General features: G+C 41.8%; 9 protein-coding genes and 1 long non-coding RNA gene across 17 annotated transcripts; 7 read left to right on the top strand and 3 right to left on the bottom strand.

Annotated features, from left to right (window-relative positions):
• The first annotated feature begins 7,810 nt into the window (after positions 1–7,810).
• Positions 7,811–11,465, top strand: cckb (cholecystokinin b). The gene is made up of 4 exons (XM_034600627.1): positions 7,811–7,885; positions 8,592–8,712; positions 8,804–8,959; positions 11,051–11,465. The coding sequence occupies exons 2-4, from the start codon at positions 8,592–8,594 to the stop codon at positions 11,179–11,181; spliced, it is 408 nt and encodes a 135-aa protein (XP_034456518.1). The 5' UTR covers positions 7,811–7,885; the 3' UTR covers positions 11,182–11,465.
• Positions 11,466–16,323: 4,858 nt separating this feature from the next.
• Positions 16,324–35,228, bottom strand: LOC117770620 (trafficking kinesin-binding protein 1-like). 4 transcript variants are annotated; one of them, XM_034600253.1, is made up of 20 exons: positions 34,890–35,228; positions 32,273–32,372; positions 31,877–32,176; positions 30,949–31,143; positions 27,302–27,378; positions 25,686–25,802; positions 25,370–25,470; positions 24,769–24,874; positions 24,592–24,670; positions 24,348–24,478; positions 24,189–24,263; positions 23,880–24,017; positions 23,711–23,787; positions 22,514–22,762; positions 21,938–22,212; positions 20,074–20,192; positions 19,373–19,580; positions 19,170–19,275; positions 18,616–18,741; positions 16,324–18,322 (listed from the first exon to the last, which is right to left on the bottom strand). In XM_034600253.1, the coding sequence occupies exons 3-20, from the start codon at positions 31,962–31,964 to the stop codon at positions 17,728–17,730; spliced, it is 2,862 nt and encodes a 953-aa protein (XP_034456144.1). In that variant the 5' UTR covers positions 31,965–32,176; positions 32,273–32,372; positions 34,890–35,228; the 3' UTR covers positions 16,324–17,727. The 4 variants fall into 4 exon arrangements, with proteins under 4 accessions (XP_034456144.1, XP_034456145.1, XP_034456146.1 ...); XM_034600254.1 differs by lacking the exon at positions 32,273–32,372; XM_034600255.1 differs by having other exon boundaries at positions 31,877–32,372; positions 34,894–35,228.
• Positions 35,229–37,642: 2,414 nt separating this feature from the next.
• On the top strand, positions 37,643–44,943 carry si:dkey-166k12.1 (solute carrier family 22 member 13). The gene is made up of 10 exons (XM_034599733.1): positions 37,643–38,238; positions 38,973–39,076; positions 39,516–39,670; positions 40,668–40,836; positions 40,974–41,088; positions 41,833–41,939; positions 42,051–42,262; positions 42,378–42,486; positions 42,993–43,208; positions 44,007–44,943. The coding sequence occupies exons 1-10, from the start codon at positions 37,903–37,905 to the stop codon at positions 44,107–44,109; spliced, it is 1,626 nt and encodes a 541-aa protein (XP_034455624.1). The 5' UTR covers positions 37,643–37,902; the 3' UTR covers positions 44,110–44,943.
• Positions 44,944–45,203: 260 nt separating this feature from the next.
• On the bottom strand, positions 45,204–53,475 carry zgc:110239 (uncharacterized protein LOC550326 homolog). Of its 2 annotated transcripts, XR_004615382.1 has the most exons (12): positions 53,315–53,475; positions 52,596–52,655; positions 52,416–52,508; positions 51,701–51,873; positions 50,557–50,815; positions 50,284–50,479; positions 49,962–50,155; positions 49,778–49,869; positions 46,998–47,159; positions 46,215–46,404; positions 45,890–46,129; positions 45,204–45,444 (listed from the first exon to the last, which is right to left on the bottom strand). XR_004615382.1 is itself a non-coding variant. In XM_034599732.1 (11 exons), the coding sequence occupies exons 1-11, from the start codon at positions 53,439–53,441 to the stop codon at positions 45,942–45,944; spliced, it is 1,734 nt and encodes a 577-aa protein (XP_034455623.1). In that variant the 5' UTR covers positions 53,442–53,475; the 3' UTR covers positions 45,204–45,941. The 2 variants fall into 2 exon arrangements, 1 of the variants encoding a protein (XP_034455623.1); XM_034599732.1 differs by having other exon boundaries at positions 45,204–46,129.
• Positions 53,476–55,529: 2,054 nt separating this feature from the next.
• Positions 55,530–68,805, bottom strand: LOC117770367 (SH3 domain-binding protein 5-like). Its single transcript, XM_034599734.1, has 9 exons — positions 68,428–68,805; positions 67,898–67,960; positions 64,793–64,921; positions 60,212–60,376; positions 59,198–59,328; positions 58,881–58,923; positions 58,446–58,662; positions 57,964–58,311; positions 55,530–56,758 (listed from the first exon to the last, which is right to left on the bottom strand). Exons 1-9 carry the CDS (start codon positions 68,509–68,511, stop codon positions 56,586–56,588), a joined length of 1,353 nt encoding a protein of 450 aa, XP_034455625.1. The 5' UTR covers positions 68,512–68,805; the 3' UTR covers positions 55,530–56,585.
• LOC117770368 lies at positions 56,765–57,841 on the top strand. Its single transcript, XR_004615383.1, has 2 exons — positions 56,765–57,254; positions 57,329–57,841. It is a non-coding gene; the product is annotated as an uncharacterized LOC117770368 (long non-coding RNA).
• A 3,392-nt stretch (positions 68,806–72,197) lies between the features above and the next one.
• On the top strand, positions 72,198–80,568 carry mturn (maturin, neural progenitor differentiation regulator homolog (Xenopus)). Its single transcript, XM_034600251.1, has 3 exons — positions 72,198–72,797; positions 77,286–77,408; positions 79,029–80,568. The coding sequence occupies exons 1-3, from the start codon at positions 72,360–72,362 to the stop codon at positions 79,134–79,136; spliced, it is 669 nt and encodes a 222-aa protein (XP_034456142.1). The 5' UTR covers positions 72,198–72,359; the 3' UTR covers positions 79,137–80,568.
• Positions 80,569–81,803: 1,235 nt separating this feature from the next.
• Positions 81,804–88,855, top strand: LOC117770505 (E3 ubiquitin-protein ligase ZNRF2-like). The gene is made up of 4 exons (XM_034600037.1): positions 81,804–82,588; positions 84,205–84,300; positions 87,047–87,152; positions 87,981–88,855. The coding sequence occupies exons 1-4, from the start codon at positions 82,261–82,263 to the stop codon at positions 88,036–88,038; spliced, it is 588 nt and encodes a 195-aa protein (XP_034455928.1). The 5' UTR covers positions 81,804–82,260; the 3' UTR covers positions 88,039–88,855.
• A 1,298-nt stretch (positions 88,856–90,153) lies between these two features.
• On the top strand, positions 90,154–93,276 carry txnl4a (thioredoxin-like 4A). Its single transcript, XM_034600038.1, has 4 exons — positions 90,154–90,297; positions 90,532–90,707; positions 92,550–92,653; positions 92,775–93,276. Exons 2-4 carry the CDS (start codon positions 90,555–90,557, stop codon positions 92,944–92,946), a joined length of 429 nt encoding a protein of 142 aa, XP_034455929.1. The 5' UTR covers positions 90,154–90,297; positions 90,532–90,554; the 3' UTR covers positions 92,947–93,276.
• A 13,881-nt stretch (positions 93,277–107,157) lies between these two features.
• fam49al (family with sequence similarity 49 member A, like) lies at positions 107,158–141,430 on the top strand. Of its 4 annotated transcripts, none has more exons than XM_034599946.1 (12): positions 107,158–107,525; positions 121,347–121,437; positions 126,316–126,395; positions 130,121–130,242; positions 131,567–131,672; positions 134,784–134,920; positions 135,050–135,127; positions 135,398–135,514; positions 137,292–137,371; positions 137,731–137,857; positions 139,345–139,415; positions 139,509–141,430. In XM_034599946.1, the coding sequence occupies exons 3-12, from the start codon at positions 126,323–126,325 to the stop codon at positions 139,570–139,572; spliced, it is 975 nt and encodes a 324-aa protein (XP_034455837.1). In that variant the 5' UTR covers positions 107,158–107,525; positions 121,347–121,437; positions 126,316–126,322; the 3' UTR covers positions 139,573–141,430. The 4 variants fall into 4 exon arrangements, with proteins under 4 accessions (XP_034455837.1, XP_034455841.1, XP_034455840.1 ...); XM_034599950.1 differs by lacking the exon at positions 126,316–126,395 and adding an exon at positions 124,970–125,051 and having other exon boundaries at positions 107,159–107,525; positions 121,347–121,436; XM_034599949.1 differs by lacking the exons at positions 107,158–107,525; positions 121,347–121,437 and adding an exon at positions 122,481–122,878.
• Positions 141,431–143,587: the final 2,157 nt, after the last annotated feature.

Below are 143,587 nucleotides of genomic sequence, written 5' to 3'. Positions count from 1 at the left end.
TTTTATTTTATTATATGTGGTTTACTGGTGATCTGTGCGCACACACGTTTTGACAATCTGGAAACAACACTTAAATATTTTAAACAGATAAAAGCATTTGAAAATAAAATGTTACAGTAGATCAATTGACTTTAAGTTGGTAATTTATATAAAAACAAGAATTATTCAGGTTGGTATTTATTTAATGTAAAATTAATATATATATAGATATGTTTAAATTAGTTTGTGTATTTGTGGATTGAACAATGTATTTGTGAATGCCTTTAATTACAAATAATCACACACTTGTTAGGAGAAGAGTTTATTAGCTGTGCTTACTAATAGATTCAATAAGCACAGCTAATACTATCCATCTGAATGTACAGAATTTTTAGCTCCAAAACTTGGAGGACCAGTTACAGACTGCGGAGCTGATACCTCATGAGATGGAAATATGAATAAATGTTAAGTGGAAAGATCAATAATTTGTGCAAATAGAGTTTTCCAAAGACAGGTGAAACAATGTTTTCATTAACCCTAATCAATACTATTGATCGCGCAGAGAGCCTTTTGTCCAACAGAGCTTAGGCTTGCTTGTTAATTACTAAGTGATTACAAAGAGCAGCCACAACGAGTCACTCCCTCCACTCCCCTCCAGTCATCCTCTCCTCTCTTATCAGAGCCATCCTTCATCCTCTCCTCCTTCCTCTCACCACCGTCACTCAATTCTTATTTTACTCTGCGCTCTTGTGCATCGTGCATCCTCACAGAACATTACAAAGGACAGCAGGGTGGGTTCTGAGGTCAAGTTAATCTCCATCTTTAAATGTTTTCAATTTACATCTTCCATTCTGTGCAATTGAACGTCTGTCAGAAGAAATGGGTGGAGTAACAGGGGCGAAAACCCAGAGAACAGGAAGATTTGAGCAATTTGCAAATAATAATACGTGCGACCATCTCCATTATAATGTGGCCTCTGCCGTGGCGAGGCAAGTTCGTTCTCATCAACCCGTGTGTCAGAACAATTGATGGGAAAGCACACAGTGCAATAGGTCTTCCTGTCCATAGTGTTGCTTGATCTCACAGGGGATTCATTCACACGACACAGAGAAATCGCCTGAAGCTCGGCAAAGAAAATGGAAAAGTTTCACGTGTGGAAATTAATCCAGCAGAGAAATGAATAAAATATCTGCTTCAATAACCTTTCCTCCGTCGATCCGTGTCTTTAGGAGAAGATTTGCACAAATCTAAATTGATTTTGCAGATATGGAATAGTGTTCTTGTTTACAAGAATGGTCATTTGAGAATGAGAGGGAAGAGAGAAGGAAAATAATAAAGATAAGAAGCTCCTGAAGAGAAATCTGCATAAACATAGTGTGTAAATCAGTTTGTGTTATTCCTCGCCACGCAGCAAGTTTGCAACAGATATTTCCTGATCCATTATTTCCGTCCAGGTTGCGTGTGTGTGTGTGAAGAGGATCTGGGGAGCTGAGGGTCCAGGTGTCTTTTTCACATCACACTTGAAACTGAATTAATTGGGACACGAGTGCTGCTGCAGCATCTCCACGCGCCACCAGCACCGTCCACATGTTGGCATACATCAATAAGTGGGATAGTGAACCTACTGGCACATGCATGCGTGAGTGTGTGATTGTGGCGGCCGTCGTTGCTGATGCAGCTCAGCACTTGAGATGAGGACGCAGCTTTAAGGCTTCACATGGAGAGGGTTACTGACAGCGGCCGGTTGGGATGGAAAGATGTATGTGACACCATGTGCACTCTGTCAAGTGGGACGACTGCTCAGTATGGAAGAACTCAGGCGTGTATACGTCATAAGGCCACCATAGTTTTAACAAAAACAAACCGTAGGGCTCATATCACGACAATTCGTGTGTCCCTTCACAGGTTACCAGTTAAATTCAGGATCGATTTCAAGATTCTTTTAATAACTTTTAAAGCTCAACATGGGCTGGCCCTCACATACATTTCGCAGCTCTTGACTCCCTATAAGTTGGTCGTAACCTGGGATCGGCCAGCCTGTCCCTGTTGGCTGTCCCTAGGTCAAGGCTGGCTACTCAAGGTGACCGGGCTTTCTCTGTCAGGGCCCCGAGGCTCTGGAACTCCCTGCCTGAGGAGATTAGGCTCGCCAACTCACTACCGATCTTTAAATCACTGCTCAAAACGTATTTTTACAGGAAAGCATTTCAAACATGCGACTTGTAATTATTTTCATTACAACAATCAGTCTTACAGAGTTCAAGTGTGATGTTCCTGATCTCTCTCTCCCCCTCTCTCACCCCCAAAGTGCTTGTGTGAAGCACTTTGTAACCTCGTTTAGATAAGTGCGATACAAATAAAGTTATTATTATTATAAAGTTATTATTCTACGTCAGAGCCATGTCAGAGTTAAATGAGAAGATCAATAACTTGCAGTATTGTAAAATGTAATGGGTTCTTCTCTGACCCATTTCACATCCTTGAATGGATCCATCCATCCTGGAAATCCGTGCGGTAGTTTTATTTGCGTAATGCTGGTAACCATGAGACAGCAAACTAAAACAAACACAGACAAAGAAAGTACGTATGTAAATAGGATGGGAAAAGTTAGCATTGCCTGTATATGCAGCGTGTGCACACTGAGTATGCCTCTCCACTCTGATGCTTTTGATTAGTTTTGTTTCTTTATTATATGACATATTAATTATGTATAAACAGAATCAGATCAGAAACCAGGATGTTACACGGCTGTCGTGTAAACGAAAGAAAACATTCATCCCAAAAATTCCCTCTTTTATTTATTCAACCCACAAACATATATAACATATATATATATATATATATATATATATATATATATATATATAACTCTTATCACATTGTCTATAATAATTGTTTTAATTAATTATAGTTTTGTTTGACAAGAAGGTTCAAACCAGTTTTCAAATCTTTGAACACAAATATTCAACATTATTTTGATGTCAGATTCTCTCAACTCTATCTATAAGTCTAAAAAAAAACGACAGCTTTGATATATGCAATGAATGGCTGGACTGGTCTTTATTATCTAAGGGCACACACACACACACACACACACACACACACACACACACACACACACACACACACACACACACACACACACACACGCTGATAGAAGCTAACTGAGGAGTGTACAGTATGTAACGTTCCTGATGACACAAGGGTCCTGCTGAGCTAGAAATTGAAGCACAGCATGACACAGAGAAGCACGACTTACATGAGGGAGATATCAGGAACAGTTCAACACATCTATCACATAAAACCATCAGGTGGCTGAAATATAAATATATATATAGTATATATACATACATATATATATATCAATGAGCTCCAGAAACTGACTCCTGGTAAAAAAAACGCTCCTCTGGTCTAAGTGCATATGCGTGTGTGTAAATGTGAGACAATGCCACTGAGACAGATGCATTAATAGATTTATGCATTATTTAGCGTGTTTACAAAGTGTGTACTCCAGCTCTGGCAAATGCCCTCTGCAAGGGGTCTCTGTATAATCTGTGTAATTGTAGATTTAAGTTTGGTTCCTCTTACAGATCGGGCTCCAATGCCAATTAATTTATTTAACAAGCATTCAAGCTCAACCTACCGCTCCAGATGTGTGTTGGATGCGTTGAGACAATCGACTCCTTGCTCGCCTACACTGGGAGGTGAGAGAATAATCCTGTTCAACAGGTTGCCTCCAGGCTGCTCTGACTCCACGTCTCGCACACACGCACGCTTAAAGTATACACCTCATGCAGAAACTCAAAAAACACACACATTTGCACACACATGCACGCCTCCCACACCACACGGTTAATTAATTCTAATTTGAACGGCCGTGGCCTCACCTCCTACACTCATGCCTTCTGATGGTGCCTGGAGAAGACGATGCAGCACCTACAGCGAGTGGGAAAGAAAGCGAGACTCGAGCAGAAGCGTAAACGAGAAAGTAAAAAAAGAATTCAATGTGAGTTGACGTGATCGAGAGGGACACGTCTCTCCTGAGGGACAGCAGGGACTTGTGGCCCAAAGTTCGGCAGCCAGAGGTGTCGGAATTCAAATTTTGGAGGGTTTTAAGATCAGGAAATCCAGTAAAGTTATGTCAGTAAACAGCGTAAGACAGACACACATGAAAAATTCGACTCGAAACCCTAACCCTAACCCTAACCCTAACCCTAACGACGTAATATACACCATTGTTTTGGCCTAGGGGGTTAGGGTTAGGGTTTCGAGACAAATTTGAATGTGTGTCTGTTTTACGCTGTTTACTGACATAACTTTACCGGATTTCCTGATACGGTACTACTTCTCTCCCGCTACCAGAAGCAGCGATGCTAACCCTAACCCTAACCCTAACCCTACGATTTGAATGTCGGGGCTTACGGACACTTGGATGACACCACAGGAGCAGAATGGAGGCATTTTATGTTTTCTTTCTGTTTTTATATTACGTGTGAAGAAGAGGTCACGTTTTCCCCTGAAACTCCAGAAGCGTTTTGTGGACTCAAACACTTCACCCACCCCTCCAGTGGCATAGTGGTGAATAGATAATGAGTGAACTTTAATTTTTTTAAAGTGACCAATCCTGTCATGAAAAAAGAAAAGTCAGTTCCAGACAGGATAGACTTTGCAACCATTTCTTTTTTTAAGATAATGCATGGTTTGTAAATAACGTTACGGCTGGACCAATACAGATTCAGGATGGAAACTCCTACACTTTATAACTTCATAAAGCCAGTTGTGTCTTAGACTCACTGGAGGCTGTAGGGATGGTAATGTCTCCTGGTTTGTCATCACTCAGTCGCCATGAACTTTCATTCAGACATTTATGGACCCACAGGGGACACCAGGTGTTGTTTTTCACAACACACTGAAACTGATCCTCTTATCCCCCAAAAGAATCACAAATCACTGCTAAAAATCACATTAGATTTATGATGTGACAATGCTTTGGTCCAAGTTAAGCACAAAAGAAATGGGTTTGTGTTTATGAAAAGATCCTGGTTTGTGGTAAAATACTTGGTTAATAATAATAATAATAATAATAATAATAATGGGTTTAAAGTGTTTAATAGAAGTCACTGAATGTACAATATTTATCACTTGAGGCAGCTGAGTTCTGAATTACTTCAGTTACGTTTTAGGGACTTTTTGTCAATAATACAATAATAAGGACCTGTTCATAAACCATGACATGAACAATCATATTCATAGTTTAAAGAAAGCAACACTGACATGTAATAGATAGGGAATGTAAAAGGTAGGTCCCATGTGTTGTAAATGGTCTTATTTCCAATCACCAGAATGTGGAGTAGAAATCCACATTCACTGTGTATATTCTGTATCAGCTCAAGTCAAATATTCAAAGTTGACACTCTGTGTTTGTTTAATAGCTTTACAAGTCTGTGTGATGGAAATATTCTGTCCTATGCATTATTTTATCCACATTAATTCAGCCGCGCACATTTGGTATCTGCATTAGAATTGGAAATAAAGTTCTGGCAGGACAGAATGAATGTGTAATGACTGACCCACCAGCAGGAGTTAGAGGCCTGCAGTTTTTCTATCCTGTGACTTTTTTTCAAATCCTCAAAATTGAAAATATGGGCCAGTAGCTTAATGCAAACAAGCATTAGGTGCTGCCGAGAGTTTGTGTTTGACCAATTAGGATTGTTCCTTTTACTCATACATCTGCACTGGCAGCAGTGGAGAAGATTAGACTTCACAGAAATATATCTTTGTAATTATGTTGTATTTAGATTCTGTTCACTGCTGACTTTTTTTATATCACTGTGGGGGCTTCTTAATACTCATAGACCGCGTTGACATGGACACCATTATTGCGACTACTGACCATATTTTGAATTATAGTGTTTACATGAGTTGTTAACAGAATGATACAATCATATTCCTGTTTACAGGACTCACATAACTGCATCCACTATTCGTGCAACGTTATTCCACAAGACTTAAAACCACAACCTGGAATAATTTAATGTACGATGCTACCTTTTCCAGTTTTGGATGTTTTCTTTAAAGCTACAGCTCCTTTTTATGTATTTCCATCTTGTTTATACCGAGTGGAAGTGTCATCAAGCAGATGGTAACTGCCGTATGTCGACGTCTCAAAATGCTGTGAAAACTCCAATAGGACGTGATAATGCGATTAAGACGTATACATATAGACATGTCTTAACACTATTATTGGTTGGTGAGTATGCTTATTGTCTTGATCGGGTAATATTGGTGTCCAAAGTAGTCATAGTTGGCTTTTTGAGTTCTAAGACTTGGTTTTAGTGTTAGGGTAAGGCATTTAGTTGTGGTAAGGGGGCTCAGGAATGCATTTCACCAAACAAATTGGTGTGTGTGTGTGTGTGTGTGTGTGTGTGTGTTGTCTGTTAGAGAGAGAGAGAGCTTCGCACTCCTGATTTCAGATCCGTCACTCATTTTCTGTCCCAATTACACCACAGCAATAAAAGGATGTAGTCTGTATTCCTCCTCTGTGACTCCCCAGTGGAGTTAACAGCCTCATTGATGCCACATGTTCTTGTCCACAGCATCTCAGCGGGTAAATAAGAAGAAAAAAAGCTCAGAGACCCTGATCCTGCCATGCAACAGAGGGCTGTTGGCCTTATTAATAAAAAACATTCACGCACAAACAGCTTATCAATAGCTATTGACCCAGCCTGACAGATTCTCTACACTTGTGTGACTGATGAGCCGGGTTAATCCTGCGTGGTTAGACAGGGTGAGGGAGGTGGGGAGAGAGAATAGGGGGGGGATGGGATGGGGGAGATGTCTCACTTCGAGATGCTCGTCTCTGCTTCGGGACATTTTTTTAAAGTGCGACCATCCGCTCACATCTAATACATGCGTGGGTGTGAACAAATACACACACCCACACGTCCCTGACCACACTGCCACCATCTTAATCACACACACACACACACACACACACACACACACACACACACACACACACACACACACACACACACACACACGTACATCTTTATCATCTTTATGATAAGAGAAGCTGTGTATTATTGTACAGGGACACTTAATAAAAATGATTTGCTGATTTCCAGCAAATTGTAAATATTTAGGAACTATTCTTGACTCAGGTGATTTAACTGTATAACACACTCACACTCACACACACACACACACACACACACACACACACACACACACACACACACACACACACACACACACACACACACACACATGCACGTTGAATTTTATTATGAGCAAACAGACAATACAAATGAAGCATGCAGTTGAATAGAGGTTGTAGTACATACACTCAGACCAGGCTCGCAAACACACAGAGGAATACACAGAATGTACACTGAGGCAGCGCACACACACACACACACACACACACACACACACACACACACACACACACATGCACGTTGAATTTTATTATGAGCAAACAGACAATACAAATGAAGCATGCAGTTGAATAGAGGTTGTAGTACATACACTCAGACCAGGCTCGCAAACACACAGAGGAATACACAGAATGTACACTGAGGCAGCGCACACACACACACACACACACACACACACACACACACACACACACACACACACACACACACACACACACACAAACAGAATCACACACACACACGCACAAACAGAATCACACACACACACACACACACACACACACACACACACACACACACACACACACACACACACACACACACACACACACACACACACACACACACACACACACACACACACAGGGTGCTGAGCGGGGAGTATAAAAGGGGCATCCTTCCCACTCAGCAGAGAAGTACTCTCCTCAGTCTCACACACTCCTCCAACACGCTGAACCTCCTTTCTCACGGTAAGACAACCACTTTTTCTTTTTTCATATTTGATGGACTTGAATGTTTTTTAATATTATGAAGGTTTTTTTTATAGTGTAAAATGTTTTTAATCTTTATAATCAGACTTGAATTCAAATGTGGATTACATTTCTATTAAAACCTATTGATGTAAGGAAGCTAAATGTTACTTTATATTTTGCCATTTAAAAATGGTATATATTTAATATTTAAGTGAATGCATCACATTTGGTACATTTCATTTTTGAAGTCATGATACATTAGAAGCTACAAAAATTATTTACTTCCCTTACTGTCTTTGATTCTATTTCCATAAGTGAAAACCTGAGATGTGTCCTGAAAGAAAAAAAAGAAAAAAATGTCTGCATTGACAATCAGGTTAATCTGACCTGCTGCTCGGGATCCAGTGATTTACAATCACAAAGCTTTTGTGTTGTGCTGCTGTGTGGAGCTGTGTCCCTGGATGACAGTGTGAATGTGCTGTACTGATTCCCGCGCCTTCTCGCTGCAGTCAGCGTGATCATTAACTGTGAAGAATGGCAGATGGCAGATGGTCTCAGTAGCAGTTTGTCAGTGTGGAAGACGACCAGTGAGTCAGGAGACGAGGACCCCTGCTGCAAACCCAGACTCGACTCAAGTGCGTCTCAAAATCTCTCTTTGTTAAACTTTCCCCATGTGTTTCTCTCTCCTCTCACCGTGATCCAGATGACTACAGGGCTGTGTGTGTATGTCCTGTTGGCGGTCCTGTGTACGAGCTGTTTGGGGCACCCCCTCTCCTCTCAGCACCTAGACGAGGGCCAGCGCTCCGTCTCCGCTCCCTCTGAAGGTACAGCAACGACAAGCGCACACACTCATTAATATTACAGCAAGTTTCCATGACTGCGACATGAGAGTCTATGTGTTTGTGTGTTGAGTAGCCCTCCTTGAGGCTGATAACCACAGCTTGGGAGAGCCCCACCTCCGACAGAGCCGCTCTGTCCCCCAGCTGAACGCTCTTCCTGTGGCTGAGGAGGATGGAGACTCCCGGGCCAACCTCAGCGAGCTGCTGGCCAGACTCATCTCCTCCAGGAAAGGTGTGTATGCGTGTGTGTATGTGTGTGTGTGTGTGTGTGTACTGGTGTGTGTCTCTGTGTGTCTGCAGTTGGATGTCATCTTGTTACAGGACATAAGGCGACAATGAACGTGTGATACGGAAAAACATCTGGCAACAGCAATATTTACACAAAAAGGTCATTTTCAGAGTGGAGTTCTCTCCCCTGTCAATCTCCCCCCCCCCCCCCCCCCCGCCCCCCCGCCCCTCAGTGTGGCTAATTACTGGAATCAGTGCTCACCCAGCTTTGTAAAATGAATTAGAGGCTCTCAAAAGCTTTTGTGGTTTGGAAGAGCGTGTATTAGTGTGCACAGCCTTCCGGCCATTCTCCTTGTACAGTCTTTTTTCACTCTTTTTTCTTCCATGTCCGACTCCCGGTGGCTTCATTCTATTTTATTTCCCTCCAAACCAACAGTTCAGGGCTCTGATCTGATAGAAACAACCGGGGAATACTTTGCCACTCACATCACACACACACTCAAACACACACATACTTTGTGAATAACTGTGTTCTCTGCTTGGCTTCCAGATACTATAACTGCAAAATGTTTTTACATGGGATCACAGATTAGAAACACATATAATACTCTGGTTCTTACCAGTTTACACATTTCGTGACAACTGGATGATTCATTGTCTTATGTTTTATCAAAGGTGATTTACACATCCATGCACGATGCAGTGATCAGATATCTGGCTAATTCTTTCTCACATATTATATATTACATGTAGTTTGTATTTCACTGTGGCAAAATATTCAGTTGAAGTATTTTGGAAGTAGGAAAATCTGAAACAGACTCTGCAAAATCAATAAAATGTCAAAGGCCATGTTGAAAAAATGTATATGTAATACCCGTGTGGGGGGTGAGGGTCTGTGCTTGTGCGCTCACTGTTCACTTGCCTGTTTCGGTGTAGGAGGTGTCGTTGTCGAGCCTTCTGCAGCCAATCTTCTCAGCACACCAGGGAACTGAAGCATGTGCATGTGTGTGCATGTTTGTGTGTGTGTGTGTGTGTGTGTGTGTGTGTGTGTGTGTGTGTGTGTGTGTGTGTGTGTGTGTGTGTGTGTGTTGCGTAGGAGGATGTGGGTTGAGTGCAAGCAGCATCCCTGCGAGCGCTCAATTGATTACCAAACGGATGCATGGCAGTCCTGCTTCTCTCCACTCGGAATAAAATAAAAGTCTGGGATTTTTTGGGAGAATAAGAATCAGAGAGTTTTTATAAGATTAGAGGTCAGAGTATGTCGGGGATACAAGTGCACACACATGGAAAAATACAGGCACGGACACTCAATGGAAGAGAGGGTAATAGTATGTTGTCGGCGTGAAGTCCAGCTGCTTTTAGAACAACCCTTTTGTTATGCTGTGTGTGGAATTGGGGGGGGTGGTCAGGGGGGCAATTATTATGTCACAAAAAACAGTTTCACAGTAGAAAGAAAATCCCCAAATCCAATCTAAACGACACAAATCCATCGCAGCAGCCATCAGTCATCAGCCAAATAAAGTTAGGCGTCTCACAGAGCGAGCACTTTCTCCTCTGAAAAGTATAACTTGGTGATGAACTCCACTAACTTCTGAAAGTTTTAAAAGTTGCAAAAAGTGACGACATTCTGGAGATTAAAGCATCAATCACTTAAACTGCATCTCAGTGCAGGATGAGTACTAACTGCGTGATGGAATGAGATTGTTTGTGACCAATCCCCCCCCCCCCCAGAACTACCAGATCAGCCTCGTGTGATATTTCCAACAGAATGATGATGCTTCAGTTATTAAAAACTGTGAATAGGTCGTTTCAGCTCTGTCTCCATGTCTCACAAAATTAAAAATGAATAGCATCACATTGCGTGCATGTTGCTTCCAAAATCAGAGTATTTCAGATGTCCTCCCCAGCTATCTCTATCCAACTCAAAAGCGGGCCCACAATCCAAGTCAAGTCTTCGTCCTCTCTCTTGGTCTTCCGACTCTGAAGGATATTTATTTCCATCCTGTTCTCCTCCTCCTCCTCCTCCTCCTCCTCCTCCTCCTCCTCCTCCTCCTCCTCTTCCTCCTTCTCCTCCCGCCACTTCTTCTTCTACCAGGTTCTGTGCGCAGAAACTCAGCGGCGTACAGCAAAGGACTGAGCCCCAACCATCGGATAGCAGACAGGGACTACTTGGGCTGGATGGATTTCGGCCGCCGCAGCGCAGAGGAGTACGAGTACTCCTCGTAAAAAGGGAAAACAAGAAAAAGAAGGGGAACAAACCCCATGCAAGCTGGCCCCTCGGTGTCTCACAATAAGAGTCTATTTATGATGTATTTGTTGTACATTTGTTTGTAAAACTGTAATAATGCAATATACATATATGCCAAATTTTACAGAAAAGCTCTCACTGTCCAAGGTTTGTTTGTTTCTGGTTTTTCTCTGGTTTCTTTATCGTTTTTTGGGTGGAAAGGATCCAGGAGGTGTCAGGGTCTGTTGAGACTAACTGGACTGAATAAAGACTGAAAATATCACTCTCTGCAAATGATTTCTTATGATGCGTGCTGCTCAAATTAAATTCTCTCACGTTCATTAGTTGCATATCTCACAGCAAAATGTGGATTATCTGTGGCACCTCATTTCTGGTGCCGGTGTGCATCAGTATTATGAAGCTTCCTATATCGCAGAGAGGAGGTGACAGTAGGAACAGGTACTGATACTCACTGCACATGGAAAAACACATATGCAGTTGCTCTTAGTCATTTTGGGGATTTTGAATAAAAGAGTATACACAGTAACTCACCCTCAAAAACGTAATCATTTGAATCAATCAATCAAATCAATCATTTGGTCAAAACTTGACAAAGACTACGTTCCAAAATCAGTCTCATATAATTCTGTTGGATTGTAAAAATCCTTCCCCTCTCATCTGTAACTGGAAAGAGGCAGATGACTGAGCACAGTTTGAACATAGTCAAAGAAACTGGTCGACACAGGTCACATGTAACTCTATTCTGGTGTGTATATATTGTTTTTATATCCACCTTTGTGACAACATTTCACAATTTTGCGCTAAATATTTACCACTTTTAAATATCTAGAGGGCAAAAAGACAAAGAAAACATTAATGTGTTACCAAATGTAAATGTTAGTTGTTTCAAAATATCTACAATTGGAGGATGCAATGGGTATTAAATAGGCTTTACAGATGGCTTTTTCCACTGAACTGTTTGGAGTAGATGTATATCTATATAAATATACACACACACACACATACAGTATATATATAGTCAATGTAAAATAGAGTGAAGACTAAATGTATTTAAATCATCTCACTGCTATTGTCATGGAAATATAGGGAGGTGTGTTGCGTACATTGTGTGATCCAGATAGCTCTGATTTCATACTATCACAGTCACACTCTTCCAGTTTCAAAGGTCAGAGTCTTAGTCCGATGCAAAGCGAAGAAATTCAACCACATGAGAAATACACATTGCTATCCCATGGTGGATTTTGCTTAATGCTGCTGGTTTTGATAGCATGATGAATGTAAAGGGAGAAATGTTTAAGACTAAGAAAGGGGGTCAGTGTGTAGCTGCACCGAGGAGATGAAAGTCAGTGAATGCATCATTCATGTTTCAGCATATCTTCAAAAGAACCACAGCATCATTAAGAGCTGTAAAGTGTGTGCTCGACAAGTAAAATAACCCCTAAGAGAGTCCACAATATGTGTTATATTTAAACATTATGATGTAACTTCATCGGGCAAAGACAAAAAGAAGGGACTCGATGACGTGGTATCCACATTGCTGGGGCTAACTTGACATTTTCTTTTTGAAATACGTTTCGGAAAGCAGCAGCGCTGATCAAAGACAGCAGTGAGAGACGGCTCCTGAGCTGAACCTGTAGAAAGTATTAGTGAGAGGAGGAGGTGGACTCCACAGTGACGATCCACGATGCTGCTGCTACAGCCCCGCCTGTTAACTGAGCGATGTGACTGAAAGTTGGAGAGAAGGATCGATGAACAAAGCAGACTGAGTGAATAATTCAGAGAAGTGGTTTGGGATGCCCTGGGGGAAGGAGAGGGTGTGCTGTGTGTTTATATGTTGGTGTGTGTGTCTGTGTGTGTGTCTGTGTGTGTGTTTCGATTGAGATCACACTTGAATTGGAAATGTACAGAGACTTGAGAATCTGAGCGAGCCATGGGAATTGGCTCGATCTTTCTGTTTTAAGAGGTGAGGTCTAAAGACTTCAAGGCTCTGGAAAGGTTTAAAGGCTCCAGCAAATGTTTCTACTGTGTGTGTGTGTGTGTGTGAGCTTTTGTGCGTGTGTTGGATCTATCAAGAAATGAAGTCACGATATCTCGAGTACGAATGCTGCCATCTTGCACTGAGGACGTCCATCCTGTGCTGCGGTAGCAAGGTTCAGCCGATACACGCATTTGACTAATCACGTGTCAGTCTCAGCTGTCAACCATGATGTTTCACCCCATTTTTATAGCATCAAATAATTAATAAAAACCAAACTTACTGGAAAAGTATCACGTAAACAGATCAGTGTGATAAGAACTATCACAGAAATCGTCACTAAAATGACAGAAACCGTCTTTAAGAAAAATGTATTTGATGTGTACTTTTAGTTGGGTCCTTGTCTCATCTACTAACAAGGAGGAGGTGGGGTTTATGACCTATAATGTCGCCAGCCACTAGGGGGCGATTGAGATGCTTTGGCTTGACTTTTAGGGAGCAGCCATGTTGTCCATGTTTATATACAGTCTATGCAAATTACTTCTAAATTACTGACAAAATTAATCGGTTTGCAAAACTGCACTGAATCTGATTACTTACGAAGCCACCAAAGTTTAAATTCCTCTATTGAGTTCATCTTGAAATATCTCAAAGAATTCTCTTTGCAGATAAAATGCATTTGACATATTAATCATTTGCACGTTAGCCAATGAGCTAATCCATCCATAACCCAACCATGCTACAGTTGCAGATGTATATGAGTTGAGTTCTGCGGTGAAAATGTTTTAAAATTGAATTCAAACCGATTCCAAAAAGTTAAACTCTCAGAGGGAAACTAACCTCTAAGTGTTTCCTGAGGTTTGAAGTTGAAGTCTTTGCTGATAAACCTGATAGTGTTTCTCCTTTTTGACGTAGAAGTGATGGTGGAATTTCCAGGAATGTAAAGCTGTATGGACGAACCTTCGCTTCTTGACTCATCCCTGTTTCCTTCCCCCCTTGCCACAGAGTCCTTGAGTGAGATGTTGTGTGTCAGGCACTCTTTTCATTAGTTAATAAATGTAGTTATTGTAAAAGATTTTCGACAATAAACTAACTAAAAAACTAAAAAACTATGATATAATAACATTACATATTCAACTTTTTCAAATTGAGTCTATATTTTCTATTCTGATTCCGTAATCTCGATTACATGTGGACGTCTGCCAGGAAAATATAAAGGTCAAAGATTCCATGTGCAGTCTTACATGGAGTGACTGGAGCGCTCTTACATTCATAAGTGCTCTGGCTTTGTGTCCTAATGGGCGAAGCCGCACACTCATGAAAGGAACATGAGCTCCAAGTGTGTGGCTGTAATGAAGATCCAGTGACGGTAGATGAGCAGATGGTCTGAGCTCTTCCTGAAACTGTCTCGCATTCTCCGTTGTGTCTGTCTCCAACTCTTACTTTGTTTCACTTCAGATGAGTCAGTTCAAAAGCATTTTACTGGCATCTGAAATGAAAGGAGAGTTCCTACATCCTTGATGCTCTGGATCGGTCTCAAAAAACCCTGCAAAATGCAAGTCGGCATATAATGAATTCATCTGGCACCCAGGAGCACATAACACAAGAGCAAAGAAGTAAGAAGCACATTTTAAACTCATTTCAAACCAATGAATACAAATACACTGATTTATTTTCATGCTGACAGTCAGATTATAGAAGATTAATAGCACTCTCACATCTGTTTGGTAAATATGAAGCTACCACCCTCATCCTGTGAGCTTTGTACCGACAGTGGTTACAAGGGGAAAATGGGAAACAACTAGAAATACTTGTTTAGTCTCATTATTAATCTCGCAGTGGGCAAGAGAAAAAAAAGCCTGACACAGGAGGACACAATCTCAGCTTCACATTGATGTGAAGCTGAGACTCAAAACTTTTGGGTAAAAATAACTATTAAACTGCCAATGAAAAGCAGACTGCGTAGGATACACCGCCAAACAACATGAGTCAGTTGTAACACAATTCATCCTTGTAAAATTATTATTACAACACAGTCTGATTGTACAAATCTGACTGAGCCTACGTAAAGCTCTGAACGCAAATCTGGATCCACACTGAAATGTAATGGGTGCTTCCTTAAACCATAATGCATCCTTCCACCAAGTTTCATGTAAATCTGTCTGGTGGTTTTTCCATAACCCTGCTAAAAAACAAACCAGAACAGACCCCTCAGGAAACCACGTTTTAAATTCACCAAATTGGAATTTTGATTTGGATCTGCACCAAATTACATACAATATATGTCAGCCCCCTTTTTCATGCCTCAAGATCTATATTCTTTCAGAAATAAAAGCACCATATCTCACCATGTTTAAGAATGTGAAAAAACAATTCCTGGGTTCATTTCTGACCGATACCACTTCATTCTACCAAGTTTTGTGGAAAAACCCATTATGGGTACTCATGTAATCCAGCTAACTAACATATTATAAAACAGTACCTTCTTGGTGGAGGTAATAATGTTCACCATCTTAGTTTGGCATGTCAACATTTAGCTGATTAGCTCTAAACAAAGCTGAGGATGTCATTAGGTTTTCATGTATTTTATCATAAAACAAAGTTTTCATCCTGAGGTTGACGAGACATTTCATGATTAAATCATCTGTAGGGAAACATCAGTGCGGTCGCATTTACACCCGGGAGTGGATTTGATTTAACAGAGGTGTTTGATTTGGTGTTGTCATAAATGATTTTTTCCAAATGTTGTTCTGAGGGGACAGATATCCAATATGGAGGACGTCAGGGACATTAGAAATGAAGTTAGATCTCATTTCCTCCAATTAGTCTCCCCGGGCCGCCTGAGTGACATTTTTCGGTTATTGCTCACCTCTCGTTCACCCCGTGGCTAACATGGGTTTAATAAGCAGCCCTCATCATATCCCTTGTAACACAAGAGAGACACACGGTGCGTGATGGATTATGACTGCACCAATATGGACACTTACATACATGCACTGTGCTTCATGTAATGACTGTTTGCTGTGAAAATAGTGAGCTCCATCTGCTGGAGGAGGGTAAGTAATCATTTTATGCCGGAGACGATCTTTTCCTCATCACGACTGGCCCCAGTTTCATATCGAGGAAAATCATGACATTCAATCTTTTGTTTGACAAGTTTTATTCGGAAAAAAATCCCCTGATTACATGCTCACCCCGATACTTACAGTGATGTGTGGATCATGGTTATGCACTACACACAATAGTAATAAGTGTGTCATCACTGACATGTCACTGACAATGAACAGTATTTATAATGTGCGTGACAACAGATTATCTCAAATGAAAGAAAGTTGAAATTCAGGACAGGGTTTTTAAAATAACTTAACACAAATGCAACAGTGATAGTGACAGATACTTCACGCCCTTAATCCAACACATGAATAACACAAATGATCAAAAACAGATGGTCGAGGCACATATTGCTTCATTTCACCCTGGAAAACTTAAGGAAGATGTCCGACCACTATGGCTGATTAACCACAATCACTTCCCCTGTCTCTGTCTTCATCCTCTCGCTGAGCTGCAGCTTCAGCGTATTGATCCGTCTGATCCAGTGCAAGCATCATCAACTTCCTGGTCTAATGGCCAATTAGGAAACTAAATCAATGTATCTTTTAATAAAGACGTAAAAACTATTCAATGATTTGCTGAAAGTGACATGTCGGGCTCAAACCCAATTGGATCGGGAGAGATTTAGGGCGAGAGGGGAGAGAGGGAGTGTCATCATGTATCTGGTGTAAATTTTCAATTCTTTATAAAATGTGAATTTTTGATCCAGTAATATTAAGGAAGAATGAATTGGCATGGTTTAGTGCTACAGTGATGACAAATAGCCAACTAGGGCGATGGCAGATTGAAGAGTGCACCTGTGTACATCAGAGTGTGTGTGGGATTTGGTGGATGTGATTCAGAATAAGGCGAGAGTGGGAGTACTACATCTAGCCAGCAGAGTCAGTCTCCGAAGCAGGGGGGTGTGAGCGGATAGCAGTGGGAGATATTTGCAGCTTTGACTGCACAGTTTTTGGATTTATCCGTCTGGGTCAGTTCACCCAGTTACATACAATTAAATTACATAAAACAGGTTTGCCCAGAGTTTAGATATCTGTCAAACGGAAGAACACAGAGTGCGCTTTTAGTCATAGAGCTAAGATGCAAAATTTAAAAAAAGTTGCATTTATACATTTCAGGGATCTCAAAATCTGAGCACATAAAAACTAATTTAGTGTTCAATCACAATATATAGAATATATGCGTTTCGAATTTTGGGTGAATTAACCCTTTAAATTACTTTGCTCTCAATTAAAGCAGGTGCAACCACGTCAAAGTATTGTAAAGTTGATTGTGTCAGTGTGGAACCACAGTAGTGATGAGTCAGTAGTACCATGTCATTGTCGTACAGTATGAACAGTGTCAGTCAGAGTTTGGGCTCCAGGTGACTGCTCAACAGTCAGTCCTCGGCCCTGCCTGGCTCTGGCCTGGCTACCCAGATGGCCAGCAGTAGTCCGGACTACTCTGGGGGCCCTGGGGCTTTCATGGCCATGCTGGCACCAACCATAGCTGGATAACTCCTGTTCCTCCTTATTCCATCAGGCCCGAAAGGGGAGCCGGACCTGCGAAGCCCACCCAGAGGCCCCAGCATGGGGCTGGGGCTCATTGCTCTGCCCCCTTGAGCTCCGGCCACACCCAGACGTTTCACCTTATCCAGCAGGTTGAGGTGTTGGACGGTAACGCTAACGTCCGTTTGGCTTTCGCAGTCCCGCCCTCTCTGCCTACCCCTCATCCCCCCAGTCACCTCCTTCAGGATGGAGCGGGCTGGTTTAGAGGCCAGGAAGTTGTCGTAAGAAGGGCTATTGAAGTCGAACCCTGCAGACGTCAGCACGGCTGAAGCTCCAGGCCCCGTGGGCGAGTTGGGAGGGGTGGAGGGGCGCAGAGGGTCAGGGTTGGGCGTTCGGTTAGGAGCGATGGAAGTGCTGAATAAGACTCCTCCGCTGCTCTGGCCGTGCTCCAGGCCCTGGCTCTGGTGATACATTGCTGCTGAGATCCCTCTCTCCTGGAGAAGGCGCACCAACCCCAGAGAGGTGCTGGTGGTGCGTGTCGCATCTCTGCAGGTACACGAGAAATGGAGGTTAGCGCTATACCGACTGGTAACACTGCAAAGTAAAGCTTATCGAAAACAAAGTTAGGCTTCAAAAAGTTGATCATAGTCACACAATCCTCTTTTTTTTGCAATGTTTCCAACCATAGCTTGAACTTAAATGTCTTGTTTTGAAAAAAAGAAGAAGCTTGGGGTGATACAGTTAATTTCTCTTTTAAAGTAGCTACTAAGACACAATCTGCTAACTTGTAAACAAAAAGAACACAGTGAAGTGGTTTCCTGGTTTATCTGGAGCCTTGCCTGAGGTTGGTTGAAGATTCGGACGGCCTGAGACCGAGCCTACGGGGGGTGCAGGGTGTCACAGCGGGAGTGCCCAACAGAGTGCTGGTCATCACACAGGAGGACGTCGCTGGGACTGGGTTCAGACTGAAAATCAATTAATTATCAAGCAAGAAGAAAGGATCATTAGAAACATTGAAAATGTGGTAAGTCTTACTTATTTAAACAACCTTCATGATATCATATTCTATGATGTTATCATAGAAATGAGGGGATGCCATAGTTTTATTATGAACCATAAGAACCTGCATGTATCATAAACTTTATATATTTCTAAACAAAGTTATTAGGTACTTTAAATGAAGCGCTCGTCCAGCCAGAGGAACATGTGCATCCTTAGATGACTTTTCTTATAAAAACACATGATTTCATAAGGACTTTTGTAATAAGTCGTCTATTTCAATATGGCTGATATTAGCAGAAAATCAAAACTCTGTAGTTGTTGGTTATTAATAAATGAACAGAAACACTCACGTTGAGCGGCCACAAAAGTTTGACTTTTGTTATTCAATTACCTTGGCGTGACCCGTGTCAGCTCATCCGTCGGGTGAAGAATCCGACAGGTTGTGAAGGTGTAGGTTGAGCTGGTGTGGGCCATGCATTTACCTGGGTAGTACGCAGCTGAACGCCGCACAAACACAGACGTCACAGGTGTTTCACACAGGTTCCACAATGTGAACATTTACATCCATTAAATAAATGCATTGTATGTCCTCACCCAGGGCGTCAGTGTTGCTGAGATGTGGCGATGGGGATGGCGGGGAGGGGGAGAGCGGAGCGAGGCTGGGTGGAGGCTGCCCGAGGTTGGTGTCGCTGGTGCCGGAGGTGGAGGGCACAGCTGGAGAGGCCGAGGCGGAGGACGTGGGCAGATTCTGGAAGTACTGATCACCTGGTTCATCCTCTTCAAAGCCCCCCCATGGATACACCTGCAGAGACACGCAAGGGTTACTACTTTAATTATTACTCCTCATACTATGAGACATTCTTTAGTAATAGAACAAGTACTTAAAAAGTAATTAGTCAAATCAGACTATATACAGTAATCAAACAGATTTCTGTTATTTATTCAAAATAGCTAAATAAAGTTTGTAAGCACCATCAACTTCCTTGTCTAATGGCTACTTAGGAAACTAGATCTCAGTTGTTTTGGTCAGTATGTTCTTTATTTTATTCATATTGTTCACAATTATATTTGTGCAATAAAAAGGTTCTCACCACAATTACTAATTACATCCTGTCATATAGTAATATATATATATATATATACATAATTATGTATATAATATAAAGCTATCTATTTATGTGTTACGTGACAAACGCAACACAACTGATTATTTCATAAACTGTAAAAGAGGCACTTGAAGGACATGAGCATATCATGAACATGGTCTACACACACACACACACACACCCACCCACCTGCTCCAGCTCTAGCTCGAGGGGTCTGTAACCCTTGGGTACGACTCCCGGCCTGGCGTCCAGAATCACACCGAGGTGAGGCTGTGCTAACTGCTGCCAGTGGTGCAGGGTGGCAGAGCCTAGAGGACAGAAATGAATAAATCTGCTTTGTAGACAACTGTTTTTTTTAATGTCCAAAATAAAACACTTGGATTAATATCTATTATAACAATAATTGTAAATGGTTGTTTTACTATCAGATTGATAAGTAGTTTTCCTAAAAAGACTTAAAAGCATTGCCCAATAATATCAAACAGTGTCCTGTGGTTTTAGTTAAAAGATTATAAATTATTAGATTGGAATCTTAATCATCAAGTTATTTATCAAAGATAAAAATTGGTTGTGTGATTTTGGCACAGGGACAAACTGACAGCTATTATTAATAATTTTAATAAAGTACATATCATGTATCATAGACGGGTACTTACACTATGCATTTAATATGAATAACTACTTATTATTGTCTTATATGATAAATTATCCATAAAAAAGAACAAGTTCAGAGGAATATAACAGCATAAACCTCATCTGGCTGAAGTGGGTGACGCACAAAGATGGAAGCACTACAGAGACACTAGAAGAGTTGAGGAATAAGGTGAAAAAGAAATGAAATGGAGGAGCAGTTAGAATGAGAAAAAAGGGTTTTATTAGTCTCAGTTTGGAACTGAGATGATAACAAAGAAAAAAATCAGCATACAGAATAACAGAGGAAGTCATAAATGAATGAATAAATAATAAAACCTCACATAAAGAAAGAATCATGCATATTTAGGAATTAAAAATAAACACATATATGGTAAAAATGGAAATAGAAGGGTTTCTTTATATATATACAGTATGCAAGTATATATATGTAGGAAGATTTAAAAGTTTGATAGGCAATGTGCTGCCCTTATTACTATCAGCAGAGGGCAGCACAGGCCAGCAGCAGCAGCCAACTCAACACTGGATCACACAGGGGAATATTATAACAGGGCTGTGACCCCATCCAGTGATGTCACATCAGGGTCACATTCATATAAACACTTCCTGGATAGATTTCACTTTATTCTATGTTACATGTGGACTCTCACCAAACACTGCAGGTGTTTTTACTGAGCTAAATCCAGGACCTGCAACATACTGAACAACCTATAGCTCAACTCATTTTTATCCTTCAGGCAATTTTTTATATCACCATATTTTACCTGCAGTTGTTCTTGTTTAAGAAAATTCATTTGGTTTAAATAAGATTGTGTGTACTGTATTTATTCCGAGGACCTTTGCTCTTGTTTTTGCTATTTGACAAATTTCTCTTTTTTGTGTCTTGGAATGCTTTCTTTATTTTCCTTACTTGGTTATATTGTAAGAATTCCCGAGTTAAAATAAAGGTTGAATATCTCCTCCTTATCTTACACCTGTTTGTCTGTATTCCAGAATGCCATCCCCTCTCTCCCCCTCTGTGTCTACAGCCAGCCTCTGGGCTGTGTGTCTTTGTAGTAGCTGTGTGGAGATGCGAAGCTGCCTGACTTGTGATGATGCATCAGAGACCAGAAAGAGTTAAAGAGCATGAGCGACAGAGGCCTCTCCTTCCTCTCCCTCGCTCCCTTCATCTTCATGCTCCCGGCCCACCTCCTTCCCCTCTCCCTCTCTATCCCAGCTCCTGTCTTCCTCGCCCACCCCCATCCTTTCTCCTTCTCCCCCTCGAGCGTCTGCCCGTGGCTGTCCCTCCTACTCTCCCTCTCCGTTCCCCAGCCTCGCTTGCTCCCTTTCTTTGCCCCGACTCCCCTGTGCAGTTCCGCCTCCCCCTTCCTCCCCACCTTGCCTCGCTCCCTCTCTCCCTCACCTTCAAGTGGCTTGACGATCTGGAGTTTGTCTGGGAGGTAGGGCCCTCGTGTGGCCCACAGGTGGAGGTTCCCGAGGGACATGATGCTTTCTGAGGGCGTCAACCCGCTCTCCTGGCCCAGAGCATCGTGCATCCCTCCGTGTCCGCCCTTGCTTCGCTCCCGCTCCTCTACAAAGAAGCGCCTCTCGCTCAGGTTGTTTTGTCGACGCAGAGACAGGCGGCGCAGGGCCACCCTCAGGTCCTCAGCACCGTTCGCCTTCTTCTCCCGGCCCCTGCTGTCAGAGCAGGATTGCAACAGACAACAAAGGGTAAGAATATTTTTTCCAATCTTAAGATCATCATATCAGTCAACTCAAAAAGACACTTCTGTCTTTTGACGTCCTTGACCGTCTAAAAGATGTGGTTGCGATGGATCAACAATCAGACACAAGAGTTTATTTTCTTTTATCTCTATGCAACTTTTGCTATTATATCAGTCAATTAAAAAAGACACTTCTCCGCCCTCTGATTCCTGCAGAAATCTAAACAACAACTTCCCCTCTCATTTCTTAATTGATAAAGTTCACTTCTTCTCACCCATCCTGATTAGATGCCGTCTCCATTAGGATGCTCTGCGTGCGGTTGTCAAGGGCAGCGCCGTCTCCGCTGATGTCAACACCATATATGCTGGAGTGGGGCGTGGAGAGGCCGCTGGACTGAGGTGACGTCCGTGCGGACAGAGACTGGTTGGAGCCTGGGATGTTGGCGCTGGTCGGAGTCAGTGAACGCTGACGCACAGTCTGGTTGACGTTCTTGACCGTCTCAAAGACGCGCTTGCGATGGGTTCTGCAAACAATCAGAAACGAGAGCATTAACCCGAGCCATTTGCAGCTAGTCAATAACATCTTCTCTATGCAACATTCGCTATTATACACAGGGCAGATCTGCTTTTCAGGATGTTTTTGTATTTAGGAGTTAAACCTCAATGAATCAAAGAACTGCAAACATTTTGGCATCCAACATCTAAACTACACATCACAGTATCCTATAACTCTCTCTGCAGGATCAAGTGCATGAGCTACCTTACCACCTTTAAGATTATGAGTTAAGACCATAATTTGTCATAGATTCATAAAAACATATGACAAAACACACATGACGATTTCAAATTATGGGCAGTTTTGCTCATTTTCAAAAAGGGAAGGTAACCTACACAGTTGTTTGTTTTTTCCAGAACTGAAACTGTTACCCAATTAATTATTTTTGCATTTACTTTTGTTTTTTTAACTTTTTATAGTAATTGGTGTCTCTCACATATTGAAAATGCAAATTTTACCTAACTTTAGTCTAAACAATAGTATCATCGGTACTCAATCGTTACGTCCAAGGATGTTATAGTTTCACCAGTGTCTGTTTGTCTGTTTGTTTATTTGTCAGCAGGATTATACAAAAACTACTGAATCAATTTCCGCCAGACCTGTGGGAGGGCTGGGGCCTGGTCCTGAGAAACATTCATTCCATTTCAGTGTGGATTGTAAGGGGCAGATACAGGATTTCTTCTTTTTCACGTTCTTAAACTAAGTTTGATGACAAATAAATGCTTTTTCTTTTATATTTCTATAATAAGAACTAGGTGTAAGATTATTCATACTTGGTGGAGGTAAGCGCTCTACTGTAGTTATTATCTGTTTTATTTTATTTTTTAATACTGTGAAAAAGCAAAAAATAAATAATATTGCTGTATTCTGCACAGTCCCTGTAGTTTCAGTGAAATGCTAAGTACTGTATCCATACTTCAGTTCTTCACACTCAGGGTCCTCCAGACTCATCTCCTTCCTCATCGTTCCCTCAATCTCAGCAGCCAGAGAATCCTGCAACACAAAAACTCATGAAGAAATGGAAGATGGGTCACGTAAACCACACACACACACACACAGACACACACACACCCACACTCCCTCACCATCGGGTACAGTCCCAGCGTGTTGTAGCGCCGAGGGGTTCCTGCCGTGCAGGATCTGTTCCGCAGGTTCTTCAGCTCCTCCTGAGCTTCATGCAGCATCTCAATGCACTCGAGGTACTTCCCCTCCAACTCCTGCAGCTGTTGCATCGTAGATTTGGTATTAACATCAGTTAATACAACAATATAACAGTCTGGTATCATGACAACATTAAGACAAATACAGTGTTTACAGCGAAGTCATGTTATTCTGAAAACAGTTTGGTAAGAAAAGAAATTGCGATCATAACAGTGCAGTGAAGTGGAAGTTACCTCCGCTGTCAGCTGCCTTTGAGCATCTTTAGCTGCCAGCAGGTGTTGAGAGAGCTCCTCATTCTCCACTGCAAACTAAACACACATACGTGCAGGTTTGAATTAGTAAAACCACCAGAGCATAATAATAATCACATTTGTGTCCGTACGGATACTCACAGATTTGGCTTTCTTTTGCAGATCCACTATGTGAGAGAGGAGGTGTGTGATCTCCTCCTGCTGTCTGGAGGCGTCCTCGGTCTTACGAGCCAGTTCCTCCGCGATGGCAGAGATCTGGAGACTGGACGACCCTGGAAGGACAGAGGGAGCAAGAGTCTCTTTCAACCTCTGAGAGGGAACGAATGTCCCTCCGTAGAAAGAATATGCATGAAAACAGTGTAAAGGAGATAGACACAAAACTTACTGAGCTCTTTCACACAGTCGTTCACGAGCTGCTGCTCCTTTTCTTCATAGATTTCAGTCTCTGACTTCAGATGGTGAGCCTACATGCAGACATCTAGTTTTACAATACACTCCAAGCAATGTGCACTTCTCTTACAATGTGTGTGTGTGCTGCTGTTATCAGTGTGTGGAGACAAACCTCTGAGCGGAGCGACAGGTTTTCTTCTTCCAGGTCTTTGAGTTTCCTCTGCAGTGTGTCGCTCACAAAGCCTCCTGAGGCGGCCCCCACTTTACTCCTCTTACCCCTTCAGATGAAGACAGAGCAGGACTGAGACTCACAGAAGGTCAGTGCATACGTATTCAGTTTGAACTGGTGTGTGTTCAGCACATTGCTTGTTTTGCTGTTTTGCATTCCAAAACTTGTGATTAAATGTACATGCATACCTGTGGCTTTGTAATGTATCTGACTGTCACATTGTGTTGTTGGATTTGTATAATGTAGTTTAATCACAGATTATTTGCTTGCTTTTATCAGGTGTAGTCAACCATAGTGTTTTAATCGTGGGTTTGTTGTACAGTTAGTTTGGATTTTATGTATAATGCACATGAATTATCCATGGATAATTGCTATTATATAAGACAAGATTTTGTTTATTTCAGGTTGCCTTGTAAAAACTGGCTCATTGAAAGTATTTTGTCTGTTGATTAATGAGCACTGTCCTTATTAAATAAGTAAAGAAAAAAAACTAACACAATATCATCTTTTTACAGATGTTAGTGAACAAAGAACGGATGCTCACGTTGGGGAGCTGCTGGACTCGTCCTCGCTCTCCTCAGCTGCGATGGTGTAAAACTGCAGCAGCTCGTCCTTCAGGTTCAACTCATGGTGCAGCTGGGCCACCTGGAAGAGGTCACATCGTAACTTCACAACTCCTGTATGTGTGTATTACAATGTGTGTCTGTATGTAAGTATCTGGTGTAGGATCTGCTGCACAACTATCAATCTAATGTCATAATCCGGTGTGTGTGTTTGTGTGAGTGCATGTGTGTGTGTGAGTGTGTGTGTGTGTGTGTGTGTGTGAGTGTGTGTGTGAGTGTGTGTGCATGTGTGCAGACCTCCTCTGTGATATGTGCCACTTGTATCTCTAGATAGTCATTCTGCTCAGTCAGAATTCGGTTCTTCTTAAGAAGCGACTGGCCGATCCTTGCAGCCAACTCCAAGTCTCTCTCTTTCTGTTGGATGGAAAGTACGAAGACAACAGAGGAGATGATGTAGCTGACATTCAGAACTGCGACACCCAAAAATTGCACAATACAACATTACCAGAATACATTTACTCTTGCAGGTGTCGTGTGTGTGTGTGTGTGTGTGTGTGTGTGTGTGTGTGTGTGTGTGTGTGTGTGTGTGTGTGTGTTTGTGTGTGCGTTGACAAAAGACAAAATTACAAAAAAGAAACTGATGCATGCAACAGCCCAGAGAAAATTATCAGCTCCTCCCAAAATGTCTTCCAATTTTCACACCATGTTTATTAAGTTACATAACGATATTTGAACTGTATTTAACTGTATTTTCAGATCTGTGAAAAGTATCCGATTCAGTCAATCACGTGGGAACATTACTGTGGAAACTGCCTGTCGCACTGGCATGGATGTCCTTATCTCACATTTAATAAGATACAATGTGTTTAAATTTGTGATGCATTGTCCATGAAGTGTACAATAGGTGCTCCACAAGGGTTAGTGTTAGGGTCCTCTATTATTGAGCCCGTAAAAATGGTAAACCATAGAAAAACCTTCTAATGGGGACATTCACATCAGAGGTGAAGGGATTGACAGCCACTGATAAAATATCTTGGCCTGATACTGAATAAAAATTTGTTCTTGGTCTGTAAGAATTTGAAATGGTTGTGCCGTGCCTCCACTTCATGATTTGGTGTTGGACAGCACAGCCAGTTAAACTTTATTTCTATTCTGTTCTGTTCTCTAGATCCTCCAGAAAATCCTGCACCAAACAGCACCATTCCACCACACTGCATTTGGGCAATCAGCTTTATCTGTGACGGCCGCAAATCAATGGAACATCCTGACTGGTGATGTGAGGGGCAGCAAACAAACAAATGAACCACAACAACGTCTGCTCAGCTCTGCACCCACTGACTTTTATATTCTATGTGAGGGCCTTCAAGACTCATCTTTACTTTACAAACATACATTTGTAATGTGCTTCATTTGCATAATTGTGTGTGTTGTTTCTACTCTGACTGTAGCCTTGTTGCTCTCTGGTTTAATCAGGTATTCTGGTACAGTGCATCACATGGTGACATTTATGTTTGAGCTGAACACTGTCCCTTTTAAATACATAAATAAATAAAGTGCAGGAGTGCAGAATCGGATCTGCTGCAGCATTACTCGGATGGGTTGGACAATATGGCCAAAACTTTTATCAAGATAAAAATGATCAATATAGATTATTATCACGATAAATGTCAAATTAATATTTCTTTCAAGTTTTAAGGCTCATTGAGTGAGGGTTGTGGTTTTAAAGTCTTCTTTATGAGCTGAGAATGACAAACACTTGATAAACCTGTGCTTGCACAATGCACAAATAGCAATATAGAATAGAATATCGATCAATTTATCTTTTATTATATCGCTATCGATGAAAATTACATGGCGATAATGATTGTTTTTGTTTTTTTCCGCTCAGCCCTGACGTAAAAAGACCGTCTCACCTCTTCCAGCAGACGTGTGACAGCATCGATGTCACTGTACGTCTTCGTCATCTGGCCCACTCTGTCTGCACATAGCACTGTAGAAACACAAAACACACAAACAGAGTGAGGAGAAGGCGACAAGTATCACCCTGTGAGCCCTCTACTCATCACATCTACCATGACACACACACACAGCCACAATATGGAACACAGAGAGTTTACAGAGTCATCCTCTCGGAGGTGACGGACGGGCCATGTTTAGATGACAAAGCAGGGCAGCAGTTAAAGGGGAAGGGGTTGTTTTCCATGGCGCACAACAATTGGCTGTGTTGCCCTGAGGTGACAGCGGATATCGGTTTAGAGTGTGAATCAATAACATGCTGTACAGAGTTATTGAGTGTGTTATGGTAAACCTCTGTAATCCTGTTACCCACTGAACTGTTGTTATTAAAGCACATTTAAATGAGCCGAATTTAAGTTATGATCCACTCAGGTTTACACAGACACAGCATGAGAGTGTGTGTTTGTTTGTTTTTGCTTGTGTGTGTGTGTGTGTGTGTTTTGTGTGTGTGTGTGTGTGTGTGTGTGTGTGTGTGTGTGTGTGTGTGTGTGTGCATGTGCACTAGGGCTGTTGAACCAAATTATAATAAGCTTCAGGAAAATCCTCTTAATGAGGATGATGCGATACGATATGCTACAATAATCAAATCATAGTATGCCACGATCAAACTGATCATATATTGAATCATATTAGACGTGTCTCTCTTGTCTGTATTCATGACATGCACTTTACCTCTCTTTTCCTCCTTACAGTACCAGTCATCCAGCTCACATTCATCCCTCGCTAATCCCTCCATCCTGCCCTCGCTGTCCATCTCTTCCCTTGGCTTCCCGATGAACAACAAGCAGACATGACAACCGTTCCAAATACAGATCCATTCACTGTCTCTCTCTCTCTCTCTCTCTCTCTCTCTCTCTCTCTCCCTCTCCCTCTCCTCCTTTTCAGCTTCTGTACAATATAACAGAGCCCTGAGCCTGAATTACCCTCCGCCCACAGGGACGCCCCGTGAGAGAGTGCGAGGGAGGCAGAGAGATGAGAGGGAGTGCACATCTGTTTTGGAAAGAGCTCCGCAGCAGCTGAGGTGAGGGAGGCGGAGGTAGTAGTTGGTTTTTGATCAGACAAGAGAGATTGGAAGATGGAGGAAGAAAGAGCCAATCAGAGAGAGGGATGTGGCGTGGGCTCCTCTCTTAGTCTATAAGTGCTGACTTCTCTCACCTTTCTATCATTCCCTCACTTCTTCTGTCCACTGCTCGGTGCAGACCCACTGCACGTGTATCTGCCTCCAGCATCTGTTGCTATGGTTACCCTCATCCACAAAAAGACCCCCTGACACATGCACGGACACACACACACACACACACACACAATATTTCTATGTAATACACTTCCTTGCTCTACAATGCCAACAAACAAACAAAATCCTTAAAACATGATAGTTTACAAAAAATAATATATTACTTAGTTTAAATCAAATGTTCACGGTGAAGAATCTCATGTCTATTGTATAGAAGGGAAAATTACTGCCTGTCAAACAATGGAAAGATTCATTTCCAACTTGAAGTACAAGAAACGGGCCGGTAGCAATTTACTAGAAACTAGAATGACACTCAGTCGAGCACATACAGTCCCCTTAAATTCAATCAAGCCTAACCAAATTTCACATACTCCTGGATATTGTTCCACTAAATGTGCTTAATCTTTTTTCATCAAGATCCATGAGAAATCAGGGAAAATGTCAGGGAAAATGTCAAAAAACGCCCTATCTCACACCTGTCCCCTGATCAAGATCTGGACCAAAGGTTAATGGGTTCCGTCCTGATCCATCATTCCACCAAGTTTCATGGTAACCTGTCCAATATTTTTTTGCGTAATCTTGCTTACAAACAAACACGCAAACTTACAAACAAATGGTCAAATGTGAAAACCTGGTGGAGATCATGAAGAAGTTTGAAAATAAGATGCATGAAATATGCTCAGAAGAATTTAAAACTACCTAATATCTATCACAGAGAAATCACTGAGGAAGAAAATTCAGCAAACGGTCGATTAAAACCCAACAGGAGTCAAAACACTGATGGTTCAAAACATCCAGAGAACAAACACAGAAACACAGAGACTACAAGAAGATAGTGGAACGGCACCACCTTGTGGAGGGAGACTGATATTACAATAATATCAACACAGGAAAGGACAAACAAGAATGTAGATAAAAGTAAGAAGTGACACTTATATAAAAAAAATCTGATTGAATCTTATTATATTCAGTAACAGACGTGTTTTATCTGTAACAGACAAAACATTGCCTATGTTATTGAGCTAATGGTTTTTATGTTTTCACATAACTGTCCTCAGATCATTTTAAGCTCTATTTAATAAACAAACAGAAGAGGAATCGATATTAACTGCAAACTCTCTTAACTGTTTATATGAGAAAGCCTCTGCAGACAGTTCATCTTCTTCCCTCTGAGCCGGTGCATTAGTGGAGGAACAAAAATGATCTTAATCCACAGTTAATATATTGATCTTCCCGGGCCAGTGAGTGGAGCCGTTATTTGTTTTAATGTTATCTTGATATATACAGTTTGGATCATTTACGGGTTTGAAATAAAATATTCGACCAGGTTCTGACCCACTTTAGACCAAAGAAATACCTCAGTGTCTTTTTACCTCAATATATAACCAGAGTATTCAACATTATCTACATAACTCAGAAGTTTAGAAAAAAAACTTTTAGCATTTAAACATTGACTCTAATACCATCACTCAGTTGTAGCTTTTAAAGTCTTGCTACAGAAATGGTTCATCAAACCAAAAACACTTATTACCTCTGCCAAGGAGGTGTTGTGTTTATCAGCTTTTATTTGTTATTTTTAGTATAGTTTTAATTGTACAAAATACAAAAATTGTATATTAATAGTAATATTAAACCCCATTTCTCTATAGATTTACTGATTTTAATACTTTTTTGTTTTATGAAGGATTTGTCTGTAAAATGTATCTTTACAGTTGTTAAATTTGTTTCTTTCCCTATACCTACTTTCCCCACATTAAATTGAGGATTAATTTTGTGTTACCCCGCAATATGTTTTGCTTTATCTTGAAATTATTTCCTGTTATCATGCAACATCATCATTTCATTATAAGTGTGCAGTCGTCTGTGTCCCTGCAGTTGTCCTGCATCCTGCAGATCACTGTACTGTGTTCTACTGGAGAGCTCTGGATTTTGTTCAAGTTTACTTCCACAACCAGGCCTGTTGAGCATTAGTACTATATCAGCATGCTTCACGCCCAATTCAAAGTAAATTTAATTCCATACTGCAGGGTTGCGCTGGGAGAAGATGATCGGAAATGATCTACAGAAGAAATAGAAGAAGGAAACTATTGCGAGGTAATGCAATATGTATCGGGAAGTAACGCAATATGTATTAGGAGTTAATGCAATATGTATTAGGAGTTAATGCAATATGTTAATACTTTTTACTACATGTCCACTGTCTGACTTAGAAATAAGATGACCAAAAAGTTCCTGCACGCTTCCTCAGGAGCATCAGCATCACTGGAGATTGACATACGCTGTATGTGTTCCCATCACTGCCAAACTTACAGAAGTATTTGAGGGTCTCTTCGATCTGCTCGGTGGTCAGGTCGAGCCTGGCGTCCGGCGCAACCAGAGGAGTGTGCAGCCAGTCATCGTGGTCGTAGCCATAGACGGTGTCGGCCCGCAGACGGTACACCGGCAGCTGCTCCTCCAGGAGACTGATGATCTCAAACTCTGGCAGGTCAGTGCTGTTGCACACATCTGAACATCACAGAGAAGAAAGTGAGAACACAGCAGCCTGGTAGAGGAACTGATACAGTGAAAGATGGAGACTAGGGTGCGGTAACATATATGTGAATGCGAAGAGAGTATCGTGGTTCAAAGTTCACCAAATTTGATCTCACGTGAGACCCCGCTGTGATTTGCCTCGCTCCAGAATTAAAGGTGAAGGTTTGCGACCAGGCCGTAACATTCATGCACTGCTTCTACTTAGTTTTAAACTTGAAGAACATTTTGTTTTTAATACTTTTAATTCAGTGAAAATTATAAACACATCTGCCATCTCTGGATGTGTGGTTACATGAATACAATAATTTAGCGTTCATTTGATATAAACTGACACCAGCTGGGACAGTGGCTCTTTGTGGCAGCATCACTGTTACTGCACAGATATGACAGTGAAGATAAAAGTACTAAAAATAGTACTGTTCGGTATTTTTAGAAATAAAAGTGCTAGATATTACAAAAAAATTAAGAAATTAAAATTGAGCTCAAACCAAAAAAACTGCTGAATATTTTGTAATAATATATCTCCTTGAAAGAACAGTGAATAAAACACCTTATAACATAAACAATTTTTTTTGTTTTGAGCTTGATGTTTTCCTGCAGTAATTCCTCATGACCTTCATGCACACACAGACACACACACAGACAGACAGACAGACACACACACACAGACAGACAGACAGACAGAGACAGACACACAAACAAGAACCTGTGATTGTCTCGGCGTCCCTGCAGTCAGGCGTCACCGGGTGTGTGTCGATGGGCTCTCTCTCGCTCACATACTCCTCCTCGTGCATGTGCCGCTGCTCAGGCTCGGGGTCCGGGTCCGGGTCCGGGTCCGGATCCGGATCCAGGTCCAGGTCCGGGTCCGGGGCCGGGGGCAGGGAGGGGGCCGGGGAGGCCAGCTTGGCTCACCTCTCACTGGCGGAGAGAAACAGGGGCCATGGGCCTCTGGAGCTCCGCACTCCACCGGATCAGCAGGTCAGAGCGACGCAGCAGATACAGACACCTGGGTGAAGAGACGGGTGAGGAAGAGTTACAGAACCATACGGATATTTGTGCTGATGTAACCCACACTGATCAATGCATCTTTCTCTTTCCCTACAGAGTCTTCAACTTCAAGTGCTGCTGCTGACTCTGCAGCGTGCCGCCTGCCAGCGATCTGCATAACTCAAAACCCGTCCGCTGCAGACACCACTTCTCATCTGTCGGGAAAAGAACGAGAAGGCAGATGAGGGCTAAGAGCGACTCCTGATAATAGCATGATATAATGAGACTGTATAACTTAATGGATCCAGGTACGGGAAATCGTTTTTCCTTGCTTCCCATCATGGGAGCTCAGACGGCAGGTAGAACTGCAGAGGAGGTTCAGTAAATGTCTTTTCAAAAGATGCTCAACAAACTTTGTAACCATCCATCACCTCAGCAAACCAAACAGGAAGACCTTCTCCACAGCCCCAGGCCTCTGGAGCAGCATTGAGTGAAGTTTGGTCCTGAGTCGTCTGTCTGAGGTGAACACACCAGTGCTCGCCATGACCTTGCAGCGTCCTGCTATGTTTCTGCAGGGATCTGTGTTACACTGCAGATCTACTGTCAGCGAACACAACACAGATGTGCATCATGAAATGCACCTGAGTGTCCGATCAAACAGTGAGCGACGGCTGACAGAATATAAATCAAGGCGGAAACGATGCTTGTGTGCATATGCATGAGTGTCTGCTGCATGAATAGGTGCTTGTGCGTGAGAAAGCAGACATGCAGTGATGTATGAGTGCATCTGACATAGAATGTTTTTCTATAACTGACAAGCACATGCACGACAACAGCAATAGATGAAGCTGATGTTCTCGCACGTGGTCTGGTCTCTGTGCAGCAGCGCCACAACCTTGGGATGTCTTTCTCATTGCGGCAGTTTGTACTCAAGACTAGTGTTAAATACAAGTGGTCATTTCATGGATTACATCATCTGTGGATAAGTGATGAGTTCAGATTCATAAGGGAAGTATTCCACATTCAGATTTGGGATAAGAAGTCATGTGTGGTGACATTAACAAACCAGTGTCCGCCTACAATCTCTAAAATCACAGCAGATGTGGACAATAAAACAATAACAATAATTATTGGAAGAGGATTTTCATCAATAGCAATATAACAAAAGTTTAATATATATCGATATAATGCATTGTGTAAGCACAGTGAGGAGGTGTAACATATAAGTGATCGACCTCAGATTTGTAAAATGTTTTGCTGTTTTTAAGTGTTTGTAGTTCTCTGCTCATAAGATAATAAATTAATCCGGAGGGAAATTCTAGTTCCAGTTTGCTCCAGATTTCAGTAACAAAACATATATTACAATACAGAGAATAAAACAATCACATAATTTAATCTAAAAAACATATAAGTGAAAAGTTACATGGGACAGTAAACTAATGCTGAACTAAAGTGGCAGTAAGTAGTTATGATAATCAGAGTAAGTAATATTGACACTATGGAATAAAGAAGAGTTTAAATCTATAAGGGTTTAGCCTTATAATAATAATAATGTGACATTTATCATGATAATTATCGATATCGACTGATATGAAAATGTTTGTCTAGTAATAATTTTTACCATAATTGATACAATATAATTTATATTAATAATTTAAAAAAAATCACAGCATCTTTCTAGACACCCAAGGACACCTTACAATATTTCGCAAATAAACACATGATTTTTCTATATAAAATCAAGCTTTAAAATTAGATCAGGAGACACAAACACCTATTAATACAACATATGTAACATAATATTAGTGAAAAGGTAAAATCAAGGTTAAAGGTTCAGTGTGTAAGATTTAGCTGAAAGGGATCTATTGGCAGAGATTTAATATAATATAATCCTAGTGATGTTTTCACTAGTGTGTTTCATCTAAATGATAAGAATTCTTGTTTTATTTACCCTAGAATGGCCCCTTTACAAAATACTTTATATTTACATCAGGAGCGGGTCCTCTCTACGGAGGCCGCCATGTTTTTTACAGTAGCCCAGACTGAACAAACTAAACACCTTTTGAGTTGTTATGACAACTGAAGGATACCACAGGTTCTCTCTCATGTTGGGAAGGGGAGGGTGAGGTGAGGGGTGTTCAGCTGCAGCATGCAACTTCACCACTAGATGTCACTAAATCCTACACACTGAACCTTTAAACTCAGGTTAAGAGACACCTAACAGTATTTCATATGTGAACACAAGAGCAAATCCAAAAGGTTAAAATTAGATTAGTGAGGGACAGATAAGATGTGATGTATGGTAGACGGATCATATCAGATGTGTTTTGATTGATGGGATTCGAACATATGGACCTATAGTCTACTAGTAACAGTAACATTGGAGTGAAATGTGTTATAAGAAGTGGTGAGAGGCCTGGCAGCTGAGTGGATGTGTAAAAAAACAACATTAAATGCTGCTTATGATGATGATGATGATGATGATGATGATGATGATGATGATGATGACAGTGTAGTAGAAGTAGCCCACGGTTCATTCATGCATGTGGCACAAACAATGCTAGTCGGATTGTGTCTGAGGGCGTGGTTTCATCTGCAGGTTCAGATCTGGGTTTTGTCCTCAACAGTGTCACATTGTGATCTCACACAAACCACCCATGATCAGCTGACCTCATGATGCATGACATCGCCATTAAAACGGTGAAAGCAGACATACAGAGATAAATACTCACACACAGAGGAGACAAGGTCCACACGGTGTCACAATAAAAGATCCAGCAGGGGACTGAGGTGCGGTTAAGTAACCGGACAGACAGGCGGGATAACGGGCAGATGATGGCTGTTCCCCACCAGGATGAGCAGGTAGACACGGGCTCAGTGTGTGTGTGCAGGCCGGGCAGCAGCGCGCACACGCCGGCTGGATCCTCCTCACAGCTCCAGATGATCAAGGTCACCTTAGTTTGGTTTCAGTTGTTCCTGACCCGGTCCACTCCTGCCTCCCTGCAGCCATCTCCCCCTGACTCCCCCCTCTCTCCCCTCACCACCATCAAGCTGCACGAAAGGAGGGCAACACGACTTCCGGGTGCTGCCTTCACAATAAACTCCCTCTTTGACATTCTTCTCAGACAAAATAAGTAAATGTGGGAATTTTAAGGTTTTAATAAAAATTCTAAATCATGCTTTACGTATGTTTAAATTTTAAAGCACATATATATATATATATCCACACCAGTCTGAAGATATTCTTGTGTAGAATTATCCAGAAAAACCAAGACACAAGACTGTTTGCTGTGAATCATGACATTTCACCTTGTTTTTATAGAATCGAATTGCTATTATAACCCAAGACTTCTGGGAAAATGCTGACTTGAACAAACATCAGTGTGAAAAGAACCACCTAAAATGACAGAAGTAATTTTTTTGAGAAAAATGTAATTGATTGATATTGGATTAAACTTTAGTTTTTATAGTTTGGTTCATGTCCCATCTGCTAACATGGAGGAAGCAGGTGGAAATCATAATGCTTTAGCTTCACTTTTCAGGAGCAGGCATGTCGTTCATCTTAACATACAATCCATGGACATAAATAATAGAATAAGGGCTCAAATCTCTACACAGAAAAATAAATAAAATGTTCAATAATCCACAAATCATTTTGTCTTCTCTTTTTTTCTCTGTTTATTGGTATGTTCATTTTCTATGGACACCTCAAAAGTTCATTGTCGTTTTTATTTTCAAATTGGTTTTAATTTTAAGGAAGCGCTTCATCTCTTTCTGTATCCTGGGTAGCTCTCACTGACTTGACAGATTTCTTCTCCCTGCCTCCATCCAGAGACCCAGACAAGGACCCACCCGATGTGGACCAAGACCAGTGACGTCACGAGCACCCACAACAGGAAGGGGACAGGCGAAGAGGCTTGTGGGACATGATTTATATTTCCGTAGCACATATGAAAGGGAAAGAAGAAGCAAACTTGCCTCAAAATCATGAATGAATTGGGTCTAATTAGGACAAAATGTTTTCGCAATTTAAATTAACTTTAATTTTTTTTTGTTACATATATTATAATTAACAAATAAATATATTTTGGCAACATAAGAATTTTTCCCTTTTATCTTAATATACAAACAATGTGATATTATAGAATATATAAGACATCTTATTAATATATGAAAACACACATGTTTCTCATTGGATACTGACCAAACAGAAACCAGATTCCCATGAACCTCCAGTGATTCCCTGCTCTTTCTTGAAGAGCTGGGCTGAAGAGAGAGCAGCCATTGTTCTCCAGAGAATAAATAGACACGACTCAGTCTCAGTCCAACTCCTCTCCCCCACCACCGAACAATGTTGTCCTCGGCTACATTCATTTTTCCAAAGTGCAACTCAAAGTAAAGTAAAGTCGGTGACTGTGTTGTCATGGCGAGTTTGAAGTGACCTCATGCTACTTTGGTGTCATTCTTGTGTTTTCTGTTGGTCGTGGTTGTCTATGTATTTATGACCTATGTTTCCTGTGATCAAACCAAAATCAGCTCTGTGTTCCAGTGCTTCATGCTGAGCATTACTCTATACATTACGGTGATGGCCATCAGGTGAGGAGCATCAGGCCTCTCCTGAGAAGAAAGACCTTGGCAGGGAAAACAGAGGAGAGGACAAAGTTAACAGTGGACATTGTAATGGTTCCCTGCCAGAAAATTGCATTTCAACACAATCCAGCAGGTATTGTATTCATCGAGTTGCTTTTCTATGTTTAAAAGTGCTTGTAAGATTCTCAATCGTTCCTGGTCATGATTTCTTCAGGAGTTGTACAACTGTACGTAGGCAACTGGACTTGCTTGTGTTTCTTAAAGACACATATTATTAATTAATTATAATAAAAATGATAATATTATAGTTCCCTGCCAGAAAACTGCATTTCAACACAGTCCAGTAGGTATTGTTGGAAATTAATGGTTTCAATTGATTCAATTGAAACCATTAATTTATTATTATTATTATTATTATTATTATTATTATTATTATTATTATTATTATTATTATTATTATTATTATTATTATTATTATTATTATTATTGTAGACCTTATGATATATATATAACTTGCTCACAATGCTATTGCTATTGTATATAACAATGCTCAAAGACACTTTACATGTGTTAAAAACAGAGAAAGGTAAATAAAAGCAAATAAGTAGAACTTTAAAATACATATTCAGCAGCAGAAGCACATGAATGTGACTCCTCACTGGTTATTATAAAATGTAAAGTAAAAATAGTTTTGAAAAAAAGTGGAAACAATACAAACACATGGTGACCTCACTGACAGACAGCAGCAGACAGACGGCAGGTTGGAGGAGACAAGACTCATCTAATCCACAGTCCCGACAGCAGGTGTCAGCAGAGAGCTAACACAATGCGGTTGTGTTTACTTTTCTGTTTTCCAGATGATGTTTGGAATCTATATCCTGCATGTGCTGTGAACCCTCGTTTGGAGAAAAAAAGAGAAGCTGCAGCTGAAAATGTTGTTGATGCTGTCGGGTCATGTCAGGACTGTTGATGGTGGCACCCTGCAGATGGACTGACCACAGCACCACATGGGACGTGATTTACCTTGTTTACCTCCTGAGCAACCAACCACACTCTGTGCTTTATTGTGTTCGGGGTCTTTACGCGCAGCCAACGCCTCCTTCCACACACTAGTAGTCCCGCTCTCCATGTTGGCCCACATTCTCCTCTTTTGCGATGAATTTCGACCAGATCCTCTCTGCCATCGGAGGCTTTGGCAGATATCAGAAGATTCTGTACGTATGGATTTGTTTACCCCAGGTCTTCCTCGCCTTCCACATGATGGTGAGCATCTTCACCGGAGCCACGCCGCCGCACCGCTGCCGAGGCTCCAACTCGAGCTCAGTGGCCGGAGTTCGGTCCTCGGTCCCGGGGAGCCTGAACTTCAGCCTCCTGTACTCTCCATGCTCCTCCACTGGCGTCCCGCTGCAGGACAACCGGACCGAGGGCGTTCCGTGTGGCCGAGGATGGGTGTACAGCCAGGAGACTTTCCTGAGCACCACGGTCACCGAGGTACATGGGGAAATTAAAATGATGTTTTGTGAATAGCCACTTTAACTATTTATATAGTCACTTTCCTGCTTAGAAACAGGTGGAATAGTTCCACTCTACAAAATAAGAGGAGTCTTTCTTATAATAAAACCTATACAGGATCGATAATTGAAGGGATAACAGCAATAATAATAATAACCATGTTAGTAGTTATTATAATGCCAACACACTCTTTAATACTGAGCATTTCTATCTCAACTACAGTTTGATTTGATTTACAGGAAATTAATATGATAAGATGCATATTTTATATTTGGATCCTGCACCATTTAAGACAGCTGTTGCAGGTTTGTTTTCCTCTTGGCATTGTTTTCCTGTTAAGTGTATACTTATAATTATGTCAACTTGATCATATTTGCATGTTTTGTGTTTGATATATATATGTTTTGTGTTTGATATATATATATTTTATTTATTTTTATTTAATGATATAAAACAGCAGTTCTGTTTTTTGTGCACCTCTATGTGTACACCACTATCTGTGGATATGTTACCACAAGATGTAAAGTGTCTTTATCATGGTGATGTGCTGGCAGATAAATTTAGTACCATACAAGGCCGGATTAACTCACTAGTGGGCCCCCCATTCATTTCCTCCCCCTCTGTGCGGAATGTGTAAAAAGTACATCTACCTGTGTGTGTAATGCAGTAACAGTAATAGTAACTGTTTAACTGTTGAGTTTTCCATTTTCTAGTGGGACCTGGTGTGCGACAAAGCTGGACATAACAGCCTGGGTTCGTCCATCTACATGTTTGGCCTGTTGGTGGGATCTGTGTTTTTTGGAGCCATGGCTGACAGGTATTAGCCTGCAGCCCTGTAACCAAGCACTTTGTACAGACACAGCAACACACAGCCAGATCCCTGACATCAGAATATGCAGGTGTACACACACACACACACACACACACACACACACACACACACACACACACACACACACACACACACACACACACACACACACACACACACACACACACACACAATCTACCAACCAGCCAGCCAATATACAAACCAACCAACCAACCAACCAACCAACCAACCAACCAATCAACCAACCAATCTACCTACCTAACTTATTACTCCTCTTTATCTCACAGTTGAAACTGTCTCATAAAATTCCTTAAGGTTTATTGGCAGTTCACACTCAGGTCTCAGCCTGTCGCAGTCAGGGATTCACCCATGCACATGCGCATAGAAAGCATAGTCACGAACACCTCTTCTCCTTCTGCACCAGGTACGGCCGACGTTTCGTCCTGCTGCTGTCCATCGCTCTTCAGACTGTGTTTGGAGTCGCTGTTGCCTTCGCACCCAATTTCCTCGTCTATGTGATTCTTCGCTTCTTGGTTGGCACCACGATATCTGGAGTCATCATCAATGCTTTTGTACTTGGTATAAACCAAACACACACGCTCAAACACAAACATCAAGAAGACTGCTGCAGTGGCACTGATGGTTTTGACAGCATTATGACACATTTCAACAACTGTACTGGATGAGTTTCCATGGGATGGGATGCAGACTTCATTGTAGGGTGTTTGGGTTCCTCGCATACCCAGAGGAAAGAGAAATTAAAAAATAAGATATCTTCTTCAATTTGAATAACATTTTAATAAACAGATGACCATTGCTCTGTAGCAGTCAGTGGGGGCGGGGCAGTGTGCCTTCAGTCTGTGGACCAAGTTGAACATGTCTTCTTCTATGTCCTCGGATAAACTAGTGCAGCGGTTACTAGGTCAAACCATGGGTCAAAATAATGGTAATAATAATTTCTCTACAAAGTAAGAGTAAAAGCTTCTTTTTTTCCTGCAATGCTTTATATCAAGCTGAACCACAGAGCTTTTGTTAAGATAACCGACATGTAATGTATACAAAAATTACATACCAGTTACATCAGTATAATTTTATGAAAAACATTGACTAGGTGACCAGGTAGGATGAACACAAAGTTTTCTATCTTTACTCTGCACACAATGTCCAAACAATGAGCACACCAGAAGAAATCATGGTCAGGATCATCTCTCTTGGATTTATCTAGTCTACAGCTGCTCATTTCTCCTAAGGGGGTTGAGGAGAGACAGATCTGAATTTAGACATTTTCAAATAAGAAGATTTGTTTCTCATGAGACAAAGAAAAGACAGTTGTGAGCAGCAATATTTTCCTCTGGGATGTTACTAACTGGTGCAAATGTTCACTTTCATTCAGAAAGCATTTTTCAAGTGTAATAATGTCTCATGCTGTTTTCTGCTACCTCCTCTCCAAACCCAGGGCATAAACCCTGCCCTTTACATTGAAGATCCTAAACAGCAATACCCACTATTCCTCTCCAATCCTCTCCCTCTCCCTCTTCCTCTTCCTCTTCCTCTTCCTCTTCCTCCTCCTCCTCAGGCACTGAGTGGACTTGCACTAAGAGACGCATGCTGGCCGGCATCATCACGGATTATGCTTTTGGCCTGGGCTACATGCTGCTAGCAGGCTTGGCATATCTCATACGAGACTGGAGAAAGCTGCAGCTGGCTATATCAGCCCCAGGCTTCCTCCTCATCTTCTACATATGGTGGGAGATTCAACATTGCATCCTTTGTGTATTCATACACTCCTTGCACAGGAATACCCTCTTTGTGATCCTCATCTCCTCCTAAGCTCTTATTTCTATCCCTCCGCTCTCCTGTCCCGTCTCTTGTCTCCTGTCAGGGTGGTCCCTCACTCTGCCAGATGGTTGTTGGCCAACGACAGGAGAGAGGAAGCCATCGCACTCCTCCGCAAGGCAGCACTTGTAAATGGTCGAGTTTTACCCCCAGCCGCAGAGGTAAAACTGTGTATTTTACCCCCACACTCTCAGGCTACATAAGCCATTACACAGTTTTTTTCATGTATTCAATTGACAGGTATCAATCTTCTCATCATTGTCCAACATTCAATGATGTGTGGCTTTGCTCAAAGCTGTAGAGCTAACAGTGAAAAGGCTACATCCATACTGCTTTAATGTGAAAACATTAAACTGTTCACACAAGCATTTAAGCTTGGCTATCACTATTAATCCCTGTCCACACTAACACGCCTGCAGACGCATATCACAAGAGCACTTAAGTACACTGGGCATGCGTGTGCGTGAGTGGTGAACGTGAGTTTCTAAACTTAATTGTATGGATATAGCCTGTGCACCTTATTCAATCAGGAATTGTACATTGATGTTAGATATGTAATTTGCCCCTCTTTGTAAATTGGCCCCTTAATGGCCCCTGATTTAGAAAATTTCTAGATCCACCGGGTAGTGAGTATTTAAAGAAATTTCGATTTACTATTCGAATTTATAGTCAAATAGTGCCTGTGTTTGTCATACTGACCTATCTCTCAATGCAATGGAGAAGTTTATTTATGGTTGTTGAGTATTTTTGGAGAACAATAGAACTCGGACAGAGGACAAAGATATATCAGACATACAGTGGGTGAGGAGGATTAGTTAATTGTTGGTTAAAGGTTGGTCATGAGATTTGGTGGAAATGAAGATAAAGAGCATTATAATTTATAGTTTTGTGTGTGTGTGCACCAGGTTGAAAAGTGTGAGCTCATAGGTGGAGGGAAGCGAAGTTACTCAGCGGTCGATCTCGTTCGAACCCCTCAGATGAGAAAGAGAGCTCTCATCTTGTTCTACATCTGGTAAATCTTGTGTTTCATGGAGTTTCTATTCCCATCTTCCTTCTCTCTCTTTTCTTTTTTTTCTTTTTTTTTTACAGTTTTTTGCCCTTTCCCCTCTTTTGCAATCCCCAGGTTTGTGAACGTGCTGGTGTACTATGGCCTTTCACTGGGCGTGTCCAGGTTAGGGACTGACCTCTATCTGAACCAGTTTATGTTTGGCTTGATTGAGATACCGGCTCGTACTCTGGTCCTGCTCGTCCTTCCCTACAGCCGCCGAATCTCCCAAAGCTGCTTTCTGGCTATTGGAGGCCTCGCCTGTCTGCTAATGCTTGCTGTCCCTGCAGGTCAGACGGACGCTGTGAATTTGCATTGATACAGTTCACTGACAGGACTGTTAACAACTTTTATCACTGGGATACTTTCTTTGTCTTTCCTCACCTTCCCTCCCCGTGTCTCTAGATCAGCCCTATGTCCTGAAAGGTCTCGCCATGCTGGGAAAGTTTGGTATAACTGCTTCCTTTGCTGTCATTTACGTGTACACTGCTGAGATATTCCCCACTGTGATACGGTAAGACACCATTGTGTGTCTATGCATCTTCAATGGCTTTTTCTCAAACACATATCATCATTATTTACACTATTTTTTACCCATTGGGCTAATTCAATACAAAGAGCGGTGTGTCTCAATTCAGGGGCTGCATCCTTGGGAGGACGCAGTCTACCTGCAGTCTACCTGCAGTCTACCTGCCCTCACGACTGTTGTCTACCAACAGAGCTTAGACAAGAGAAAGATTTAATGTCACTTGGTTTTTAGCTGTTCGGTTGAGTTGAAGCGTTTTTGAAAAAAACGATTGTCCCTGTAGGGCAATGAATCCTGGGATAGTTTGGCCAGGGAGAGAATCCACCCATTGCAGCCTTCTTTTCTCAAGGATGGAAGGACCCATTTGTCGGCCTCATGTTGAGGAGCCTTAAATGGGGCAGTCTAGTCTTGCTGTTGGTCTTCAAATGCAGCCTCTGAAGGATGCGGCCCCTGAATTGACCCACAGCTAATATTGTTTCCTTGTGTCCTCATAGGCAAACGGGAATAGGTGTCTCCTGCATGTTTGCCAGGATAGGTGGTGTGTTAGCACCCATCATCAACATGCTTCATAGCCACAACTCCACATTGCCTCTGGTTATCTTCGGTACCTGTCCGCTGCTGGGCGCCATCCTGGCCCTGGCGCTGCCGGAGACTGCCGACAGACCTCTTCCTGACACGGTGGCGGACACAGAGAACTGGGACATGATGAGGTAGAATGTGACCTTCCTAAGTAAAGTTTCAGTGAAGAGTTAGTGGTGAATTGTATTTTCATCCTCATTAAAGAAAAAACTCGTGAGCAAACTAAATACAAGAAGGGAAGCGTGGAAAATTAGGAAAAACACAGATTTTTCCTAATTATTTTAACACGTTGACTGCTGCCGCATCAGGTGTGAAGTGATATCACAGTTCAGGCTTATTCTGAGTCAGTTGTTAGCTGTTTGTTGAGAATGCTTTTTTCCAACTTTATGTTTATAAGTTAAAATACACACAATCCAGTTTTAAATTTAAAAAACAATATTGCTTCCATGTCTCTTTCCTCCAAATTTGCAAACATCTTTACAGACATCCACTCACATATCCCAACTCACTGACCCCACGTTTACAGATCCCTGTCACTTCATTGTCTCAATTCTGTTGACAGGACATTATCATCCAGGGAAAGTTTTTTTAAAACAACCCTTAGTTACCCAATATTTAAAATAGGAAAAAACAAGAAAAGGAAAAAAAAAGCCAAACCACAGAACAAACAGGTAAAAGAAACAGAAACTACACAACACACAGACCAAATGTACTATTAAACCATACCACAGACTTTAGTGCCCACATTAACCCTACAAACCATCAGAAAGTGACTTTCAATACAGGTTGAAGAAAGTTCTGAGAGCTTTTAATGTGCCCTCGCTGCTCAGCCTCCATAACCCTGAACTCTCATCACCCAGTCTGCTCACATGAGAAAAACCCTCCTCTGCGACCAGCTCAGTGCGTGCTTTGTGTGTCTTCTCCTGCAGGTCGCCTCCCGCCAAGGACAACCCTGAGAAGTGTGAGCCTGTCAGGCAGTTAGCCAGCAGCACAGAGGAGCAGGAGCTGCAGCATTTAGCGAGGCAGGCCTGACCTGTCTGTTCACAAATTAATATAGCCTTTGACACCAGATGCACGTCTTCAAACATCCTCTTTGCAGTAACACGTCGGGTACAGATTAAGAGCTCTATGCAAGAAAGCCAATCAGGTTTCATTCACCAAACTAGCATGCACATGCATGTGCAGTTGCAGGCATAGGCACACAAAGCAGGCATTCATCTGTGCTGCCGAGGCAAATCAACACCCGACTGTTACCTAACCTTAGTCAGGAGTAGATCTGTTTCAGTCAGGTTTATTCCTCAGAAGTCAACACTTTAAATATATTCTTGAGAATTATTTTGATGTCAATTGTCAGTTATGGGAGGAAACAGAATAAATTGTTGCTGTGTGTATATAAACTTGTATTTGTACATTAACATGATTTAGCTCAAACTTGTAATCCTGTGTGATGAAAAAAATTACATGGACACGAAACCCTGTTAAATTTCAGGACTGGTGCTTTTATTACTCTTTGTGCGTTTCTTGAAAGCACTTTTATATTTTTGTACAGAAGTGTATGTGGACTGTTTGTGGTACCTTTATACTCGAACAAGCAAACTGCCTCGTTTTCCACTTAATGATCTCAAGCCAAGTGGAATACAACTGGTCATGTCCCACTGCATGCAGTAGTCACCTTCATTATGCCTAATTTAGCCTTTTGTTACAGTAGCGGATGTGACCAGTAGGTGAAGGGATATTTGTATCATTTTGTGGAGGTTTCTTCTTCTTCTCATGTAAAATTACTTGCCATGATGACTTGGATCTGTGGAGTATCTCGTGTATTTTTTAAATGTTTAAGGGCTGTTTTTGTGAATATTTATTAGTGATACATGAAGAAAAAACACCAGCATGGGTCAGAAGGACAGGTCATGTAGTATCTAATGTTTCTCAGGGAAGGGAATTTGTATTTCTAAAACTATTAATACCTAAAGAAAAGACATTTGGAGTTGATATGAATTGTAAAGTGTGTGTGGAGGGGGGGGATACGCTTGTATTTCACTGCATGGATTTAGAGAGCATGCTTTACTGCCATCCACAGCATGTGGGTTTGTTTTATTAACCAGAGATGTCACTCAGGCCAGCCAATGGAATGATTCTCCAGTTTTTATTGCATTCATTTCCACCTGATGTAATTGCAACAATGCAAATTATAAAACAATGAACAACAAAAGGAACTTTGTGATAAAAATGTACTTTGTACACCTAAAATGAAGGCACTGTGCCCGTGTGCTGTCACCAATAAACTTGTCAAAAACCAATGTTTAAAAAAGCAACCCGTTTGTCTTTGTGCAAATTCTACAGCATTTCAGTTCAGTTCAGACTTGGTGTTAACATCTGAGAGATACGATCACAAGTGGCGAGCGTTAAGTTCGTCTGTTCACACCTGGCATTAAAATACGAGAGAGAGAAAAGTGTCAATCATTATGTGGCAATGGGTAAAAACAAATTAACCCATTGAAGACACTGAAGCGTAAAAATACTTTTGAGTATTAGTGGTTGAGTTAGTGGTTCTTCATATGGGGCCCATGGTGGATTTGTCTTGCCTCATGTGTCCGAATGTGGTTTGAGTGATCGGACCTCAGGACAATTTGTGTGCGTTCAAACCTGAACTTATATCTGACCCCTTATGATCGGATCACTCAGGACAGATGTTAAAACCAGGTCTGAACGGGGTCTCCATCACCATTCAACATTAACATTTCACACGTTATCAAGCAGCTCAATCTGATGCAATAATGATATCAACACGTCCAAATTAGACGTCAACCGTCCCCAGGCACTCAAATACTGGCTTTAACATACAGATTAATGCAGAGAGGACACATCTACGCCAGAGTTACATATGTAGCATCAGTGGTGACACCACAGTTGTTGTCCTTCATAGACATGAGGATGTAGCCGTCGTTGCCCCAGTATGTGGACCATGAGTTCTTTATTAACCAGTACGGCTCACCGCTCAGAGTCCCATAACCCACTGCAAGCACAGCATGGTCCAGATCATCAGTAGTATTACCTGAAAAACAACAGAGGGGCTGAGTTGCAGAGAGAGAAAGACAATGGCAGTAAAAAAGTATGAGAAACGGTGGAGGATAACTCACCACAAGCAGGTTCGTAGTAGACGCCATGGCTGTAGAAAACAAATGATCGATGTGCTGCGTCAATACTAACGGCCACCGGCCCGTTTTTATAGAGGGCCAGCTTAAGGGCCTCCCCATCCCCTGATGTCACGTTGGTGTAGCTCTTGATCTTTGCAGTAAGCTGTGAGGCGTTCATGTGACAAAATCCGTTCTGTTCAGAGAGAAAAAGACATTTTAAACACAGAACCAACCGGGCAAAAGTTACTCACATAACACTTCTCATGTTTCTTAAAGCAGGTTACAAAGCCGTTTAAGGCTCGTGTGTTAGACTCACTGAAACTGAAGATAAAAGGTGGAATTAAAACCATAACATTACTTTCACAGGCACATTGTGGTGCTGGCAAAATGGCTTAAGGTGCCTAAATGGCTTTTTGTTTGCTCTTCATTATTATGCAAATATTAGAAGGAGGTTTCAAGGTGTTTAAACACTTTAAACACAAATACAATACATTTTATTTACAGCATACAGAATTTTTCCACATTCTGACTTCAAAGCACACCGTAGTCAGCTTCACATCTGTGGAAATGGGATCTTCTGAGGAACATGTGAATGCACAGATAATTGTAAAGTTTCAGGAAAATATTCCAAATGGTTTAAGTTCTGTTCAAGGAGAAAAACTAACTGAACTCATCACTGGACTCATTTTATAGAAACTTGCAATTTGAGTAGTAGCAGTTTCAATTTCTCCTCATCCAGTACTGAGCATATGGTTTATGTTACTTCACATCTTGAAATCATCTCACCATTCCCATATAGGCTCCGTAAGTCTCTGTTGTAGCGATGCCTCCGTGTTTCATGATCCACTCGTATGCTCTCCACTCCTCCCCTCCATCACAGCCGTTATTGCCGAAACCCCAGGAACAGTCCACCAGCATCTGCTGAGAGAGAACCTGCAGGGAGCCCGTCTGAAAGACAAGAGGAAAGCACGGTCACACTCGAAAAGCAGATCATTAATGGATGATTAATGAGGATTTAATTCTCTGAAAATAGATTCACCAGCTTTTTCATCTCACAGCACCACGTCAGCCTCTCGTAACCTAATATTATGGCTTCATAAATCCCTGATCTAACGAAAAAAGGACTGAAGGAGGGAGAGAAAACTAGACTGAAGGTCATGTAGAGGATACAAAGGGGCACAACAAACAGGACAAGACAGCTAGACATAAACAAAACTTTCAGATATTTAATAAAAGTTGATCAAGGTATTTGTTAAAGCTGATCATGAACATCCTTTCACCTGCTCTTACTGTACCTACAGGTTGCTAGGGAGACACTGAGCTCATGAAGAGGTAATCCAACACTGGCCCCTGGGGAGTGGCTCTGTTTATGAACCTGTCTGTGGGGACGAGGATGCTGGATCTGCAGGTCACGTCCTGCTGCTGTGAGCTGGCAGAGGCACAAAGACGAACTGCTGCTGCCTCACAACAGGGACGTTATCACAGCCAAATCAAACTGGACTCGGAGAATTCAGGACACGGAATAGTTCATACATTGTGCTCAAAGTCTGCAGCTGTCGCAACTGACAACCACTTTAGTTCTGTGAAACTGGTTAAAGAGTAATGGTAGTTTGGCTGAAACGTTGTCAGTGTTTTACAATTTATAAGGTAAAATGTTTACTGAAATGTAATCAACCGATTGAGCAACCATCAAATCCCATAATAGCCGGTCCAGTCTTTGGGATCGAGTTGCTTAGCAACTCGAGAGAAGGAATGCCTTTGAGCATCGCCTTCCCACATTCAGTTATATTTACTCAAACAGTCAAGTGTGAGTGAAAGTCTCACAATGATTCCTCTTTGGACCCGTCTCTGCTCTGAAGGAGATGCAAGCTATCCACTCACAGGGATATTTCCCTTAAAACTTTGAAAGATCGAAAACTCAAATGCATCAGAAGTTCTTGAAGAACTATGATGATGGACTTCGACCATAAATTCTTTACCCAAAACAGCAGCTTTTCTCCAGAACATCCTCACACAAATGTCCACAACAATTATAATTTATACATTTCGAGTTACTTTAAAAACTTATTCCTAATCCTAACCTTTGTTCTTTCTGCTGCTTTAAAAATTGTCATTAGAAAGTACCTCACTTCACATCATATCTACCCCATGTTTCCACTTGTGCATTTCTATGTCATGTACCACAAACTATATCCTTCGATTACAAAGGAGAAGACCACCTCCCCCTCCAGAGACATGGAGAAGAAGTGGATGAGTGTGGATGACTCATTGGGATGACCTTAAATTCCTGGGAGACAATGGCCCAATCCATTTTACCCCTTGGCCCTACCCCTAGCCCTTGTTTTCCGATGGTTATCTTGCTTCTTCAAACAGAGTCACAAGGGATAGTGGTTGAAATCTTCTCCTACAAATTGTGACAGCCTTTCAAGAAGCCGTTACATTATCAGTAGTCGGCGTGAAAACCTGACACGTTATCAGTAGTCGTCGATGTAAAACAGACGAGACACAAGGTTTAGCCGGGGATGTCATTGTAATAACATTGTTGAGATCCTAAATAAAACCAATGCTATTGTTTGCAGTTACTAAAGTGACAACCTATAATATCCAAATAACATCCCCAATGAAGGGGAAGGCTAAGGGGTGGGTCCAAGGGGTGAAATGTGGATTGGGCCAATGTGTCAAAAAAAAAAAAAAAAAATGACACGGACCTCCACACCTCACAGTTGGTCAAAACGGCCCAAGGCTTGAGGCAGGACCACCTCCCACAGAAACTAATGGTCAATTTCTACAAGAGCACGATAGAGAACATCCTCACAAACTGCAAGGTCTCTGCCAAGCGCAGAGACCTGCTGTGAGGTGAAGGTGGCCCAGCGCCATTAGTGGGATGGATCTCCGACACTGAACACTACATACGCTGGTCAACTTGACATGAGGGCCAGAAGTATTTGTCCGGAACCCACAAACACCCCGGCCACTCCCTGTTCGAACCCGCTGCCATCCGTTAGATAATTAGGGACATAAAGATCCACCACTAATATACTGAGGAATAGTTTCTATCCTAGAGCTGTGACACCCATCACACCCCTCCCTGCCCAAGCACACCTCCAGAGATGGTTGAGGGCAAATACCACATAGGACTGTAATTATCACCCACACATTCCACCCTCCGGGCCTCAACTGAAAGAAAAAAAATCTTGCATCATTATATTACCTGTATGCCTTATCCTAATATTTTTCCTATAATTCCTCTATACTTTTACAATTTTATTTATTTCTGTGTGCATTTGTCGTTGTATTGTGTGTACCTGAGTATAATGTAAGCAAAAGTCTAAAAATATGAGTTATTTGTGTATTTTCTGCATAAATGACCCACATCCCAACAGGAATTTAAACTGTTACAACTTATCTATCAAAAAATATCAAGAGATTGCAGCAACTGCAAATTAACAGATGAAGCCCAATGTTGAACATCTGATGTAAAGAGCATAAGGAAGCAGCACAGTCATTTGAAAACACTGGCTGGTGCCAGCAACCATGGTGCCCGCTGGTTCCTTATTATTTGTCACCTTTAGGAAGAGAGCGCCCTCTACTGCTCCAGTGGTGGCAAAGCTCCAGCAGGAGCCACAGATGGCCTGATCCTTCACTGGGGTCACAGCACCTGAAAGGAAAGAGGAGATGTAAATACTAGGTCTCCTGCCAGACAGATACCTATTTCTATAGTATTCCAGATATATATATTTGTACATGTACCATAAAGCCTCCAGTCATGTGAGTCGGGCACTTTCACCCCTCCATAAATCTCGGAGGGGAAGGGGAGACCTCTGTTTGGAGTCTTTCCGTTCCTCCTTCCTCTCATGGCGGCTAGTTCTGACATGGTGCGATCTGAGAGAGAGTTCAGAGCCAAAGAGAAAGGCAGCCCAGCTCTGTTCTTGGAGTGGACAAACCTACAGGAGGGACAAAGTTACCAGGTCATGAAAAATCCTGCAATGAAAACTTAAATCATGTATTAAAGATGACCATGTCCTTGAAGAAAGTCTGCATGGACACAACTCTTTAGTATTTTTCCTCTCACCGAAGATTATGAACGAAAGCGTGCTCCCTCTTCTCATGTTCCCTTTCATCGCTGTACTGACGCTGAAACTTCTCCTTGAAATGGCTGAACATGCTCTGTGAGTGGCCGGAGGCCGAGGTGTGGATGAGATCTTTCATTGGATTGGCCAACATGTGGTGCTCCACTCCTGGACCAGGAAATCCCCCACAGCTCATACCTAAAAGGGAAAAAATTGAAAAGCGTTCTTTACGCTTGTACATGTACAGTTTGTAAGTAGAGCAGGAGGCCACAAACCTTCAGGCAGGGAGAAGGCTTTGGGGTCCACATGAGCACTGAACTCCTTGTAGTCCACCAAGTATTTATCATAGTGAGACCCCAGCAGTGTGTTGTATCCCATCATCTCATAGTGGAGAGGAGTAGGGGGCTCTTTTCCATCAGCGCCCGTCTCTGAACGGGTCACCCACAGTGTGTACGTGTTCTTCTTGTTGCCCACAGTGGTCACATTCTGCCAGACTTCACACAGGGAACCTTCGTAATACTCCCTCCTCAGGAACTACATTTTTATTTGCAAGAGCACAGACGGTGGGAGGATTTTATTAACAGCAATGCATTGAGGTTAAATAAATATTTTAAGCAATGAATTATGTGGTTTGAGATGGCCGGTACATTATACAATTTACACTTTATATTAAGAGGATGATGTAGCCCTGTTTAACTCCAGTCCTCAACACTTCTATGTGTTTGCATTAGTGAAAAGCTGGGAGACTATGGAAAAAGTCACAATGAACTTAAATCTCACTCATTAAGACTGCACTGTAACAGACTCTATAAAAGCTCTACTGCCATTTAACAGGAAATAACCGGGTCAATAAGTTTAAACAAGTTGTGACTGAAGTTCAAGGTCCTATTCCGACCTGGTATAATACCATCCATCCTGAGAGATCTGATCGCAATTGGACAGGTCTAAGTTTGTGTGTTCACAACTGGTATTAAAATGCATACTGAATGCGTCTCCTGTGACCACTTGTGATCAGATCTCACTTCCCTGCTCTATATGCAAATAATCACGTACGTCATTTGTGTTCACAGCAGTTTTCACACAGTCTTAGTTTACAGCTGTGTTCAATGTCAATGTTTGTATTTGTGTGTGTGTCGGTGCGAGCAAGCAGAGTCAGGAGGGGCCGATTCCAATAATGAGCTGCAAATATGAAGAAAGATTTGAACTAAGGACAAATTTGGGTGCCTTCAGACCTGAACTTAGCGCTGACCACTTATGATCTGATCACTCAGGACGGACATTAACCAGGTATCATGCAGTGAAAACTTCTCTAACAGTCTTCAAGTTTGTTTACGCTGATAGGTATAATGTTAAATTACTCTAATAACGGTTTTAGTGTTTAAAACCTATACATTGAGGGTTTCTAATGTGCATACACACCTGGAAGCCCTGCACATCAGGCAGCGATGCCTGCGGTGTGACAGTTTCATTCTTTGTTCCGTTGACCAGAAAGCACTTCATCACATTCTGTTCAATCTCTGTGGTCTCAGGGCTGATCTTATAGGAAATGCCCCACGGCTGCTCGGCCCCCAGCTGGTATGTCGACACTTGGCCTGGGGGCGATCAAGAGGAGAGACGTTAAAAAGTTACAAAACTATTGTCTCCTTACAGCATCTCTCCTGACCAGTGTCTGTCCTAAAACAACAATATACCACAGTGACCAACAGCGGAGAGGCTTGTTTACACTCACAAGTTGATGACAATAGTCACATACGCATAGGTGATCAGGTACAAGTTAGTTTTAGCTTTATTGTGTAGCTCTGGAGCTCTATATGTGCACCCTGAACGAGAGGGTCAGAAAGAGACTGACAAGGCTGGTACACGCTTTATGGACTTCATGAAAGTCCACCTTTTGACAGTCCGCAGTTTAGAAACAAACACTTCAAAAAGTCACATGAATATGCAACATGAGACAAGAGTTGAGTTTCCCCCTAAAGTGCTTATTCATTCTTTTTCACTTCTTTGTTTATGTAGCAAGTGATTAGGAACTCTTGCCTCTTTGGTCTGACACACAATGTTCTCAGTTTCACATCACTAATCCAGCCGAGCAGGGACAAATGCAGAGTCAGATTTCAGAGAAAAGCAGCTTTCTTACCATGATAATAGTCTATGCGGCTGGAGTTTGCTGCAAGATCTAACCAGGCCTCAAAGGGCTCCTTGATCTCGGCATAGGGCAGAGAGATCACTCCTGTAATGGAAATGTAACAGTTTAGTAACGAGGTTAAATCCTGAGAACAACATAATATTATAATCCTGCTGTGGTACAAAGTTTTACCTTTGACGTGATAGCTGCTCCCAAAGTCTGGAGGGGAAGGGACGACTTTTCCCTGTGAGGCTGAAAACACACAACTCGTGCTTTACATAAACTTCAAAGGACCAACAAGCTAAATGTAACGTCATACTTCAGACTATAAATGTAACAGGGCCGATGTGAATATTGATTGATTGATTATCCTTACACATCTTCTATAACTGAGACCTTATACACATAAGATAGTATTATTATTATTATTATTATTATTATTATTATTATTATTATTATTATTATGTTGTACACATAGCTGGAGCCTTTATAAAGATTTCATTAAATTGTAATTTAATGAATGCATGTTTGATGCATGATATATGTTTCACATATGCCGAATTAAAAAGAATAGACTATAGTATTGATTGGTACCATAAACAGGTTTCAAATGAGTATGAATTTATAGCTATAATCAAGTAAATGCTAAATTGACAGTAATTTGGCTTGAGTTTGGTGTAAGTGCATACAACACCACTAAGACTGAAGCAGATGTGCTTCACTTGATAATTATTTCTCATATTTTTTTACAACAGTGCTGTACAGCCACTCGTGTCTGAAACCACTGTTCAGCAACCACTGTTCAGCAACCACTGTTCAGCAACCTGGACGACAGCATTGCCATTGAGGCGACCAGCTGCTCTGCTAGCATGTAGCTAGCTCAAAGTGCTAAACGAAAAGTGGTACTTTACCTGTGACAGCCCACAGAACAACTACTGGGATCCAGCAGGCCCGCATGCCCTTCTGCTGTGAGCTCAGAGAAACCAGGAGAAACCACACAGCCACAGCAAAAGTCAGACAACACACAGGACTCTGCATTTATCAAGCTACTGGCTCCCTCTGTCAGCCAATCACATCGTGGCGTAGAGGAGTGTAGGCCAATCAGAGACGAGAGGCGGGTCTTACCTGTTAGGACATCATGTGAACTTTGTCACATGACTAACCTTTAACCATCGATTCCAGATTTGAGGACAAATTTGGATTTCCAAAAGTTACTCAATGCAAATATTACAAGTCATGAAATTCCTGCCACTAGATTCATTTTACACATCATCTTACAATACATGATATGAGACAGGGGCATATATAAATATAAATAAAATAGGAATAAAAACAGCATTAAAATGACCATAGAAGAATAAATAAGAGGTGTTGACATAGTAGTATTTGGTAGTTTACCTAGAGAAAATAAACTAATATTGATAAAGTGGCTACTGAGTAGAGAAAAAGGCCAAATGTAAAGAAGACAGTGAAACCCCATTTCAGGCAGTGAAAGAAAAAAAGGATGAATGCTAAATCTAAATAATGAGATAGTAATTCATGATTATGACAAAGTAAGTCACAATAAAATAATAAGTAAAGATTATGAGATATTGAGTCATAATAATTAAATAGTAAGTAATTACTTTGAGATATTAAGTTAACGAAGAATTGGGCTTCCCTAGTGAATAAATCAGCGGGAGACATTAAGACAGTCGAAAACCTTGAATTCAGCAGGACTTATGGGAAAGTTTGCACAATCTAAATACACATGAAAGTTTGTTTATGTGCTGAAGTTTCGAGATGTGTCTGCTGGTGGCTGGTTTATTTTAAGCAATAATTTATCAGTCTAGATTCCTCTAATGTACAACAAATCACAACACAATTTTAAAATGGATTGCCTCAAAGATTTAACTTTTGAATAAGCAATTCTGACAAAATGTCACTTTTCAAAGTTCCTGTTTCAATTCATGATTTCAAAGATGTATGGTGAAGAGGCCACAAGTCTGGATGGGCACATCAAGATTGCTGCAACATCGCTGCTTCACCTCTTCTCACTTCTATATTTGCACCGTACCTTTTGCAAAAGTTCTTATGTTATTATTAGTTTTTTTCTTTTTTAAATTAAGTCATTTAAAAAGCTTCCTCCTGAGATGTCTCACTCTCTTCATCCCTGTGCCCCCTTGTACACAGCCTGAAATGTACATACAAAGTGTAAATATGGCACTAGATGTCAGTGTTTGACACAATATGGACGCGGCACTTCCCAGTATTACCAATCAGCTCTGTGAGACTTGAGTTCAGAGCTATTCTGATACAGATATTGAAGTCACAGGATGCAGAGTAATTGAAAGGCGGCGTGCTTTTAGAAACGTGTACAGACAGCGAGAGGAAAGAAAGGACCAGTGGAGTGTGTTACAGAGTAAAAGACACTGTGCTGCACTGAACTCAGTCAGGAGATGCAGGGCAACAGCTGAGCAGCCAGCAGGACATGAAAACAGCCAGTGTGGGTTCAACGCACAACAAACTGCTGAAAGGCGGAGAGAGAGAGAAACTCTGCGGGCAGGAAATGTCATTTCCTATTGTGTACTGTGTTGCACTTTTCAGGAAACAGAATTACATCTGATGATAAACGAATTAAATGGAAAAGGAAAACTTTGCAGGCACATACAAAACTTTATGTTTGTAGCAGTCACCAATGGCTTATTTTAGGTCATGGTCTGTTGTTCAGATTTCAAAATTATAATTCAAATACTGAACACTTTGTTTCCCAATGAAATACATAAAAAAAATGTCTGTCCTGAGGCATTAATTACCTCCACCAAGGAGGGTATGTTTTCATTTAGTCTGTTTGCAAAAAGTACTTGTCAATTCCATCAGGAAATAATCAGATCCAGATATATTGTATTTAAATGGGATTTCATAAGAGATTGTTGGGCCTTGGCAGAGGTATGCAAAAACCACTTTCTCTTAAGTGTCTGTTGGACACCCTTAGCTAGACTACCCCCCCCCCCCCCCCCCCCCAGTCCACACACAAACAAACACACACACACACACACACTAATATAAGCTTAAAGCATGGGATATTATATGTTTACAAGGAACAATCTGCCGAATCCAAAACAAATTTTGACAAACACTATAATGTTACATGAAGCACATGTTTATTGCTCATTTTGTGTTAAACAATGACAACAGTAACCACAAAACATTGTTCATATACAAGAATAGAGGGGTATAAATATAGAATATCTGTACTACAGGGGAGTACTTGAACGTTTGTCAAAAAACAGACACAAGAAATAAAAAAATAATAACTGCATTTGCCTCACATACGAATCACCACAGACGGTGATTTTCATGTCACACTCAAGAATACATAGACTCACTCATTCACAAATATCAATGGAAGACCATTTCGCTGTCTCACCAGGTTCAGTCACATGTTAGGTCTCTTTAGTTTAGTGCTCAGAGTGCTGCTCGTACTTCAGTTTCTTCCTTGACAACTATTCCTACAAAATAGGCTCCTGCATCAAACTGACAGCGGGGGTTTTAAACATCAAGGAAATGATTTAGATGATTTTCTTTTTTCATCCTGTTTGATTCCTCATGTGGAAATTCGGAGCCAACAAAGCCTCACTCTTCATATTAATGCAGAATGTCTCTTGGTGCTGCAGCCAGCCGAATTTTGACATCAAGTAAAGTTAATCATATTAACTTTGCCACACACTGTTAATGAGAGGAGCAGCAGCCTCTATGATATGCCGCACTGCTTTAATTCACAAAAAGAAGATGGTGTTCTTCACACAGAAACAGAGCTATAGTGAAATCAGCTTTCTTATATGAAGCAAGGAGGTTTATGGGTAATGTAGTTTGCTGAATAACCCTGTCACTAATAGTGTTGTGAAATACAGACCACCACTAATACTGTCCCTACTCATATTTGTTTATAATACGCTCACAATTTATTCACAGTAACACTGATATACTGTTGGTCAAATACACGACATATAGCACCATTAATGTGACACCATCTGATGAGTATTGTGATATATTTCCAGCCCGGTCTGGAGCGAGCAGCTCGATCGCTCATTGCTGACAACGAGCACTTTATCCTGCCCTGTGCCGCATCTTCTGCCGAGGAGTCCAGTCTGCGACCTGACGCCGGGCGCGGCGAGTGTTTTAAGGGATGACGGACACTCATCAGACGCTGTTGAGTAGCACAATGGCAGGAGCTGAGCTGGAGGAGGCTACTTCAGGGTTAATGTACTGGGGGTCTTGTTCGTCCCCAGAGTCTCCTTGTTTTTGTGCAACAGTCAAGGTTAGCTTACTCAGACCGGCTTCTAGCGTGGCCTCTGCTCCCTCTGCTCTGTCACCTGGAACACACACACAGGAAGGAAGAGCAGGCGCTGGTTAATACATCTGCAAGCTAAACCAGGGCTACTTATTAAAACCCAAACATTGGCCAGACAGATTAAAATGATGGATCATGGTGTTTGCAAATTATAAAACAGCTAGTGCAGTGACTGTTCTAAACCTGCCTGTTTGGAATGGGCTGTTTTATGGTCTGTGTTGATGTTGGTTTCATTTTCTGAAGGTGTAAAAGTGACCTGCAGTAATTAAGCCATGTCAAGTTAAGTTGGACTGCTGAACCCTGAAGCTGCTCCACCGCTGCTGCACAATTTGCTGTTTTTTCACCTGTTTTTTCAAAGTTCAGTGAAGCTCAACTCAGTACAAAGTACCCCAAACTGGGGAATCAATTGTTGACCATATCACTTATGCTGGTGAGTCCCAGTCGACACTGCAACAGTGCACTGGTCACTGATTGCCAGTTTATACAAAGTTCAATAATATTGAACGTATCTCATGTCCGTAAATCGCACCAATTTGACACTGCACTTCCTTGGGCCCTTTACAATAAACATGCAAAGTGTGAAGCCGATAAGATGTAGGGTTCTCAAGATATGCGGACCAAATACAGAGAGACATTATTGGAAAATCAGTAGATTGATGTAGAGCAGAAATGATAAATAATACTAAAATTGATTAAGTAAAGCCTTTCAATTTCATTCTTTTAAAGCAGATTTCATAGTTCTGAGAAAAAAATATTAGCTCCTGCATCTCCTATCATTTGCTAAAGCAGCTTTCACACATGAACTTCAACCCTGAACTTTTCTAGGCATTACCTCGAGGAGATTTATAGTGAGATATTTCTCGATCAGTTAAATCGAACGTTAAACAGACATCACTAGTACAAAGTCTGTGTTATATCTGATTGCGCAGATGTTTGGAGAATATTGTCAGGAGGATTCACGGCGAGAGATTGGTTGCACCGAGGACATCACTTTTTTTTATCCTGATTACTGCACGCTCTACCCAGGAGTCACCCCTCACCTGAACCACACAGTATTCCCAATAGGTGTGAACACGTCTGACCCACACAAGGCGAAAAGGTGTTTTCTAAAAAGCTAATATATCTCTTTAATGCTCCAAAACTAAAATTTCAAACAGATTGGATGAGGCCTCACACCAGAAGGCAACAAACAAATGCATGGTGACGTGATGAACACAACGTACACACCTCTCTCCTGGTCGCAGTCTGGAGAGGAAGCTCCGCTGCACTGGCTGCGAGGGCCAAGGAGAGGTGAGGCATGCCCAGAACCGCACACCGAGTCTGAGTCATGAGAGCTGCTGGGGCTCACTGACTTCAGGCTCCCGGGACAGGAGGAGGAGGAGGGGACGGAGGACAAAGTGGAGATGTAGGAGAGGGGGTAAGGGCTGGGCGTGTCGAGGGGGGTGGAGGCGGAGGTGGAAGGATGGGAGGAGGAAGGAGACGCTGACGAGGGCAGGGCTTCTGGTGAGGAGGTGTTGGTCTCCTCCTCTGAGCTGCTGCTGTGACTGCCCTCTTCGTCAATTGACACTGACACCACTGAAACACACACACACACACACACACACACAGATATGAACATTAAACATGCAGACACACAGATGCAACAACATAACAAGACATAACAAAAATGTGGAAAGATGAAATGAATGGCGAGCTTTGGTTACACTCACTTGACAGGCCGTCTGACTCCATCTTGAAGTTGGCGATGTCCTCGTTGCTTCCATCTCCCTCCGCGCCCACACCCTGCTCCCTGGTTCCCATGGCGAGGGAGCGTCGCTGGGCATGTATCTCCTCTGAGATGCTCTCAAGGTTGCGTAGCGCTTCACGGTACTGGGCCTTCGCGACCACAAGTTTGGCCTGATGCTCGTCGACGTGACGTTTTAGTTGCTATGAGAAATAAAAACACAACTTCTAAGTAAAACTATGTATAGATAATGAGAATGTACTATAACATCAATTTGTGTGTCCATCTATCTATTTTATATAGATTTTAACATTAGGAAAGTGTTTCCTAGGCTAAGTGAGCATGGCATTTGGCCAAATACCAAATGGAAAATGCTCTGCATCTAAAATCACATCTTTTATACGAACAGAACATACAGTACCTCAAGCTGTAGATAGTACTTGGCTTTCAGCTCAAAATATGGTCTGCAGGGGAGAAAAAGAAGAAAAAGTGAGAGAGAGGGCATGAGAAACTGCCTGAAGAATAACACTCCTCAATGAGCAGTCACATTCCTTGGCTCTTACAAAAGGAGCACACCCCAGCACTGCGCAACCAACGCATGAAACATCTGGATTGCATCATAAACGTAGGCCCTCTTTCTCTCTCTCACACACACACACAAACACACTCGCATACGAAGAGGCCCAAGCAGAGGGAAGCTCAAGTCAAGTCGATCGCAGAGGAAACAAAAGCCCAGACCTGGATTTGTTGATGGAGCGTTTGAGCTTCTTCTCCAACTGCCTCATGTGGCTGATACAGGAGTTGTAGTTGGATGCCGTCTTCCTGTGCTCAGCCTCGCTGCGTGTTCTCGCTTGCTCTGCCTCCATCACCTGAACCAACCAGAAGGACAGTTAGGCCCAAAACAACAGGCTGACAAGTCCAACAAAATCATCAGTCAACTAATTCCACAAACATCTGTCTCTCTGTATATGGAATGCATATCTCCTGTTCATCTAATCGGCTTCACTCGTGCCATGTGTATTCTTAGTGGTCATAAGAAGTGCAGTGTAGAGTTTGGTGTAATTTGGGCAAGCAATACATACTTATTTTAATTTCACAAAATCATATAGACACAGACATCCATGGGTACAGCGGGTGCTGATCTCTGTCATGGCAACAACATTCATAGAATCACTTTCTCTTTCTCAAATTGTCTTCAAAGTAAAAGCACAAAATGTGTTTCGTTGCTTTATATTTGAGCTGAATCACAGCGCTCTTCTTTTGAATAGTTGTGAACTTAGGTCTTGTGTCAATGGCTTTACAGACCTCGGAAATAACCGACAAACTGTATGAAAAACAGAAGTTAAGTAAATCTTAACTGTGAGCAGTAATAAAGCAAATCCAGTTTCATTTTATCAAAACCTCAACTATGAAATTTAAATGTTTTAATAAACCAGGTAGGATTAACACAAAGTTTTCTAACTCCTGCACCATAGACTGATACAAAAAGCTCTGCACACAACATCCAGCACACAAACAATAACAAGATAACAAGTGACAGTATATTGTAGTTTTTGGAGGACTCACTAATGACACCAATGACTAATGAAATAATTCTGAAATAGCTCCAGAGCATCAACACAGGCCAAGAATACAGTCCATTACAAACAGGCAGGTTTAGAGCAGGCACAGTGCCTGCACTGACTAACTCCACTTTCACTATCTCACATGTCAGTAGTGGTATTTTCTAGCTGTCTTGCGTCATGTGCCTACCCTCTGTGTGGCATGGTTGAGCATTTCCTGCCAGGCGGAGTCAAACTGGCGGCTCTCCTCCTCGAGGAGCCGCTCCTCGGCGAGGGCTATGGTTTCCTTGGCCGCCCGCAGGATCTCCACCGCCCGCTGGAACTCCTGAGTGGCCTTTTGGGCTTCAACCTGGGCCTGGAGTTCAGGGAGAAGGGTAGTTATTATCTTTTCAAATATAAAATGTTTTAAACCAGCCTAAATGTGGTGAATATTAAAGCTGTGAAGCTCACACTTTCACGATAGACTGAGATTTCGCTCGATTGTGTTGCCATGAGAAGTGACAAGTGTGAAAATGCTGAGAGCAAGCTTAAACCACTGTGATCGTGACAGCTTTGAATGTGTCCAAGGGTTCAATTTTGACATGCAAGTTGATCAAATTCATTCTCACATGGTGTGTATGCAGCAGGAGGCCCTGTTCCTCATGACAGGAAGAGGGGCGAAGGACCTTTGCAGCACACACACACACACAAACACATTTGTCTGTTGCAGATAACCCTGCAACAGACAAATACAAGCTTTGTCACTAAGAAAATCTGACACATTGTCAGCGGGCTCTTCCTGCCCACAGTGACACTCAATGGGAGGATTATTCCCATCGTGCTGCTACATATTTGGACCCACTCTCCCACCCTCCGACAAGCATCACTAAAAGGTCAGCTTATTGGATGAACACAAAGATTAAGCTACACAGTAACTCCAGTCAGACTATGTCCAATAACATTAACATAATCAGAAAAATCTGTCTGGCTGGGGATCTAATTGAGACTTTTATCTTGGAAAAAGGTAAAATGGAGGGTAACGTCCTCAGTGGGATTTAAATGTCAACACATGATGGGGACTCCCAAAATATCCTGAACACACCCATATTGTGTCTGGTACATTTACGATTAGATTCTGAAACAAAAAAAAAAGAGGCTAATAAGGGCAAGAAATTAAGATTAATCTGATTCATTTTCCTCGTAACCCTCTTGCATGTTTCATTTATGGGAAATTAAATGTCTTACAATGGACAAAAGGGTCGCACAAAACAAAAGTGAATGTGAAAAACACTGCTGTTATCTGGCATTTCATTATTATGCAGCTATGGTACCTTTCCTTCCCTTCCTGCGTTTTGACTACATACTGTAGAGCTACAATGGAAACAAACTAGCTGGTCTACTTAGTGTTTCCGTTCGTGAGCATTTGGAAAAGAGTATTGTGTGCTATTGTTGCAGCTAAATGGCCATTTTAACTGCAGAATAAACACATTTTTTCCCTGTTGGAAACATAAATCATTCCACTGTGCAACTGTTTGAAATCCAAATGTGCAATGTTTTCTAATGGAGTCTTTCACAATATCACCACGTGAGCAGGGAGAATATTATCTACACAAGGGTTTTAAAATATCAACAGTACGACTTGTGACCTGTACACAGCATGCACCGGTAATTTATCAGCAAGTGATCAACATTAGTTATTATAATGCTGCGATGTAAGCATATCCTAATACTGCATGGTGTGTTCACATCATATCATATAAACCGTAACTAAGTGCAGCCGAGTAGGAAAAACACTTAAAATTTGCAAATGCACCAACACAGTGTAGTTCTCTCAGCTGTTACATTTTTCTCACGCCCCCCCCCCGGCTCTCTGTTACATTGACCTCTGTAACTCGACCCCTGCCAGTGTCAGCCATTTTTACGATAAGGGGTCTAAACAGTGACGTGAGCAAGCGGTTGTCTGCATCGTCTCACACAAAGGTATAGAAACCACAAAACTGGCAACTACTGTGTTGGCGTTAGCTGGACATCTGACAAGTGCAGTGATTAGATATGTTATCCAGGGTTGCCAAGGCTCCTTCGAGAAAGAGAGGAGATAGAAGACGGGAGGGGGGGAGATAACTGCTGCTCCATGCATGTAATCTGTGAGTTTGACAAACTGGCAAAGATGAATCCCTCCTCTTTTTGTCTCTTGTCGTGACCCATTTCCCAGGCTCAGAGAAGGGGGGTTGGATGCAGGGAAAACAGAAGGAGGATGATGGATATTTGATGAGGAGAAACTATGAGGAAGGAGTAGAGAAGGAACTTGTGTTTTTTATCAGGTTGGAGGTAAAACGTACCGGTCCTCCACAGGACTTCCTGCACACACTTCCTTTCTCATTAGCGTGTATCCCTAAGAGCTACAGCGAGTGGGGGGGCTCAGTGTTGTCATTACCTAAGCTGACAGAAGACAGTGACTGTGTGAGTCTCAGGCTACATCCATACTACTACATTTTAGTTTGAAAACAGGGTTCTCAAGCTAAAACGATCTCTTGCCACTAGCGTTTACAATAATGTTCATGTAGGCATGTAAACATTATTGTAAAATGCAGAATTTAACTGCATATCAGCTGTTAGCTGGGTGAATAACACGTGTAATTGATTATCCATGTTGCGCTCTACACTGGTAGCTGAGGCTGATGCCGGTTGTTTTTCTTCCAGAAGGGGAGTGATCATGTGATAGGAGCTGGACGTAACAGTGAAGTGACCAGAAAGACCCAATCAGCAAGCGGTTGTGGGTGTATACGTCATCGTTTCGGGCCCAGACTAAAACACGGCCCTGGAGTTTTAAGACGATAACAGGATCAGCAGTGTTTCCAAACAACTTGATTTTGGCAGCTCAAACACTTCAGTAGTGTGGACACCAGGAGTATCTGTCACAGACCTGATGCGTTTTCTAATGATAAGGTAGTAGTGCGGATGTAGCCTCAGTCTTACTCAGTTTGCATAAATGAATTAAACGGGTGACAGATCTTTGGCACAACGATGAGTTACTCAGATCAGAAGGCAGAGGACTCAAAAGCCTGCTCAAGCATGATACAGCATGCAAATGACGATGCAATTGCCATCTGTTGATTAACATGATGTCATGACCACCACATAATCTGACGCAGAAGAAAACAATGAGATGGTTTGAGTCTGAAACACCACAACAGCCACCTCACCATTTTGTACCATGACTCCTCCTGTCCCCCTACTAAAGGGTGTTGTTGTCGTTTGTTTCTGTGTGTGTGTGTGTGATTTTTATTCCCTTTGTCGACACCGCTGCCCTGTCTGACACCTCCATCACTAGGGGCTCAGCCCATTTAGAGTGTTGGGAGGTGAGCGGTGGAGGGTGAAGACGTAGAGAAAGGTGAAACAGACGGGGAAGGTGAGAGAGGGGACACGGGAGACAGACAGCCAGACAAACAGGCAGTGGTGCAGAAGAGAATGCTGGGTGAAAAAGGACAAAAGACAGGACAGTGCAGGCAAATTCCTCTACACCCCCCCACCCCACAAATTTGTTGGAATGTGGGGGAAAACATGGGGGGTTGGGGATGAGGGATGAGTCTGGTTTATGGATGGGGGTTGAGGTAAGTGCAATATTGTGTGTGTGATGTGTGTGTGTGTGTGTGTGTGTGTGTGTGTGTGTGTGTGTGTGTGTGAGGGTCAATGAGGGCAGGCATTGGAGCTACATTCACACACATGTTTTCCTAGTGAGTCCCTTGAAAATAGGTCACATATTAAATATTAAATATCCATCCATAAATCATGTCCAGACAATACGCTAGTTCAACCCAAGGCCTTTATCGGCTTTGCTCTGTTTAAACCCCCAGATCATACACAGACACACACACACACACACACACACACACACACACACACAGACACACACACACACACACACACACACACACACACACACACACACACACACACACACACACACACACACACACACACAAACACACACACACACACACAAAGCTAGGGGGGACTTTTGATCCCTCCACGTGAAAGCGTGTCCCATCAAAATTCAAAACCTCCCAGTAATCCCTAACACTCACATGCGAGTGTCAGGAGCAGGTACGGTAGTTTGTCATATTGCAACACAAATAAGGACCTACACAAACACACACACACACACACACACACACACACACACACACACACACACACACACACACACACACACACACACACACATAAGGACACAGTCTATTTCAGTTTGACAGCTCAGCTCTGACACACAAATGTCTGCCATCTGATGAATGACTCATAAGCTCCTTCCTTATTGGCTTGCAAAGGGGGTGCGCTGGACTCCAAATTTCTGGTGCTATCCAATCTTATCAGAGCCTCCGCAGGCTCGAGCAACTAGACAGTAAAGGACGTGACACACTGCAGAGGGAACAGCACAGTTTAGTATGATAACCACTGGGGAAGTCGCCCCACTGTATGTCTACCTGCAGCAGTGAAGCAAACCTTAAACCACTAAGAGTCTAAAACCACATAGAGCAGCAAAGAAAGCAAGTCAGATTATAAGAAATGTGGCAGATATATCGTGTGTGTGTGTGTGTTTGTAAAAATAGAAATCACATGACTGAGCTCTCTTTAAGTAGATACAAGCTGAGCTCTTTAAACTTCTCATCACTAATCCTCAGTCAGTTTGCCCTCACATTCTCTATTTGAGTCACTCAATTCACCTCTTCTCTGTGAACACATGTGTGTGTATGTGTGTGTGCATACATGTGCACATGTATGCACGTGTGTGTACCTGTCTTGCTGCTTTGCGTGCTTCCCAGTACGGTTTGGAGTCATCCACAGCTCGGCCAATCCTCTTCACCTGCTCGTCCAGCTTCACCGTTGCTTCCACCAGCACAGCGCGAAACCGCTGACGACAGTCCTAGACACAAATATATACACCAAGATATGAGATTCTGAACTTCTCCGACATTGTTAGCCTGAATCTGTGTGTTTTATGTATTGTGTTGTGTTTTTTGGATGCAGGGGCTCTATTGCAACATCCACTATCAGGTTTCTCAAAGAGCTAGGAATCCATGAACAAGCCCTACATTAGACCATAAAAGAAATATCGCGGACTGCAGAACGCTGCCGCCGATTAGCTCTGGGTCAGGAGGAAAGACCCCAGGTGGCCCCTAAGATTAGGGACACACACCCAGGTCTGATAAACCTGTGGTGGGCTGATAAACCTGTGGTGGGCCGGCTTTAACAGAGGGTGTCTTGTAATTAAAAAAGGCAGAAACACAGACGCCAACGTACACAACTGATGATATTGTTGGATTGAACCATGGTCCCTCTGTGATTTATGTCTCCCTCAGTAAATGTATTGATCCCTTAACTGTTCATGTAACACCATCATGAGGTCTAAATTTTAATTTGTCCAATATTTTATTTTGGTTCATAACAAACTACCTGCAAATCCAACGACATTCCAACTATACTTTGTGTTTAGTGCCAATTAGCCAATGATAACATTCTGACAAGCCAAACACAGAGGGTGAACATGCTGCATAGACTCAGCAAGGCGTGCATTATGTCAGAGCTGCTAGCATGGCTATAGACCCTTGTTAGCCTGCAGCTGAATCACTGCCTTTCATCCAGGTCCAACCATTAACAAATGTGAAAAATCAGTGTTGGCCATTTACCCAGTACAATCTCTCCTGTGTTTAACGTTTTAAGCACCATCCTGTTAGCCCGGATCTATTTGGCCTTGTGGCTCCAGAGTGGCTGCTCTAATTCAAGTCATCGCGAAAACCATTAGCCAAACACAAGCACGTGCATTTCACACCGCGGTAGCTCAGTTTAGCGTTTTTGCCTTTTCCCCTTTGTGCTGTTGAGCAAACCTTATATTCATTCTTTGGTGGTGAAATCCTGGATTGTGAGATAACCAAATTGTTGTGTGCGTGCGTGTGTGTGTGTGTGTGTTTTTAAATCAAGTCCAAGCTGGTAGGCATTTAATCTATGTTATTCAAAAATGAGACCTGTCATCTGCTAAATTATATATAACAGTTAATATGTAAGTGTGTGTTTGTGTGTGTGTACCGATATCTTTGTTAGGACCATTTTAAGGCATAGACCAACTGAGGACATTTTGCATATGCGTACATGTAGAGCAATTATATTGCGGGCTTATGACTTGTTTTGGGGGTTAGAATTAGGTTTAGGTGGGGGTTAGGACTAGGATTAGGGTTAGGCCTTAAGATGTGATGGTTAAGGTTAGGGTAAGGGGCTTGGGAATGCGTTATGCCAATGACTGTCCTCACTCAAGGTTGAAGTACAAGGTTTTGTGTGTCTATATGTTGCATTTTGCAGAATATGTGTTTGAAAGGCAGCAGCACCTGCATCCTGTTCATTAAACGGACAGAGAACTATAACAGTGTTAAAGAGGGAAAAAAAGAGAGGGCGCTACAGGAAGCAAACTTCCTGTGACATCATTACGTTTTTCTTGACTTCCTGTTCCTGCGTTGAGGTGGTGACGCAGCATGCAGTCTGAGAGGTAAAACCTGTGAGCTACTGGTCACGTATTGTGGTCAAGAATGGCACATAGTCTTGGACTCTCTGTTTTTAGGTCTTACTCTAAACCCCCCCCCCCCCCCCCCCCCCCCCCACCCACACACACACACACACACACACACACACACACACACACACACACATTATTATCTTGCTGCCAGGACATATAGGAGGTTTAGTTTATATTGGCAGAGTAGAGAATCTCATCTCTGAACATGATGTTAACCACAGCTTGTCCTGACTCCTCTCAATCTACTGTACTTCTTCCTTAATCGACTCCAGACCTGGCACGAAAGCAGCCCCGCAGCCTGACAGCTGCATGTTCACATTCTTCAGCTCCTTACTTTCATTCCCGCTCCTTCATGAATTGCCCTCTTTCTCTGTCTATTTGTCAATGTCCGTGTGTGTATTTATGTGTGTGTCGATGGCTCCATATGGACACAGCGGTTTCTCCGAAATATTGTCACGGCAATGAAAGAAATGTGACTTATCAACGTGTGGCATGTAATTCAGTAACACATGTGGGTAAAAAATAACCAGGGTCTACGATCCTGTCTCTAGCTGGAATAAAGCAATAAATAATAATGGCTCAGCCTTGTGCATTCAGATGCTCTCTCTCACTGCCTCTGTTGTTCCATGTACTCCGGCTCTGGTTTGTGGAGTTTGGACTGAAGGCCTTAATGAGAAACAGAGGAGACCTACTTTGGGGAAAAGAAAAACTGCAGCCTCCCTCTGGAATGTTTTTACTTTTGGTGAACAGTAACCCCTCTAGCACACATTTAAATACACGTGAGTGCGGTTAGGAAAAAACTGTCGACTGTTTCTTGCTGCTTCCCTTACAGCCTTTAAATGAGGTTTGTTTTTTAAGTCTGAGGGCGTTACAGGGAAATGAGGACAGTGCTTGGTATTTAAACTATTTAAAATGTGCCATACAAAGATTTTATTTAACATTCAGATTACAGTTATGCTCTACCCGAGCACTGCGAGCTCATTCAGTACAGTGTTATTAAGCAGGAGTGGCACTTCTTTTCCCACATTTTCCCTCAGAGGCAGCTCCTGCTTTTAGAAACATTTCCATTCCATGCGAATCACAGTATTTCAAAGCAATGACCTCGTTGCTAGGCAAATTCCTAAAAAAACACGGAATGGTGTCGGAAACAATGAATTGACTCATAGCACTGATTCATTTTTTTTTTTACAGTAAAACACAGGATTCTAAGTTTTTGAGCGAGTGAGAGGGAGGAGTGTTTTGCAGGGCAGCTCTGCCCTGGGTGTTGGTGTTTACCTATGCTGGGTGAGGCTGATGATGATGATGATGATGATAGCAGTTGGTGTTTGGACTTACCTCGAGTTCGCTCTCCCAGCGGTTAATGTCATCTGTAGACTGGTTTAACTTCTCCAGTTCCCCCTGTTTACACACAACATGGCAACATGGAAAGGCCCGGAGAGGGGGCGAGTTAGTTGGGAAGAGATAATGTAACTGGAGTCAAAATTGTGTGTGTGTGTGTGTGTGTGTGTGTGGTGTGTGTGTGTGTGTGTGTGTGTGTGTGTGTGTGTGTGTGTGTGTGTGTGTGTGTGTGTGTGTGTGTGTGTGTGAGAGAGGGTCAAATTCAATTTAAATCTATTTTTCACCACCTCGGAGCAGCTCATTTAATGACTATACACTATGAATTCTGTACTTACTTTAAATGACACTGTAACTGCTGCAGAATAATTTCATTTCGTATAGGACTACATTAAATGTGGGGGTGAAAAATACATTAGTCCTAACACTGTCCATCTAAATGTGATCCTTGTTTTCGTCATCTTTCCACATTTTCATTTCAATGTCACTTTCACATCTGGTCACATCTGGATCCGTGAAAAAGATCTCACCTGGATTCTTGGATCTACTTTTTCTTCCTCCTCCGCGCACTGCGACTCTTCCTCACAGTTACTGTCGTTTCGTAAAGGATCCATTTTCGGGGTTCCTGGAGAAAGAAAAGGAGGGTCCTCTCTGCGAACAAAGCGCGACCCCCGGGTGCTGCGCTGGACAGCGGGGGGTGTCCAGCAGTGATCCGCCCTATCTAACCTTCACACCGGGCACTTCGCATGCTCCAGGCTTTTAAAGGCGTTAGAGGTGCGCGTAAAGGAGCGGAGCGCTGAGCTGTGTGCCCAGGGGCAGCGCGTCAGGACGCACGGAGAGGTGACACCACACTTGGCACGACCAGGATCACTGGTCGGGTATGGAAGGCAAACACATTGTGGAAGGACATAAAGTTAATTGAGTAATCAACAATCGCACTTCTGGTTTGGACTTTCAAAATAAAACCCAGATGGAAAGGAGCAGCAGCTTTCGTAGGAGGTCGTAAGTGGCCTCTTGTGTGGGTGAAATGATTAGTTGATCTATTGGTTAATGAAAGATATAACAATTATTATTAATAACGATAATAAAAATAATAAAGAATCTATCTATTGCGGCATGTACATTATCTGTACAGCCTAAAACAGGCTTACATGACACCATCATTCAGAAAAAGATGAAGAACAAACAAAGTAAGAAACCACATTAATAGAAATAGATATGTATAGATAAACGAATACATGTATAAATTAATAAATGTTTAAATAAATAAACGTATGAATACAGAAACTACATTTTTGGTTTATTTATTCCTTCATCTATATGTTTTGTCCTTCATATCGATTAGCCTAGTAGTCTGGTTGTGATAAATAATGACAATAGCATTATATTTTATTGTTAATTAATTTAGCTGATTGCATAACTAATCGTTGGATTCTTATTTATAACAAAAAGTAGTAAATAGTAATTTCCCATTCATCACATTTATTGATAAATGGAAACATAATCAATGTTGAAAATAGATCATCGCTGGTGTGTCTTACTGCCATTTACAAACATTAATATGAACTGAAACATTGACAACCTTTGTTCTTTTCTCGTTGCCTATAGGACCTGACAACAGGAGCTGCAGCACATCTCTGTCCTATGTCTGTACTTGACCTTACTTTATTTAAACTACATTCAAGTTATGATCTGTAGCTTTAGAAGATTTTAGTTTATAGGACTTGAAAAAAAAAAAAAATTAAATTACGCTTTTATTTTGACAGTACACACCGGTCTTTATTGGAGCTGGTTATTATCCTGCTTGACGCAGCTCCACTATACAGTCTATGACCTCCACATGGGATTGACAGTTGGTTTCCTTCGCCCCCTGGTGGCGAGGACCCAGGAGCACAGCAGGTTTGATGAGCATTATTGCACCACAAATACACACACACAAACACAAATAGTTGATCCCATTTGTCTGTGATGCCCATTTGTTCCAGAGGGGTGGACAGCACAGTCGCTCTCGCAGCTTCCCTTCATAATGAGGCAATGAAACACAGGCCTCCTGGACCCGTCTGACACACCACACAGAAAGAAAAACTGTTCATAATCTCCTGCAAATTCTCAAATAGTGGATGAGCCACATTTTTGCTCAGCTGAGAGGAGCCTTTATCATATTGGACACATGTCTTTATTTTGAAAGACAAACAAGTCGCAGTAAACTCTGTAATAAATTGAATGAAAAACAGTCGTTCTTGTTGGTAAAAGGATTTTATTCCTTATATTGAGGTCCACCTAACACTTGTTATGAAGCTTTCTACTGAACTGCAGTCATCCTCAACTCAAAGCTCCACAGGAAGTGATTGAACTGGATCTTGAATGAAAGGTCACCTGCTGTTTCTTAGTTCAAGAATGAGGTCATCTCAAATAACAGCTCCATATACAGTATTTTCAAATTGGAGCTGGATGGATGCATAGAATGTACGAGTTTCAGATCTGTCACGCTGCATACTGGCATAGGCAGGGTATTGTTTTCAACCCTGTGTGTGTGTGTGTGTGTGTGTGTGTGTGTGTGTGTGTGTGTGTGTGTGTGTGGGTGCGTGTGTGTGTGTGTGTGCGTGTGTGTGTGCGTGTTGGTCCAAAACAATATTGTTCTTTCTCTGATTAAACATCATTCTGAACGTGTATGTAACACAATGCAATAGAAGTGAAAACACAGTGTCTAACATACATGAAAAGGTGTATCACTGTTTAAAGCATGTATGCAAAAAGAAATGGTTCACGTAAGTTGTAGTGTATAGTAAACTGTAAACTTTCTAAATCATGGTTCTTCCACCTAGAAATATCAGTTAATTCAAAGCTGTTGTCTCACATACAGGATTAGAGATGCTTATACATGCTTTGATTTCCTCCTGTATTGACTGCAATGTAAATGCAAATAGATAAATAAATATAATTCAGTTAAAAAATCCTGACTTTTGAATGTGGATCACTGCACCATCAGGCCCCTACATATCCAGCTCTACTCCATCCTAATCCATTACAGATCCCACACACCCATCTAAAGACTTGTGGGGACAGGGTTTTTTTAAACAATAGGACCAGAGCTGTGGAATAAACTATACATCTGTAAAGTTTGCTGACTCTGTGGATTCAAAAACCAGTTAAATGCATTCCTGTTTAAAGAGGCTTTAAGGTAATTTATGTGTACTAGGTCTGTCTCTCTATGCACTTTACTGGACCCTGTATTATTCTTTTTAGTGTTTATGTGTGTGTGTGTTTGTTATCTCTGTATTTAACTTTATTTGGCCCTGTGAAAACACAGGGAATCATATCAATGTACAGATTTACAGAATTACTCTGCAGGTTATTAGTACCAGGAAAATTAGAGCTGATTATTGCTCATATTCATGCTGATGATTGTAAGTATAGTGTTTTGTGAAACGATTATTTAATTGTACTAATTATAGGAATAATATAATGTAGGCTACAAGATCATTATTGACCTTTAAAAAAATGAATCTTTAAAGACATGTCTTAGTACAGTCGATTTGTGGCCTTTGTGATTGGATGTGGCTCAGCTGAGTACACCTTATATCAAATTATTATAAATATCACTAGACGTTGAGGCCTTTGCAAATAAACCACCATCCTATGAAAAGAGTGGGGCAAAGATTTTTGTGATTTGGGTGAACTGATCATTTATTGATCCTTGTAGATGAAAATAATTCATACCCGGAAATTGTCTTTGGTAGTTTATGGAGACCTCATGCTCTTAGTATTGATTTGTAGCTGACACTCTCTTCACTTGTGTAGTATTTATATTTTATATAATAATGAACAATGTGCCACTATTTTCAAAGTCTCCAGAGACACATACTCTTACTGCTGTAATCCCAAGTACAATATGTTTGGGTCTGGTTTTAGGTTACATTTTTCTTCACTTTAGTTTAGTATTATTTTAATTATTACTAATAATTTGTTATGTGCTAACTTAACTTTTACATCTATCTATCTATCTATCTATCTATCTATCTATCTATCTATCTATCTATCTATCTATCTATCTATCTATCTATCTATCGATCGATCGATCGATCGATCGATCTATCTATCTATCTATCTATCTATCTATCTATCTATCTATCTATCGATCGATCGATCTATCTATCTATCTATCTATCTATCTATCTATCTATCTATCCATCTATCGATTTGTAATGGCTCCATATAAGTGTTTCCATGTTGCATAATGTCATGCCTCCCTCATGATGTCAGCTGCAGGTTCAGATGAAACACTCATTGAAGCTGCAGTGAGAAAGTTGCATGGGAGTAGGCCTGGATATGGACGGCTGCCCGGCTCCTCTATTCGTCATCGCGTTTCTTCCAGCGTCCTCCTGCGTATGCATGCATGCGACCGACGGGCTGATTTCATAACGTGGGGAGGAAGAGGAGAGGAATGGGGCTCTGAGAGCGGATGAGCAGCAGACCCGGTACAGGCTCCGTGCACCAGACACCGGTACAAGCTCCGTGCAGCAGCAGCGGTGTTCAGGCTCTCTCTGCTCCCGGGCCATGCAGACGGCGCGCTAGAGGAGATGCGTTAGTGGAGGCTGCTGCTGATGCTGCTGGAGCTGCTGCCGCTGTCCGATCAGCTCTTATCTGCGTCTTGAAGCATCGTCGCCACAGCCACGGCCACAGGAATCGAGATCAAGCTCCGGAGCCAGGGCCACCGCAGCGCGGATCACCGCACAGGAGGATGGAGTTCAAGCATCTGGTGGAGGCGGCGGAGAAGTGGTGCTCCGGGAACCCGTTCGACCTCATCTTCGCCGAGGAGGACGACGAGAGGCGGCTGGACTTTTACGCAGAGCCCGGCGTCTCGTTCTACGTGCTGTGTCCCGGCGGCACCGACAGCTTCGTGAGTGCGCTTTTCTGCAGGGCCTCTGGGTGTGTGTGTGTGTGTGTGTGTGTGTGTGTGTGTGTGTGTGTGTGTGTGTGTCTGTGTGTGTGTGTGTGTGGGTGTGTGTGTGTGTGTGGAGGTGGGGTTTTCCCTGCTGGTTTTTCCTGCTGATGAGCTGATGGAGAAGGGGAGAGGAGGGGGGGTCCTGGGCAGGAGTGTTGGCGATGATGTCATTTTAGTTTATGTGCCCCCCCCACACACACACACACCTCCACATTCCTGTGTTGATGGTGTTTTGTCATCTATCATAATCCTCTGCGATAACCCTCTGACCCACAACACCATCATGCACAACACACCACCCACAAACACGAGGCCTTCAACTTTCAAAATAAAAGTCCCACAGACAATTATTCTGTCAACAGAATAGCATAAACATATATTTCTATTGTTTAACTTGTTTTTTCCCCTCCATCAACAGCATTACTTTATGTTATTATATTAGTTTATTGCTATAAATGTTTGTTGCCTAAAAGTTCAAACTCACATACAATGCTGTCCAGATACTCCTACCCAGTTAATCCACTGACCTAAAGATAAGATAAGATAAGATAAGATAAGATAAGATAAGATAAGATAAGATAAGATAAGATAAGATAAGATAAGATAAGATAGGTTACAATAAGATACGATACGTTATGGTACAATAAGATGAGATGAGATGAGATGAGATGATACAAGTTAAGATAAGATAAGATAAGATAAGATAAGATAAGATAAGATAAGATAAGACATGGTAATATAAGATAAGATAAACCTTTTTGATCCCATGCTGGGGAATTTCACTTGTTACAGCAGCAGATAGTCAGAATGAAGAAGACAAGAGAACACATGAAACTATAAAGAAGAATAAAATAGGCAACAAAATTAAATTAAAATACAGGGAGCATGTCCATAATATTCACCTTTACAGACGGGTGTATTTATTATTTGTAGAGAAACACACTTGAGTAAAGTGCCGTGGCACTATAGATATTAATAGGTGTAGATTTTAAATACACATTTTTATAATTTTGAAAGTATTGTTGCCAGTTGATGATCCAACTAAACCCCAGTTTTAATGTAATGTTTGCAGACACACAAATAAACACTGAGAGTTTTATTTTTGATGTTCTGTTGGTTTTATCTCCAGAGCAGCTTCGGTGCACCTTGGCATTGACTCTGTATGTATGATCACAAGTCTGTATGATCACAATTCTTCAAAAGATATTGATGATGTTGGTGGAGGGTGCTGTCAATGCAATACCTTAAGATCTGGTGGCTGTGAGGGCCCAAAACAAATGAGTCGCTTCATCAAACCATTCTGTGACCCCTTGTGCCCTATGGATGGGGTCATTGTCATTCTGGGATTTGTCATTTAAGATAGAAGTGTCTCAGATAAAGGTCAACTTTGCATTTTTGTTCCAGTTACCCTTCCCTCCAAGGGGACAGGTGGTAGCAAATCATGGAGGCCAAATGCCGCCCACTGCATAACAGAGCCACTGGAACCCCTCACTACAGGGGTTATGCCTTCGGGCCTTTAACCTACACATGCATTTATCTCTGTTTTTCCTTACATGTCGCATTAGCGCTAGAGCATCATGGTTTATCATGTGGGAGCTGTTTAATACAATATCTGACACTTCTTACTGACGACATAGATATAAACGCAGATGTCACTTTAGTCACGGTTCAGATGATATCATCAGACAGTTGAATCTGTCTGTGCCCAAATAATGACGTCTCTTTCAAAGTCACTTAGATCTTTCCTCTCTGCCACCTTGACTCAGAATCAGAATCGGCTGGACCTGCTCAGCATTTTACAACACGCCACAGAGCATGACTTGATGCTAATTGCTTAACTGTACCATGAATAACTAGAATACCTAATGAATACCCTAGCCAAGGCAAAAACAACCCCAGTTTGAAACCACATCTAAATCCACTAGATACAAATTTTGATTTTGATCTGCAATATCAGGATCCATTCATCAAGATCCATGAATTATTCTCGGAATAATCAACGACAATGTTGAAATCTCGCAAGGTTAAACAAAGTGAAAACAAGTCCTGGTTCTGCACCCTGATCGGAATCAACACCAAAATGTAATGGGTTCTTCCCTGGGTCATGCTGCACCTCTCCACAAAATGTCATGAAAATCGTAATAGCGTATTAAGTAGAATAGTTGCCCTCCTCAGTGGAGGTAACCCATGCTTCTGCTTTCGTTATTTTTTGCTGTGTTGTGTTTTCTCTGGTTTTTCCCTTGTCCCCAGTCTGTAAATCCTGTACCAGTGTGGTGCAGTTGTGGTGTAATGAGTCCTAAAGCTCCTCCTCCCGCTCAGTGCCAGGGGCAAACAGGGCAGGGAGGAGCAGATGGAGATGACCCGAGAGCCATGGCGTCTGTTCAGCTTGTAACACATGATATGTTGCACCGACTGTGCCTGTGTAATGGGTTTGCAGGTTTGGCTTGAACTGTCCCACAGACAGAGGGGCAGGGCTGCTGAGGCGCACACACACACGCACGCACACACACACACACACACACGCACACACACGCACACACACGCACACACACGCACACACACGCACACACACACACACACACTGGGCTGCAGGCTCACTAATAACTCCTCTCTGCAGGATTCTAGAGATCTGGTTACTCTTGCTCAAACAATACTGGTAGCAGCAGGACGTCTCACATGCTGTCTCTCTCTCTCTCTCTCGCTCTCCCTCACTCACACACACACACACACACACACACACACGCACATGCGCACACATATTCCTACTCATTTCATCTTGTTTTTCCCAGAACTGTGTACGCCCAACGCATTAGTATGTCCACTAGGGAGCGTTGTGAGACCAGGCAGACAATGAAAACTGTGCAGCTGCACATCACAGCTCTGTCACACCGCCCCAGGGTACGTTTTAGCAGTTTTCAGTCATCCAGGTCATGTGAGACAGCATAGCAGAAAAACAAGAACAATTGGATTTGCTATGTGGCCTCTGATCATCTGAGTAGTTTAGCTGAAATTGGGGTGAGGCCTGTGCTGCAGCGACACGCCTTCATGTGAGAGTCCATCCATCAGTGTCAAAGTGGAGCCAATATCCCTGAACAGTGAGCGCTGGAGAGAGCACGACAACAACTATGTCTGCAACACGGTGGTTACATTTTAACCACACGGCTTTTTGCACCACTCTCATGTGACTCTTAAATTCTCACATGAAATTGTGTCTCCTCCACTGCTCACCTTAAATATCCATTAATTAATTAAGTAAAAAACAATCAAAATTGCACAAAACCCATGAAAACCATTTACACATTAAAAACGTGCTCATTTGAAGGGGTTTTAACCCTTTAACCCCCTTAAAACATGCATATACAGCAATAAATTAAAATACATGCATTTATTACAATAGATTAATATTGTCATTCATCAACCCCTATGAATTTGAACCTGGATTGAAGAAATAAAAAGGTATGTGCAGTGTAATTTTGTACATTTTAGGGTTTTTCTACCAAGACAAAATATTTGAACTGTTCCTGAAATCTGTTAAAATACAGCAAGATTCCAGTTACCTATCAATTAATCCCATATTCAAGGCATAAACAATTTAATACTGTATAAAAATATTTAAACCAATGAAAATCATTCATTTTCACCTTAAAGTCACCAAAATGCTGGGTGACCCAAACGTCCAGTACAACTGACCCAGTAAGAGTATCTGCTTGGTTTTACACATGCTGGTTATTTGCCCCACATCATTCTCCACACTTGGCCACACACCCTTAATAACCTAACCTGATACATAACCAAACAGTGCGGCCTTTAGACTCCAATTAAACAACAATAAATCCAAGTGCTGTGAAATTGCTACAATTGCCTTTCCCGAAGCAGCGATGTTTATCTAACACTTCCTGTAAGTGCTTTGAAGTATATGTGAACTAATGAGGAAGTTTAGTTTAATCCAACAAGCAATCTTATGCCTGATATCAAGAACTTATCATTTCTTAATACTGTTTTATTGGCAATAAGGATGCAAGGCAAAGGTATTTCTGATCTGGCCTTCAGTGCAAGTGATTCAAATTGAGCATATGCAGGCCTTGGGGTAAGAAGTGTCTTGTACAGGTACACATGTGTATGATGTTAATTTAAATATGGAGGTTGCAATAAGTCTCACAAAAGTCCTATAATGAAGAATTCCAGTTCTGTAATAAGGGGTTTAGCTAATTGGTGAATAGATCTTATGTCTATGTGTGTTTCACCTGTTTCTCATACTGTATGTTCCGATGTAAATATTCTGTTGTTTGTGTATCTTGTTGCAAACCCTCACCATTGTTTGTTCTTGAGGAAATGTCTCTTTAGCAGGCTTGTATGTTGTCAGTATGTCACCATTCAGCCCAACATATAGTTTCAGTTTTGGTTTTATCATTGCTCAGGAAGGATGTTTCTGTGTGTTTCTAGCACGTGTGGAGCGAGAGCGAGGACTGCCTTCCCTTCCTGCAGCTGGCCCAGGACTACATCTCCTCCTGCGGGAAGAAGACTCTACTGGAGGTGCTGGAGAAGGTCTTCACGTCCTTCAGGCCTGTAAGGAACCAAACAAGCGGTGACACATTATCATCATCATCGTCACCTTCATCGCTCCATCATCACCAGCACAGTGACCTCTGCTCGCTGTGTGTCTGTCTTTTACAATACTGATCAGGTCCAACTCTACTATGAAATCTGATGTTTATCATCTCACAAAGGACTTTTATTTTTTTTAGTTAAGTGAAAATGTGGTGATATCTTTCATTCCACATGTACATTTTTTAAGGGTTTTTGCCCCTTTGACCACTCGAATAATCTATTAAAAAGAACTCAATATATTAACGCGCTATCGTTTATCTGTTAGTCAACAAGAAACTTTGGATGGACATCTAAATTGGCAATAATTCAACCTTAGTCTGTGAAAACCAATTACATACATCCAGAATAGATATATGTTTAGTAAATATTATCAATTTACACTTTCAAACCTCTAATGTGAATCAAAAACACCACCCCAAATATGTTATGGATGGATTTCAAATGAATGTATCATTTAAGGAGAACGTCTTATACCCCTTAAATGTACTTAGTTAAGGGGTTTGTTAAATCTTCACTGGTCCAAGTCAACAGATATTTGCTAAACAACATGATTCAGATTAAAGGAATAATTCCACATTTTAGGAAGCCGGGTTTTTATTGCTGTCTAGCTAATTTCGTAGGTAATCTCCCAAATCTTATCCCTCCTCAAAATATTTTGTATATTAACATGCAGGGTTAGGGTTAGGGGGGTTTATAGAGATCACTTTTTTGCCTAAAGATAAATACCACTGTCATGTCTGTGCTCTGGTTAGCCCAGCTTAGCACAAAGGCTAGACACCGAGCCTGGCTCTGTGCTGAGGTCATGAAAGCTGTCGACTGTCTGAAGTTTACTGATTAGCACATTGTATCACACAGTAGCACAGTAACTCTCCAGGGTCACGGCTGTTTATCTGACAACTTAAATAAACGATAAACAGCCTCACCCGTTACAGCACATAAAACCACATACATCCACACATGTAACTCTGGTTTTGCGTCGAATAACAGAGGAGATTTAACATGTTAATTAGTCAGTGAGTCATTCGAGAGCCTCAAGATCTTTGCACATAAAGTTTGTATTTTTTGTCTGAAATTCAAGCAGATGAAATTCTCCTTGTTCCTGAAGTCTTCCCAGGATTGGAAAGACCCAACGTTTTCATTTTCATTTTCATTTTTTCAAGAAGTGAGAGGACGACAAAATTATCGTCACTCCTCAACTCTATTTTAACTACAAGTTTTTGGAATATATAGAATGATAAAATGCATCGGACTCAGGTTCCTGTGCCCTGTTCCACTGCATATTTACTGTACAGACAGAGTGTTATCAATCTCATTCTATTCCTTTAATGTGACCAATATGTTTTCAGGAGTAAATCAAAAATGAATCGAGGGTATTTTCAGGGATCGTTGTTTCTTAGTGTAATGCATGTACAGTATGTTGAGCTGAGATTAGGCCGTTGGTCTTTGTTCATGTTCTAACTCCTGTGTGCCTGTTTGCTGATAAAAGGCCTCATTGAACAGCTTTTGTACAAGACAGGAAGGAACTGTATTTTAACACAATCTTCAACAATCCTCCTTGTCTCTCTCTTTCTCTGCCAGCTGCTGGGTCTTCCAGACTTAGAAGATGACAGTTTTGAGCATTACCACACTGACATGGAGGGGGAACCAGGGCCGGACCAACAGCAGATGGGGGTCAGCCAGCAGTGATGAGACCCAAAAAGGGGGCCCTGCAGCTGTGGGTAGAGCTGATCACGAGCCCTGGGCCTCTTATCCAAACACACATACACACACACACAAACACGTAGTCGACTTGCTAAAAATGCACCACCATGTTCTTGAATGTCTCAGTGGCTTTGCTTCCCAAAGAGTGCACACCATAGCACTTTGTTGCCCCCTACTGAACACACACACACACACACACACACACACACACACACACACACACACACACACACACACACACACACACACACACACACACACACACACACACACACACACTGGCTACGTGAGCTGTAGCCATGTACAATGCAAGAATCATAATCATTCACCATTCGGTTAGTTAAAGTTCCACAGCACAGCAATATTGGCCTCGGCCTTGGCTTTGTTATGCAGAAATGCAGTCAGATACACACTTCCCCCTCGTGGCTCTGGAGATGAATGTGACAGATAACCTACTTTGTCTACCCGTTTATTGACACGGAGGCTGCATGAATGCCAGACGAAACATACGCAGGTGAAAACCAACGGTTCGCGGCTTCGTTTGGGGCAATGGGAGTGACGCAAGAAGGCGAGGAAGGAGGGCGGTGTATCGCAACAACAGAGGGGCAGAACTTTCCACTTCACGGAGGGAGAGACGGAGGGAGCTGAGGAGTGAGGGTGTCGAGTTGTGACGTAGTTTCAGGTGAAGCTGCTCTCAGAGGGTCCCGTTTCAAACACACGGCTAAAATAGCTGGCTCCTCGCTCGCAGCTCTGCAGTAACATAGGTCACATTTTGGTGGCGCGTCTCTTAGTGCAAACGAGAGTTAAAAGTCACTTCATGGGGGACGTTTTTAATCAGTGTTACTATCTTATGACCATCACAACAAAGGCTCATGCTGAAGATGAAACCCTTCCCTGTTTGGGTGTCTTGCTGTCACATGACACCCTTAGTTCTGCTGTCCTGTCGTCTTCCTGGTTGCCTTTTGTGGTTCACAGTTTTGCCCTCATCTCTGAGCACAATCTGACGAGACAAACCCTGCCCACTTTCTCTTCTGTGTGTGTTGTTTTGAATTGATCTGCGCCTCTCGAGGTTCCTCCTGACCGTGAATTTTGACGAGCGCACACCCACAACCACCCCCCCCCCCCGAGTGATATCTCAGGGGAAGGGAAAACATTAGTGGTGACCCCCCCCTCCTGCCTGCCCTGTTCTTTCTAAACTGACAGTGTGTTGTTGTATGTCACATCCAGTGCACTGCCACGCTTCAGGCCCCCTTCGCCCTCCACCGCTCCATCCACACTGCAAGACTGTATCATATTTATCCTGGCTTGTAAACGTTTCTGTCTTTTTATTGCCTCTTTGAATGTTTCTCATACAGTGTATCCTCTGTTTGGCCGCCGACGTGTGTGAAATTGTTCAATAAACCGTGTGAACAGAGCATTCCTCAGGCATCTGTGGGTTTTATTTTTTCTTTCTTAATGACCTGGAGTTAATGGAAACACAAGGCGTTCAACATGGAGGCCCTTTCATATCACACAGTGGACCGGTGACCTGCTGCTGTGCCAACAGCCCGCTGGTGTTCCTGGGGTTGACGTCACGGGCCACCTGACGCGCACACTCAAGGCTACGTCAAGCTGGGGTCTGGGAGGGCCTGCGCAGGAAGCGATCATCCTGCCTTCAAAGTAAAAGCATCAGAGGTATACATTGAATAGCGTTCCGGTTACATCACTGACTGAAAGCACGAGACATGATACATTAGCCCCATTTCTACTTATTTATTGCACTGTCCCAAAGTGCATAGTTTATAAGGTTTATTGTGTATTTACCTATAATGCTACTTTACACTCCTCAACTTTTTACAAAGGTAAATATTTCACCAAGTTGCTTAAATTAAGACTATTAATATATGATCCACTTGTAAAAGAAATACTCAATTTGTTTTTAATAATAATGAAAATTAAGATGATGATAATAATAATAATAATAACAATAATAAAAACCTTTATTTAGAGTAAAGCAATTGTTTCAATAATAATTAATATATTTACTACAATAAAGACTATATATGATGAGCTTGTAAAAAACATACTAAAATGGTTTTTAATAATAATAATAATAACAATAACCATAATAAAAACGTCACTACACGTAAGATTATTGATTTACGAAGGTCTTGTACAAATGTTTATAGTAATTTCGAAAATAATATTAACAATAATAATAATATATTTGCCACAATTAAGATTATAATTATATAATGAGCTTGTGCAAAACGACTCAACTAGTTTATTAACTATTATCATTATTCCCATTATTATTATTATTATTATTAGTAGTAGTAGTAGTAGTGTTATACTACATCATAAGTAATGATTCAAGAATATATCTATCAACATAACATTTTAATTTTTTAAATGATGATACATTTACTATATTTATACGATAACTGTATCGAGAGACAGAATATAGACTTATTATTATATATGTCTAAAGTTGTTATATTTCTATGTATAATATGTGGTCGATAATAGCCACAGATATTATACATAAAGGTTTTCTCAGTATAGGGAACTGAATGATACTGAGCCTTCAGTTTTTTGTTTTCATTTGTTTTTGCAGAGTGGAATACTTTTATTGTGAAGGCGGGCTGATCCTGTTCTGGTGGACTGTAGTTGTTATGATGGAGCTGCCTCACACAGGGAGGAGGGCAGACTTTTATTTTTCTTCGCAGACGAGCACAGTTGAGCACAAAAACAAACTTGAACCAGACGAGCTGTGGGTCAACACACGCGCCTGTGTGCTCGCATGAAGCGGAGACGCTGAAAACGTTGAACTGAAGAGATTTCATTTTATTTTTTATTTTTCCATTGTTGAAAAAAAGGGGAAGGGCTCTGCCAAGAAAAAAACAACCATTTGGATATTAAGTTATGCGTCAGTGAGTGCGCACTTTACGCACAGGGCGCACCTGAAACTTTGAGATGTGCAAGCGAGCGTCTGTTGTTGTTGTTGTCCGTGGTTCAGGTTTGACCTCCTGTGTTGGTGTCAGCTCTTCAGGACTCACCGTGACCATGTGTCGTGGTTAAGAAACTTAGACGCGCACTCAAAGCCAAGAGGAGGAACGCCTGAGGCAGCATGGGGGCCAAGCAGAGCAGCCCCGTATTTGATGGCAGAACTCGGGCTTATTCCAGCTCCGATCTCCCATCCAGCAACTCCAGCGGCGGGGAGAGGATCGCGGGGTTCAGGTACACGAATGGACCCGATGGCCCCAGGATCCGTTACACTGGTGGAGGGCCCACCAGCTCGGGGCTCAGCATACCAGCCGGCGGCAGGTCGGGGTCGCACGTACTCAATCAGAGTCTGGATGGCACTGATGGGGACGATGAGGGCCAGCTGCCTCCCGAGGGCCACAGGCTGCTTATAGGTTCCTTACCGACTCACCTGTCCCCTCACCTGTTGGGAGGTAAGACTCGATGCAAATTCAGAATATCCACAAATTCAAGCAAGCAATGCATACAACTCTTGTGATGTTCTTGTTAATATGCCATATTTAATGTCCCTGGGGTGCACTCACAGCGAGCCGAATGTTTTCTGTCTTCAAATATGAATACTGACTTCATTGTTCTTGCTCTTATCTCATTTAACTCCAATTTTTACAGTGTCATGTGGGAGAGCTGTAATTCTAGGTCTTTATACTGTCTGTGGGATCCAGTGTGCATTGAGAGTCGACATGTTTCTTCATGTTTGCTACCATATGTTTATGGCACTCCTACAAGATACCATAAAATGTACACTTGGTCAGGTCTGCTCTGTGCTTTTCCATTTGACACATGATATCTGGAATATGGTATTAGCTGTACGTTGACTGAGCCCTTTGTTTTTGCACTTTTACTTTTATTGTACCCACAGGTGGCTGTACTGTACAGCACTGCTCTTTATGGCAGTCTTTCTTCTTCTTCTTCTTCTTCTTCTTTGTCTTGCAAAACTGGCCTGTTTTTCACTCCAGCTGAGAGGGAAGAGTGCATAATGTAGGTCAGCAGATAACAGCTTCCTGCTGGTTAGACATTGCCTGACACACACACACACACACACACACACACACACACACACACACACACACACACACACACACACACACACAAACTTCCTGAACCCACAAGCTGAACAGTTTCACAATTGTGAGCCGTCTCTAGACCAGACCACAACAATACACAGCTCAAGCAAACACTTGCTCCATAACAAAATACCTAAAGTTTAATTATGTTTCCCTGTATACTTATATTGCTGTTGGATCTCTTGGAAATGACACACACTCCCAATTTCCTCATCTTGCATCTTAACATGGACAACAAGGGTGCAGCTAAATTTAATTCCCGCTTCAGTTTATCAGCTTCCTTAATGAGGATGACTCATCATTACTACCCTCATCAATAATCCTTCCTACTTAGATCCATGTGATTTTGACTTGATGGGCCCTGACATTATGTCCACAGGCTCCTTCCATTTTCTCACCTCCCCCTTGCAAACACATGACACAAGCATGAGTTTCACAGCAGCCACGGAGATAATGACTGCCTGCACCCAGGACACATTTGTTGTCCTTTTCCTGACCGCCATGTTATAACGTTAAACAGGAGGTCAGCTTATGTCAAGTCAAGCAGCTCCTGGCCTATTAATCCTTGTGCAGCTGAGACGGTGCTCGGGGTCGTGCAGGCTGTCTACTGTATATGTGGGTCAAATTAGGAATTATTAATGAACGTAATCTAATAAATGAATTCTCAAACATGGTGCAATAAATATGAAGCCAGGCCAGCTTGAGGAGGGGTTTACAGTAAGATTGTAATGAGTAACGATACCAAACGATTGTTTGATTAGGTGAGCAGATTGTTACAGATTGTTTATAACAGATAGAGGAAGCATGCAGGTGTGTATTGTCATGTAGGGCTCTTTCAGATTCCGCTCATGCAGACAGTCCCACGCCCTCTCCTGTGTACATATCAATAAAAGGTTATGAGACGGACGTTACCACATCTGGGTCCTCATGTTCTTGTCTTTGTGTTGTTATTTTTTTTTTGCCAGGCTTCCACTGCCCCGTCTGCTCCAAGTTTATGGAGTCGGATGAAATAGAGAAGCACCTGCTCATGTGTTTCAGCAAAACACGCCTCACCTACAACAGTAAGTAATCAGGGCTGAAAGAGCAGGAGGGTGGGTGATTCTGAGAGCTGAAGCAGATGGTGTTTGTTTGCAGCCACAGAAACCTGTGACACCCTTCATTCCTCAGTTTACTGATAAATTTTTGGTTCAAAATAGAGAACATGTGAAGCTGGACAATGACAATGCTAAGAAGGTTAACATCAGACTTTTTCCACTGGGGAAAGAAGCAACATTAGCAAAACAGCAAGATTCTTCATTAAAGCTAGGGTCGGTAATCCTGGAAAAGCTAGCAAGAGCAGGCTACAGTTTGAAAACGCAACTGACATATCCCACCCCCTCCCGTCAGCCCTCTTGTCAAAGCTACGCCCCCAAATACATTGAATGTGCACTGACTGACAACTGCTAGAAGCTGACTGAACCTGTAACTCGCTCGTTACTTTCTGGTTATTGTCTCTGGTCGGGCAGGGTGCACACGGGTAAGCCAGTCGGGTTTTGACAGACAGGTACGCTATGAAATGATTTATTGTTTATTACAGTCCTCCGAATTTATTTATTGATGGCTTTCTGGGCGTTGAGGATTTCAACAAAAAATATAAAAAGTGTTTCAGAAACAAATGACCAACCCTACCTCTGAAAGTAAAACTGCATTCATAACTTGTTACTGCTGATCAGTGGGTTAAAGGAATAGTTCACCCAAAAATGAGAATTCACTCATTAACTACTCGCCCCTATGCCGATGGAGGGGTGGGTGAAGTGTTTGAGTCCACAAAACTCTTCTGGAGTTTCATGGGTGAACATCGTAGCAGCCAGGTAGCAGCCGAATCAAATACAGCTGAAGATATTAGGGGCTTATCTTTAGACGTAAAAAAACCGACAGAAATAAAACATAAATATTCTCAATACTGCTCCTGTGATGTCATCCAAGTGTCCACAAGCCCTGACATTCATATTCGACTCTATTTACACCGTGTTTTAAAGCCTAAATGTCTGCTGATATCTCCCGACGAGGTGCATTCAGGGACCATCAGAAACGCTAACAGTCTGCTGTCTTAGCCACTTCTGGTGGACTTTTAGGCGTAAAACACATTGGAAATTACCTTGTTTCGAGTCGAATATGCATGTCGGGGCTTGCAGATACTTGGATGACACCACAGGAGCCTAAAAGTGGGTGAACTATTCCTTTCACTAGTTACCTTGCTCCAGTAATGGGGATGTGTACTCCAGCTGATGATTACAGGTGCAGCAGTGCACATTTATAAACACACCCAGCGGTCAGAGGTGAAACAGACCTGAAGCCTTCAATGAGAGTTTAACAAAACACTGTTTTCAGCCTGACAGATCATGTTGCACTGCCATATTTCTACAGAAACCTAGAATGTAAAAAAACAAACAGTGGCTCTAGAGAGGATTTTCAGAGGCCTGAAGAGATAAAACATCCAGTATTCAACAGGATGCCGAGAGGAAGAATTAAAATGTGATAATTGGCAGGAAAGTTAATAATTTTGTGATCCTTCATATTTATTATAGGACCTGTTTGACAGTATAAATATTTTATTACATCATCTGATTATCAACTCTATTACATTACTTTGTTCACTTCTTTTTAATGATCTGCATGATAAAGAATATTGTTGAATGATCTTATTCATTGTTTTTTAGTTAATTCACTAATAATGCATCGTTTCTATAATCCTAAATAATCATCATAGTTTTTTTTTATGTATCTTAATCTGAAAGGTAGCTTTTAACTCCAGCTGTCAGTTAAACGTAATGGAGTCGAAGATGCAGTGTTTGCCTCTGTGAATGTAATGGAGTGGAAGAATAAGCACATAATGGTTGTGTAGTAATCAAGTACAAGTACTAAAATGTACTGTACTTATAGTCATAATAAATTGCCATATTGTTTTTACAACCGGACTGTGGTTGTAATTATGAGTTAATGTTTATTTTGCATTAATTAATCCTTATATTGACTTTTATGAAGATCTAATATCCACAGAAATGCACCTGCTTGAGGATTTTATACAGAACAGCATGAAAAGGAAGCAAACGCAGCGATGTGATGCAGCTGCACAGCCACTCACATGCCTGCAGAATGTGTGTGAACACCTGTTCTGCACACCCATGTGCACACAAACAGGAAAGACAAACACATCTGTCTGTAGACATACGGTTGTCTCTACATGCACTTTCTGCATGTAGAAACTTCCTGACCTCAACTGTCGTATATAAAAACAAGAGAAGATTTTTTCCGCCCCCATCTTAAATGTTGGTGCATGTACAGAAACGTGCTTTCAGCTCGCACACGGCCACAGCAGCATGCATTTTGCTGATAGATACTGAATACAGCATGCAGCTTTTGCCTTAGCTTATCACATGCGAATAGATGTGTTAAACTTATACAATCATGGCTTTATCCTTCAACTACAAATATTTTCAGAGTACATTTTTCCTGTTTTATGCGATTCATTTCAAAAAGTCTTAGTTAGTCATTCGCCTCAGGTGTTGACCGTATAGGGCCAGTAACAGCTGAACATGCAGATTAACATGTGACATTGAAAAGAAAACTGTGAGAAAACGTTCCCGGTTCTTATCTGATCAGAGACGAGGATTTGAAACATCTGTGCCCATATGAGAGATGACATTCTGGTACCAAAGGTTATACTGGTGGTTAGGCAGGATTCAGTGCCTGGACTGAAACTCTGATACGGGGTTTGGTGTGCGAGACAGCTTCTTGCTCAGTTTGTCTCTGTATTGTCTTTCTCAGAGGACATCCTGTCCAGAGACTCTGGGGAATGTGCCATCTGTTTAGAGGAGCTGGAGCAGGGAGACACCATTGCCAGACTGCCCTGCCTCTGTATCTACCATAAAGGGTAACAAACACACACAAAATCTTGGCGAGAATGCAAATAATAGCATATTTCCAAAATCACGTCAAACTATTCCTTTAATACAGAATATTACTGGAACTAGTAATTCTACAATGCATTGTATGGGAGTTTATTTGAAATTCTACCCAACATGCTGACCTGTTTGTCTCCCAGTAGAAAAGGGAGAAAAAATGTTAATACAAACCCCACTCTTTTTTATAGAAATCACAAAAATATGAATTAACCAAATGAACAGGTCTTAGATAATAGTAAGAGGAAGGTTTTTCGGGACACTGGTGGATGGAGGGGCACAAATCCAGTGTGTTTATTGTCAGTTTTTTTTCCAGAATTATTACAATAACAGAGAAATATCGTTGTAATGGTTGACCGGCGTCTCAATATAAAATATACTTGAATAAAAGTCTCACTCACTGTAGGTGAGGATTTGTTTCTCCTATAGAATAATTGTCCAAGAGTGAGATGAGAAGATTTTCATGTCTGTACTTAAAATATAAAACTACAGCCATCTTTAAATAATTAATCTAAAAACATTCTTTAAAGTGACACTCAAAAGCCCATTGTTTAAAGGGATAGTTCACAGAAAATATTTAATTCCCTCATTATCCACTCACAACTATGCCGATGGAGGGGTAGGTGAATTGTTTTAGTCCACAAAACACTTCTGGAGTCTCAGGGGTAAACAGTGTTGCAGCAGAATCCAATAAAATTGAAGTAACTGGCGACTTATACCTCAGACTTAATGTCTTATGTTTTTTCCTTTAAACTCCCACGGATCACATGCGACAACTTGTCCTGCTCTTCTTGTTTCAGGTGTATAGATGAGTGGTTCGAGGTGAATCGCTCGTGTCCGGAGCATCCTGCCGACTAGGAGCTGCAGGAGTACAGTTTCAATCAGCTGTACATCTGTGTGGCCCAACTTGTGACTCCAACCTCATCCCAACACTGTCTGTTTGAGCCGAGCATCAGCTCCTCAGGGATTGTTAGTCGTTATTGTGTGCAACATTTTTCATATTGCCTCACGGAACCGTGACGGACTTGATGGACTTTGGATATGTTTCTCTCAACGTCCGTGTGTGACGTTCAAAGTAAGAACCACTGGTGGAGTCATGTTTCCATTAATATGTGAATGTTCCTGATGCCACCTGCTGGCCTAAAGAGGGGTCACGGAGCTGAACTGTTGAGCTGCGAGGACTTGAAGATCATGGTGGAAGAGTTTCTGTTCAGCAGAGATCTGGATCAGTGCCTGTTCAAAGACTTGATCAGATGGCTGAAGGCTGATTGTTGTGCAATGTGAAAAACAGCCATAGAGAATTAAAGAAATGCCAATATCAGCTTTAAGGGATGATTACAGTGTTGATTGTAGTTAGGAAATAAATCTTTATTTTATTGCTAAATTGGCTATCACTACTGTCTGTTCAACAATCATGTGCCCTAGACCAAATAGTCTAACATAGTGGGACTTTGTTAATCATTTGGCCGTTCAGAACCACAGTAATGTGATTGTGTTGTCAAATTAAGGTTAGATATATATAACGATGATTCACACACTCTCCAAGGAGTGCCATAATATGCTGCTATGTCATAGACTGGAAATCTTTCCTTTAACCTTTGAGCCTTGGTTCATTGTATTTTGTATTTGTACTGTAATGGATTGCACAACAATAAATGTTTTGTCTTCGTGTCTCTTTCCTGTAAAGCACCTATTCTGTATTTGAATATATAGTTACTATGTAATGTTACATGCGCCAAGGAGGTTATTTTTTGGTTTTGTTTGTCCGACAACCACGCACAAACTACTGGGCGGATAACCACAAAACTTGGTGGAAGGAAGTGGTATGGGTAAGGCAAGAACCCATTACAAAATTTTATTTTGGATCAGGATCCAGGATGATTCTTTTTTCTCTCTTTTTCTTTAACATTGTAAGATGGGGAGTTTTGTAACATCTTTGTTACTCAGGGAATAATTCATGGATCTTAATGAAAAATATCTGGCATGTTTAAGGCACTGATATTTACGAGTGTGTGCAATTTGGTGCAGATCCAAATGAAAATCCATATCAAGTGAATTTAAATGTTGTTTCATAAGGAGACTGTTGAGCTTTGGCGGAGGTATGTGCTCTCTTAGTGCCATTCTAGTTCACAGGATCTCCAATCTTAAAATCAGTGTATGACATTTGCATTGTTTCTGTCTGATATGAATACATCAGATGACAGTTACAACGGTGATTTAATCAATAAATGTTTTTTCATTTATGTATTTTATGTTGAATAGATATTTATACACAAAGCAGACATAGGCTTGAAATTAAGGTGGATTTGTATGCAATTGACAAAGTGGCACAATAGTTTATGACATCATTGATAATAGTATTTTCAGAGAATCTAAACACAAGAAGGATTCCTGAAGTAGAGACCAGCTAAGAGAAGTTTACATAAGTTATTTCTCCCTGTGGGTGGGCATGCCAAGACACGGATCCTGTCGACTGAGTGTTGGTTCTGTTCGTTGTTAAATGTGCAGTCAGAAGAAATGCCACCCTGAGGGTTTTCAGGAGTAATGTATTTCAGTATTTGGTAATGTATGAGTAGAGGGTATATTTTTCCTTGGTAAAACAGTCACAAGGATAAGATAACATTGAAGAACAACTAGTTGAGAAGAGTGGAGTTCTAAAAAATTTTGTCTTCATACCAAGGTTACTTCCTTAAATAATGTACTTTGAGGGAGCAAAGATAAGTATTTTAGGTCAAATTATAGGTGTTTTTTTTTCTTTTTCTTTGTTAGTTATAAAACCAATTCATTGTATAATACATAACACAAACGTCTTTAACCAATTCATCTGAGTGGATTGTTGTGTATTAGGTTTTTATAAGTATCCACCAACTCATCCGGTTAATCATTGACTGCATTTTGTATTTTTAAATGTTTTAATCGTGTCTATGGCTGCAATCAAAACAAAAACCCAGAACGTGCTCGGCCACGTACAGTGACGTAACCACGTCGCTGTCGCACACCGATGACGTGGTGCAAGCACGCCAACGCCGCACCGACGGAAAAGATACAATAAAAACCAAACCACCGGGGACTCACTGGTTTACTTCGCCATACACACACATTCATTTTTATTCTGAGGTAAGATGAGTGTCGCTTTGTTACTTTAGCTCATTTCCACCCAGTGTTGTTTCTTTCTTCTCCATTGTCAGACTTTTCCCTCGGTTAGCCACTTTAAGCTACTTAGCTCGCTGCTATGTTCAGGCTAACTGCTCGTACTCACTTACAGTCCTGAGCTGAAGTCCTGGTTTTGCTGCTTGTCGTTGTTCAAATACCTGCTAATGTGAAGCTAAAGTCACATGTGTTGCTTTACAGCTGGCTGATCGATCGGAGTCAAGATGTCGTACATGCTCCCTCATCTCCACAATGGCTGGCAGGTTGACCAAGCCATCCTGTCCGAGGAGGACCGAGTGCTCGTCATCCGCTTCGGACACGACTGGGACCCGACGTGCATGAAGATGGACGAGGTCCTGTACAGCATCGCAGAAAAGGTCTGAGCTCTTACTGTGTAAACAGTGTGATGTAGGATATTAGCATTAGCTTGGTTTAACCGTCTCAACATGACCAATAGCACCACCTGCTGGTCTGCTATCAACTGAACGTGATCAGATCAGGGTGAATGTAAACATGAGACTTTGAGAGACAACACATCAAACCAAACATCAGCAGCAGCAGCAGCCAGTCTGGTCAAATCCCAGTGAAATGCACTCAGTTTAACCAGTTTCCAGATTTATTGACCAAATATATAACATTTCCAACCAACAGTTCACAGAGTTGATATCGTTGTTAAATATCAGCAGAGATGGAAAAACGTGATGTAGAGTCTGATCGATTCATCAGTTGGCTGATAAAATCTGAGGTATTGACATTCATGAGCTTAATGTCAATAGTCGAAGAAAAACAAGAAAGTATGAACATTTATATTATTGAATTTAACATGGTTTTAATTATGTTTTCCTTTTTCAAATTATGGTTATTTATCATAGCCAGTGTTTCCACTGGGTCCTAAAAAGTCCAACAATATAGCGATATTGATAATTGGAAATTAAAATGTCTTAAATATGGTAAAATATTACTCAGTGGATCTTAAATACCTTCAGGTAGGTCCTAATTATGTTAAATTTCATCACACTGAAAAACAATTTTTTAAGCGAAATGTTTCGGTGGACTGCAAGGTTTGCAATGTCTTAGTGTGGTTCAGTTCTTCAGACATTAGCACACTGTTATAAAAGAACAAACAAAACCAATGTGGAACTGATAATCCACAAACACCTTGTTCACAATTCATCACAGGACACTCAGTTTGCCTTTGGGACAGACCATGAATAGAGAGATATCGGGCGTTTTGAGAGATATCATTCACTTGGATTCCTTAACCTTATCTTCAAATATAGGGATGGGTTTAAATCTGGGACACTGATGTTCCTTTGTCATACTTGTTATAAGTCTTAAATTTATTTCATCATGCTTAAAAGAAAAGTCTTGAATTTAACTTGTTGAAACCTTGTATAAAGTTCATGGTTAATCTACATTGGCATCACGTTTTTTATGCCCTAGTATCGGTATCCGCCACCAAACATCCATATCGGTCGGTCTCTATTATGATCACAAATTGTAGTTGTTGTAGTAATCCCATAGCGTTATGCTCAAACAGCTGCTGACACTCAGTTTTTCTATTACCAGCCCTATTGGAACTCCACTCTGAGTTATACATTTTTAATATCCTTGTCTATCGCAGCGTCTCCAACTGTTGCAAAATTAATCAACTTAAAGAAATGGTTGACTGTAAAATCCACATACGCTGTGGAGCGGTTAGAACTAACAGGAGCATTACAGTTTATTACAGTACAGTTTGGCTTGACAATCTTATCGATGTGCACGTTACCAGGAAACCATGTGAGGGTCCCTCTCTTGGATGCTATAGATTTTCTCTAGTGCTGATTTTATATTAGCTGCTAGAGGATATGAAGATTTAACACCATTTTCATCACTGTGATCGCTGCTCTTGACAGTTTACTGCTGATTTTACAACTAAGATTCCCATTACTGGATATTATGCTGATGTCTCTTGCTCTCTGTCAGCAATTTATAAACCAATTCCAGTTCATGCTTCCCGGAGATATTAAAGCTGCCAAAAAGCTCACTTATTGAACTCATTTCTTAAAGATTTAACATATGAAAGTGTGTAAGTATATTTAAACTTGCCCAGTTTTAAAATCACTTCACTGGAATAGTGAGAAAAAGCTCTAGCAGAAAGTTGTGTCTGTTGTGTTGAATGTATGCTGCTGTCAGCAAAGCTCACCCTCATAATATATTAATATATATTTTGACAGGTGAAGAACTTTGCCGTCATTTACCTGGTGGACATCACAGAAGTTCCCGACTTCAACAAGATGTACGAGTTGTACGACCCCTGCACTGTCATGTTCTTCTTCAGGTAGGACACTAACTGCCTAGACTGCACAGTATCAAGCCATAAATCATTATTATTACTTAAATTACTTGGGAAGTGTTGCTGGTATTACCCTTCTCATGATATTGTTATTGTCTGTCCTCAGGAACAAACACATCATGATTGATTTGGGCACCGGTAACAACAACAAGATCAACTGGACGATGGAGGACAAGCAGGAGATGATAGACATTGTTGAAACCGTGTACCGAGGAGCAAGAAAGGGACGAGGTCTGGTGGTGTCTCCGAAGGATTATTCTACAAAATACAGATATTGATTCTTGTTTTTTTCCTTCCTTATTTTTTAAGATGTTTTTTTCCTCCGATACATTTTTGTGACACAACACAAAGACTCTCAAGTTACAGAAATCGAGACCTTTTAGTTTTTACCAGGAAAAGAAGACTCTTATTAATGCCCAGGATTGTGTGATATTGTGCCATGTGTTTTTTTTGTCTGTGTGTGTGTGTGTGTTGAGATAAACATTTTATTCAGTTTATTCAAATTAAGTTGTCGACTTATTTCTGTGAAAACAAGTGCTGAAGAAACCGGACTCATTACACAAGACCTCTATTCATATGTTGTAATAAATATTGACATTTACAGAAAAGATTGTTCGTAGGTTTTTGCTGTTTCAGAGCATTTTATTGAAACCTTTGCATAAATATGGAAGAGAAAATGGCTCAACAGATTGAGTAAATGCGACTTAATTCTATGGAAAATATTAAAAGCTTTTCCATATTTATCTGGCAAAAAATACAAGCTTTTCTGAAATTATATTTAGAAATATGTGTTAAACTCAGCATGATTTTAACATCTATGTTTAGATGATGTGCAGAGAGGGTGCAGTGCCCTATACTCTCCATCAGGTGGAGTCAGAGATGTTCAGGTCTGCTGTACAGATTGAGATGATCTAACCCACCAGTGTGGGATCTATCAAACAAACAATGTTGGACATGTATGATCACACACAAAGGAAATCTAGTATAATTTTAAATTAGTCTCAACCTCTAATGCCACAAACGTAGCAACAATTGGGTACAAATGGGTATAAGAAATGAAACAAAACAATGTTTTACAATAAATTAGAGCCATAAATGGAGAAAAACAAACATTGCCAAGGTGTTGCATGATGGGTACATTAACAGGTTTATGTTCAAGGTTTTGGCACTTGTGTATAAATTTAGATTGGTAATGTAAATTAAACATGGATGCTGGTGTACAGTATGTGCAGTCCAGGTACTGTAACACAAGCTCTATTATGAGTGAAGGTGGTATAATATTGTGAGAAAACCTGTGGATTATTATAGTGCAGCACAGGATAGATATAAATATCTTACAAACACATACACACAGAACTATAACAATAGTAATTTCACAGTAATTACAGGGTATTGTGCAGACACTGCGGGGAAACATCCACTTGGCTGAGCTTACTCTTTATGACTGTGATGTCCTTTGGGAAGAAACGATTCTTGTTCCTGCTAGTTTTGGCGCTCAGTGCTGCGCAGCGCCTGCCGGAGGGGGAGATGTCCACACAAGCGTTGGCCGCGGTGCGAAGTGTTTGTCTCTGAGTGTGTCACAGCAGGTGTGTGAGTTACCATTTAAGAGCTGGGGATTTCATGGGTTGATTTAACATGTTTTTATTCTCACTGTGACCATCACTGCAGTTTAGGATAAATCCCCATGTGTTTTCTAAGTCCACAATGTCTACACAAAACAGCAGCAGTCCCCTGTGGACCACTCCTCTGTGGGGCAATGACAGAGCAGGATAATTATTGCAGGCCCTCAGTCTTGCTTGTTTTGTTTCCCCAACAGTTTTCATCATCTGCACACAGCCCTGACCGTAGTTATCCATCAGTGGGAGAGTGATTGGAAAACTGAGAGAAGTGAACAGAGCAGAGAAAAGAAGAGCGAGGAGAAAATAGCGGGTGAGGGAGTTGTAGAGAACGAGAGAAATATCAGTAGATGAGTCTCATTAATATCCCTTAACCGTCAACTCAGTCTCTTGCAGCTCCTCATAATCACACAGCACATACTGCACCAGAGACACAGTCCAATTTGTTGAGTGATAAATGAGGTGGTAGGGGACAAATTCGGTCTCTCTCTGAATTTTGTGAGTGTGTTTGGACCAAAGACAGAGAGGGATCCTCTCCAGAGTAAATATTCTGACCTCCCCACCTCTCCTGAGTGAGACAAGTCGGGAGTCACTTGGGGTAAGACCTCCCGTCTCAGAGTCTGTGTGTGTTTGTGTGTGTGCGTTTTTGGATGTTCAAGGTTAGACATGAATTGGTCATGGTTAAGGTGAGGGATGAGGTTTTAATTAGGCTGTCCACAATGAATGGAAGTCCATGTAAAGTCATAGTAAAGACAGCAACGCAAACCAGTGTCCGTGTGTGTTGCACAACCCACTGTACTGTACATCCCTGGTTTTGACATGTTCCCTGGAGCCCCTACTCAACTCTCAGCTTCCCGTCAGGTTGTAACTGGAGAAACCAACACTCTGACCACACTTGGCTGCTCCAGAGTAAAAAGAAAAACACACAATCTTTAAAGTATTAGTTTTTCAGGAACCATAATAATGCTGTGTTTTTAGGTTTCGTGCCATTCATTCTTTTTCAAATCTAACGGTATGAAAGCTGGAGCCCGAGGATGACCTCAATGCGTCAATGAGTAGATTTACTGTTCAAAATAAACTAATTTCCTCATCTTTGTGTGTTTGTCGACTACGTTGAGGACCCATATACTGTACATCCCCTCCAGGCCTCCCATGTCCTTTCCACTTAGATTAACCTACAGTCTGGCATGCTTTTGTCTGGCCTATCCCTGCAGGGCCCATGTACAGCGTCACTTGGCCCCATATGGAGCGCTGGGGCCAAAGGCCGCATCCATTGGTCCATTATAATTCACATTATCATGCATTGTTGTTCCCTATTACTGTTAATCAGCTCAGCCCCGGGGGGAAAGGAGAGGTCTGGACGACGAAGGGTTACTGGGAAACTCCGGTCTAGACACATATGGATACATGGCGGGATGCTGCATACAGTGTTTGTTTGGGTGTGGATGTTAGCGAGGCAGAGGGAGGAGGATTTGTTCCTCCTATAGATTATATAGGAAATATCTACACCCAGCACAGACACTGAATTAATCCGGGATCTGTTTTCAACTGATAGCGTTTAAGTGGATCTACACAAAGAGGGTGTAGTGTGCAGACCGTGAGGATCATCTGGGTACCAGGGGGAAGACATCCTGGCACCCCACCATCTTTCTCTCTCCCTTTCTATGTTGCTGCCTCCCTCCCTCCTCCTTTTCTTGTCTGTCACTGTCCATGTGGATGCCCAACGCGGGGGGAAGGGTGAGCGGCGGCGGTGGCCAATTTCTGGGACACCCCCACCCCTGCAGATTCCCCTGTTGGCACCATTAAAGCCGTTCCATCTACCCAGTAACCGGGCCTCACTCAGCTGTGCGTCACTACTACTTTCGAGCCAGTGGCTTTTGAAAATCCGCCTCCAAGTCAGCCTGGATCATCGTCATCACCATCATCTTCATCATCTTCATCATCATGAGTAAATCACTATTCAGGATCCCTATATTGCATATGTTTATGCATAGTGGCCTTCTCAGCAAAAAATTTAAATTTTATTTTATTACGTTTAGGAGTCTGGAGATGTAGAGATTAATAATTTACAAGCAAAATACATACACTTTCCCCTCACTGTAACTATTTGCTGGTTGCTCCAATAGTTACTGGGGAAGTAGGGGGTGAATCTAAATCCCTGGAAATCACTGAAAAGTTCTCACCTTTTTATTCCTTGACCTCTTATCTTCTTCCTTTGACATTAGATTTGTTTGTCCTTGTACTGCCTAGGAACCCATGTATTTTATTTATACACTAGAATGGCACACAGAGTGCATACCACCACCAAGGCCCGACTGTGCCCTTGAATTCAATCAAGCTACACCGAAACATTTTGAGGGTCCCTGGGGGAGCTGGAGTCAATCATCCATCCGCCCCTGAATATGCCTGACTTCTTCCAAGATCCATGAATTATTCCCTGGGAAATTGGTGAAATCATCCAAAAACTTCCTATCACACAATGTTAAAGAAATTGATAAAACATTTTGTTTTTGTTGTTTTTGCTTAAACGTGCTTACAAACAAATACACCAACAAACAAACATACCCTCCCTAATAGCAAAAGCCAAATATTATAGTAAATTCAGGAAAAAACATAAAAACCTTATTTATGTGGCAGAAAGGTGTTTGCTTCACTTTTCTGTTAATCATTTCACGACCTCTCAGGTGTCAGTAGGGAGGGTCCCGAACCCCAGGCTGGGAACCTCTGCATTGCATACTCTTAAAGTAATGTGAAGTGAGTGTATGGTGCTACTACTGCTGCTCTCACAGTAAAGGACTATATACATGCATGTGTCATCCCGACAGCAAACCTCCACCGGTGTAAATCTGTGACCTCAATCCAGCCTGTCCTTCAACTTCCTCATCCCACAAGCTCCAGCTCTCCTCTCTGTGATCGGAGTTTTCTGGAAGCTGGTGAAAGGAGAACTCAGGCAGCAGCTGATGTCCTATGCAGAAGGGTTTAATGTAGACTTGATGCATCAAGGAGACCGGAAGGTTGAACAATATACCAACGCTAACAGAGTAACATGAGCAATTGTCAACCCCCAAGCCTGAAAATGTCTCACACAGCATCCCCATATATCTCCCTCTACTTGCGTCACCCATTCCAACAGCACACCCATGAAAGGCTTGATTTGTCATTGTCACTCATTATGTTACATGTAGGTGTTTGCATCCCATTGGATAGCTAAGTGTAAATATGCATTCCTAAATCACGTTGAGTTGTTACATCTTGCCGCTGGTGTAACAGGCAAAAGAGTCCGAGTTTGGTGCCTCTCTGTCTGAGCATCTGAATCTGGTAAGAAAGTCCTTCCACGTAGACACTACAATGTGCTGCTGGTTGGCCATTTATCTGTAGCCTGACCTTGGGCACTGCTCGGAGAGAGAGAAGGGAGTATGTGTGGAATGAGCTCTATTCTCCTCATGGTGAGCAGATGTAATGTGTGAGAATGGTCCAAAATTCTCTCACACCCTCGGGTTATATCAGATCCTCTTTGCATAGCCAGTCATCATCATCACCGTCATATCCATTCTAGGGCTGTGTTGTTTGGCTCCTTCAGGTCTTTGTCACAGCAAATGGGACCAAGTGGCGGATGTGGTCCATGGTCTGGGGAGTCTCGCCCCAGAGACACTGAGAATCAAGATTGATTCCCAATTGGTTTTGCCTACTTTCACCCCTGCTCTTTGCTATGCTGTCTTACTTCCTGATCTCCGTAGAGTGGATGCCTGGGATAGATTAGTTGTTTATATCTTTCGGTTTTAGTGATTGTTTTTCGTCGGATGTGGGGCGATGAGATACCTGCCGACCTAAATAAGTCTGGAGGAGCTGCTTTACATAACCAGTGAGAGCTTTCAAACCTCATCTCCCTGGTGACGGTTTTCACCCCCTAAATCCTTCAAAGGGAATACAGACTGGGAGACCTGATGGAGAAACAGGAGGAGATGGTTCACTGTTGTATACACATCCTGAGATAGTGAGCGACGGCTAAACTCCAAACTGCCTCTGAATCAAGATCCTATTTATTCATCTGATCTGTCTATTTCCTCTTCAGAGATCAGTTGTGGGCTTTAGAGTGGGATTCAGTTTTGGCCCCTTGGGGGAGTTACTCACAGTAAATGAACTATTACCTACAGGTTGGTGGAGATTAACAAGAGCAGATGTTTCATACTGATAATATGCTGAAACCAACACACACACACACTGTGTGTCATTAAATAACTCCCTGCCTGCCTACTCTCGTAGATGCTGACACACTTAGCAGCCGGGTGTTATTTGGCTTTAATTCCCTTCTCTTCCCCTTCTGCGTCTGCTTTTTACTCCACTCAGGGACCTGTGACTAAATGGATTTGCATCCTTCACTCTCATCCTGCATTTATTCCCGATGGGCTGTCATCCCTCCATCTGTAGCGAAACGAGGGGTCTATTTGACTTAGCTGCAACAGATACCAGTACACAGGCAGGAGGTGTGTTTGTGCGCTCTGTGGCATTGCTGACGCAGATGTACCGTGCTCATGCTAAACAAACACACATGGATCACATTTGCCTCCATTCATGCCAGACGGCCCCATTCAGAAGAATCAGGCCCAATTAGCACCTGCCCCGCACTTACAGGCAGAACAGGAGGTGTGACGCTGAGAAGTGCGCCAGCTGAACCAACACACACACACACACACACACACACACTTCTCTGTGACTTCAAAGGACATTACATTGATTTACTGGTTTCTACTTACCTAACCATTACCCTAACCTTAATCTAAACTTAACCCAACCTTAAAACACACCTTCACTTGAAAATGTAATGATATTCATTATGGAGACATGTTTTTTTTGACACTCATTTAAAGATAAACTTAAGAGATGTAGCATATGATCTGCAGTTGTTGCAGGAGTTAACGGTAAATACACTCTGTCCCTGTCTGTTTGAACTGATTGTCTGCTTAGCTAGCTCATATAATCAGTTAGCTCTCTAGGACAGAGATGATCCAAAAAGTACAGAAGAGTGTCAGCCATTGTTTTCACTAAACATGTGGATAAGACAATGTAAATGAATTTAACTTGTTTTTATTATTTAGGCTTGCATTTTATATGTTTATCTGAATCAATGAGATTTCTATAAATAATATACATTTTCTTAGTTATTTCATCATAATGCTTTTTAAAAATTGATAATATTGAGATTGACATGCATGAAGCAAGATGATTTTTTTTTAAGCGTAATACAAGTGTCCCAGATTATCTAAAAGCTGTGTCATATCTTCTCTGCGTATGATATCTCAATTCTCTCTTCTGGTGTGGTTAGAAGAAATCTTAAGGATTACAGAGAGGTATAATATTTTTGATCTAATGTGTAAAACAGATTTCGGTACAAGTTACAGAAGTGAAAATTGCAAAAATGTCCCAGATTACTTAAATGTCCCACCCACTAAGGTGGGCGGGATCTATGACCTCTACTGCAACCAGCCACTAGGGGGTGATTAATGATTTGGCTCCACTTTTTGGAAGTGGTTATGTTGTCCATCTCAGATTTTGTTGCACTTTGTGTTTTGATCATTTGTTGATCCATAACAATGTTGGTCTTATATGCAACATCAAATCGATTTAGTACTTTAAATAAGATGAATTTGGTAAGAAGTTCCTAATAATGCAAATTACCTGATTATGTGTCAGTAAGGAAAGAATCGTCATCAACAGAGCAGGGAGAAATCTATTGAAATATATTAAGGATTATTAGGATATTAAGGAGTTGCATGACAGGAAGTGTAGTATCAAGTGTTTTTCGAGCTTGGGCCATACGAGGGATTGATCTGACCACTTTATGTCTTTCACAAGTCCTTCAATCGCCACAATCAATAATTCAGATTTTTTAATAGAAGCTGGATCGATGAGGAATCGTCCATTTCTGATTTCAACACGTATGAAGCTTTTTGTTTGTTTACATTTTGCATAACTGATCAATATTTTACTGGCTGTGAGCTCAGCAGCAGTTAACCTGAATTAATTGTGATCAGACTCCACACAAGCACAGTGGATTGTGTTTATATGAACATGATAACAGTTAGGCCACATGAATGCTGCATAATCACCGAGAGGAGGAAAAGGATGTTGATGATTAAATGATGCCACAGTCTGAGGCATCAGTGTTGATGCTGAGAGCTTCCGAGTGCTGCAGCCACATCCCAATACATTCTCCTCTGTTATATTCTGTGATCTGCTGACATGACCTTTAGGGATGATGAATATCTTCTACCTAGAAGAATTCTTTCTGCAGTTCAAAGATATAATATATGTACTGTGCATTTAGGAAAATGTTTAAAATGTAGATCGAAAGTTCTGCAGCCATAGCCTCAATATGAATGTGTTATCTACTACAAGTCTGTCTTTCTGTCCGTCTGTCTGTGGAACAAATATCTTGAGAACTGTTCATCTAATCAGCTTCACACTTGGCATATGTACTGTATAGTAACTTGACTGAAGAAGTGCAATGCTGAATTTGGTGCGATTTGGACACATGATACATTCAATAAAGAAGCGACCAGCACTCTGTATCAGTCAGTCGAGGACGGGGCAGTGTGCCTTCATTTCCTCTTTAGCAAGTTGTCTTCAAAGTAAAACATCAACGGTAATTTTGTGTCTGTAATTGTTTATATTAAGCCGAATTACAGAGATTTTATTTTGAAAGATTCTGACCTTGGGTCAGACGATGTGTTGTTTAACAGACCTCTGATATAGCCGACATGCAAGTTCAGTAAATCATTCTAACTTATATATAAACCACACACTTGAACTGTAATAAAGCAAATTCAGTTTAATTTAATGAAAAGCATTGACTTTAAAGTCTTCACTGCAGATAAACCAGACAAGATGAACACAGAGATTTCTAACTTCAGCTTTGCACACAACATCCAGCGCACAAACAATAAAAAGTGACAGTATATTATAGAACCATTTGAGGGAGACTCACTAATGACAAGGAATAATTCTGAAGTAGCTCCGGAGCATTAACACCGGACAAGAGAACAGGTATGAGAGTTATGTTTACGCTTGACTACTTTATTAATAAACATGACTGACGCACATGTTCACTTATTTCACATTGTCTACAAATGCAGTTTATTTAACAAGCTGAACAACTTAAAGCACCCTGTATTTTGATTAGTGTTGTATTATGCATTTGCATATCGTTAATATGGGTGTTTATTTGTGGGTTATTAATCCTGTGAAGAAACAAAATCAAAGGAGAAAAACAAATGATTAAAACATAATGTGCCACTGGCCTGTTGGTATTTATTTTTAAAAGCCCCAAAAGCTTCACTTCTTATCACAGCATCCCCATCACCCTCTCTCCTTCTCCCTCTCCATCGTCATCCCTCCTCCTTCCTCCTCCCTGTTCAGTGTTTCCTAATCTCTACTCCTCTGTCGCTACATCATCATCTCTCTCTCCCTCTCCTCCGGTTCCAGCCACTGTCCCTCTACCTGTCTGCCTGTGCTGATACAACGCCCCCCACCCCCCCCCCCCCCCCCCCCCCCCCCCTGCCTCTGTCAATGTATTTTGCCCTTATAAGGAGAGAGCACAGGCAGACTGTACTAACCGTGCGAGCTCGGCGGGGGTGTTGCAGGGGCACGGAGAGTGGATGGTAGGGATGGGGGTGGTGGGGAAATTGGGTGTCAAGCTCCCACACTTCTGTCAATGACTCCAAATAAGATGACAGAAATAGGCACACGGGAGGAGGAGGAGAGGCTGGAGACGGGAGAGGGAGGCATGTGAGGAGAGAGGCAGGTGAATGTATCTGTGAGGACGGGGATGCTGTGTGCGCTGCATGTCAGCTCGAGGTAATGTCACCATTCCAGCAACACTTACATCCCAAGTTGTTGCACAGTGATTACATGCACAGCTCTCGCTCTTCCCAATCCCGACTCTGTGAGTCTGCTTGATGCCAGCTCACCGGCAGCCCACATGCTCATCGATAGAGAAGCATTTAGCTGCTGAGAGCCATGTAGGGGGGAGTGTGGGTGGCTCAGTACGGAAGTCTGTAGTGCAACGTGACTGGTCCAGGCCTCAGATGTTCCGATGAAAGGAGCATGACACCCTTTGAATGGGTGAACCTAGACATAAAAACAACATGCACATGCAGTAAGTGCACGGTAGATCAACAAAATATCTGAAGATCTGCACACTTAAAGGTTCCCGTTAAAGGATTTCATTTTGCTGATGTGACATTTAGAGCACAAGGCTTCTCCTCAGATAAGATCAGAGACCTCCGATAAATACAAATTAGCCACCTTAAATACCTACAATCCGATGGTTAGTCCACGTTAACCAACACATGGGATTAATCGCAACAATGATCAGCAATGAAAAACACATATCATAGTTTATATTTTAAGAAATGTGTACAAAAGATAGTGTGCAAGGGTGAATTAACCTAGGTTACATAAGTAAATCAGGAAAAGACAATACATAAAAAACATATCTGTACTGCTATTAGTCCTGAGATTCGCGGGCCCAGCGGACATTGGGCCAACAAACAGAGACAACCACTCCCACAGCTACAGTCCATTTAGAGAGCCAGAGGAACCAGAGAAACAGACACAGGGACATCATGCAAACTTAAAGCAGAAAGATCCTGGCCGAAACTGGGATTCAAACCAGTAACCTTCTTGCTGTGAGGCGACAGCAAGAAAGTGCTGATTACTGCTCCACCGAGCCGACAGATACATCACAGAAATGTCTAATATCAAAGTCTTCATTTAAACCTTGAACCTAGACATCTTCCTCCAGCGTCTGCCTTCAAAGACATGCAGATTGGGGTGAGGTTAATTGGGGACTTTCTTGGAGACAAGAAAGAACCTATGTATTACTTGTAGCCTCTGATCCGGAATCCAGGTCCTTTTCTTAAACATTGTGAGATTTTCTGACATTTTCACAAATTTCTCAGGGCATAATACATGGATCTTGATAAAATAGATATATTTAGGAGACGGATATCTATGTGAGTGTGTATATTATTTGGTGCAGCTTGATGGATTTTGAGGGAACTGTTGGGCCTCTGTGAAGGTATGTGCTCTACTGAGTGCCACTCTAGTTGGGGAATGTTAACAACATGTATAGTGAATGCAGATTTCCACATTTGTACCATCACAAGTGAAGAATGAACCTCAAATGAATTCAAGTGAGACTAGCACCTCTTCTTCTTCCTTCTTTTTTTTTTACCAAAGGCTGTAAAATGCAGCATTTTTATGTTTAATATCTTTCAGAAATAAGTGTTCTCAGCTTTGATTTTCTCTCTCCAAGTTGCTCTTTCACAGTGTTTCGCAGTAATGGTACCAGTGCACTTTACTTCCCCTCATAATTCATAAAGGAGGCCTTTAAAGAGACTAAACTCGGCCAACGGCGGGCTCACACACCACAGGCAGCCATTGATGCAATGGCAAGCGAGATGGGACAATTGACCTAAAAAAATAATAGACACTGTATAAATAATCCAAGGTGCTCTACCTTATTCTGGTTGGCAATAATGCTCAGATATTAATATTTCAGTTATAAAATGGGGGCCTCCATATCTTGCTCACTTTTTTGCATGTTGTAGGCTGGGTCTTACCAATGCAGCTTGTCCTCTTTTTTCGTGCTGTGTGACTGTACACAGTGGGTTACTCCAGAGGCAAACTTTAACTAGAAGCTTATGCAAATGTGAAATCGAAACACGTTCCTCATTTCAGTGTCCTCCACTGCACAGCTGCCATGTTTCAGAGCCACGCACCCCAGATCAGGTGATGATCATGTGTCTCAGCCAGGGTCTGCGGTATCTGCTGTTCAATCTGACACACACACACACACACACACACACACACACACACACACACACACACACACACACACACACAAAAGAAAGACATTGGTGTGAGTCTACTCTCAATAGCATACACAATTGGATTTCACGGTTTGGTGGGATGTGAACAATTTATCTTTTAGCCGGAGTCGAGTTGGTCAGGAGGGTTCAGAATGACGCCTCACATCAAAGATCGTGTTTATTCACAGACAACATTCAAACCCACCCCTCCATCACCACCAGTCGCACCCACCCCCCGTTGTTCCAAAGACAACATCTGGTCCCGTGCGTGTTTGGCTCATTAGGGGCGGCGTTGCTGGATCGAACAGTGAAACCCTGGAGTATTTTGTTGTTTGAAAGCCTTCCAGACTGTGATGCACTGAGTTAACAAATGATCTCAGTCCACGCTGGAGTCGTTTTGAAAAGAAGAAATTAGAAAGGCGACACTGATGTTGGCAAGACAGTGGAGGTCACACGGCCGTGTGTCTAAGCTGATTGGTTAAAACACAGGGCTCCTAGACCATCAGTTGCTACAATATGTTGTTTCTCTCTGAAGCCTCAAAACTAAGGAATAACCACATATATTTATGCTGAAACCATTTAAGAGTGACGTCAAATAAGACAAATACATTCAGTGTCAGGGTCACTGTCCCCAGTAGAAATCTGATTAGCTATATTCAATATTGTGTGGATTTGCTCAAAGCTATAGAGCTACTAGTAAACAAGGAATGACTTAAATGTGCACTTTGCTGAATCAGGAATTGTACATGGATGTTGGACATATAAATGGCCTCTCTGTGTAAATTGTGGCCCCTCTTTACGGACCCCTGTTTTAGAAAAATCTTAGATCCACCACTGAATATATAATATATATATATATAAACCAATTGTATAACTTATCAATGTGGGCGAACATTGGTTTCGAGAGTCGATGTTTGGCATTTTCTGTCTGCATTAAAACATCTGTTTACCTGACTGCCGGGGGAAGCTCATTTCAAATTTGAGCAGCAACATGATAGCAGATTGAAGCGCGCATCATTACAATGAGTCTCACACCAGCTTTATAATATCCTCCCACTTAATGAGCTTCAGTGACTCATGAGAATCTCTCTGACGGAGCTCCTCCTCCGCTCCTTTCCCCAGTCTGGAGGCACACACTTGTCTCAGCATGTGTTTCGGTAAATATGTTAAATATGAAAGCAGGAGCGCTCTCTCCTCGCTACAAACTGATTTGCCTCACCTTTGTGTTTTAACCTTTGCTCCATCCTCGTGGTGCTCAGTCTCCAGCCTAAGGGGCAGCAACAACTACTGCAACATGGCCTCTGTGTTTGGTGGACGATGACACAGCTGTATCCTGGTACATGTCAAACTCAGAGTTCTTCCCTTCACTCAGACTTTATTTGAATGTGAGCCTGAAGGCTACAATGCTCAGTATGTGGATGAAATACATTACACCTCTATATTTTTGTCTTTTTCTCACATTAACATGTTTTGAAGACGTTTCTCACTCGTATAACACAGTGATCTCGACAGTGTTAGTAATGTATCATCACTGGGGAATTTGAAGTAAAAACAGAACAAAGTTTAATGTTCTATCTCGAGTCGGTCCATAAGGTTTGGTGATGTGAAAGTAGCAGAGACCCAAAACCACAAAAACAGGCCCATACTTATTGTTAGACATAATGTTCTTCCTGTTCTTTGTCTTTCAGGTTTACCAGAAAGCATATGGAGCCTTTGCATGTGTCAGATTATCATCTTCATATGTAAAGCTTTGCTACAAATGTCAAAAAAGATACATGACTGATGGACATTTCAAAGAACGGCACTGTAGCTGTACAATACTATTACCTGACAGAGGAAAATAGGTCAGAAAGGAAATGCACTTTTTGTTTTAGTGTCCATTACGTTGTAACATAGACACAAGTTTTTCTGTAAAATGCCTGCAGAGTGTCTTCATCTGTTTTCTATATCTGATGAATGGAGTCTCCAGTTCCTGTTTACACACAAAGTGTTCCACTTCATTAACTGTTTGTTACAAAGGGCACCGGGTCATGCTAACCCCTATATTCTACCCTAAATTTGGCCCCAATACACACCATAGTCCCGCGGGGGGGCTGGCTGTTGCACAGCTACTCGTTTGGTTACAAGACTACTGTACACGTACACACACACACACACACACACACACACACACACACACACACACACACACACACACACACACACACACAAATATATAGAGAATGACAATTAAGCTATGGTTCATTTAACCATGCCCTTTTGTCCGTGCTGACGACCCTGAAGTGAGGGTGCCTAATAGGCACCATCCCAAAACCTTACTGGACAAGAACAGGGAGGGAAAGGGGTGACACACACACACACACACACACACACACACACACACACACACACACACACACACACACACACGCACACACATTCAAGAGTCCTTCCACCTGTTACAGAGAAAAGGAAAAAAAACATTGAGTGCAACATCTCATTAATTTCCGCTCACTTTTGATGATAGTCTCTCTGTGCATTTCAGACTCATAATAAATATAAACATGCTCACAACAAATGCTGTGAATTTCCTCCTTCACCGCAGCGCAGTGGCAAGCGATGCTCAGCAGTCACCCACACAGTTTGCAAAAATACCCTGCTGCACATCCTTACTCACCATGATTCACTTTCACACTGTGTGGACAGAAAAAGTCACTGCTGCTGAAACAATGTCAAACACAATGCAAGTCTCTCTCTCTCTCAAACACACACAAACACACACACACACACACACAGCACAGTGCCCCCTCCTCTTATTAACAGCAGGCTAGTGGGAGATGTCAGTCAAAGGGGGAGGGGGTGTTGTGAGGACATGGCGAATGTGTGTGTGTGTGTGTGTGTGTGTGTGTGTGTGTGTGTGTGTGTGTGTGTGCGTGTGTGTGTGTGTGTGGTGGGGGTCTTTGTGAGCAAGCGAGGTAGGAGGAGAAGGGGAGAGGGAGGGGGATAGAACGTTCTATTTCTCATAGACCAACAGCTGCTGTCTTTAGTGCAGAGGGAGAGAGAGAGGGAGGGCTGTGTGGCGTGAGGCAGTGCGTGTGCTCAGTGTTTAGGTGAATCCACAGCCCTCTGGCTCACAAGAATAAAGGATCCTCGCAGAGGAAGAGAAAGAAAAGCAACCCAGGGACTCTTTTTTCCTCTTTTATTTTACATCCTCTGTCTCTCATTCCCTCACTAGCCACCAGTTCCCGGCGTCTGCATTTTGTCTCCGCTTCTCTGCCCTTTGTCCTCCTCTTTTGTTCCCTGCATCCATCTCTGCATCACCTCGCTCCGGAGAGAAGGAAGGAAGAGCAGAGTCAGAGGCAGCATCCTCCCCTCCTGCACGCCCAGCCGGTAAGCTGAGCCTACACTCTCCTCTTCTTCTTCTTTTTTGTATCATTCACCATCACTCCATCTGTTTAGCACTGATAGCAAGAAAGGTCCGGATAGTCCCACCCTGCATCTAGAGAGAGAAGCTGCGAGCTGGAGACGGAGGCTGAGGAGGAGGAGAGGATGGAAGATGGATGTGGGTTAGACTTTAGATGGAGGCTGGTGGGTGATTTCAGCTGCGGGATGGTGCTATTGCCTTCGGGTAGGTGGACTAGATGTGGTGTACTATAGCCTGGCTCAGGATCCTGGAGGTATAAGGGTAGGGGGCGTTGAATTTGGCCTGACCACATCAAAACCCCGTAGGGCTGGTCAACTAGGACTCGTTCTTTTTTCACTGCAGTGCTTAGCCAGAGCAGTACGGTCACTGCCATAGTCACTGCCACAATCATATACACACACACAATCACACACACACACATACAAACACCCACACACACGCGCAAACACATCCCAGCATTTTTGTGTATATTGTATTTTCAGTGATGGATGACAGTTTGGTCACAGGACACATGTGACCTAGAACCATCACAGCACATGCATCATATATCATATTGATGCACTGGAGTGCTCTATGGACTATGTGGGTGAATTGCATGTCAAGCATGCCTCCCTGCCTTCTCACTTCCCTTAACACACTCGCATTGCATCAGGAATTGTTAGCGTCAGTACAAAAGGTGCTCGATTCTATACAGCGAGGGAGGTGTTTGAGATGTGTGTGTGTGTGTGTGTGTGTGTGTGTGTGTGTGTGTGTGTGTGTGTGTTCTTGCGAGCTCGTCTCTGCAAACAGCCTGATAAAAACAATAGCCCCAGATTAGACTGCTGATCAGAAGGGGTGGGTGCATGCGACTGGAGTGGAAAACAAGGAGGAGGGAAGCAAGGAGGGAGGGAGGAGAAAACTGAATGGAGGGATGAATGAACGAGGGGTAAGGCTTTTCAGGAGTTCTTTCAAATGGGAAGAAAAAAAAAAGATCTAGTGGAGGAAAGCGGGTACATGAGATTACTGGACGGAGAGGGGACAGCAGAACTCGCCAAGCTGCCGTGTGACTCTGCAGGTCTTCTTTGTGCGTGCCGTGAAAGAGAGAATGAGAGGCATGCTGTGGATGGAGAGAGGGATAAAAAAGAAAGGTGGGAAGTGAAAGCATGATGAGGTACTTTGTGTGCATGGGCAGGTGGGAGGGAGGGGAAAACCTGACGGGAGAGGTGTGTAATTGAAAGATGTGGTCCCCGTCTATCCCTCCTGTAATCTACTGACTCTGGTCTTAATCCATATGAGTAGATTAACTGATGATTTACTGCCATGTTGACTTTCATGACACACACACACACAAAATTCCACATAACTATACTTGTGTTTATATGCATATATGTATATACATACAGTATATACACTTGTGTGCACGTAGAGTATAGACATATTTGCATTTGTTGGTGCACATATTGAAATATATCAATATATTTAATATATCTATAGTTGTAGCACAAATGTATACTGTATATACATATATTCATAAATTCCTACACATCATACGTAGAGTAAACCCAAACTTTCATTATAATTTGATATAATACTACATATTGCTCATCTGTTAAAATGCTCGGGAGAGAAAAATATTTTTTGATTCTTATTATAATATATATGACTGTCATTTTAAATGCACACGTTAAGATGCTTCTATACAGCTGTATGGTCATGAATCAGAATATTTAGATTATAACCTATTAACATGTATGAATAAACAACAAGGATCGCTGAAACAGCTAACATGTTTGTGCTCTAGTTCACGATTGTGTTAATCAATGTGTGTGTGTTTGTGTGTGTGTGTGTGTGTGTGTGTGTAAAGGTTTTTTTCCCGGTCTGAGATGGAATGGTGGCTGCTATGGTATTTACTCCGCTGTTGCTAGGACACTCCCTTTGAACATTTTAACCAAGCCTTTTCATTGGCCCGCCGCGATGATGCAAGATTCCCTCACCCCCAAATCTTTCCTGTGCGCCCATAGAAACATGCCCGTCTGCATTTCCTCCTCTCTCCTCTCTCCTTCCCTGCCACCCTTTGTCTCATACCCGCCTCCTTCTCTCCTCTCCCTTTTTCTGTCCGTCAGCATCTCCCCTCTCGTCCATTCTCCCTGTTCACCTCTCTCTGCTCAGTCATTAAATCAAACATTTAATTCATCCCCCCCGATCTCAGAATTTCTCTCTCCTTCCGCGCCGCTCCAGTCAGTCTTCATCACCTCGGTACATTCTGCCACTTCCTTCTCCATCATCCAGTCGAAACGCTCACTGCAAAATGGTGTTGACAGCGTTTGGCGGTGTCTTCCAGCGCTGCACAATCACTCCATCCTGCTGTCTTGCAGGGGATTAGTGATCTGTGTTCCTCACAATGTCTCATTTCCTCTGTCCATATGAGTTGCGGGATGTTATTAGGCTGCCTAGCATGTGTCAGGATTATCAGGTTTGACAAGGGAGAAGACAGGCATGGGGGGGTTGGAGGAGACAGACATTCTTTACATTTCCCTTAATGTAACGTCTCTACAGTACATCACCCTTTGTGCTCCAGTATTCTCCTCAGCGATAGGTACAGTCAAACTGAGCGGTGTTCACGTTATCACAGCAATTAACTCAAGTTCACACCCTCACATCAGTCGACATGATGACATGTATTTTACATTACTGAAGTGTGTAACCTCGTGGCTCCGGCATGTCACTTATTACAATGTTGAGGGACTGGGAATAGGAAATTGTGGTTTATGGGCTGGGAATAGAGAGAAACAGGAAAAGCAGAGGGAAAAATGGAGGTCGGAGTTTGTCCTGTTTGCGGCTTCTCTCGCTATTTGTCATTTTCGAGTAGGCACTGTCAACACAAGCCATCAGGTGTAATGATGTGTAATGATCTTCTCCAGCCCTCGGTGTACCAGACATCGCGGAGGTCGCTGCAACCTCGACTGACGTCCTGTGAATAAGGCGGAAGAGTGACACGTACAGTGACACGGAAACGTTGGAGGCCAAAGTGTCATGTCATAAAAAGTGTTTTCGTCAAAATGCACTGACGATGCTAATAGAACAGCCCGACAGAGCATTTTTATCAGAGGTGAAAGGGCGTATATATAAAATAAAGGATTCAGCTGCTACCTGGATTGCTCTACGAATCCAAGATCCTTCTCTGTGAGTTCAGCAAAGTTTTGACAGCTGCCTCAATTGCAAATTTTGTAATTTGGTGGATCATTTGATTGTTTTTCACCCCAAACCATCTTTAAACAAGTGCACAGTCTGACCGTCGATGCTTGTTAAAAGGAGCAACGACGACGCGATGGTGGATTACTGCTCTTTTCTACTTAGAGAAGCTTATCAGGCATAGAAGCCAGAAATAAGCGGATGGACAACCATGTTGCACGGATGTTGATTAAAACACAACATCATCCATATGTTTGTCCGTAAAGCCCAGCTGTTTTCCCCCCGCAAAAATGCCTGACAATTAATCCACATTTTATCTGAATAATTCCTGTTTTATTGACTGAAAGACCCATTTTGTCCAGCAGCATCTGTCATTCAAACAGCTGTCACTGTAGCGTGCTGTATATATTTCTTTTCATTTTCATGCGTTCAGAGGCTGGATCAGACTTGTATCCAGCGCTTAAATCATTTAGGAAATTCAGATGTGATCCATGTCTACCTGGTAATCTTGTGGATTTTAAGCCAGTATTGTCAGGAATTAGGGATTACTCCCTCAGAGCAGAAATGATCCTGTTAAAAGAACACAGGGTTGAATGATGGAGGATACAGGGTGTGAGGGCAAGTCCAGACATATAACGCAAGAGCCTCGATCTACGCCATTCAGTTCAGAGAACTGGGAATGTTGCCTCTGTGTATAAATTCAGTCTTTGATATTTTACAAGTTAACACATTTGCTTTCCTGAAAAGAGTTAGATGAGGTAGTCTAGATAGCACCAGTATGTCTGTTCTTAGGTATAAAGCTACATATCACAAAGTATAGCGATCTGGGAAGTAGCCAGCCTGGTTCAGCTGTTGACCAGCACATCTAATCCAAAATACAAACACTAAAGTGTAAAAAGACAGTCCTTGTCTTTTTTCATTTGCGAAATATAACATGTTAATTAGTAAGCTTTAGAGGAGCTTAGTCCGGTTCAGTGACATTTGAAAACAACCAGACTGTTGCTTCCAGTCTCTTTGTTATTCTAAGCAACCCAACTATTGGCTGTAGCTTCATATATGGGCATAAGATTTGTATCATCCTTTCGTCTAACTCCAAATATGAATGCTAATAACCACCTTACCCTAAAATGTTGAACTATTCAGTTATAACAAATGAAATACTCTGCATGGCAAGGTAATGTCAGTTGCTTTCAGTGCAATTAAACTTTCATGAAAAAAGTCAGCATTTCTAAACATACAAGGTTGCTTTAAAGTTAACAGTAAAAAACTCTATTCTAGAACAAATTATCTCAAAAATAAAATCTTCCAATTCTCCAGTCCTCTTATTTTAAAGGTGAAATTCAATTTAAGGTTCATCAAGGGGTCATGATTAACAAGTTTTGATATGTGAGGTTCTTTAATTGAACCTGTTTAACACAAAACACTGAGTCAGTGAGAAAACAGATTTACACGGTAGAGTGATCTTATTGTCCACAACAAGGGAGGCCAGATCTGATAACTCTTCAATCATATTACCTCATATTAACCCTAGATGGCTCTTGTGGAACCCATGGAAAACTCTGTTATCTTCCAGTTGCCACGGTTCTGCTGAAGCTCTTTGAAATGTGTGATATCACATCCAAAGAGACGTAGAAACAGGCCACAGTGATTCCTCCCCTGCCTCCGCGAGTCCACTTCTAACCAGACATGACTTGACTTGTCCAACTCTCTCTTCCTATAGAAATAAAAGAGGGGCTCAATTTCTAGATGTAATCATATGACCTCGGATCTGCTCTCTGAGGACTTTAGAAGGCATCATGGCCTGTTGTCTGTCGATCAGATCAATCGCTGTCCACTAGTATCAATAGCTAGTCCAAATGCCCGCCCTCTGGCCATATTTAAGATCAATATACTCAATTCAGTGGGAAGGTGAAGCCAATTTAGGCCAATGGAAGGTTGAAGAAAGCAAAGCGGAAGGAGAAGACGTGAGCCGGTATTGCAATTACTGTTTAATAAGTGGAGAGGCAAATTATCTACTTAGCGATGTTATCTCAATCGAGGCTCCAGCTCTGGTAATAAGTTCTGCTGGATGATATAACCAAGTGTTTGGATACTGGAGCTAAAGGTAAATATACATTAAGGGGATACACTTTGCCTGTCAGAGAGGAATTAGTATATTCTGTTCAATAGGCTACACTTATAATGGTGAGAGTATATGCCAACAAAGACGTCAACTTGAAAAGAAGAACGAGATTTGAGGGTTTTTGGTGATAAGGGCCGTGACTCTGACAATTTCCTTCTGCAGTCTCAATAGTGAAGTATACATAATATAATATCAATGCTTAGGCTAATAGTTGCTTTACCTGCTCTTTATTGGAATCCGGTTGCGTACATGCAGCGTTACTAGTACCTTAAACTATTTTCAATAGAAAGTAGCTAAAGCCTGCTTGAAAAATCACGAGAAATCACAAGAAATATGCAAACAATAATTTTTATTTCAGATGGCAAAGTTGACATTTTCTGGCTACACCACTTTTTACGACCTCTGTGTGTAATTGAAGACCCACTATTTCAAAAATGACTTAAAGTTTCAACAAGTAAATCTGTTATTAGGGTTTTTGTTTGAGATGGCATTTTTACCAACTCCCGATGGGATAATGCATGGATCTTGATGAAAAACAAATAGGCTTATTTAGGGGAGTGATATCCATGAGTGTATGCAATTTGGTGCAGATACAAATACAAATTTGGATTGTATCAGATTTAAATGTGGTTTTATATTTAGGTAGGCTAGAAACCTGCAATGTGTATCTGAGATAACGGTGATTCAGTAAGGAAACAACACTTGAGATGTATTTTCAGTTAGCTGGGTAGTAGGATTGGGTGTGGAATTTAAGGGGAACTAATTGGGTGAGGTATGCGGCATTCTAGTTAAAACTGCAGTCGTTTTAGAGATGAAAAAACAGTTCTCATTTTCATCTCCTCACTTTATGTCTTTGTATATTTTTATCTTTTTCTGTGTGAGCTTGTGTGTGTGTGTGTGTGTGTGTGTGTGTGTGTGTGTGTGTGTGTGTGTGTGTGTGTGTGTGTTTTCTCATATGCCAGATCTGCCGTGGGCTCACCAGGATGCTGGCAACCATACTTTTGTTCAGTGTTTGATCAGGATTGTTGAGCCAGACACAGACACTATATTTGCCCCCTTTATATTCAAATGAAAACACACATGCTCAATTAGTTCAGCTTGAGTCAGCGAGGATTTAATTACTGTATTTATATATAATTTATTTTCCATCAAACAGCAAAGAAATAAACCACAATAGCCAAAATCTAAAACTTTCACACCAGGGATCCAACACAACCCAAACTGATTCCTTTATACTTCATGCTCATTCTGTTCAATCAGTTATTTTTCTGCATCGACTTGAGCACATACCTTACATCACAGACACTTCTCTTATATCTGAGAGCTGCTGCTGCTGCTGCTGCTGTCCCTCCCCTCCCAGTGGGACAGGGAATAGTGTAACACTGCATCCTCTTCCATGCGAGACACACTGCAGCACAGTCGGATGGAGCATTGCCTCTGTCAAGGACACAGCGGCTCTCTCAGGTATGTGGAGACACTCGGAGCTGAATATAGATTCTAGGTCACGCTGGGGTCAGAGGTCACCCATTCATTCTCCACAGTCATGTCCTGTGGCCGATGGCTTGAGACACGTGCCGTGACCCAATTCCACAACAGATCAGAATAGTATTCAGTTTGTACTACATACAAATAACAATAGTATTCTACTGTTTTTACAGTGGACTGTGGTTAAGAGAACTAATTACAGACGGATGAGTGTACATAAAGATGGATGACATGACAGCCCCTTATAAGCGAAGCCAAACATCTGGATTGCCCCCTAGTAGATGGCTGCAGCATATGTCATTACCCCTGCCCCCTCCATGTTAGTGGATAAGACTTGGACCAAACTTAAAATTCTACTTACAAATACTTTTTTCCCACAGATGTTTTTTGTCATCTTAGGTACCTGATGTATTTTTAAGTGTTATAATTGCTTATTTTATGCTATAAGTCGGATAGGTGCATTGGCGGGACTTTGATGCCGAGGCTCCATCCTCCGATCACTACCACTGTCTGTGCCGTCAGCCACTCTCTAATAAAGGGCAGAAATTACCAAAAAAAGTTACATTTGCACAGAGATGGAACACAGTGAAAGACAGAAAGGGACTGAACAAGACAAGTTGAGTAATGAGTCAATCTATAAAGGAGAAATTTTGATACTTAAAACACACACACACACACACACACAACGTATAATTTCTTTAAAGGAGAGAACACTAGTTGATGTATATGGAGGTGGACAGACAGAGATAATGGGCAGACAGACAATAAATGGACTGGAAGAGTGAAGGAGAGTTGAAGGAGAGACAATTACAAGACAGTGAGTCTTTATGCTCTGTTTTATAATGCTCAGACACACACACACACACAGACACACACACACACACACAGACACACACACACACACACACACACACACACACACACACAACTACATGTCCAACCCAACGCTCTAATCTGCAATCCAGATTTCAACACATTTTATCCCCCAAAAATTACTTCAATTGTACACACACACACACACACACACACACACACACACACACACACACACACACACACACACACACACACACACACACACACACACACACACACACACACACACAGTCCTGGCCCATTAAAATCACAGTGTAAGGGACAAAGCGAAGCTGTCTGTACAGGCCTGGAGTGTCTTGCTTCTTTCTTTGTTTGCAGACGGCAGGGGGTCAGAGAAGGACATGCAAGGAAGGGGTGTGGGTTACAAAGATGTCGACACATAACACACACACGCACACACACACACACACACACACACACTGGAACATAAACACATCTCAAGCCCCCGCAAGTACATGTAGACCCCTAAAAGCCTATCGCGTTCCCTTTGATAGCAGCTAATTGGCATCAATCACCACAAATAAAAAAACAACAAGAACTCACTTTACATCCATCCATCCTCTGACAGCTGAAGCACAGAGGGAAATTGTTCTTAAATCTCAAATCTAAGGCTTTAATTTTTTTTTCCAAGGCCCAAAACGCCCCCGAGCCAATCTGCGGCATTCAAATATGAATGACTATATCTTGAATAACAGGGGTATATAACGAGGCATTTATAAACCTTCACAATATCCATACAATTTAGACACATTAGAGTTCAGTGATTATCCACCTCCGAGCAGATAAACATTAAATCCCTCAGTTGCTGGCCCACTTCTTTATTTCACTTGAAAAATGATCACACTGAAGCATGTTACACAACAGGAATTGATCCAAGTTGAGCTTTTACATTTCCATACCATCTCCCGCTCTCTCTCGCTGTAATTTCTCTTTTTGTCTCTCGCTCTATCCTCCCTCGTTCTTTGTCAGCCGTGCAGCACCAAACCACAATGTTCATTTACAATCGCCCTTTCACGAAGCACCATGCGCTGCTCGGAACTCACACTCAGCGAGCATGTGTGTACATGTGTGTACGTGTGTATGTGTGTATGTGGGTGTACGTGTGTGTACGTGTTTGAGAGAGCAAGGAAGAAGGGGGAGGGGTGATGCATGGAGACTCGTATCCCCCTCCTTCCATTTCCATCTCACTCTCTTTTGCTCTCTGCCACTCCATCCTTCACTCTCACGCTCAGCCGCTCTGCACTTTTATTCTCCTTTCTATCTCACCTCAGCGACGAATGGCAGTATCTATAATTGTGTGTGTGTGTGTGTGTTTGTGTGTGTGTGTGTTTGTGTGTAAGCCTGAGGCAAATTGGCTGTAGCATTCCATTGGCGGTCAATCCTTTGCGACGGTCTAGCTGGGTCTGACGCCGCCATCGCCCATCTTAGTCCACAAACTGGCTCTTTATCTATTTCCTTTCCTTGATTCTATTCCTATCATTTCCTTTCCTTTCTTTAATTCAATTCCATTCCATTAGTTTTCTTTCACTTCCTTTCGTTAAGTCTATTCTGTTCTTTCCTAAATTCACAGTATTCTTTACTTAATTCCATTCCTTTCCCTTTCCCCCTCTGATCGTTTTCGTTCTAATTCCTGTCCTCTCCTACAGAAATTTATATTATATAAAACATGTCTCTTATAACTAAAAGGAAGATTAACTGAGTTTAGGTGGGTGTTTAGTTCACTCAACATCCATCCTGTTTTCCCCTCCTTTCTCCCGAAATACACATGAGCTGGTGATACATAGCTCTCTGCACTCGTCTCTATATTTAGGTAGAATATGCTGAGAGGAAAGAAGGGAAGAATAGATGTACCATAAAAGAGACAGTAACGGAGGACGAGGTCAAAGGGGTGTGCGCCGGGATGAACAGTGAAAGAAAGGCTGCGTAAAAGAGGAGGTTGGAGTGAACAGGGGGCGGAGAGAGGGATGTGTCGAGAGATTGGGCGAAAGGTTGAGGAAAAAGTGAAAGAGATCGAGAGGGAGCGAGAGAGGGAACAATCACCAGTGGGTTTTTTAAAAGAAGGACCTGTTCGTTGAGCAGAACTAACATGAGCTGAGTACTTTGGACTTTCAATAAAACAGACAGATGTCTACTCACAGTGACTGTGATCTCTCTGGCTTTCTTCCTTTGCCCCCCTGACCCTCACCATTGGCACTGAAGTCGCTGAAGAGGCAGCAACTGTCCATTTCGAAAGCCGGACCTCTCCCACTCTGCCTGCTCTCGCGGAGACTGCAGCACAGTAGAATACCTATTAGATTAACATGACACTGATTCATGATGGGCCTCATCGAGTCTTCCTGGAATCTCATTGATTAGTTTTGACTTAAAAAAAAAATGAAAACAAGGAAGATTATATTAAACACTGTGTTCACACAGACTTGCTTGTGACAAATAAAAGCAAGAGGAAGAGGAAATGTGCAACCGGTACATCCCCCCTCCAGTAAGAGCACGCGCAGGCAGGTTGTTTAGTGACAGCCCTCCACAGAGTGACCTGTTTTGAGTGCCTGTTCCTTTAAATGCTAATGAGCCAGCTCCCCCCTCCCCCCTCTCCCCCCATGATTTTAAACGATATAAATTACATATTTTATATGATATAAATTATCAAATATGCATCCCATACTTTGTATTCCCCTTGTTGTCCTGGAGTTTTAATTTTCCCAATCACATAATTAAATGTCCCCCTCTGCCCATCCACTACAAGCACACAAGCAGACAGACAGAGAGAGAAAGAGAAGGGTGGGGGGGGGGGGGGGCTATGAAGACCATCATTTACCCCCGAACCCCGACATTCAACGGGTACAACAACAAGCGGAGAAAGCAGAATCGCGGGCTGACCTTATATATACAGTCTATGGGGCTGACCAGCGGAGAAATGCTCGTCCCGTGTGAACAGCCAGGCGGCTGCGTGCTGGAGAACGGCGCTGCCAAGACCATGTAGGGAGACTTCCAGTTCCTTGTTACGACACAATACCCAGGAAGCGCAATCGAGTCGCTCAAGCATGACGTTTCTGACTTAGAGGAACTATAACAAAACGCGCGAGTGTTTTTTCCCCAGAGTTTTTGGGTTGGTAGACATGCCAGATACCCACATTAACCTGTAGAAGCACTAACAAAGTGGAATTTGCATGCTATGTCCCCTTTAAAGGAAAACTAAATTTGTGGAGAAACTTGACCTTCAGATGTTTCAAGTGGTATCTTGATTATGAAAACAATATGAATCAGGCAGAGTATAGTAAAAGTCATGGAATTAGTTAAGCTGTTATCACATTACCTGAAAGTTTGGACACCTGGGTGCATGAACAGCCAGTAATGTGGAATGTATTGGAATCATTTTTTGTCAAGCAGCTTTTCTGATCTACAAAGTTACGAATGAACCATTAGACTTTGCATTGAATCTGTTCTGGAGTTCTGTGGTAGAGAGTGATAGAGGAGATGGGCCCGATAGATGACAGGAAAATGAGCGACAGAGAGATACTGCATAATAAATGTCTCTGGCTGGATTTGAACCGAGGACATTGGTGCTCACCATCAACATCATAACCTCTAATCCACAGGGTCACCCCATCACTTTATTCCGAAACGAACCTGCATTAGCGACTACAGTTAAAACACTAGTTTGTCAGAAAGACCATTATACACCGCACACTATTATGATTCCTGTCTTGAATGGAGAAGAGCTACAATGATTATTCGATAAATTAATGGAAGAAGTGCTTTTATTATTAAATCATCCGTTTAGTCACTAATTCAGAAAAATGTAATTTCCTGGTTGTAGCTTCGTGAACTTGAGAAATTTTTGCTTTTCTGTGTAATTTGTTTAAATCTGTGGATGTTGTATTTGTTGGTTGGACAAAACAAGACATCTGAAGATTTGAAGTGGGCCTCAAGAAATCGCGATGGACACACTTTTCTGACAAATGTTAAAATCAAGAAAATGATCTGCAAGTTAATCAATTAAGGAAATAAAGATTAGATAGTAATAGATTTGTCTTTATTTCAAATTATCAAAACTGAGTAGAATCAAAAACAGCAACTAGGATGAACTAAATCATTGCATGTGGCCAAGAGCAAGGACAACAGGTGGCGTGAAGCTCAAACAGAAAACTAAAGCACTCAGCTAATTAAGCAGAATTGAAAATAGTCATCAGTCAAAATGTGGAGTCAGGGCCCTGAGGCTGGAGTAAAATTAGACTCTCAATTTGATTTGGTAAAAACATTAATAGTTATAAAAAAACAGCTGCTGGGTTTTCATTAATGGTTTGCTGTACCTAAGATCTCTTTGGTTTGGAACATGGGAAATTGGAAATGATGTGTGAGTTCATAGTGGCCTTTTATTGTTAATTGAGAATAAGTCGAAAGGTCAAGGGGCAGAAGACTGTAACAAATAACGTCAGACTCGGAGAGGGAGAGCAATCTCACTCAAAAGATGAAGTTTACCGTTATGTGCGCGAGAATTAACCTCCCGAGTCTTAGTTCAAGTCTTCACCTTTCTTGACCTCACTGTGTCCTTTTGACATGCTTGACCTGTGCCCATTTATGGAGAAAAGAAATCAATGAGCATTAGCGAATTTGCTTGAATGGAACATGTAGTCGGAGCAGTGTTCCCTGTGGTAGTTGACCTGTTATTCCAGGAGTGGTGGATGATGTTGTTTACAACCCCCACAAGTAGGAACATCAATGCTTTGCTGTCCTACACACTCAAGAGATTAAGAGAAGCATAGTTCATCCATCCCTCAGTCCGTCCAACCCACATCTGATTGATAACACTGAACAGTGCCCGACTACGCGTTGCCATGAGAATAAGAGGCTGTGTTTCCCTGGCAACCATTCTTCAAAGGCCCCCACCTCTCTCCTGTCTACTCTCCCCTAATGAGATTCGATGATGCAAGGGCAGCAGCGGTAGTGTTAATAGTTACACCAGGCAGCGGGTAAGACAACGCTGCAGCTGGGAAAGACATAACGAATGAGATAAGCTTTTACAAGCTTTGTCCATTATGGAAAATGTTAACATGGGCGAGACAGAAGCACCTTCTAGGTTCTCAGATCAGACTGTAGCGTTTGAGTTATGCTGTTTATTTCAGACGGAAGCCACAGTAAATAACCTCCGTTTCTGACCACCAACCACTTATATCTACTGTGTGTATATTTTAGGGCTCAAATGATGTCACTTGACCTTAAGCTACCTGTGAAAGTGGCTGACACAATTTCCATTGAGGTATTTTTCTAAGGGTTATACTCCTGTTAGGGCAGAAAACAACGTGAAGGTTATCATGACACTTAAAGCAGCTACAATCAATTTTATTTATCATTGCAATGGATCAAATAATTGCACATAAAATGAAAGGGGTTTACTAACAAATATAGATATAGAATCTCCACCTGATCTACAGTTTCCCCTTAGCTAGCTGGCTGGCTGGAAATCTTCAGCTTCTTTCAGCTCATTGTTTTGGTTTTCAGGCCTAAAACTGCAACTCTCGGTTCTTATTCACTTTCATCACTTTCAAAACTTTGACAGGCAAACAGGCAGTGTTAGCAGCCAGTGAGCATAGTCAGCAAAGAGTGAGATATCATACTCAGGCGTTAGCAGAGACCAAAACAGAGCTAAAAGGAGAGTGAATATTGGACTCAGATTCATTAGGTGGACACAATCACAAATGAATCCAAATGAATTAATGAACATTGCTACTTCTGTTCTGTAATCATGAAAGCCAATATGCTTTTTTAACAGCTTGTTTCAATCGGTTTAAAAATCATTGCAATTATGTATTATAGGCTGATTGGATTTTTACTTTTAGCAACAGGTTGAATGTGGGTGGATTAAGTTCCACAGTAAGGGTAACTTTCCTACCTCACCTGAAAGTCTAATGAAGGCTATCTGATGCATTAGCCAAGGCAGTTTATATATATTTATTAATTTTGGCTCTTATGTTTATTTGCCCTTTGTTTTTCTATGTCCAGAACATGCTTTTCTTTGCCCTTGTCGACTCTGCGCATTTTAAAACCAAAGTCAACACTCTTCTCTGCAGTGCACTTTACATGAAGTTGAATTTTATGTTAATTTCCCTCTTTGTCTATCTGTCTGTCTCTTTGTCAGGTGGTGGGTGCTGATGCTGTAACCACTGTGTGGAGCTGACAAGCCTTGGTTGATGCAGTGAAGTGTTCCAGAGGGATAAACACAAGCGAAGGTAGGAATGAAAAATGAAAGGTGGAAACAATACTCATAAAAAAAAAAAAAAAAAACAGCACCTGAAAATACGGATATGGCAGAGAATATGGGCGAGCTGAAGGGAGGAGAGAGGGAAGGACAGTTTAGGAGAAAGGATGGTTAGAGAGGAAAGATGAGAGCTGGGAGAGTGCAGTCGCTGCAAGCTTTGTATACAGTACAGCTGCAGAATGGTTTTGATTCACAGGCCAGTGAATGCCCCCGTCAGCCGGTGTGCGACAGAAAGAGAGATCATTGTGGTTAGAGGCAGAGAGAAAGAGACGCAGCCGGAGAAAGGGAGTTCAGATGGTATTATCGGTGAGTTAATGGAGGTTAGACTTGGCAAAGCGGTGCCGTTTCTGAGCTCACTAAATCCACACTGATGATGCTCCTGGGCTGCAACAGGAGGGATCTTTCACTGGGAGCTGAAAAGGAGTCGGGGAGGCCAGACTGGCCTCAAGTCGCCATGTGGGAGCGAAGCCGCGTCTTTATTAAGACTCGAGGAGGCCTCCGCTTTGGTTTCTCATGCCGGACTACAGATGAGAGCTGTGTGCTGCACAGTTGCATAAGAGAAGCACTTTGCTCCACTTTCCCGCTGGCGGACTGCAAACATGGTGTGTTTGCGTGTAACAGAATCTGTAACCAGTGGCCACCAAAACGCACTTCCTAATTCACAGAGTTCCATGTCCTGATGACCAAACTGTTACTTAGAAACATTATGTGATGTAGATTATGGACTTGATCTACAAATTTAAAAAGCAAAGGTGTGTTTGCGCCGCTCGGTCACTATTTCCGTTCAGCCACTTAGAGCTGGGCCACCAGTGGGACTGGATGGCACCATGACAGAAATGTGCTGTGACAAGACACGGCCAGAGGAGCTGGGAGAGTGCTGCTGAGTGGTGAAATAGAGAAGTGAGGCAGAGGAGAGCTGCAGAGAATATATTTGAGGAACCTGCTCTGACGTCAGAAGCAAATAAAAGAGAGAGGTGTTTTCACGCTTTGCATCGTGATTGAAATGATAGAGAAATGTAAATAACATGAAGATATCATATTGTTCTTCTTTTATACTAACAATCTCACCCGGTAGGGTTTACCTCTGTGCACTGCATCTTGCACGCAGAGCGGAGAGAGAAAACCACAGGCCTTTAAATAGATGACTGAAAAAGAGAAGTGTGAAGTGGACAGAGATACACGCCGGGGGACAGTGGGTGAAAAAGCAACAGAACAGAAGTTTACATCAGTCTGTAATAAAGCAGAAAGTGGCAGAGGAGAGGGACTCCAGATAACACTCAGAGCCGGGCTAACCTGGGATTTACTCACAGCTGCAGCTTCACAAAGCAGGACACCAAAGACGAGGACAGGAGGAGGAAGAGAGGAACTGCTTGAAAAAGGAAGAGGTGAAGCACTCGTAGCAAAAAAAAGGGGTAAGAAGAGAGAAGTGTGAGAGGCTGCTCGCTGGTTTCCTCCCTGGCTGTGTGTTGTTAAAAACTGATTTTTGCTCAAGTTGTAAAGCTTGATGCTCTGTGTGAGCAAGCTGGATGCTTTTTTTCTCCCCCCACATCTTCTGCGGAGACGATATCACCAGGCCAACAGTAACCTGGCAACCATCAGCCGAGCTCTGCTCTCTGGACGGACCACATGCTGCTCCAGATTCAATGTGCGAGCGTGTGTGTGTGTAAAGGTGTGTGTGGCCATTGTGTGGCTGCCGCCAACACACATCTGTGTCAGAGTAAGCTTTCATTGCTTCATACAAGGCTCTGATATGAATCTAACCTTGACTTTGCCTTTGTATTCACCTTGTCAGGATGAGGATATTCATGTGATATTCATATATTCACGGCCCCCGGTTCAGTGTGCGGTGGAGCAGGTGGTCTGAAAGTCGGAGTGTGTTTTACACCCTCGGACTGATGCTCATAGGTCACAGCAGTGACTCAGCATACAGCTCCCTTCCTCTGCCACCTGACACCATTTGTAGACGGAGCAGACACATAATACTGTAGATACACTAACATTTTGAAAGAGAAGCAGCCCCTGTGGATGCAGGCCGTCAGCCAGCTGTCTCAGCGGCTGGGTCGTGTAACTCCATCCCGTCTTTATCGGAACCTCAGTGCTGCATTGCAACACCCGTTCTTGCTGAGTAATATTGAAAAGACCCGGCTTTTTTTCCCCTTTCTCGTAAACATGCTAATACCGGCCATAAATTGCACTCGCAGTGAGAAACTGAGAGGCCTGTTGTGCGTGCTTACATTGCACATACACACAGAGGGTACGGCAGGAGGAAGTGAAACTCAGCAGCTGCGTACGTTCTGAGACTGAAGCACCTCTATGACTGTGAAGGGGGTCGGGCGGAGGATGATTTAGGAGGAAGGCTTTTATACGCCAGAGTCATTTATGTATATTGGATTCCACTCGTGTGTTTTGTCCAACACACACAAACAGATCATGTAATACTCATATTATTCCAATATTGCATATGTGTCAGCTTGTTGCAAATCTCTATTGAATCTGTATAATATTTACACTCAAACGCAAAACTCAAGATCTTCACTCCAGTTTAGAACATTAAACTAAAGGGTGGGTTGGAACTAAAGGTCAGTATCAATACGGCTGATACCAAGTCAAGAATATTTAAATGCCCCAATAAGATCATTTCAGAGAATTCACAATACCATGATTTATTTAGTGCTGTATACAACATGCTTGTGGTTAAGGAAGTAGAGAATAAAAAAAAAAGAGAAATGCTTCATATTTTTAGCAGAGAAACTGTATTTAAAATCTGCATATTTTGTATCAATAGAGTATTGATATTGCTGCCACGGTATTGGATCAAATCCAGATTTTGAGGGATTACCTTCATCTAGTTTGAACAATATTTGTGTCCACAATCTGTGTTAGCTCTGATTGGTCCAGCCAGGACTGAGAAGATTCAAACCAGGAACCACTGACATACAGTGTGATGTTTTGTCTGCTGCTCTATACAAACATGTGAGCACACAGACCTGTATACCCTGCTCGTCTGCAGTATAATCTAATGAAGCTTGTATCATTAGTTTCATAAAGTGCTGGCATCTGGCCTTTGGGTATGAAGCATGAAGAGCTTGTCATAAAGTATCTATAGACTGCTGTGCATGAGGAGCATTAGGCCAGAGTAGCCGGTACATAGCAGGCTCTTATTAGGTTACTATAGTAAAATAAATGGATTAAATCCATTGCCCAGGACTAGTGACTCCCAATGAGTGCGCTAAATGATTCACTACTGGATTTAGGCTCCGCTCTAATTGAATACAGCATACGCCGTGTATTGGATGCAAACTGTGATCAGTGTCATTCATGACTGGAACGTCCAACTTTGCTCTGGACAGGCAGATGGAGGAGGACAGGGGGAGAGGGATAATTAGACAAGTGAAAACTGAAACCATCACAACCTGCTGTGTTCTCCGTGTGCATGTCGTGTGTTTTCATGCAGGTTGCCAGGTTCTGCGTACTGTATGCATTTTGTTATTTCCCTCCTGTCCAGGTCGCCAGCCATGGGGAACCTCATTAAGGTCCTTGGCAAGGATTTAGAGAACTGTCCACATTTTTTCCTGGACTTTGAAAGTAAGTGAGCACCTGGTTGTGTGCACGTGTCCGTGTGCCTGACATGTGAGAGCATGTGTGCATGTGTGTGGAGCAGAGGTGTTCATTGGGAGGTCGCCTGGTGGGGGTCGGGTGTGAGCTGATGAAGTGCTGTTGTGGGTGTGGTTTGTCGTTATCAGTCGCTCTCTAGTCCCACTCTCTCTTAAAAAGGTACTCTATCTAATAACATGTGATATAACAGAAATATAGAGTTTGTTGGTTCAAACCAAATGGCGCGTAAATGCAGTGAGTTTTTTCTAAACAAGCCTCAGTATGAATCAAAACCAGTTCTGTTTTCGGAGAAGAGTCAATTTAGCAGTTATCTCTGAATCAACAATGTCCTTAAATAACGTCACAATAAGAAGGAAGCTACAACTGATTTATCTATAATCTGCCAGTGCTGTGTCAGGCTTAGACTCCTTATAAACTAGTAATAAAGTAATTTATGATATTAAATGTTTCTGTGTTATCAAGTATCTCCTAAAGTGAAACATACAATAAAAATACAGTGTTTTAAGTTTTCCTCTCATGGAAACCCGCCTCTGTTTTTAATTTTCACTGCTCCAGTTTTCACAGTTCTCTGAACTTAACTTACAACTTCTCATCAGAGGATTAATACCAGCCCACAGTTGGGTCACTCAAATTCAATCGGGCACTTTATTTAAAAGTTTAAATAAAGGTATTTTAATGCTGTTTTGGTTTAAATTTCCAATGATTTAATTACCTCTCCGTCTAAAATTACTGCGTTTGATTATCAGAGGATGCTGTAACATAATATATTATATTAGATGTTGTAAATAATATAATTTAACATTTCCCCCAGAAAATGAGGAATAATGTGTAGGGTTTATAATTTCTTTAAACTAAATTTGTCAAAATGCTTTTTTTTATCTTTGTGTCTTTGTTTGATTCTTTGAAGATTTCATTCAATTCTTAAGAAAAAAATATAATCTCATACGTTATAATTTAATGATTTTTGTTCAGAAATCAGTAATCTAATAATCAATACTGTAAGAGTGGGATTACAGAGGCTCTGTGTTCATGTGGCCATTCTTCACCCAGGACATGCTTCCATGCCTTTCCAGCAACCCCCCTCTCATCCAGCCACCACCATGACACCTTCACCACCACCACCACACACACACACACTCAGCTCACACACTCACACACATACACCCACGTGCGCACAACCCCCCGACACCTGTCCCCTCATCACCCACAGACTTCTCCCCTCTCTCTGTTCCAGGGGGCTCATGGGAAACCTCCTGAAAGTGCTGGCTTGCGCCGAACTTGAGCATGGCCCAATAGTTTTCCTTGACTTTGAACGTGAGACCATCCGCTTCTTATTTTTTTGAGTTATCCCTTTCTCTATGTTGCTTTTGCCTTTCTTTTCCTCCCTTCTCATTCCATCAATCTTAGCCGACCATTGTGCCATCATTACATGCTTTTTTACGCTTTTCCCTTCTCCTCCTCGCCCTCTTCTTTGTGTTGTGATTCATGCTCCAGAGACTGGCATTTGAAAGACTTTTCGCTTCTTCCTGAAGGGTCTTATTCACACGAGCCACATCTTATTTGAATCAGACAGACGCACAATGGCTGTTGACGCTGTGGCAAAACGACAACGGTAATGCTTTGATCTCGTCTCCTGAGCTACAAAAGCTGGGGGAAAATAAACAGTGAATGCCAGTTTCTCTGTGGGTTTCTGTTGCTCAGGGATGACTATGGCCAACAAAAAGTCCATCGTCATCCCACAACCTCCTCAACTCCTCATCCTATATTGTGTGACCTAATGTGTCTGTGAGAATGTGTGTGCGAGTGCAGCACTAAATAATGTGTGTGAAAGAAAGCGAGAAAGATTGAGAAGTTGGTGAATACAACCACCTCTATTTCCCCATCTTCTCATTTCCCAGAGAACTCTGATCTTTGCAGTGTGTCCATCTTAACAGGTCATTCAACAGTATTGAAATCTTCTGCCCTTTAAGCAACAGGTTCGATATTTTACTAACAAGAGCTACACTAGCACCTCTATAAGACTCTACTCTGGCCCAGCACAGCATTGCTTTGGGCTAAATGCTAACGTCAGCATGCAATCATGCTTGTTATAAAAGAGCTAAAATGCTATTTTGCTATATATATTTTTATTAACATCTAAGACTGTATACAAAGATGGATATGATATCCCGTCGATATATACATGCGTTTGACCAAAAACCCAAACTTACTCGAAAAATCTACACTTTAACAAACAAGAACTACCTTAAATGACAGAAACCATATTTTACATGTACTTTGTTTTGGTCCACGTCCCATGTGCTAACATGGAGAAGGCAGGGTTTATGATTACAATGGTGCGGCCAGCCCTCAGGTGGCGATTGGGACGCTTTGGCTTCACTTCTGGGTCATGTCACCCATCTCTATATACAGTCTGTGGTTAAACATGTTCCCCCCTATTCGTTAATTGGGTTAGCATGCTAATATTTGCTAATTGGCACTAAACAGAGTGCTGCTTCTAGACTTTAAGCAAAAATCCCAATGAAGATTTCAAGACTGATTCTGAGACGACTAAATGAAGTGTTAAGAAGGAGATATTTAGCATTTTATCCCGACATGTTCTTCCCCTCCTCAAGCACTTTCCCTCTTTAACAGCTGGCCTCCTCCGCCTCCTTTAACTGACTCCACGGTACGGTACAGAGAGGGAGGGCTTACTCCTGGCAACAGACATCAGCTGTCAAATTGGTTGAATTTCGCCCTCATTTATTATGCCTGGGATTTCACATGTGTTCAAAAGCAATGTATCAGACTGGGCCCCCACCCCTCCTCCTCCGGTCCCTCCCTGCCCGGTGTCGAACCATCTGTAAGCCCTCCCTCTCAGCCCAGAGACACATGTCACACTGTCACCTCTGTCACACAGCTCAAAGTTTGGTTCAACCTCCACGCTGAGTTCTCATGTAGCTATTTGCGGGTGAATGTTAGAAACCTTATATCATGTTTAAACCCTACTGAGGGATCAGTATCGTGACAGTGGAGGATAGGATTTCTCCAAATCAGGGGTATAGGTGCCACAATTTACGCAAAGGGGCCAATTATATGTCCAACATCCATGCACAATTCCTGATTCAGTAAGGTGCAAACTTCGGTTTTACTGTTTTACTTGTTTACTGTTAGCTCTACAGCTTTAAATCAAAGCCACATATAATTTGAAAGAACGTTTCCTGTTCAAGCACATTTTGTACATAAAAAAATGTGAAAATAAAAAGTCTTAACAAATTGTCATATTCATCGTTATTATTGTTAGTAAGTGACTAGTTATTTTTTGAAAATAAAGACTACTGACAGGACAGGGGCACTTCAGGGACCAATTCGATTTCAGGTGAGACCAGTGCGTCTTGCATGGCTCAGTCCAAAGGTTTAAAAATCCACCTCAATCTATCAAATAAACACATTTCACCTAGTTTATTGAATGTGAACAACATTTAAAAAATGGCTGCATGTTTTTAACATAGGAGACTTGTCATTTCTGAGAGGTTGTGGGACAAACTGTGAGGAGTCTCTGCACACGGCCAAGAAATAATGGAGCACCTAAACCCCTGTAAAACCTGTCTGGCACAAGTTCTTTAGACAGATGCAGACTAGCTCTTTACCACCAGAGTTCAGATATAACTCCAGAGTTCAGATATAACCTCAACAAGAAAGTGACCTATTTTCTTTGAGACAGCATCATTTATTACATGCCGATATGATCATTTATTTAAAAATAAATATACCACAGCCTCCTTTAATTATCATCCATCAAACAAAACATGTAGCCATCTACTCCTTGTTAACCAGAATAATGCAGGGGCACATTAGGGAGAAGCCATTACTACTAATACTAATAGTAATGCCTGCTGTGCCTATTATTGCAGGTGGGTTAGCAAATATCCCATGATTACTACTACCTCTTCACGTGGTACCACGTGAGAACCGTTACACCTCATGCCGAGAACTCCATGGGAACACTCCCACTCACACATCGAGGTGTGTGGGTGTTGTTCGAAAAGAAAAGAAAGAAAAAGACAGTGATGATTCTGACACTTGATAAATTGTCTCCTTTTCACACTTAGCCCCTCCTGCATAAGAATGCAACGCACAACTGTGACTGGGAGGTGTCCCACGGCAAAAAAAAACACTGAGTTTACAGTACACGTACTGCTCGGTGTCTACGTGCGAAACAGAGAAAGAGAAAGAGCGAGAATGCCCAGAGGTTGTCCTCCCTGCTGCTTGTTTGTTTTAACATTTCTCACAATTTAAAGCTCAAGGGCAAAAAAAAAAGCGTGTCTCTATTCATTCATAGTAGAGCAGGGGGGAATAGAAAGTGAGAAAAAGATGGATAAGATTATTACATGAATCTGATGGGACAATTATTTCCACCCAGGCCTGAATAAATCTCTAGTGAATGGACATTAGGGACGATTACGGAGTGAGACACATTGTCCAAGTGGTGCAGACACTTCTACACCACCTGAAACCATTCAAATGTGAAACTATTAGTGGCCACATCCTCTTTCAAGGGATTACCTGAAGTGAAAGTGAAACTTGTTATCTTCTGGTCCTTATTCCGGGATCACGCGCTGTAATCAAACCTCACTGTGTGACAGAGTGTGACTTGTAGGTCTCTTGATGTAACTGATAAATTAGATCATTCATCCAGATCTTTGACCTGGACATGTACAGCTGCAACATCCGCTAACACTATGAAATGCAGCAATTTCTTCTAGGTTTGTTTCATTTTTATTGCAGCCATGTACTGAGTCATCACTTATCTCAGGTTTTTATCTGGCCCTCTAGGATATTATCTTTTCACCTCTTCCTTCATCATTAACCACCTTCTCGCATTTTTCCCCCCTTCTCATTTCCGCCATCACTGCCCTCCCCGCCATCTTTCCCTCTTCCCTCCTCTCTACCCCCTCCCGTCAATATCACCATTTCCACATCACACTTTCACTTCCCTCCCTTTCCTGCTCTGTTCCTCTTTCGTTCCCTCTGTATTTTCCTTCCGTCCTTCCTCCCAGATGCCCAGCCCACAGAGGCAGAGACAGCCGTGTGGAACCAGGTCAGCGCTGTGCTGGAGGAGGCTCACGGGATCCTGGCCGAGCTGCAGTCCTACAATGGCGCGGGCCAGGAGATACGAGAAGTGAGCACCAAGCAGTCAATAAGTGCTGAGCTTCACTCAAGTGGCGAATGCACAGAAAAATAACACTTGTGTGTGATTCACGTTGCCCGAACGTCATGCACCGCGCAGTGGGCACTAAATATAGGAAATGACAGAAATGTGTGAAAGTATTTTTTTTTGCCCTACAAACATTCCATGCAATATGTTGTTTTAGTGGTGGTGTTACGGTGGACACAGAAATATTGTCCATTAGAAAGCTGCTGTGCTGATCCTGACCACCACTTACAGTATAGAGCGTTCAGATTTCAGTTCCCTCTGCAGTAAGGATCACTGCAGATTGCTTAGCAGTGCTGTACTTGCTAACAAATAGTGCTGAATCGTTTCCTCTCCTTGCTTCCTAACCCCGAGGACTCGGGAAGCGTTTCTTAACAGCAGTGTTATCCTCCAGGAACTATAGGAACTGTTGCAGGAACTCTTTGCTTCCGCCACAGGGACCAAGGTCTAAATTAAGTTCAGGGGGAATCTTGCAGGTGGTACTTTTGGATAAGGACCCTTCGGGGGGGGGGGGGCTTGCAGCGCTAAACAATTGAAAAAGCCTGTAACTGTGTATACATTTATTTCATGATAGATGGACTGATGACTTGGATGCCTGATGAGTGGAACAACTTGTTGTTGCCGTCAGTTGTTCATACATCAGCAGGCTAATTTGCTAATCTCCTCTAGTCTTTAGAACGCTGTGGAAACACAGGCGAACTGTGGTCTGCAGGAACCTTTAGTTTCCTGTCCCTAGTTCCTGAAACTAAAAGTTCCAGGCACTTTTTGTCAAAACCTTGCTGGAACAGAGCTTTTGTAATTAGAGCCTTTAGTTGGAGTCTGTAGCAGCCTTTACATCAAAGCTTAAAACCTACTTTTATCATACCAGATTCCCTGACTTTACCTAATTCTAGTATTTATTATTGTATTGGGAGGTCACGCTTAGATTTCTGTCTCACATTTTGTGTTTTTCATTGTTACTTTTCCTACTTTTAGGAAGTGAGATATAAAGATATTATCATTATTATTATTAGTAGTAGTAGTATTATTAGTATTAGTATTATATTATATTCAACCACATCTTTTTTTTTAAGTGTGTACCTGTAGTGGATTGCTCGTCAGTGGTAAACATAACCTTGTAAAACTGGTAAATGGCAAGATGCTATGAGACCCCAACTGAAATCGCTTCAGTATAGAAGTGTCGTTAAACTTGAATGAAGAGAAAATGCTCTTTAAGAAGGGGCGAGGCGGAAAAAAAAGAGATGGCGAGATTTTAAAACATTTTTGCAAAGTAACATCTGTGTTTCTGCAGGCCATCCAGAACCCAGGTGACCTTGCTCTGCAGGAGAAGGCCTGGAACGCAGTCTGCCCCCTGGTGGCCAAGCTGAAGAGGTTCTACGAGTTCTCCCTCCGACTGGGTGAGCATGGCTTTTACACATACACATATAGAGAAGTTACTGGTGATGTAACACAATCTCTGGTGGGCATATTGGACGTCCAATAGGAGCTGATATTATAGCTGGAAACAGTTAAAGCCGAGGACTAAATTTAGAAAGGCTATTAGCCGTCAGCCAGTCGGTTATCAAAGAAACAAGGTGTAAAGATGTAAAGGTTGGCTAACATGTTCACCACTCGAATCACTATCTACTGTTTTGACAAGTAATTGGTAACAGTTACAGGATGTGAGATGTGTGACATGCACTGTACATAACACTGACATATACAAGTAAAAGAGAGAGTCAGTGAACGCATCGCACATCCACTGAACCTTACGAAGGTTCATTTCATACTAATGAAAACAGGTATTTAATCATTACAAGCTGTAATGAACACAGATCCTCTACCACCACTGTGATTTTACATACAGCAGCATTCCTTAACACCCACACGCAAACGCACACACACAAACACACACACACACTATGATGTCCTCTCAGCCATCTCTGCAGCATCCTGACCCAGCAGCCAGGCAGCCGTTGCTACGGAAACAGTGGTACAGAAAGAGAGACAGAGTATATAGAGAGAGAGAAATGTGTGCAGAGAAATAGAGTTGGGCTGCCGCCTCTGCTCTGCCTTCCAATAACACTTGGATCTCATGGACATGGTGTTCTCAGCTTACCATACAGCGAGAGCTGACTAATAATTGATGATAATGTACCAGTGCTAATGTATATGAGATACAGTTCAACAGATATCTTGTGGACATCTCCTCCTTGGGAATCTTCAAGACCTGACTTGATCATCCCTTCTGTTTTTGCCTCTAGTTTCTGAACCAGATTTTTTTTGATTTATGTGTTTGACCAAAATGGGCAAATGAGAGGTTAAGGGTTCACGTGCACAGTAAACAAACAGCTGCAGACTGTCAGTATGTACCTTCAGAAATCAGTGCTCGGTGTAGGGACTGTACCCTCTGTGCAAACAGCAGGAGAGGGAGTGGGGTTTCAGTCCAGGCCCTTCACATGAAACACTTGTGTGCTGTATTTATAGAAGGACCGTATGCATTTTTAATGCCGAGGAACGGATGGAGCCTCTGGAGACTGCTCTTCTGAGGCATGAATACTACACTCGGCCTCTGACGCCCAGCTCTGGATGGTGTCTGATTTGTTAGAGGCTACAAAGCAAAGGGAAAAAGGCTGTAGCATATGTGACACAGGGGATACGTATGGTCACAGATACAGTGGTCACAAGGCTCAGGCTGTATGATGATGTGATCTCTGTGGTGCAACACGAACATTTACTTCATTTAGTTTGTCTCGTAGAGTGAAATTTATTGTTAACGCCTGTGGTCATGAGGGCAAAAAGAGTGCAGCTGAAGTGCAGAACCTTAGAAAAGGTCAAACTCTCTGGGCTCAGCACAGTCATAACAGGACACAGAGTTCACAGCCATGTTCACAGCTCTGTGAGACACTGAAACTAAGAAAGCGAGTTCTGCAAGAAGACAACTTCAGAGTAAGAGTCACAGCAGCTGCATATTATGTAGCTCTCTGAAGTTTTTGTTATAGTCACTGCAGTGCATTGACCTAAATTGCTAAGATGCTCGCTGCTCAATGACAATATTAGCATTTTTATTAGGAACAGTGTTTGCCATGTTCACGTTCCTAATTGAATGTGTTAGCACTTGCTAATTAGCACTAAAGACAAAGTACTGCTGAGGCTGAGCAGAGTCAGTAGTTCTTCAGGCACAAGCCATAATATTAAACTATGACTGAAACTACAATTTGGGCCTGATGACGGTGCTAAATTAAAATTTATAAATAAACAAAAGGAAACTCCAGGAATTTAATTACATTTTCTTCAATACATTTCTCAATACAAAGTCTGTTCACAGCAGTTTGGGGGTAATGCTGCATATTTGGGAATTAAAAATAGAAAGGCCTTTGTGGCTCCAGAGGGAAATCCCTAAAGTAGGTTGGCAGAGACAATACGAGTCTGAAAGGGAGAAAAATAATCTGCGGGTGTGGAGTTAAACAAAAGTGACCTTATCAGACCTCTGTAGCTCCTTCCTCAGTCCATGATCAGGGCTGGTGGCTTGAGGCTACATTATTATTATAGACTACATTATATATCTTCAACTGAACTGATAGTGGTCACGTTGCATTGTGGGCAATGTAGGTGCCAGGTTTGAACAGGCAGGAAGAATACATGAAATTAAAAATAAAAGCTCATGCTTGTTATGATGCATCCATTTCAATCCTTCTAGTCTATATAGTAGTTTATATGGGAGCAGTGCTAAACCAGTGGAGTGCAGTGCTAAACCAGGCAGCTATGGCTGAGGAGGTAGAGCAACAAGAAAGTCAGTGGTTTGATCCACGGCTCCTTCATTCTGCCGAAGTGTCCTTGGGCAAGACACTAAACCCTAGATAGGCCCTGACAGCTGTATAGTGTGTGATTGATGTGTGAGAGAAAGGGCTGCACATAGATGCACTATATGAATGTGGGTGTGAATGGGTGAATGGTGCTTAGATTGATCATCATGACTAGAAAAGCACTAAATATAAACAGACCATTTTAAGGGAATCACTAACATCCTTAGGATTAATCCTGATGTCTGGACAAAAGTGATAGAACAGCAAACCTACAGACCAACGCTATCATCTGTAGAGCTATGCCAGCTCTCATGCTAAACCTCTGGTCACCTCAAATGTCAGCTCACAAGGGCTCGGTCTCACAAACCTCAACCCTGTTTTCAATTAGGTGTCCAAAGGTCGATCATTCTGCCTGAAGCCAGATCCCACTGTGCTTTCAAAGTGCTGAGTGGAAAGAAAAGCCCAACAGGTATTAATGAGGAGGTGAAGTGAATTCGTCTGTTTCTTCCAGTTAAAATCCTCCTGATAGTGTCACCACTGCTGCTGCTGCTGCATTTTGTTTTTCAAGCTGTTGACATGGAGGAGACTTTTGATCCAGGCCAGATTAGAGACAATTACAGCAGCCGGAACATGACAGTTAACACTCCTGTGTATCAACAGTAGGACATGCAGATTCCAGCTTGTGCGGCTGGATTTTATAATAATGTCGGAATGTGTTTGCAGAGAACGCCCTGCGGAGCCTGCTGGAGGCGCTGACGAGCCCGCCCTACGCTCCCATGCAGCACCTGGAGAGAGAGCAGGCCCTGGCCAAACAGTTTGCGGAGATCCTTCACTTTACGCTCAGCTTTGATGAACTAAAGGTGAAGGGGAACGATTTCTGCTCTAATTACAGCCCTCTCTGTCTGACCTTCACTGCACTGACAGTCGAATCAATAGATTCTTTAAATGGATCCGTGAAAACATAAACCACCTCTTCTCTCACCACACAGATGACAAACCCTGCCATTCAGAATGACTTCAGCTACTACAGGAGGACCATCAGCAGGAACAGGCTGAACAACCAGCAGGTGAGGCCGCGCAGAAAATACGCATCAGGCTGTTTGTGTTGCATATGATGAAGTGTTGAGTCAAAGCAGCGTGGCTTCACTTTCTCTCTTTAATCATTCATGACTCCAGAGGAGGTGTCTCTGTTCCTCCCAACAACCCAAAGACATGTACAGTCAATATTTCATTTGTCATTCAAGTTACGCAAATTAGCTCCATCATTACACTCTGTATTTAACCAACCGGATAACATTAGTTTTGATATCCATATCCGTTTTTCCATTGGCTCACAGCTGGAAGCCGAGAACGAGGTAAACAATGAGATGGCCAATCGGATGTCCCTGTTCTACGCCGAAGCGACGCCAATGCTGAAGACTCTGAGCAACGCAACCACCAAGTTTGTTTCAGAGGTGAGTTAGACTAACGCCCGCTGGTGTTTTAAGTCAAAACTGAGCAGATTTAGCTCCTAACGCTTTTAATAAGGTCACAGAAAAAGATTCAGAAGAATTATTAACCTAATTCAAAGTAACAGTGCCACAAGGTAGAACACTCAGAACACAGGAAATGTTGAGTATTTAAGTATTATCAGCAAAATGAACTTTCTTATTAGTATCAATGGCAAAGAAAAACTTCCTATTCATGCTACACAATTTATATATATTATATTATTACTACTGATGCATTCAAGTGTTTAAGTGTACATTTACGCATGTATATGGTTAAGGTGGAGCTCATTTGAACCATTTTACAGACTTTTGAGTTGTTTAATTATTATTGTTAATAAACTTTATAAGTGGTAAAATATAAATACATTGAAATACTCTAAGATGTAAAATCTATATATGTAAGGTATCAAGTAAGATGTCACATAAATGTAGTTCAGTAAAAAGTAAAAAGTTATTATTGTTATTATATACAATATATACAATAATAATAAGAATAACATTAAACATTATTGCTATGGCACCTCTCAAAACCAAAGTTACAAGGTGCTTCACAAAATAAGATATCAATGCAAAGTTAGCAAATCATAGAAAAACCAGATCATACTTAGCGATGCAGATTAAAGAACAATATAACAATAAAATAAAATCATATATATATTATGTATGTTATTGCGCATAAAATATAAATACTCACATAATATACTGTAGTTATTTAATGTACTTAGTTACATTCCACTGCTGCTTAAAGATAATACTTCACCATTTGGCAGAATTTAGATCCACAGGTTTGATGTGGAGTTTCTCGAACATGCCCAGAAATCTGCACAGCAATGCAAAAACACAATGTGTAGTGGAATCAAACATTAATTGGGGACTGATCACTAATGACTAGAATGATGATTGAACAACAATGTAGCATGTTTGGGGTAGATGGGTGGGGCCTCTCATTATACCCTGGTATACCCTATACCTCAGTTCAGTTGTTGTCTTTGATGTAGATGTTCTAATTTGTTCTATATTACTTATTATCTTCAATTACAGTCGTTGAAGCAGTTGCTGTTGGGTGTAATATGGCACCATTAGTGAATAATATTTTAAGTTTTGAATCTGTTCTGATAAATAAAACTCCAGCTGAGTTGGTGCTGTTGAAAATACCCAGGATATTGCAATATTATATCTTTATTGATCACGTTTACCGTTTGCGCAGTCCGGGTCAGTGCCGAGACATCCTGTAACAAATGCCAAGAGAGTTTGACGAGTGCAAATAGTTTGCTATTAACAGATATGCTACATTATTATTTGCACCTTTCTCAGCGGCATGGATGTATCATGTATTATAGTGTTTAGTCAGTTTATTCCGTGGCAAGTCCTCAACTCAAGTATTGCACCGTAGAGTGAAAACTTCTACTTCCCCCTGCTGTCACAACAGTATTTTAGTGTGGAGGCAGCAGTCTGAACCTGGCTTTACACCTCACTGCATTCTGATGGTTCTGATGTTTGAGAAATACTTTTGGAACTCATGCAAAATGTAGAGGACATGCTGTTCATGATTGCCTTTTAGCAAAGTCACTCTCATGTCCTGGTGCTGTTACTGACCTCTGCAGGTGAGCTTTGTCTCCACCTAGTGGTCATGGCGTGGCACTGACGTAAGTGATGGACATTCTCAGTGACGGAACATTAAAGATAGAAAGGCTTTTTTGATTTGTGCTAATTCCCTATTTTTTTTCTCCCTAACCTTCAGAATAAGACCTTGCCCATAGAGGACACCACAGACTGTCTGAGCACCATGGCCTGTGTGTGTCGTGTCATGCTGGAGACTCCGTGAGTACTTTCCACACCATCCATTCTTTCCATCCATCTCATCCATCTCTTTTTCTCCACATCATTTTCTCCAAAGGTCAAGAGTCGTAATTAACAAGTCCTTTCAAAGTGAAGACAAAAGATGCCCTCTCAAGTTTCAGACACTGATTCACTAAATAAAGAGATGGACCCCGTCCTTCACACTAAATTGAAAATCCTTTCACACTAGATTTCTCCATGTGAACACGTCAGTAGCAACTTGGCGAGGCCAACACTAAGTGCTTTTAACAATAGCAGCTATTTTTACTCAGCTTGTTCTCTGGTTGCATTGTGTTTCTCATTTCTCCTCCACACTTTGTGTCTGTGTGTGTGTGTCTCAGGGAGTACCGCTGTCGGTTCACCAACACAGACACCATGCTGTTCTGTATGAGGGTGATGGTGGGTGTCATCATCCTCTATGATCACGTTCACCCTGTCGGAGCTTTTGCCAAGACCTCCAAAATTGATGTGAGTAAACACAAATAATCACTGATCGCAGGTGTCTTGTTCATGCACCGTACCAACACTGTTAAACATCTCCTTATAAATACAACTATAAAAAACACTAGAAGAGCAGAAAGAGAGCCGATACCTCTGCCAAGCCCGACTTTTTATTTGGATCTAAATCAAATTGCACACACTCATGAATATCTGTGCCTGATTTTAACATCAAGATCTATGAATTATTCTTTGAGAAATCAACGAAATTTTCTTAAGACAACCTATCTCTCAATGGCAAAGGAAACTTAAAAAATCCTGGTTCAGGACCAAAATGTTATGGGTTCTTCATCTAGTCATGCTCCACCCCTCCACATAATTTCATGGAAATCAGTTTAGTAATTTTTGCGTAGTTCTGCATACAAACAAACGCAGACCAAAACATGACCTCCTTGGCGGAGGTAAAAAAGTCTCAGGACTAAGTTTGCTATTCTTTAAACATACTTCTGGGTCTGTTGATAAAACATTTGATCATTTTTAAATTAAGCTAATATGTAACTTTTATTAAAAACATTATTTCCCAGTCAAGCGTGAATTGGTTCTGGAAATGCTGTTTGATGCATTATATACATTATTATTATTGATACATTGGTATAACCCGGTGGGACGAGATCCAAAAAGGAGTCAGAAGATGATTGAATATATTGTTTCTTTAGGGGAAAACACAAATAAATTCACCTTCTCAAGCTTTAAAAATCCTGAGTCAGTTTGCCCTGACAACCTCAGGCCCAACAGTCTCCTTAAATTCAATCCAGCTGCACCACATTACACACACTCATATACATCAGTTCTATAAATATGCCTGATTCTTTTCATCAAGATCCATGAAGTATTCCCTGGGAAATTAATGATAACTTTCAAAAGAAAGTTGCAAAGTGCTTTACAATAAAACAGATGCAAGTAATAAAATCCACAACATAAAACACAACAAGATACATTATTATAAATAGTTCCAACCATAAAAATAGTCATAGTAATTGTTAGTCTTAAGAGAGATTTCAAAAAAGATGCTGAGTTTGCCCGTCTGAGATCTTTTGACAGAGAGTTCCACAGCTGAGGTGAAGATGTCAAAAAACGTCTCACAGTAAATCTGCGTCAACATTGTATGACTCTCTCATACTTCAGGTCCCAAGTTTCATGGAAATGCATCAAGTAGTTTTTGTCTAATCTTGCAGACAAATAAACTTCGGTGAAATCACATCCTTGAAAATCGCTCTTTGATTCAATTTCTCACAACTCCTATCCACACAAAGGTAGAAGTTTACACAGTCATAAGTCACAGAGGTTATGAACCACATAACCTTATAAAGTCTGTATAAGACATGTTCCACATTACATTGGTTGTGTAGATTGCTTGTTTCCGAGTGTGGGTTTGGCTGCAGCAGCAGCAGGAGATGAGGTGGATGTGAGGCTGCTGACCTTTCTCTAACTCCCTGTGTTGTCTCTGTGCGCGGCAGATGAAGGGCTGCATCAAGGTGCTGAAAGAGCAACCGTCCAACAGTGTGGAGGGACTTCTGAACGCACTGAGGTGGGTATAATGTGACAGAAATGTAACGCACTGGGATTTGTAAAAAAAGCTTCCTGATTTCACCCCGTCTCTCTTTTTCACCTCCTTCTGCAGGTATACAACACGGCATCTAAATGATGACAGCACCTCCAAACAAATCAGGGCCCTCCTGCAATGAGCAGAGGAGGAGAGAGCGAGGAAGAGAGGGAAGGAGTGCACTTGGAGGAGGAGGAAGAAGAAGAGGAGGAGGAAGCAAACACCAGTGGCTGATGAACCTGTTTGTTTACAATGAACAAAGCAACCTGATGATAATAGGAAGAGGAAAGTAATTATATATATTGTCAGCTGTCCATCATTCTGTCTCTCATTTTGTAAAGTAAGAAAAGAGAAAAAAGCCAGAAAAGAAAATATAGATATATATTAAAACAAGTGAAACACAAGCAGCAGATGAAAAATAGGTAGTTTAAAGAAGAAGCTATATTGGAAAAAAATTTAAGGTCAGAACTTGAAGTTAAGTGATAATGTACAAAAAAAAAGGGTTCATGTTCCAACGGTAGTCTGACAAGTATTTTTGCACACACTTTGAAAACAACGCCATCTCCTCCCCCCCCCCTGAAATCTGGTCCCAAACTGGTTCCCGCAGACTTTCCCCACGGCCCCCCCCCCTCGCACGCTCAGATTTGCCGGCACGGCTCGGCCTCCTTCAGCTGCACCGATCTCCACCCAGTGAGGCAATATGATGGAGACACGACTCCGGAGATTTGCTTCCACCAGTTTTCATTTCTTTTCTACATCGGTGCAGCTGAAGGAGAGGAGGCACACATGTTTTTAGGACGCTTTCATTTTGTTCCCTGTTACCCATCACCCCCTCTGCCCACCCGATCGATCCCTCCATGCGTTTCTTTCCCCTTGGCACAAAAATAACCCATCGCCCTTAACGCTGTACATGTTCCGGCACAAAACATCTCATGAGTCCTCTGGCTTTACTTGAACATTGTTCACCCTCTCTCTTTCTCTCCATGGTGCTAATGTGGTTTAGATATCACAGTCTGAGCTTGTTAGATCTCACTTGGCAGGAAAACAAAGGGTTTCTTCATCCTCCTGTTTGCATTAATATGTAGAAACTCATGTTCTAATATCAGCAGATGAGCTCTCAGCTTTTCTGCGGTTTCATCTTAGTGCACAAACTGGGACAAATCTGAGTAGGATCCATTTAAGTCATTCTAGCACATGTACTTCTTCACCCAGTGCCAAAGCTGACTGGTTCACGCTCGAAATACATCATCACGCCAAGTTCGAGGAGGTGGGGTTGAGAGGGGGATGGAGTCTTGTAAAAAAAAAAAAAGGAAAAAACATCACAGATCATCATCATCATCATTAGAGATTTGAAATTACACAAATCAGAAGGTGGTGCTCAAATTCGCACACATGCCTTTCAGGAGAGATATCGGAGTGTTCACCGTGTAAATATGTGAGGCTTTTTCTCAACGGGCATCTCCATGGTCAGCGCGGGTCCTCGAGGAAAAACACGACACACATCTGCATACAACTAGAGTTCTTTTGTTTCGTACAAGGTCGATGAAGTTGTTGAATAAGTGGGGAAATCAAAAAAGGAGAATAAAAAAGACTCAAAGGGAGATTAAAAATGAAGTGCTGTACTTTGGATGTCTATAGCCCTTAGTCTAATTTCATTTGATCTTATAATATATTTTCTATACAGGGGTATGTGCACAAGCATATTCTGTATAAATATATAGATGGCATGTTGTAAAAGTTCTGACAGAAATGTGTAAATAAGGTGTTTTTATTCATTTTTAATTGTTCAGTGATGCTGAAATTGGGTATGTGTTGTCTCTCAGAATTACCATGCGTTTGGCTTGGACCATCGGACTTGCCGTAGTCATAGGTTTCAGAACTTCAGCTTCATTATGGCGAAAGAACCAGAGGGACGCTGAGGGGTGGGGGGGGGGGGCTGTCCATTTGCTTGTTATTTTGTACATTTTGTGCAACAATAAACTTGTCATTTATTACATTAACCACCGATGTTGTGTATCTATAGCCGTTTATAAACGTCTCTTTATTATTCATTCAGCTGTTATGTTTAGCATTAAACCAACATTTAAAGCAACACTATGAGAATTTTACTGAGCAACAGCGCCCTCTGCAGTCACACATGGTGATTAATTCTGTTGGGTGGTTTTCATTTAAAGAACAAACTTTCTTGCTTCTGTTCCCTGATCTACAGCTCAGCATTCCTCGTGAACTTGTTGGCGATTTTAAATCGAGAGAGGGGGTGGGGGCTGCATGGGGGGGGGGCTGCATTTGGAAATGGGGAGCGACCAGAGACACAGAAATCGTCAGGCACTCTGCCATGGAGGGCTCTTTTACATACAGCTCAGTTACATCCGAAGCAAAATGTTAGTTAGAAGGCTAATGTTAGTAATTGTTCAAATCTGTTGTAATTACCATTAATATTGTAACAGTGAATGTCCTAAAAATGAAGAGCGACACACTGAAGAGCGACACACTGCCAACCACACAAATAATGTCCTTTACCCAGGAGTGTGGGGCGGCAAAGCAGGTAGGAGGCAGGATAAAAACATATAGATCCCACTGCGTAGATCACATATTTGTCTACAGCACATCAACACTGGCGTCAGCTCTTATTGCCAAAAGCCCTTGAAACATGTCGTCTTTCCAAGTTGACATATTTGACAGTGTGTCTTCTACATGAATGGCTCGTGTTTTTCAAGCCTGAGATATTTGTTTGTAGAAAACAAGCAAAAACTTACATCCTCAAAGCAAAAAAGAGTTAGCGATGAATAAAACAACATTATTCTGATTAAATAATAAAAATATAGAAAACTGCTCATAGTGCAGCTTGTGATGAGCGGTCACAAGTAGACATGGTAATGTAGCGCAAGAGTTCACAGGCAAACATAAAGGTTAAGGGACACTTGATTTTCTATGTATTATTTCTTTTTTAATGCTACTTTTTTGTTGCTTATAGTTTAATGTAAATCACTTTGAATTACCTTGTTGAAACGTGCAATAAAAATAATGTTGCCTTGGTTGTGTATTACGATAATAAATAAAAGAAAACTATGTATACTTTTAAAAATAGGTGCCCACAAAAACACAGGAACTAGAGAGGCGTAACAATAAGGGCGGTTGTGGGGGAGAGGGTCGTCCACTGAGCAGAGGGTCGGTGGTTCGATTCCCTCTACATCCAAGTCTGCATTCGGAAATAAACAAGATACTGAACTCCAGCTTGCCTCTAACAGCTGTGTACAATGTATTAATAGTGTGTAATAAAAAGAAAAGCTGTGTATATAAGTGCTGCATGAATATGTGTGAATGGGTCAATGCAGCTTGTACTGTAAATCACTTTGAGTGGACGACAAGACTATAAAAGTGCTACATAAATACAGAAAACCATTTACCATTACAAGGCATCGCAGTCCAAGTATCATTACTAAATTAAAAAGTACGAGTTCATTAAGTAAATGTGCATTCAGTAACAAATGAACACACGTTATATCACAGTCGTGAGTTTTACAACATTGAGGTCATTACATTACTTTATTGCAGGATTTGTGGATTCAGGGGAATATGACTTTCTCTGGCATTATTATTTTCATTATCATTATTGTCACTATTATTATTGCACAACAAATTAATAATAAATAAATAAATAAAATTAAAAGAAATAGCCTCTGATGGTACATCGTGTTCTCCTGTCTCTGGACGTACTTTTCCTGTCCCGTTTTATCACCACAAGGGGGCAGCAAAAGCTAACTTTATAGAAGACCGCTTAGCAAACCCCTAAAGAAATATACTGTACATTCCAGTAACGTGCGCTGTCTGGATCCAAACAGGAGCACCTCACCAAACAACTGATGACACGTGAGATCAGGACATAATGACTATGATAAAGTATTAAACCATTAACGGTGGCATTCATCTGATGTTCTAAACAAGATTAATAGTTAAACTGCTCCCATAGGTTTAATACTTTCATATTAGTTGTGGAGGTTTACTGCCGGTCATAGGCACATTCTGTGAAGAGTGTGTGGAATTAGCTGCAGGCGGCCTGTGTCCACTCGGCTGCACTGTACAGTGCGACTGCTGGAAGGTGTAAAGTAGGGCAGGAGGACACAGGAGAGCCGGACAGAAGTTATAACTGGAAAAAG

This window comes from Hippoglossus hippoglossus, chromosome 11 (genome assembly GCF_009819705.1).
Source record: "Hippoglossus hippoglossus isolate fHipHip1 chromosome 11, fHipHip1.pri, whole genome shotgun sequence".
Lineage (NCBI taxonomy): Eukaryota > Metazoa > Chordata > Actinopteri > Pleuronectiformes > Pleuronectidae > Hippoglossus > Hippoglossus hippoglossus.
Note: the sequence above shows the minus strand (reverse complement) of the source record. Positions and strands in the feature narration are given on the sequence as shown.

Coding starts and splice junctions, on each gene's coding strand:
- cckb (XM_034600627.1), top strand. CDS start 8,592: ATGACTACAGGGCTGTGTGTGTATGTCCTGTTGGCGGTCCTGTGTACG. Junction 8,713..8,803: donor CGTCTCCGCTCCCTCTGAAG/GTACAGCAACGA, acceptor TGTGTTGAGTAG/CCCTCCTTGAGGCTGATAAC. Junction 8,960..11,050: donor ACTCATCTCCTCCAGGAAAG/GTGTGTATGCGT, acceptor TTCTTCTACCAG/GTTCTGTGCGCAGAAACTCA.
- LOC117770620 (XM_034600253.1), bottom strand. CDS start 31,964: ATGCACGAGGAGGAGTATGTGAGCGAGAGAGAGCCCATCGACACACAC. Junction 25,803..27,301: donor TCACACGTCTGCTGGAAGAG/GTGAGACGGTCT, acceptor TCCATCCAACAG/AAAGAGAGAGACTTGGAGTT. Junction 19,581..20,073: donor TCGAGCTAGAGCTGGAGCAG/GTGGGTGGGTGT, acceptor GTGTCTCTGCAG/GTGTATCCATGGGGGGGCTT.
- si:dkey-166k12.1 (XM_034599733.1), top strand. CDS start 37,903: ATGAATTTCGACCAGATCCTCTCTGCCATCGGAGGCTTTGGCAGATAT. Junction 40,837..40,973: donor CTCCTCATCTTCTACATATG/GTGGGAGATTCA, acceptor GTCTCCTGTCAG/GGTGGTCCCTCACTCTGCCA. Junction 42,487..42,992: donor ATATTCCCCACTGTGATACG/GTAAGACACCAT, acceptor GTGTCCTCATAG/GCAAACGGGAATAGGTGTCT.
- zgc:110239 (XM_034599732.1), bottom strand. CDS start 53,441: ATGCAGAGTCCTGTGTGTTGTCTGACTTTTGCTGTGGCTGTGTGGTTT. Junction 50,156..50,283: donor GCTTTCGTTCATAATCTTCG/GTGAGAGGAAAA, acceptor TCCCTCCTGTAG/GTTTGTCCACTCCAAGAACA. Junction 49,870..49,961: donor ACATGACTGGAGGCTTTATG/GTACATGTACAA, acceptor CTTTCCTTTCAG/GTGCTGTGACCCCAGTGAAG.
- LOC117770367 (XM_034599734.1), bottom strand. CDS start 68,511: ATGGATCCTTTACGAAACGACAGTAACTGTGAGGAAGAGTCGCAGTGC. Junction 60,377..64,792: donor CACGCAAAGCAGCAAGACAG/GTACACACACGT, acceptor CCTGAACTCCAG/GCCCAGGTTGAAGCCCAAAA. Junction 59,329..60,211: donor TCAACCATGCCACACAGAGG/GTAGGCACATGA, acceptor TGGTTGGTTCAG/GTGATGGAGGCAGAGCAAGC.
- mturn (XM_034600251.1), top strand. CDS start 72,360: ATGAGCAGCAGACCCGGTACAGGCTCCGTGCACCAGACACCGGTACAA. Junction 72,798..77,285: donor CCGGCGGCACCGACAGCTTC/GTGAGTGCGCTT, acceptor GTGTGTTTCTAG/CACGTGTGGAGCGAGAGCGA. Junction 77,409..79,028: donor TCTTCACGTCCTTCAGGCCT/GTAAGGAACCAA, acceptor TTTCTCTGCCAG/CTGCTGGGTCTTCCAGACTT.
- LOC117770505 (XM_034600037.1), top strand. CDS start 82,261: ATGGGGGCCAAGCAGAGCAGCCCCGTATTTGATGGCAGAACTCGGGCT. Junction 82,589..84,204: donor GTCCCCTCACCTGTTGGGAG/GTAAGACTCGAT, acceptor TTTTTTTGCCAG/GCTTCCACTGCCCCGTCTGC. Junction 84,301..87,046: donor AACACGCCTCACCTACAACA/GTAAGTAATCAG, acceptor TGTCTTTCTCAG/AGGACATCCTGTCCAGAGAC.
- txnl4a (XM_034600038.1), top strand. CDS start 90,555: ATGTCGTACATGCTCCCTCATCTCCACAATGGCTGGCAGGTTGACCAA. Junction 90,708..92,549: donor TGTACAGCATCGCAGAAAAG/GTCTGAGCTCTT, acceptor ATATTTTGACAG/GTGAAGAACTTTGCCGTCAT. Junction 92,654..92,774: donor ACTGTCATGTTCTTCTTCAG/GTAGGACACTAA, acceptor GTCTGTCCTCAG/GAACAAACACATCATGATTG.
- fam49al (XM_034599946.1), top strand. CDS start 126,323: ATGGGAAACCTCCTGAAAGTGCTGGCTTGCGCCGAACTTGAGCATGGC. Junction 126,396..130,120: donor AGTTTTCCTTGACTTTGAAC/GTGAGACCATCC, acceptor CCTTCCTCCCAG/ATGCCCAGCCCACAGAGGCA. Junction 137,858..139,344: donor CCAAGACCTCCAAAATTGAT/GTGAGTAAACAC, acceptor TGTGCGCGGCAG/ATGAAGGGCTGCATCAAGGT.